General features: G+C 47.2%; 1 protein-coding gene across 3 annotated transcripts; it reads left to right on the top strand.

Moving 5' to 3' along the window:
- The first annotated feature begins 24734 nt into the window (after positions 1-24734).
- elk3 (ETS transcription factor ELK3) lies at positions 24735-128303 on the top strand. 3 transcript variants are annotated; one of them, XM_069909940.1, is made up of 5 exons: positions 24735-25056; positions 94793-95001; positions 101518-102297; positions 122504-122626; positions 127687-128303. In XM_069909940.1, the coding sequence occupies exons 2-5, from the start codon at positions 94795-94797 to the stop codon at positions 127780-127782; spliced, it is 1206 nt and encodes a 401-aa protein (XP_069766041.1). In that variant the 5' UTR covers positions 24735-25056; positions 94793-94794; the 3' UTR covers positions 127783-128303. The 3 variants fall into 3 exon arrangements, with proteins under 3 accessions (XP_069766041.1, XP_069766042.1, XP_069766040.1); XM_069909941.1 differs by lacking the exon at positions 24735-25056 and adding an exon at positions 64586-64641; XM_069909939.1 differs by lacking the exon at positions 24735-25056 and adding an exon at positions 64987-65051.
- The last annotated feature ends 15289 nt before the right edge of the window (positions 128304-143592 follow it).

Below are 143592 nucleotides of genomic sequence, written 5' to 3'. Positions count from 1 at the left end.
ATCAATCAGCTGACCTGAATGGACTATTCTCCATCTGGTCTGTGATATAAGCTACATTCAGCCCTTCAAAGCCTGTAGGACAGACTTTGTTTTGTGTTTGCTTCTGTTAGATAGCGCACCACATACAGAGGTTGACAGGTTGCATTGATTCACTGGAATGATACAGGTTTGTTCTTCTGGTCTTGGGGTTCCTCTGCATCAGTGGACTTGGACGTCAGCAAACGACTGCAGCACAACATTAGAAAATAGTGCACCATCCAGTAAAAAAAATCCCCATCACTTTGGTGGAACTTGATACCATTTAGTGGGTAAATCATTATATCAGGACAAAGGATCCCAGCATAATGTGACAAGAGGATCGTTGTATCATGTGACAAAAGGTTCTACTTCACATGATTGAGTATCCTTGCATCATTTATCGGAGGATCCATACATCACTTCACACAAAGTGTCTTTCTGAAGATTAAAGCTATGAATAAAGGAGTTGTTTTCAGTTTACTGGATTATAAATGGCAGGATATTGCTGGCAGACTGGATCTGCACTAAACAGTGACTGAATCCACATGAGGGACAAACCGACTTGACCTCTTCCTCACCTGAGGTAGATGCATCTTACACTGTTCATTGACACGTGTACTGAGATAACTTTGTTTCGTGTACTATCCAGCCATGTTAATCCATGCAGGAAGATTTTCTTTCTTGTTCTCTCTATTACACAGTCAATTTGTTAGCATTTGTTATCTGCTTACAGTTCTTTGTTTGTTTACATGTTTACGCTGGTACAGGTTTCTTTTGCACTACCAATTAACTGTAATTTTTGCATGCCCACAGAAAAAAGAATCTTGGTTGTACGTGATGTAATATATGTACCTGGCACTAAATCTGAAATAAAACAAAACTGCTTAGTGTCACAGAGAAAAGGTTTAGTAAAAACAGCACAAGGGCATGACAAGTTAGAGTTTGTAGTGTCTGCTATGGCAGTGCTACAGAATAAAGAGACATCCACACGGTGCGAGAGTGGACCAGTAATGTCTTTTTATTTGAATTCCTCGCACTGCACGCAGGGGAAGATCCACTTCTGGTGACGAGTGACCTGGCTTCCAGAAGTGACGTCAACACGTTGCGGTGTCTCTCTCTGGCCAGCAATGCGCCACCCGGGAAGTGGGGAGTTCTCCTGGGCAACGCATCAACCGCGGGCTTCTCCCTGGGAGTGAAGGGGGTCTCGCACCATCTCGACTCAGACGACTGGGGCAGCGATTCAACCTGTCTATCTGTGCATTTGCTCAGCCTGCTAAGCCACCACCCAGAATTGCCTCTGCCTGCTGTGAAGGTTACTGTTTAGTCTCTGGGTGGTCGGCCTCTGCGCCTGTCCTGGGGGTCTGGAGCCAGCAGGGCAAAGTCCAGGTGTGCTGCCTTGAGGTGGTTGATCATGAACCTGTCCTCTCGTCTGCCAAAATCCAGTGTAAAGACGACGCTGTGTCCTGCTGAAACACCTTGAATGGACTTGCTGTCCCTCCACACAAACACATAGTCAGTGGACTGTAGATCCATGGGGATGTGGTAGGGTGGAGAGCCATGTTGGGAAGGTGGCAGGGTCTCCTATTTACCTATTCATCCATCCAATTCGGACCTTGTAGTTGAGTTTTCAGGGCTGCCTTCAGTTGGAAACGCTCACCCAGGTCGTTTGTCTGAGGGTGGTCGGCCGTGGTGTGGTACAACTGGCTGCCACATAACTTGGCTAGGTTAGCCCAGAGCGAGGACGCGCATTGTGCTCCTTGGTCTGAAGTAATGTAGGTTGGGACTCCGAAACATGCAACCCAGGTGGATAAAAAGGCTCTGGTGCAAGTTGCATGTTGGTAGGGGTATGGATTCCAGCCAATGGGTAAAACCGTCGATTGTTGCAAACAGGTACCACATACCCTGCTCACAGGTACCACATACCCTGCTCACAGGGAGTAGGCTGACAATGTCCCCACCAACCATGTGCTTCAATCGGCGCTGCACCACTGAAAAGTCTGGAGTGGGGCTTTGGTGTGTCTGTGCATCTTGGCGCATTGGCACTGTGAACAGGTTTTAGCCCATAGGGTCACGTCATGGCGGAGGCCATGCCACACGAACTTGTTAGACAACAGGCAGACTGTGGAACTTATGGAGGGGTGGAACAGACCGTGGATCTGGTCGCACACCTACCGTTGCCAGGTCATGGGTAGGATGGGTCTGGGGAAACCTGTGGATATGTCGCACAGTAGGGACAGGCCTCCTGGTGAAGGGCAGAACTCACTGACCTTCGGGCTGGCGATGGCCATCTGGTAGGCCTGAACATCTGCGTCCTCCGTCTGGTCCTTGGTCAGCTGGGCGACGTCGAGCCCCCTGACGTGGCAGCGATCCTGGGTCTGGATAACACTTTGGACTTGCCTGTGCAGTGGCGAATGTCCATGGTGCACTCCGAGATGTAGGAGAGGTAATGCTGCTGCCTCGCTGACCATGAGTCTGAGACCTTGCTGAGTGGTTTGTGGTCTGTGGAGGTGGTAAAGACCCTTCCTTCTAACGTACCAGAAGTGTCATATGGCCAGGTACAGGGCCAACAGCTCGCGGTCGAACACACTGTATTTGAGCTCTGGCATCCGGAGGTGTTTACTGAAGAAGCCTGGGGTCACTGCTCGTCGACCCACTGCTTCAGCACCACACCCACTGCTCTGTCCGACATGTCCATTGTAAGAGCCGGGGGGTGGGGGGAGGTTGAGCCTGAGTGCCCAGGACTGTGGCCCGCGCTAATGCCACCTTTGTGGCCTGGAACACTTTTTTGGTGTCCGGCGTCCACTGGAGCATCTAGTTGCTGAGCTTGTCGAGGTCAAACAGGGGCTGCATGAGGGTGGCCGCTCCCGGCAGGAAGCAATGATAGACATTTACCATCCCCAGGAACTCCTGCAGAACTTTGGAAGTGCTCGGCTTGGGAAAGCTCTGGATGGTCTCTACCTTGTCCAGCAGTGGTGTGGCTCCCTCCGGGGTGATATAATGTCCCATGAAATCGATTGTCTCTAGACCGAACTGGCACTTGGCTGGGTTCACCGTGAGTCTGAACTGCTGCAGCCTGTTGAACAGATGGTTTAGGTGTGTCCTGTGTGTACTGGCATTGCGGCTGGTAATGAGGATATCATCCAGATAGACGAAGATGCAAGTCGAGGTCCCTACCAACCATGTCCATTAGCCACTGGAACATCTGGGCTGTGTTCTTCAGTTCAAATGGCATCCACAGGATATTGAAAAGGCCATTTTTGGGAAGTCGCTGGGATGCACTGGGATCTGGTGGTACCCTTTGACAAGGTCTATCTTGGAAAAGACTCAGCAGCCTTGGAACCTCGTGGCGTAGTCCTGGACATGTGGGGTTGGGTACCATTCTGGGACTGTAGCATTGTTTAGTCACCTGAAGTCGCCACATGGCCACCAACCGTTAGAGCTCTTCTGTACCATGTGGAGTGGGGAGGCCCAGGAGCTGTTTGAATGGCGGATGATCCCCAGCTCCTCCATGGTGGTGAACTTGGCCTTAGCGTGCTGGAGTTTGTCGAGTGGGAGGTGCCAAGCCTGTGCATGCACTGGAGGCCTGGCAGTCTCGATGTGGTTCACACCATGTGGCGGTTTGGCGTCGTGGAAATTAGGCGCCATTAGGGCCAGGTACTTAGCCAGTAGGCAGGTATACTCATCTCTGTCTAGGGCACACATGTCAAACTCTGGCCCACGGGCCAAATTTGGCCCGCGATATAATTATATTTGGCCCACAAGATCATATTAAATATATATGAGAGTTGGCCCGCTGGCCGCCGCGCAAGTAGAGCACATGCACAGCAGCAGGTACCACCATAGTAGTTTTTAGCACTTCCACAGCAGGCACAGCAGGACACCGATATAGTTAACGGGAACGTTAATTAGATATTCACAGCGGCGCCGATACAACGGACCCGCCGCCTAGCTCCAACGGACCCGCCGCCTAGCTCCAATGGACCCGCCGCCTAGCTCCATGTGGCTGGACGTGGTGGGTCACCTCCGCATCTCCTTGAGCTTCAGCTGTGGGTGGGTGCTACTGGGCATCGGACTTTCCGCTGGGGTGGAGGTCGCGGACGAGTTCCACCGCTCTCACGGTATTCCCGGTGAGATGGCGAGACCAGCGGGGACTCCTTGGGTTGTTGCCGGCGGTTGCGGCAGGCGGAGGTGGGGGCAGAGGTGGGAGAGGGGGTGGGGGGGGGATGCCGCTCGGGTTTGCTGGCTGGGCTGGGGAGGGCTCCCTGCAGACCTCCACTCCCTGGCATGCTTCTCGGTAACGTGTGATCCTTGGCTTAAAGGCGAGAGAGAAATATTATTTATTGAATATTTTATTTCTTATTTGTTAATGCTTCTTATGGAAAGAGTTTAACCAAAACTATTATTAAACATTTATTTTAATAAGAAAAAGTCTAACATTACATATGTTGAGAGAAAACATGCAGATGTTGTTGAAAATTTTCAATAAATATTTAGTTCGGCCCTCGACTTAGTCCAAGTTTTTAATTTTGGCCCTCGGTGAATTTGAGTTTGACACCCCTGGTCTAGGGCATGGATTTCTTTTATTTTACATTTTTTTATTTTTCACACCATAAACCACATTGATCAAGATACATACATTTTCCTTTTCAAATATATACAGTGTTGTTTTCTGCCCCCCCTCCCTCTTCCCATCCCACCCTCCCTACCTCCCCTCCCATTCATTTAAAGTACAGAATCTAAGAAACATTAAACCAGTCAAACAATGTTGTCACTCAATAAAAATAAACAAGAAATTCCACTGCGTCAATTCTTTTCATTTCCTTCTTCTTCTGTCATTTTAGGTGGTAGATGTCCCTGGTAGGTTTTCTCTATTGTGTTTCATGTATGGCTCCCATATTTGTTCAAATATTGCAATATTATTTCTTAAATTATATGTTATTTTTTATAATGGAATACATTCATTTCTATATACCATTGTTGTATTCTCGTTATCTTCTAATTTCCAGGCTGACATAATACATTTTTTTGCTACAGCTAGGGCTATCCTAACAAATCTTTTTTGTGCACCATCCAAATCAAGTCCAAATTCTTTGTTTTTTATGTTACTTAGGAGGAAGATCTCTGGGTTTTTTGATATATTGCTTCCTGTAATTTTATTTAATATCTGGTTTAGATCTTCCCAAAATTTTTTCACTTTCTCACACATCCAGATTGCATGAATTGTTGTTCCCATTTCTTTTTTACAACGAAAACATCTGTCAGATACTGTTGGGTCCCATTTATTTAACTTTTGAGGTGTAATGTATAACCTGTGTATCCAGTTATATTGTATCATACATAACCTCGTGTTTATTGTATTTCTCATAGTTCCAGAGCATAACTTCTCCCATGTTTCCTTCTTTATCTTTATGTTTAAATCTTGTTCCCATTTTTGTTTAGTTTTACCATTTGTTTCCTCATTCTCCTTTTCTTGCAGTTTAATATACATATTTGTTATAAATTTTTTGATTATCATTGTATCTGTAATCACATATTCAAAATTACTTCCCTCTGGTAACCTCAGACTGCTTCCTAATTTGTCCTTCAAGAAGGATTTCAGTTGGTAGTATGCCAACACTGTATCTTGAGTTATATTATATTTATTCTTCATTTGTTCAAAGGATAGTAATTTATTTCCTGAAAAACAATTTTCTATTCTTTTGATCCCTTTTTTCTCCCATTCTCTAAAGGAAAGGTTATCTATTGTAAAAGGGATTAACTGATTTTGCGTCAGTAATAGTTTTGGTAATTAGTAATTTGTTTTATTCCTTTCTACATGAATCTTCTTCCAAATATTGAGCAGATGATGTAATACTGGAGAATTCCTACGTTGTACCAATTTTTCATCCCATTTATATAATATGTTCAGGTATCTTCTCCCCTATTTTATCTAGTTCTAATCTAGTCCAATCTGGCTTTTCCCTTGTTTGATAAAAATCTGATAGGTATCTTAATTGTGTGGCTCTATAATAATTTTTAAAGTTTGGCAGTTGTAAGCCTCCTTGTTTATACCATTCTGTTAATTTATCTAGTGCTATCCTCGGTTTCCCCCCTTTCCATAAAAAATTCCTTATTATTTTCTTTAACTCCTTGAAGAATTTCTCCGTCAAGTGTATTGGCAATGCCTGAAATAGGTATTGTATCCTTGGGAAAATGTTCATTTTAATACAGTTTATCCTTCCTATTAGTGTTAGTGGTAAGTCTTTCCAATGCTCTAAATCGTCCTGTAATTTTTTCATTAGTGGATAATAATTGAGTTTATATAGATGGCCGAGGTTATTATTTATTTGTATACCTAGGTATCGTATTGCTTGCATTTGCCATCTGAATGATGATTCTTTCTTAAATTTTGAGAAATCCGCATTATTCATTGGCATTGCTTCACTTTTATTTGCGTTAATCTTGTAACCCGACACTTCATATTCCTTCAATTTCTTATGTAATTCTTTTATTGATATTTCTGGTTCTGTTAAGTATACTATAACGTCATCTGCAAATAAACTGATTTTATATTCCTTGTCTTTTATTTTTATCCCTTTTATTTTATTTTCTGTTCTTATCAATTCTGCTAGTGGTTCTATAGCTAACGCGAACAATAAGGGTGATAGTGGGCATCCCTGCCTTGTTGATCTGCTTAAGTTAAATTGCTTTGATATATATCCATTTACTGTCACTTTCGCCAATGGCCCCTTATATAATGCTTTAATCCAATTAATATACTTCTCTGGTAAACTGAATTTTTGTAATACTTTGATTAAATAATTCCATTCTACACTGTCAAAGGCCTTCTCTGCGTCTAAAGCAACTGCTACTGTTGGAGCTTTATTCCCTTCTATTGCATGAATTAAGTTAATAAATTTACAAATATTGTCTGTTGTTCGTCTTTTTTTAATAAATCCAGTTTGTTCTAGATTTACTATTTTTGGTACATAGTTGGCTAATCTGTTTGCTAATAGTTTAGCTATTATCTTATAATCTGTGTTAAGTAAACATATTGGTCTATATGACGCTGGTGCGAGTGGATCTTTCCCTGTCTTTGGTATTACTGTAATTATTGCTGTTTTGCATGAATCTGGTAAGCTTTGTGTTTTATCAATCTGGTTGATTTCTTCCAGGAGGGGAGGAATTAATAAATCTTTAAATGTTTTATAGAATTCTATTGGGAATCCATCCTTTCCTGGTGTTTTATTATTTGGTAGTTTTTTTATTATCTCTTCTATTTCTACTATTTCAAATGGTTCTGTTAATTTATTTTGTTCCTTTATTTGTAATTTTGGTAGTTCAATTTTAGTTAAAAATTCATCTATTTTGCCTTCTTTCCCTTCGTTTTCAGTTTGGTATAATTGTTCGTAGAATTCTCTGAAGTTTTCATTAATCTCCGTTGGGTTATAGGTGATTTGTTTGTCTTTTTTCCTTGATGCCAATAGCATTCTCTTAGTTTCTTCTGTCTTAAGCTGCCATGCTAGAATTTTGTGCATTTTTTCTCCTAGTTCATAATATTTCTGTTTTGTCTTCATTATGTTCTTCTCCACCTTATATGTTTGTAGTGTTTCATATTTTATTTTTTTATCTGCCAATTCTCTTCTTTTAGTTGTGTCTTCCTTCATTGCTAATTCTTTTTCTATATTTATTATTTCCCTTTCCAACTGTTCTGTTTCCTGATTGTAGTCTTTCTTCATCTTGGTTACATAGCTTATTATTTGCCCTCTGATGAATGCTTTCATTGCGTCCCATAGTATAAACTTATCTTTCACTGATTCCGTATTTATTTCAAATTCTCTAAAATCCTGCCTTTTAAGTAGCATGGACTTTAATTTCCATCTATACATTCTTGGAAGGATGTCCTCTAACTCTATTGTCAATATCAGGGGTGAGTGGTCCGATAATATTCTAGCTTTATATTCTGTTTTTCTTACTCTGTCTTGCATACGAGCTGATAACAGGAATAGGTCTATTCTTCAGTATGTTTTATGTCTACCCGAATAATATGAATATTCCTTTTCCTTTGGGTGTTGTTTCCTCCATATATCCAAAAGTTGCATTTCTTGCATCGATTTAATTATAAATTTGGTTACTTTGTTCTTTCTATTAATTTTTTTCCCAGTTTTATCCATGTTTGAATCCAAATTCAGGTTGAAACCCCCTCCTATTAATATGTTCCCTTGCATGTCTGCTATCTTCAAAAAAATATCTTGCATAAATTTTTGATCTTCTTCGTTAGGTGAATATACATTGAGTAAATTCCAAAACTCCGAATATATCTGACATTTTATCATTACATATCTCCCTGCTGGATCTATTATTTCCTCTTCTATTTTAATTGGTACATTTTTACTGATTAATATAGCTACTCCTCTAGCTTTTGAATTAAATGACACTGCTGTTACATGTCCTACCCAATCTCTCTTTAATTTCTTGTGCTCCATTTCAGTTAAATGTGTTTCTTGCACGAATGCTATATCAATTTTTTCTTTTTTCAGTAAATTTAGCAGTTTCTTCCTTTTGATTTGGTTATGTATTCCGTTAATATTTAAATTCATAAATTTTAACGTAGCCATTTCATACTTTGTTTATCTTTCCTTTCCGTTTCCTCATCATCACCTTTCCTTCGTATCCATTTCTGCTTTCTTGTTTTGAACACTTTATAAGACATCATTTCTAAAACATCAAACATTTCCCTTATTCTCCTATCTAAAATTTCTTTAACCCCATTATCCCCCCCTTCCTGAGTTGCCCTTTATCCCTTGTCAGGCAACCACATCTCCCCTCTCCATTTGGATTTGCGAATTCACTCGCAAGTTTCAACTGATTTCACAGTGACCGTAACTCCTCCCCACCCAGCTCCCCCCAGAAAAGATTTCAATTTTCATATATAACAAAGGTCACTCTCTTAATTCCCTCCTTACTTCCTCTCTTCCCTTTCATTCCCTTATTAATTCTTATCTATACTCTATATATTTTCCTTTAAATACGGATACACTCATGTACACACATATATACATACACACCTATATTTCTTTGGCTTGGCTTCGCGGACGAAGATTTATGGAGGGGGTAAAAAGTCCACGTCAGCTGCAGGCTCGTTTGTGGCTGACAAGTCCGATGCGGGACAGGCAGACACGGTTGCAGCGGTTGCAGGGGAAAATTGGTTGGTTGGGGTTGGGTGTTGGGTTTTTCCTCCTTTGCCTTTTGTCCCCTTCTTCAAAGGGGGTTGCTGCCCGCCAAACTGTGAGGCGCCAAGATGCACGGTTTGAGGCGTTATCAGCCCACTGGCGGTGGTCAATGTGGCAGGCACCAAGAGATTTCTTTAGGCAGTCCTTGTACCTTTTCTTTGGTGCACCTCTGTCACGGTGGCCAGTGGAGAGCTTGCCATATAACACGATCTTGGGAAGGCGATGGTCCTCCATTCTGGAGACGTGACCCATCCAGCGCAGCTGGATCTTCAGCAGCGTGGACTCGATGCTGTCGACCTCTGCCATCTCGAGTACTTCAACGTTAGGGATGAAAGCGCTCCAATGGATGTTGAGGATGGAGCGGAGACAACGCTGGTGGAAGCGTTCTAGGAGCCGTAGGTGGTGCCGGTAGAGGACCCATGATTCGGAGCCGAACAGGAGTGTGGGTATGACAACGGCTCTGTATACGCTTATCTTTGTGAGGTTTTTCAGTTAGTTGTTTTTCCAGACTCTTTTGTGTAGTCTTCCAAAGGTGCTATTTGCCTTGGCGAGTCTGTTGTCTATCTCATTGTCGATCCTTGCATCTGATGAAATGGTGCAGCCGAGATAAGTAAACTGGTTGACCGTTTTGAGTTTTGTGTGCCCGATGGAGATGTGGGGGGGCTGGTAGTCATGGTGGGGAGCTGGCTGATGGAGGACCTCAGTTTTCTTCAGGCTGACTTCCAGGCCAAACATTTTGGCAGTTTCCGCAAAGCAGGACGTCAAGCGCTGAAGAGCTGGCTCTGAATGGGCAACTAAAGCGGCATCGTCTGCAAAGAGTAGTTCACGGAGAAGTTTCTCTTGTGTCTTGGTGTGAGCTTGCAGGCGCCTCAGATTGAAGAGACTGCCATCCGTGCGGTACCGGATGTAAACAGCGTCTTCATTGTTGGGGTCTTTCATGGCTTTCATGGCTTTCATGGCAGGCCCCTCCAGCCCGGGTAAGAAACCTGCATAGGAGAAGGCCACTCTGATATAAAACCTACGACCCAAGGACCTCGCTGCCACGTCCCAGCTTGCTCGGCCACGGCACACGAACCATGGGTGTAAAGGGTGGGGCCAGTACTGCGCGCACTGCACTCCACCTAAAAGCTCCTTTGCGCAGGCCCGAGGACACGTCCTCCCCCTCCACGTCCTCCCCCTCCACGTCCTCCCCCTCAAAAGATGCTCACAAACTCAAGCTAGCATGCTGGAACATCAGAACCATGCTAGTCAAGGCTGACAGCCACCGACCTGAACGTCGGTCTGCCCTCATTGCACATGAACTCCTCAGACTTGACATCGACATAGCCGCTCTCAGTGAAGTCCGCCTGGCAGATGTAGGCAGCCTCCAAGAACGCGGCGCGGGCTACACACTCTACTGGTCTGGCAAGCCTTCGGATGAACGACGCCTATCTGGTGTAGGCTTCATGGTCAAGAGCTTCATTGCCTCCAAACTCAAAAACCATCCGACAGGCCTCTCGGACCGAATCATGTCCATGCGACTCCCCCTTCAAAACAAGCGTCACATCACCCTCATCAGTGTCTATGCTCCAACCCTCCAGGCGGAACCAGCAGAAAAGGACAAGTTCTACACCGACCTGCGCAACCTCATCCAACGCACCCCTACAGCCGACAAGGTTGTCATCCTGGGCGACTTCAACGCTCGTGTCGGCAAAGACTCAGACACCTGGCCAGGAATCCTGGGCAAGCATGGCGTCGGCAAGTGCAACGACAATGGGCGCCTCCTGTTGGAGCTCTGTGCAGAACAGCGGCTTGTCATTACAAACACCCTTTTTCAGCAGAGGGACAGCCTTAAGACCACCTGGATGCATCCCTGATCCAAACACTGGCACCTCCTGGATTACATCCTGGTGCGAGAAAGTGACAAACGAGATGTGCTCCACACCAGGGTCATGCCTAGCGCGGAATGCCAAACTGACCACCGGCTGGTTCGCTGCAAGCTCAACCTTCACTTCAAGCCAAAAAAAAAAAGCCCCCAGAAAGAGGTTCAATGTTGGAAACCTGCAGTCAGACGAAGCGAGAGGAAACTTCCAGGCAAACTTCAAAGCAAAGCTCGACGATGCAACCCGCCTCACGGACCCGTCCCCTGAAACCCTCTGGGATCAGTTGAAGACTACCATACTGCAATCCACTGAAGAGGTACTGGGCTTCTCCTCCAGGAAAAACAAGGACTGGTTTGACGAAAACAGCCAGGAAATCCAGGAGCTGCTGGCAAAGAAGCGAGCTGCCCACCAGGCTCACCTTACAAAGCCGTCCTGTCCAGAGAAAAAACAAGCCTTCCGTCGCGCATGCAGCCATCTTCAGCGCAAACTCCGGGAGATCCAAAATGAGTGGTGGACTAGCCTCGCCAAACGAACCCAGCTCAGCGCGGACATTGGCGACTTCAGGGGTTTCTACGAGGCTCTAAAGGCTGTGCACGGACCCTCACCCCAAGTCCAAAGCCCGCTGCGCAGCTCAGACGGCAAAGTCCTCCTCAGCGACAAGATCTCCATCCTCAACTGATGGTCAGAACACTTCCAATCTCTTTTCAGTGCCAACCGCTCAGTCCAAGATTCCGCCCTGCTCCAGCTCCCTCAACAGCCCCTAAGGCTAGAGCTGAATAAGGTTCTCACCCTGGATGAGACATATAAGGCAATCGAACAACTGAAAAGTGGCAAAGCAGCAGGTATGGATGGAATCCCCCCAGAGGTCTGGAAGGCTGGCGGCAAAACTCTGCATGCCAAACTGCATGAGTTTTTCAAGCTTTGTTGGGACCAAGGAAAACTGCCTCAGGATCTTCGTGATGCCACCATCATCACCCTGTACAAAAACAAAGGCGAGAAATCAGACTGCTCAAACTACAGGGGAATCACGTTGCTCTCCATTGCAGGCAAAATCTTCGCTAGGATTCTACTAAATAGAATAATACCTAGTGTCGCCGAGAATATTCTCCCAGAATCACAGTGCGGCTTTCGCGCAAACAGAGGAACTACTGACATGGTCTTTGCCCTCAGACAGCTCCAAGAAAAGTGCAGAGAACAAAACAAAGGACTCTACATCACCTTTGTTGACCTCACCAAAGCCTTCGACACCGTGAGCAGGAAAGGGCTTTGGCAAATACTAGAGCGCATCGGATGTCCCCCAAAGTTCCTCAACATGATTATCCAACTGCACGAAAACCAACAAGGTCGGGTCAGATACAGCAATGAGCTCTCTGAACTCTTCTCCATTAACAATGGCATGAAGCAAGGCTGTGTTCTCGCACCAACCCTCTTTTCAATCTTCTTCAGCATGATGCTGAACCAAGCCATGAAAGACACCTATATATATGTATATATATATATATATATATATATATATACCCATATACACACATACATATAGTTCGTGGTCATTTTTACTCTCGTTACATGTCTTCATCTCTCTGCCTGTTTTGTAGTTGTTCTGCAAATTTTCGTGCTTCATCAGGATCCGAGAATAGTCTGTTTTGCTGCCCTGGAATAACTATTTTAAGTACCGCTGGGTACTTTAGCATAAATTTATATCCTTTTTTCCATAGAATCATTTTTGCTGTATTAAACTCCTTTCTCTCCTTCAGGAGTTCAAAAGTTATGTCTGGATAGAAAAAAAATTTTTGACCTTTGTATTCCAGTGGCTTTTTGTCTTCTCTTATTTTCTTCATTGCGTTCTCCAATATATTTTCTCTTGTTGTATATCTTAAGAATTTTACTAAAATGGATCTTGGTTTTTGCTGTGGCTATGATTTTGGAGCTAATGTTCTATGTGCCCTTTCTATTTCCATTTCTTCCTGTAATTCTGGTCTTCCTAGGACCCTGGGGATCCAATCTTTTATAAATTCTCTCATATTCTTGCCTTCTTCATCTTTCTTAAGGCCCACTATCTTTATATTATTTCTTCTATTATAATTTTCCATTTTATCTATCTTCTGAGCTAACAGCTCTTGTGTCTCTTTAACTTTTTTATTAGATTCTTCTAATTTCTCTTTTAAGTCCTCTACTTCCATTTCTACGGTTGTTTCTCGTTCTTCCACCTTGTCCACTCTTTTTCCTATATCTGACATGACCATCTCTATTCTATTCATTTTTTCTTCTGCACTTTTAATTCTTCTTTTTATTTCACTAAATTCTTGTAATTGCTATTCTTTTACTGATTCCATATATTCTTTAAAAAAAATATATCCATTGTCTTGCCTTTCCCTTCTTCTTCCATTTCTCTATGTTCTTCTTCTTCTTTCTCTGGGTTGGTCATCTGTTGTTTCCTTGTTTTCTTTTTACTCTCTTCTTTCTTGTTCTCTTTATTTTCTATGTTCTCTTCCTGTTGTTGTGTTGCAGCTGTCATCCTCAGCTGTGGAGATCGACTCCTCAGCTGTTCCCCCCTCCCGTCAGTGTTTTTTTTTCATGCGCATCCGTGCATGCGCGACTCCTCACGCATGCGCGGTTGCGCACTTTTACTTGGCTCCGCGAGCCATTTTTGTAGTCCCGAGCTCGGGACTTCAACTGACCTTAGGGAGCAGGCTTCTCTCTCCGCAGCGGGCCTCCTCGGACAGGTAAGGCCTTCACCTTCTTCTTCCGACGTTCATTCTTCTTCTCTTCTTCCCGTTGCTTTTGAGTTTTCTTTCTTCGCTGCCATTTTCTTCCCACCTTTACTTTTACTTTGTTTTAATTTTTATTCTTGTACCTTTGTGTTTTGTGTATTTTTTAAAAACTTTTCTGGAGAGGGCTGGAGTTCCCTGACCGGCCACTACTCCACCACGTGACTCTTCCCGGGCATGGATTTCTAATGGCAGAAATTGGTGCTGCACAAGGTGAGGGGGAATGACTGAAAAGTGGTAGTGTTCACCAACCAGCATCTTATCTCGTCCACCAGAAGTTCACTTGCCCGGAGGAAGTCTGGTCTGAGTAGGGCCTGTCCCATGCTGCAATCATGCACTTCCACTGGAAAACCGTGTCCGCTGTGTGGATTGTGACCAGGTGGGTGCCGTAGCTCGGGATGGAGAAGCTGTTGGCTGCCTACAGTGGGAGGCCCTTGGGGTTGTGTTTGGACTGGAAATACGTCGGTGGGACGAGGCTTATCTCTGCGCCCATGTCGCAGAGATCCTTCTTTGTTTGTTGGTCCCTGAGGTAGAGTAGGCCTCTATAAGTGCCAACTGCCTTACCTTTCTCGTCGCCGTGTTTGGTTTAACGGTGGGGTAGGAGCACGGGTGGAGGTGTACTGCTGGGCACTTTAGCCCCATCTACAGTGATAGAAACAGTATTTGTTCTTGTATACAAATTCATGCACCTAGTTGTGTCTTTTAACTTGGAACTGCTTCCAATAGGACCCACTCATAAGTTAGGACATACTCTCAACCTAGTTCTGTCATCTGATTTATCAGTTAACTAACCGGCATTAATGGATACCTGTGTGTTGGACCATACAGCAGTTACTTTTGACCTAGCCCTGCCTCGCTCCCCAAACAAACCTAATCTTCCTATATGCTACTCTCGCTACAACAACTCGCAAACTGCAAATAGGTTCTCAGAGGCCCTTATAGCAGCCCCAAGTACTACCACCATGGAGATTCCCCCTCTTCACCTCCACATGGAGGAACTTTTGTCCCTATTTAATACCACCTGTCTTTCTATCCTGAATGCTGTAGCCCCACTCCAGGAGAAAAAAACCTAAGCTCAAGGCTGCACCTTGGCTCAATACCACCACTGAAGCCCTGAGGAGGGAGTGCAGGATAGCCGAACGTAAGTGGAAGTGAGACACACTACAAATCTCCCTTGAAATTGTGAAAAACCTGCACACGTATCAAGAAACAGTAAAGGCCGATAGAACAAAATATTTTGCCAAATTAACTTCCAACAACTCCCAAAATCCCAATGTCCTCTTCGATACCATCAACTCAATCATTGGTCCCACACCTAACACCAACTCTGAAACTTCCCTTACCAATTGCAAAGAATTTTTAAAATTCTTCATAAACAAAGTCGAGAACATCAGGACATTTCCCCCTCCACCCACAATCTAACAGCACCACAGCTCTGTTCATCCAACCGGGACGGTTTTAGCCCATCACACTACCCACCCTTAGAAAGATTGTGTTCACTATGAACTGACAACCTGCCCTATTGATGTTATCCCTACTCCCCACCTGAGGGATGTTTTCAATGTAGCCAGTCCTAGCATCCTCTATTATTAACAATTCCTTGGCCACAGGGACAAGTTGCAATTTGGTTCAATTATGCTGTGGTCCAGCCCCTCCTGAAAAATCCAACCTAGACCCCCACCACATCCAAAAATTACAGATCTGTTTCCAAACTTCCATTTCTGTCAAAGGTCCTCGAAAAAGTTGTTCTTAGCCAATTGTTGTCCTACCCACATCGAAACTACATATCTGAAAGATTACAGTTAGCTATAAGGCCCGTCACAGCACAGAGCCGGCCTTACTAGGATTATACAATGACCTGCTCCTCGCCACTGACTCAGGGAGCTCTGCCATTCTAATTCTAATTCTTCTGGACCTGTGGATCACACTATTTTAATAGATCGCCTCTGGCAGAGGGTCGGTATCAATGGCACGGCCCTGAACTAGTTTAAATCTTATCTCAGCACTAGGATCTTCTCAGTCAATGTGGGCAAATTTTCATCCTTATCTGCTACCCATATCTGATACTCTTTCCTGCAGGGTCTCACAAGGGTCTATTCTGGGCCCCATTGTCTTCTCCTACATGTTTCCTCTCAGCCATATCATCCAAAAACATGACATCTCCTTCCGTTATAACGCTGATGATACTCAGCTCTATCTCCCCCTGAAGCCCATCAATTGAGCAAAGAGAACCAGCCTCATTGGATGGCTCAAAATTTCCTGCAGCTAAATGAAGGGAAATCTGAGATCATCCAATTTGACCCCCCCCACAACTCCACCAAAAATATCTCCAATACCCTTGGTAATATATCCACCCTCATTAAACCACACATCAAATCCCTTGGTGTGATATTTGATTCCACCTTCAAATTTGACAAACAAGTCAATGCAGTAGTAAAAGCCAGCTTTTTCCTGCCAAAATCAAATCATTCTGTCATTGAAGGACCTTGAGAAAGTTATCCGCACCCTTATTTTCACTCGTTTAGACTACTCTAACTCTCTATATATGGGAATTAGTCGTCATTATCTCACCTGCTACTGGTGGAGAATGCTGCAGCCAGGCTCCTGACAGCAGCCAAGAACAGGGACCATATCATCCCTATTCTCGCCTCCCTCCACTGGCTGCCAGAACAACTCAGAATAGATTTTTAAAGTTCTCCAGTTTGTTTATAAAGCCATTAATAAACTAGCCCCCTCCTACATCACCAATCTCCTAATGCCCTACTCCACTTCAAGCCCCCTCAGATCGGCTAATTTAAGCGCTTGGTTGTTCCGCACTCAAATCGGAGACTCAGGGGAGATCGCACCTTCGCAGTGCATCCCCCAAACTGTGCCCAACACGGGCACAGAGCGAAGCTCCCTCCACACTGTTCCACGTACACTCTCTGGGTCAGACACAGAGTAAAGCTCCGTCCACACTCCTTTAACTCTCTTAAATCCAGACTATAGATGTATTTTTACTCACAAGCGTTTTGAGGCTATTAATTGTAGGTACAAGTCTAAACCTCAGGGACCTGTTTTATTCTGCACTTTAAATAGCTGTTTAAATTAAGATGTAATTATGATCTGTACAGCACTTTGGTCATGTTTTACATGTTCTATATCTTTGGCTTGGCTTCGTGGACGAAGATTTATGGAGGGGGTAAAAGTCCACGTCAGCTGCAGGCTCGTTTGTGGCTGACAAGTCCGATGCGGGACAGGCAGACACGGTTGCAGCAGCTGCAGGGGAAAATTGGTTGGTTGGGGTTGGGTGTTGGGTTTTTCCTCCTTTGCCTTTTGTCAGTGAGGTGGGCTCTGCGGTCTTCTTCAAAGGACGTTGCTGCCCGCCAAACTGTGAGGCGCCAAGATGCACGGTTTGAGGCGATATCAGCCCACTGGCGGTGGTCAATGTGGCAGGCACCAAGAGATTTCTTTAGGCAGTCCTTGTACCTTTTCTTTGGTGCACCTCTGTCACGGTGGCCAGTGGAGAGCTCGCCATATAACACGATCTTGGGAAGGCGATGGTCCTCCATTCTGGAGACGTGACCCACCCAGCGCAGCTGGATCTTCAGCAGCGTGGACTCGATGCTGTCGACCTCTGCCATCTCGAGTACTTCGACGTTAGGGATGAAAGCGCTCCAATGGATGTTGAGGATGGAGCGGAGACAACGCTGGTGGAAGCGTTCTAGGAGCCGTAGGTGATGCCGATAGAGGACCCATGATTCGGAGCCGAACAGGAGTGTGGGTATGACAACAGCTCTGTATACGCTTATCTTTGTGAGGTTTTTCAGTTGGTTGTTTTTCCAGACTCTGTCCAAGATTCAGTCCAAGAGTCCGCTCAGTCCAAGATTCCGCCCTGCTCCAGCTCCCTCAACAGCCCCTAAGGCTAGAGCTGGATGAGGTCCGCACCCTGGATGAGACATATAAGGCAATCGAACAACTGAAAAGTGGCAAAGCAGCAGGTATGGATGGAATCCCCCCAGAGGTCTGGAAGGCTGGCGGCAAAACTCTGCATGCCAAACTGCATGAGTTTTTCAAGCTTTGTTGGGACCAAGGAAAACTGTCTCAGGATCTTCGTGATGCCACCATCATCACCCTGTACAAAAACAAAGGCGAGAAATCAGACTGCTCAAACTACAGGGGAATCACGTTGCTCTCCATTGCAGGCAAAATCTTCGCTAGGATTCTACTAAATAGAATAATACCTAGTGTCGCCGAGAATATTCTCCCAGAATCACAGTGCGGCTTTCGCGCAAACAGAGGAACTACTGACATGGTCTTTGCCCTCAGACAGCTCCAAGAAAAGTGCAGAGAACAAAACAAAGGACTCTACATCACCTTTGTTGACCTCACCAAAGCCTTCGACACCGTGAGCAGGAAAGGGCTTTGGCAAATACTAGAGCGCATCGGATGTCCCCCAAAGTTCCTCAACATGATTATCCAACTGCACGAAAACCAACAAGGTCGGGTCAGATACAGCAATGAGCTCTCTGAACCCTTCTCCATTAACAATGGCATGAAGCAAGGCTGTGTTCTCGCACCAACCCTCTTTTCAATCTTCTTCAGCATGATGCTGAACCAAGCCATGAAAGACCCCAACAATGAAGACGCTGTTTACATCCGGTACCGCACGGATGGCAGTCTCTTCAATCTGAGGCGCCTGCAAGCTCACACCAAGACACAAGAGAAACTTGTCCATGAACTACTCTTTGCAGACGATGCCGCTTTAGTTGCCCATTCAGTGCCAGCTCTTCAGCGCTTGACGTCCTGCTTTGCGGAAACTGCCAAAATGTTTGGCCTGGAAGTCAGCCTGAAGAAAACTGAGGTCCTCCATCAGCCAGCTCCCCACCATGACTACCAGCCCCCCCACATCTCCATCGGGCACACAAAACTCAAAATGGTCAACCGGTTGACCTATCTCGGCTGCACTATTTCATCAGATGCAAGGATCGACAATGAGATAGACAACAGACTCGCCAAGGCAAATAGCGCCTTTGGAAGACTACACAAAAGAGTCTGGAAAAACAACCAACTGTGCTATATAAATAAACTAAATATATAATAAATCCATTGCATTGAGAGTATTACACATTTAGGATTATAGCATATATTATAGTGACAATAATACTTGGACAAATCCCAATGCAATATGTATTTATACATAGAGTTGTAGAAGAAGAAAAGAAAAAGAAGGAAAAATCTAACCCATGCCAGCCAAGGTTGCAATTCATATTTAAAGTAGAGCGAACATCAAGCAACAGCCTCGGGAGATCCAAACAAAGCCCACCCAATAACAACCATCATCGCACTTAATGAGTCCAATTGTGAAAGTGAGCCAGAAATGGACCCCAGGTCCTAGCAAAGGAAATCTTTATTTTCATGACATTATGCCTAATTTTCACCAAATTTAAAAAGGACATAATGTTTAATAGCCATTGACTTTGAATAGGGAGAAGTTCCTTTTTCCATTTTAACAATATTGCTCTATTGCGAGCCCAGAGGACCCCAAAATCCAGCAGCAATAGATATTCACCAAGACAAGTGATTACTTAAACAAAGGTTGCTTTTAATTATCTTTAAACATGAAAATAGAATCAAACTTTAACTTATTTCTATTGATTTATTTAACCTACTTAATCCCCTTCTAATTCTAAGCGCATGTGTATGATGTGTGTGTGTGTGTGTGTGTGTGTGTGTGTGTGTGTGTGTGTGTGTGTTAATTTAAGAAAAGTTCTTTGGTTCACAGTTCAATCTCATTTCTCATTCTTCCAAGTTCACTGGTTGTAGGTAATTCTTATATTGTGCACAGAATTGAACATGTATAAAGTTCACCAGGCTTTGGTGCTCAAAAGGTAAACGATTACTGCTCAGGAAGGTTCTTGTCACTTTTCAGAGAGAGATTTGTTGTACAATGGACACCCTAGCTACTTCAGTGTTTTGTTGGCAAAACTTACCCCCTTCAGGGTTCTCCAGATGATAACCTCTTTTTTTTCAGGTCACCATAGAGTTCCTTTTTGTTTCTCTTATTTCAAGTGAAACATTAGAAAGCCAGACCTCTCCTCTTGCATGAACCACAAGGGCTTTGTCCAGGCAGAATCGAGCACTTACAACCCATCTTCCACATGGGGTTTTCTAAATGCTTGCCAGCTTGTCCTGTTCCAGTCCCAGCTGCTGTTACTGGCTGTAACACTGTAGAAGTGATGTGTGTGTGTGTGTGTGTGTGTGTGTGTGTGTGTGTGTGTGTGTGTGTGTGTGTGTGTGTGTGTGTGTGTGTGTGTGTGTGTCTCTCTCTCTCTCTCTCTCTCTGAGAGAAAGCCTGTTTGACTCTCTCTGCTTGCGAAACCACATGACCCTCTGAGAACAGCCCCAGATAATCTGCAGCTCCAACAAGATCTTTCATCTATTCCCTTTTTGTAAACAAAAATCCATTAGTGAAGTTTCTTGTGCACTCTTCAAAGCTCTTGCAAATCCTGTAGAGCCACTGTATCTAGCATGGGGCAGAGCTCCAGTATTTCAAATAAGATCTGTTTTAAAGTGTTTGTATGTAAACTACTCTAACAAACCTTTCCCGATTTATCTCCCAAAAACATATCTATATACTCTGACACAGTGCTTCTTGCCTGTAAAGTGGAGAATGCTAAAACCTGTCTTTGGTTTGAGGATAATTTTATGTTTTTGTCTTTGGAAAAGCCAAACATTGGAATTACCAGACATGGAGCCAAATTAATCCCAAAAATTGTTGAAAAAGCTCTAAAAAATATCAGTCTAATATTTTTGCAAATTAGGGCATGACTAAACCATATATATCAAAGAGGTGTCACAAATTTTACATTTATCATAGAGTGAGTTAATATCTGGATAAATATGAGTGTTTAACGTTGTAAAATGTATTCAATGCCCAACTTTGAAGTGCATAGTGATAATTCATAAATGAAACCCAAAATTGATGTCCAATCTTCGTCTGAAAAACAAATATTGAGATTATTCTCCCACTCAGTTTTAATCCCAATTAGCAAAATTGTTTTCATATTCAAGAATAGGGCAAATATTGTGAGCGAATTGTAATTTAAAAAGCTCATCAGTAAAATTTGGATCTGGAAGGATTGGAAATACTGAAAACTTGGAACAAACAAAATGTTGAATTTGAAATTACCTGAAAAAATGTTTATTTTATAGATTAAATTTGATCATCAATTGTTGTAGAGATCTGTTGTATAAAAAGATCCTTAAAGCTTTTAATTCCTGAAGGATTCCATTTTTGAAAACCTATGTCTGAAATAGCTGGTTGAAATAAATGATTAAATGATTATGCTTATAAATCCTGTAATTCCAAAAAAAACTCTTCTAACTTGACTCCAAATCTTCAGTCTAAATTCCTTGTCAGTTTTCGAAGAGAGAGAGAGAGAGAGAGAGAGAGAGAGAGAGAGAGAGAGAGAGAGAGAGAGAGAGAGGAAAGGGTGAACCCAATACTGCCCAAAAAGAAATGATTTTAAGGGATTTAAATTCTCTCTCGCCCCCCCCCCCACCCCTTCTCCCCCCCCCCCCCACCTAGGGTAGTCATCTGTCTTTTCACATTGCAACAACAATAATGTAGTATGTTCATATTCTGGGAGTTGCCATAGTGCCGCTACACACACCATTCCCCCACCCCCGCAGAACCAGTTGAAAGGTTTGTCTGTCTTTTAGGTGGTCGACCTCTGTTACGGACTGTGATGAACAGTGAGAAAGACCTGTCCACATAAGCTGGTTTAAGCCTGTCAATAGTGAATGACTGTGGCTTCCCACCAATGTCCAATATAAAGGTCGATCTAGTTTGTCTGATTATCCAATAAAGTCCTTCAGAAGGCATCTGCAATGGTTGACCAAGTGTTCTCCTTTGGACGAAGACATATTCACAGTTTTTGAGGTTTTTGGGCACAAAGGAAGAGTGTTCTCCATGCGAAGATGGTGATATAGGAGTCAGTTTTCCTAAAACTTAGCCTGGTCAACTTCCTTAGGATCATCGGTGAAGTTAGAATGGTAGGGGATGAACTCCCCTGGGACCACCAACGGTGTGCCACACATGAGCTCTGCAGATGAAGATTGGAGGTCCTCCTTTGGAGTTGTTCTAATACCCAGTAATACCCAGGGCAGCTTCTCAGCCCAGTTTGGGCTCTCTAACCAAGCCATCAAGGCTGATTTGAGATGTCAATGAAATCTTTCCACCGTTCCATTGGCCTGGGGATAATGAGCATTTGTACGATGAATTGTTGCACTGAGTAAGCGAGACAAGGCTGTCCACAGCGAGGAAGTAAATTGTGGTCCTCTATCCAAAGTATTGGAGTAACCTTCTCCTATGCAGGTTGCTTAACCAAGCTGAAGAGGCCTGCCTCCCCTTTTAGGTCGAACCATTTCTGGAGATCTACGACCGCTATCCACAGTTATGGAGTGGTGCACCCTGGAATCGACCTCAGGCCCCCCGGGCGGCAGCAGGACCTCGGGTTTCTGAAAGACATTATTATTACTTACAATTTTTCAAGCCTCCATTGCTTGTAGGTAGTGGGAAGCCAGTCACAAGGGACACTAAACAAAGTGGGTAAGTGAAAGTGAGATCGACAAAACTTGGCCAGAGCACCTGTACGAATCTATCTCATTGCAAATCCACCGGGGAGAGACAGCAGCCGAGACCGGGTCTGCCCACACCGCTGCCTGAGCACCGAACACAGGCCACCGTCGCCAGGCAAGGCTGCGTCCTCGCACCAACCCTCTTTACTATCTTCTTCAGCATGATGCTGAAACAAGCCAATAAAGACCTCAACAATGAAGACGGTTTACATCCGGTACCGCACGGATGGCAGTCACTTCAATCTGAGGTGCCCGCAAGATCACACCATGACACAAGAGCAACTTGTCCGTGAACTACTCTTTGCAGACGATGCCGCTTTAGTTGCCCATTCAGAGCCAGCTCTCCAGCGCATGACGTCCTGTTTTGCGGAAACTGCCAAAATGTTTGGCCTGGAAGTCAGCCTGAAGAAAACTGAGGTCCTCCATCAGCCAGCTCCCCACCATGACCACCAGCCCCCCCACATCTCCATCGGGTACACTGAACTCAAAACGGTCAACCAGTTTACTACCTTGGCTGCACCATTTCATCTGATGCAAGGATCGACAAAGAGATAGACAACAGACTCGCCAAACCAAATAGCGCCTTTGGAAGACTACACAAAAGAGTCTGGAAAAACACACAAAGATCAGCGTGTACAGAGCCGTTGTCATACCCACGCTCCTGTTCAGCTCTGAATCATGGGTCCTCTACCGGCATCACCTACGGCTCCTAGAACGCTTCCATCAGCGCTGTCTCCGCTTCATCCTCAACATTCATTGGAATGACTTCATCACCAACATCGAAGTACTCGAGCTGGCAGAGTCTGCAAGCATCGAATCCATGCTGCTGAAGACCCACTGCGCTGGGTGGGTCACGTCTCCAGAATGGAGGACCATCGCCTTCCCAAGATCGTGTTCTATGGCAAGCTCTCCACTGTCCACCGAGACAGAGGTGCACCAAAGAAGAGGTACAAGGACTGCTTAAAGAAATCTCTTGGTGCCTGCCACATTGACCACCGCCAGTGGGCTGATATCGCCTCCAACCGTGCATCTTGGCGCTTCACAGTTCGGCGGGCAGCAACCTCCTTTGAAGAAGACCGCAGAGCCCACCTCACTGACAAAGACAAAGGAGGAAAAACCCAACACCCAACCCCAACCCACCAATTTTCCCTTGCAACCGCGGCAACCGTGTCTGCCTGTCCCGCATCGGACTTGTCAGCTACAAACGAGCCTGCAGCTGACGTGGACATTACCCCTCCATAAATCTTCGTCTCTGAAGCCAAGCCAAAGAAAGAATCTCCACATGAAGATTGTGTTTCAGGACCATGTGTAATGGGGATGCTCAGGGGCTGTCAGACCTACAACTATGCCTAGTTCCTCCATCTTGGCAAACTCTTCCTTAGCTAAATGAAACTTCTCTGGAGGCAAGCGACACACTTTAGCCTTTAGCATGGATAGGAGGGCCCTTAATACAAATCCGGTGAGTAACGCTATGCTTTGCAGTTGAAGGAGAAAATTGTAGAGTAGTAATCCACCAGCTTGGAGAATTCATCCACTGGTTTACTTCATGTTTGAAGACAAAGGTGTGTAGGTCAATTGGTGTAATTGGGTCGCATGGGCCAAAAGGGCCTATTACCATGCTGTATGTCTAAATTTAAAATTTAAATGTGGAAGAGAGTTGGGAGTGCCGACCAAGGGAGAGAGGCAGGAGTGGGTGGAGGAGAGAGAGAGAGAGAGAGAGAGAGAGAGGCATGAGTGTGGAGATGAGAGGGAGTGAGATGGAAGTGGGGATTGAAAGGGAGGGGGAATGGTGGGAAGGTGAAATTGGAGGGGGATGTGGGGCCATGGGATTGAGACTGAAGGATATGGAATTCAAAAGTGAGGGATAGGAGAGGGTCTGTGTAGGGAATGAGGGGAGGGAGAGATGGGAGAGCCAGTTGTAGCAGACGAGAGGGAGAATAGTTGGCGAAAGCAGTGGAAGGATGGGACGGGAGGGGAAGGCAGTGGAGGGACGGGACGGGCGGGAGGGGGAGGGGAAGGCGGAGGACGGGAGGGGAGGGGAAGGCGGAGGACGGGAGGGGAGGGGAGGGACGGGACAGGAGGGGGTGTGGAGGAACAGGACGGGAGGAGAGTGGGATGCTGTTGGGGAATGAACTGTGGAAGGTTCGGGAGGGCGGGGTTATGTGGTTTGGCCCCCGTCGAGTGTAAGGGGAAGTTGAAGGGAGGGGTGTTGACCAGCTAATGAGAAGGGAGGGTTATGGAGATGGGAGGGAAGAGGAGAGAAGGGTTTGTGCGTGAGCCGAGGAGACGTCGGACCAAGCAGCAGGGGAACCCCGGTCAGCCGGGGCGAGGGGTCCGGGTGTCTGCGGGCCAGCGAGCGCGGGGGGCCGGGCCGGGCCAGACTTGTTTACACAGACTGCCCGCGCCTGGGGAATAATGCGGAAAGGAAGTGATCCGGAGCTCTTGTCTGCCTGATCCAGCTTCCTGCCCGGCAGGATCTGGTTACCGCAGCAGCTCGCTCCACCATGGGAAGAGGAGGCACTTGAACTTGCCGAGCCGAGGGGAGCGGAGCCCGCCGCCGGCACCAGCTCTCGGGTACGTGGAGCCCCGGCGGAGTTGCAGAGGGGCTGGCACCGAGTCCGGGCACCGTGTCGCACCTCCCCCCACGGCAGTCAGGAAGCCACACGCCGCGGGCCGGGGGAGGGGGAAGTGACGGGTCGAGACAGGGAGTTAAAAGAGTGGGAGGGCATGTTTAAAGTTCCCTCGGGGTCCAGATCTTGACACCCAGGCCTGCACGGGGAGGGGAGGGGGGCTGAGGGAAAACCCCCTGAGGGGAAGGGAGGGGAGAGGGGCTGAGGGAAAACCCCCTGAGGGGAAGGGAGGGGAGAGGGGCTGAGGGAAAACCCTCTGATGTCTGGGACCGGAACGTGTAGCTGGTTGGGAGCGAGTAGGCGGATGCGTTGGCTCTTCTTTGATGAGTTGTGTTGGGTCCCGTGTGTGGAGCCTGCGGTCTGCGAGCAGGGGGAGTGATGGGTGGGCGAGCGGACAGCATTGGCGGGGGGTGGGATGGGCAGGTAGTTGTGAGGAGGGTGGACGTTACTGGGATGTGTTGGCAGGTAGGTGTGAGCGGGATAAGTTAGCAGGCAAGGGTGAACGGGTTGTGTGGACAGAGGGTGCGAGGGGGTGTGTTGGGACGGGGGTGCGAGGGGGTGTGTTGGGACGGGGGTGCGAGAGAGGGTGTTGGGATGTGGGTGTCGGGATGTGGGTGTGAGGGGTTGTGTTGGGATATAGGTTCAATGGGTTGTGTTGGAATGTAACTACGATGAGGTGTGTTCAGATGTAGGTGAGCTGGGATGTGCATTGTGATATTGGTGTGAGAAGTTGTATTTGGATGTAGGTGTGAGAGAATGAGTTGGGGTGTAGGTGAGTTGGGGTGTAGGTGAGTTGGGGAGTAGGTGGGTTGGGGTGTAGGTGAGTTGGGGTGCAGGTGAGTTGGGGTGTAGGTGAGTTGGGGTGTAGGTGAGTTGGGGAGTGGGTGAGTTGGGGAGTGGGTGGGTTGGGGAGTAGGTGGGTTGCGGTGTAGGTGAGTTGGGGTGTAGGTGAGTTGGGGAGTGGGTGAGTTGGGGAGTGGGTGGGTTGGGGAGTAGGTGGGTTGGGGTGGAGGTGGGTTGGGGTGGAGGTGGGTTGGGGTGGAGGTGAGTTGGGGAGGAGGTGGGTTGGGGAGGAGGTGAGTTGGGGAGTGGGTGGGTTGGGGAGTGGGTGGGTTGGGGAGTGGGTGGGTTGGGGAGTGGGTGGGTTGGGGAGTGGGTGGGTTGGGGTGTGGGTGAGTTGGGGTGTGTGTTGGGTTGTGGGGGTGAGCGGGTGTGTTGGGATGTGGGTGTTTTGGGATGTGGGTGTGAGAGTATGTAAGAATGTATATGAGAGGGTGTTTTGGGATGTGGGTGTGAGCGGCTGTTTTGGGATGTGGTTGTGAGAATATGTAAGAATGTATATGAGAGGGTGTGTTGGGATGAAGGTTTGAGATGGGTGAGTTGGGATGTGGGTGTCAGGGTGTGTCGGGACGTGGGTGTGAGCAGGTTTGTGGAGATGTGGGTGTGAGCGGGTGTGTTGGGTTGTAGGTGTGAGCGGTGTGTCGGGATGTGGGTGTGAGCGGGTGTGCCGGGATGTGGGTGTGGACCATGTGTCGGGATGTGGGTGTGGACCATGTGTCGGGATGTGGGTGTGGGAGCATGTGTCGGCATGTGGGTGTGAAAGAGTGAGTTGGGAAGTCGGTGTGAAGGGCTGCGTCGGGATGTCGATGTGAGAGGCTGCGATGATGTGTCGGTGTGAGAGGGTGCGTCGCGATGTCGGTGTGAGTGGGTGCGTCGGGATGTCGGGGTGAGTGGGTGCGTCGGGATGTCGGTGTGAGTGGGTGCGTCAGGATGTCGGTGTGAGTGGGTGCGTCAGGATGTCGGTGTGAGTGGGTGCGTCGGGATGTCGGTGTGAGTGGGTACGTCGGAATGTCGTGAGTGGGTGCCTCGGGTGGTCGGTGTGAGTGGGTGCGTCGGGATTTCGGTGTGAGTGGGTGCATTGGGATGTCGGTGTGAGTGAGTGCGTCGGGATGTCGGTGTGAATGGGTGCGTCGGGATATCGGTGTGAGTGGGTGCGTCGGGATGTCGGTGTGAGAGGGTGAGTCGCGATGTGGGTGCGAGCTGGTGTTTTGGGATGTCGGTGCGAGCGGGCATGTTGGGATGTGGGTTCAAGAGGGTGTGTTGAGATGTGGGAGCAAGCGGGTGTGTCGGGATGTCGGTGCGATAGGCTGTGTCAGGATGTGGGTGCGAGCAGGTGTGTAGGGATGTGGGTGCAAGCGGGTGTGCTGGAATGTTGGTATGAGAGGGATGTGGGTGTGATAGGGTGTGTTGGCATGTGGGTGCAAGAGGGTGTGTTAGGATGTGGTTGCGATTGGGTGTGTTGGTATGTTGGTGTGAGAGGATGTTTTGGAATGTAGGTGTGAGAGGCTGGGTGCGAGAGGTTGTGTCAGGATGTGGATGCGAGAGGGTGTTTCAGGATGTGGGTGCGAGAGGGTGTGTCGAGATGTGTGTGCGAGAGGGTGTGTCGAGATGTGTGTGCGAGAGGGTGTGTCAAGATGTAGGTGCAAGAGGGTGTGTTAGGATGTGGTTGCGAGTGGGTGTGTTGGTATGTTGGTGTGAGAGGATGAGTTGGAATGTGGTTGCGAGTGGGTATGTTGGTGTGAGAGGTTGTTTTGGAATGTAGGTGTGAGAGGCTGGGTGTGAGAGTGTGTGTCGCGATGTGGGTGCGAGAGTCTGTGTCGGGATGTGGGTGCGAGAGTCTGTGTCGGGATGTGGGTGCGAGAGTCTATGTCGGGATGTGGGTGCGAGAGTCTGTGTCGGGATGTGGGTGCGAGAGGTTGTGTCGGGATGTGGGTGTAAATGGGTGTGTCGGGATGTGGGAGTGAGCAGGTGTATCGGGATGTGGTGTGTCGGGACGTGGGGATGAGCGTGTGTGTGGGGATGTGGGTGTGAGCGGGTGTGACAGGATGTAGGTTGGAGCTGTGTGTCGGGATGTGGGTGTGAGCAGGTTTGTGGAGATGTGGGAGTCAGAGGGTGTGTCGGGCTGTAGGTGTGAGTGGTGTGTCGGGATGTGGGTGTGAGCGGGTGTGTCAGGATGTGGGTGTGGAGCATGTGTCGGGATGTGGGTGTGGAGCATGTGTCGGGATGTGGGTGTGGGAGCGTGTGTCGGCATGTGGGTGTGAAAGAGTGAGTCGGGATGTCGGTGTGAAGGGCTGCGTTGGGATGTCGGTGTGAGAGGCTGCGACGATGTGTCGGTGTGAGAGGCTGCATCGCGATGTCGGTGTGAGTGCGTGAGTCAGGATATCAATGTGAGTGGTGCGTCGGGATGTCGGGGTTAGTGGGTGCGTCGGGATGTAGGTGTGAGAGGGTGTGTCGGGATGTGGGTGTGAGTGGGTGCGTCGGGATGTGGGTGCGAGCGGGTGTGTCGGGATGTCGGTACGATAGACTGTGTCAGGATGTGCGTGCAAGCAGGAGTGTAGGGATGAGGGTGCGAGAGGGTGTGTCGGGATGGGGGTGCGAGAGGGTGTGTCGGGATGGGGGTGCGAGAGGGTGTGTCGGGATGGGGGTGCGAGAGGGTGTGTCGGGATGGGGGTGTGAGAGAGTGTGTCGGGATGTGGGTGCGAGAGTCTGTGTCGGGATGTGGGTGCGAGTGGGTGTATCTGGATGTGGGTGCGAGTGGGTGTATCTGGATGTGGGTGCGAGTGGGTGTATCGGGATGTGGGTGCGAGGTGGTGTATCGGGATGTGGGTGCGAGCCGGTGTGTCGGGATGTGGGTACGAGCGGGTGTGTCGGTATGTGGGTGCGAGCGGGTGTGTCGGGATGTGGGTGCAAGCGGTTTTGTCGGGATGTGGGTATGAGTGGTATGTTGGGATGTGGGTGTGATAGGGTGTGTTGTGATGGTGTGAGGTTGATCTTCACTGTTGGCATGAGAGGGTGTGTTGAGATGTGGTTGAGAGCGGGGGCGTCGGGATGTTGGTGTGAGAGGGTGCGTCGGGATGTCGGTGTGAGAGAGTGCGTTAGGATGTGGGTGTATTGGCATGTGGGTGTGTTGGGATGTCGGTTTGAGAAGCTGTGTCGGGCTTTGGGTGTGAGAGGCTGTGTCGGGCTTTGGGTGTGAGAGGCTGTGTCGGGCTTTGGGTGTGAGAAGCTGTGTCGGGCTTTGGGTGTGAGAGGGTGTGTCGGGATCTGGGTGCGAGAGGGTATGTCGGGATGTGGGTGGGAGTGGGTGTTTCGTGATGTGGGTGCGCGAGGGTAGGTCGGGATGTGTATTCAGGATCGTGTGTTGGGGTGTTGGAGTGTGTGTCGTGATGTTGGTGTGAGAGAGTGAGTCGGGATGTCGGCATGAGTGGTTGCGTCGGGTTTTCGGTGTGAGAGGATGCGTCATAATGTGGGTGTGAGAGGGTGCTTCAGGAAGTCGGTGTGAGAGCATCCGTTGGGATGTGGGTGCGCCGGGATGTGGGTGCGCCGGGATGTGGGTGCGCCGGGATGTGGGTGCGCCGGGATGTGGGTGCGCCGGGATGTGGGTGCGCCGGGATGTGGGTGCGCCGGGATGTGGGTGCGCCGGGATGTGGGTGCGCCGGGATGTGGGTGCGCCGGGATGTGGGTGCGCCGGGATGTGGGTGCGCCGGGATGTGGGTGCGCCGGGATGTGGGTGCGCCGGGATGTGGGTGCGCCGGGATGTGGGTGCGCCGGGATGTGGGTGCGCCGGGATGTGGGTGCGCCGGGATGTGGGTGCGCCGGGATGTGGGTGCGCCGGGATGTGGGTGCGCCGGGATGTGGGTGCGCCGGGATGTGGGTGCGCCGGGATGTGGGTGCGCCGGGATGTGGGTGCGCCGGGATGTGGGTGCGCCGGGATGTGGGTGCGCCGGGATGTGGGTGCGCCGGGATGTGGGTGCGCCGGGATGTGGGTGCGCCGGGATGTGGGTGCGCCGGGATGTGGGTGCGCCGGGATGTGGGTGCGCCGGGATGTGGGTGCGCCGGGATGTGGGTGCGCCGGGATGTGGGTGCGCCGGGATGTGGGTGCGCCGGGATGTGGGTGCGCCGGGATGTGGGTGCGCCGGGATGTGGGTGCGCCGGGATGTGGGTGCGCCGGGATGTGGGTGCGCCGGGATGTGGGTGCGCCGGGATGTGGGTGCGCCGGGATGTGGGTGCGCCGGGATGTGGGTGCGCCGGGATGTGGGTGCGCCGGGATGTGGGTGCGCCGGGATGTGGGTGCGCCGGGATGTGGGTGCGCCGGGATGTGGGTGCGCCGGGATGTGGGTGCGCCGGGATGTGGGTGCGCCGGGATGTGGGTGCGCCGGGATGTGGGTGCGCCGGGATGTGGGTGCGCCGGGATGTGGGTGCGCCGGGATGTGGGTGCGCCGGGATGTGGGTGTGAGAATGTGCGTCTGGATGTGGGTGTGAGAATGTGTATCGGGATGTCAGTGTGACAGGATGCGTCGTGATTTGGGTGTGAGAGACTGTCGGGGTATGTTTGTGAGAAGCTTTGTAGGGCTTTGGGTGTGTGAGGGTGTGTCGGGCTTTGGGTGTGAGAGGCTGTGTCGGGCTTTGGGAGTGTGAGGGTGTGTCGGGATCTGGGTGCGAGAGGGTGTGTCGGGATGTCGGTGTGAGTGGGTACGTCGGAATGTCGTTGTGAGTGGGTGCCTTGGGTGGTCGGTGTGAGTGGGTGCGTCGTGATGTCGGTGTGAGTGGGTGCGTCGGGATGTCGGTGTGAGTGAGTGCGTCGGGATGTCGGTGTGAATGGTTGCGTCGGGATGTCGGTGTGAGTGGGTGCGTCGGGATGTCGGTGTGAGTGGGTGCGTCGGGATGTCGGTGTGAGTGGGTGCGTCGGGATGTCGGTGTGAGTGGGTGCGTCGGGATGTCGGAGTGAGAGGGTGAGTCACGATGTCGGTGCGAGCTGGTGTTTTGGGATGTCGGTGCGAGCGGGCGTGTTGGGATGTGGGTTCAAGAGGGTGTGTTGAGATGTGGGAGCAAGCGGGTGTGTCGGGATGTCGGTGCGATAGGCTGTGTCAGGATGTGGGTGCGAGCAGGTGTGCTGGGATGTTGGTATGAGAGGAATGTTGGGATGTGGGTGCAAGAGGGTGTGTTAGGATGTGGTTGCGATTGGGTGTGTTGGTATGTTGGTGTGAGAGGATGTTTTGGAATGTAGGTTTGAGAGGCTGGGTGCGAGAGGTTGTGTCAGGATGTGGATTCGAGAGGGTGTTTCGGGATGTGGGTGCGAGAGGGTGTGTCGAGATGTGGGTGCGAGAGGGTGTGTCAGGATGTAGGTGCAAGAGGGTGTGTTAGGATGTGGTTGCGAGTGGGTGTGTTGGTGTGAGAGGTTGTTTTGGAATGTAGGTGTGAGAGGCTGGGTGTGAGAATGTGTGTCGCGATGTGGGTGCGAGAGTCTGTGTCGGGATGTGGGTGCGAGAGTCTGTCGGGATGTGGGTGCGAGAGGTTGTGTCGGGATGTGTGTGTAAATGGGTGTGTCGGGATGTGGGAGTGAGCAGGTGTATCGGGATGTGGTGTGTCGGGATGTGGGCATGAGCGGGTGTGTGGGGATGTGGGTGTTAGCGGGTGTGTCAGGATGTAGGTGTGAGCTGTGTGTCGGGATGTGGGTGTGAGCAGGTTTGTGGAGATGTGGCAGTGAGCGGGTGTGTCGGGTTGTAGGTGTGAGCTGTGTGTCGGGATGTGGGTGTGAGCGGGTGTGTCAGGATGTGGGTGTGGACCATGTGTCGGGATGTGGGTGTGGGAGCGTGTGTCGGCATGTGGGTGTGAGAGAGTGAGTCGGGATGTCGGTGTGAAGGGCTGCGTCGGGATGTCGGTGTGAGAGGCTGCGACGATGTGTCGGTGTGAGAGGCTGCATCGCGATGTCGGTGTGAGTGGGTGAGTCAGGATATCAATGTGAGTGGGTGCGTCGGGATGTAGGTGTGAGAGTGTGCGTCGGGATGTGGGTGTGAGAGTGTGCGTCGGGATGTGGGTGTGAGTGGGTGCGTCGGGATGTGGGTGTGAGTGGGTGCGTCGGGATGTGGGTGCGAGCGGGTGTGTCGGGATGTCGGTACAATAGACTGTGTCAGGATGTGCATGCCAGCAGGAGTGTAGGGATGAGGGTGCGAGAGGGTGTGTCGGGATGGGGGTGCGAGAGGGTGTGTCGGGATGGGGGTGCGAGAGGGTGTGTCGGGATGGGGGTGCGAGAGAGTGTGTCGGGATGTGGGTGCGAGAGTCTGTGTCGGGATGTGGGTGCGAGTGGGTGTATCTGGATGTGGGTGCGAGTGGGTGTATCTGGATGTGGGTGCGAGGTGGTGTATTGGGATGTGGGTGCGAGCCGGTGTGTCGGGATATGGGTACGAGCGGGTGTGTCGGTATGTGGGTGCGAGCGGGTGTGTCGGTATGTGGGTGCGAGCGGGTGCGCCGGGATGTGGGTGCGCCGGGATGTGGGTGCGCCGGGATGTGGGTGCGCCGGGATGTGGGTGCGCCGGGATGTGGGTGCGCCGGGATGTGGGTGCGCCGGGATGTGGGTGCGCCGGGATGTGGGTGCGCCGGGATGTGGGTGCGCCGGGATGTGGGTGCGCCGGGATGTGGGTGCGCCGGGATGTGGGTGCGCCGGGATGTGGGTGCGCCGGGATGTGGGTGCGCCGGGATGTGGGTGCGCCGGGATGTGGGTGCGCCGGGATGTGGGTGCGCCGGGATGTGGGTGCGCCGGGATGTGGGTGCGCCGGGATGTGGGTGCGCCGGGATGTGGGTGCGCCGGGATGTGGGTGCGCCGGGATGTGGGTGCGCCGGGATGTGGGTGCGCCGGGATGTGGGTGCGCCGGGATGTGGGTGCGCCGGGATGTGGGTGCGCCGGGATGTGGGTGCGCCGGGATGTGGGTGCGCCGGGATGTGGGTGCGCCGGGATGTGGGTGCGCCGGGATGTGGGTGCGCCGGGATGTGGGTGCGCCGGGATGTGGGTGCGCCGGGATGTGGGTGCGCCGGGATGTGGGTGCGCCGGGATGTGGGTGCGCCGGGATGTGGGTGCGCCGGGATGTGGGTGCGCCGGGATGTGGGTGCGCCGGGATGTGGGTGCGCCGGGATGTGGGTGCGCCGGGATGTGGGTGCGCCGGGATGTGGGTGCGCCGGGATGTGGGTGCGCCGGGATGTGGGTGCGCCGGGATGTGGGTGCGCCGGGATGTGGGTGCGCCGGGATGTGGGTGCGCCGGGATGTGGGTGCGCCGGGATGTGGGTGCGCCGGGATGTGGGTGCGCCGGGATGTGGGTGCGCCGGGATGTGGGTGCGCCGGGATGTGGGTGCGCCGGGATGTGGGTGCGCCGGGATGTGGGTGCGCCGGGATGTGGGTGCGCCGGGATGTGGGTGCGCCGGGATGTGGGTGCGCCGGGATGTGGGTGCGCCGGGATGTGGGTGCGAGCGGGTGTGTCGGGATGTCGGTACGATAGACTGTGTCAGGATGTGCGTGCAAGCAGGAGTGTAGGGATGAGGGTGCGAGAGGGTGTGTCGGGATGGGGGTGCGAGAGGGTGTGTCGGGATGGGGGTGCGAGAGGGTGTGTCGGGATGGGGGTGCGAGAGGGTGTGTCGGGATGGGGGTGCGAGAGAGTGTGTCGGGATGTGGGTGCGAGAGTCTGTGTCGGGATGTGGGTGCGAGAGTCTGTGTCGGGATGTGGGTGCGAGTGGGTGTATCTGGATGTGGGTGCGAGTGGGTGTATCTGGATGTGGGTGCGAGTGGGTGTATCGGGATGTGGGTGCGAAGTGGTGTATCGGGATGTGGGTGCGAGCCGGTGTGTCGGGATGTGGGTACGAGCGGGTGTGTCGGTATGTGGGTGCGAGCGGGTGTGTCGGGATGTGGGTGCAAGCGGTTTTGTCGGGATGTGGGTATGAGTGGTATGTTGGGATGTGGGTGTGATAGGGTGTGTTGTGATGGTGTGAGGTTGATCTTCACTGTTGGCATGAGAGGGTGTGTTGAGATGTGGTTGAGAGCGGGGGCGTCGGGATGTTGGTGTGAGAGGGTGCGTCGGGATGTCGGTGTGAGAGAGTGCGTTAGGATGTGGGTGTATTGGCATGTGGGTGTGTTGGGATGTCGGTTTGAGAAGCTGTGTCGGGCTTTGGGTGTGAGAGGCTGTGTCGGGCTTTGGGTGTGAGAGGCTGTGTCGGGCTTTGGGTGTGAGAAGCTGTGTCGGGCTTTGGGTGTGAGAGGGTGTGTCGGGATCTGGGTGCGAGAGGGTATGTCGGGATGTGGGTGGGAGTGGGTGTTTCGTGATGTGGGTGCGCGAGGGTAGGTCGGGATGTGTATTCAGGATCGTGTGTTGGGGTGTTGGAGTGTGTGTCGTGATGTTGGTGTGAGAGAGTGAGTCGGGATGTCGGCATGAGTGGTTGCGTCGGGTTTTCGGTGTGAGAGGATGCGTCATAATGTGGGTGTGAGAGGGTGCTTCAGGAAGTCGGTGTGAGAGCATCCGTTGGGATGTGGGTGCGCCGGGATGTGGGTGCGCCGGGATGTGGGTGCGCCGGGATGTGGGTGCGCCGGGATGTGGGTGCGCCGGGATGTGGGTGCGCCGGGATGTGGGTGCGCCGGGATGTGGGTGCGCCGGGATGTGGGTGCGCCGGGATGTGGGTGCGCCGGGATGTGGGTGCGCCGGGATGTGGGTGCGCCGGGATGTGGGTGCGCCGGGATGTGGGTGCGCCGGGATGTGGGTGCGCCGGGATGTGGGTGCGCCGGGATGTGGGTGCGCCGGGATGTGGGTGCGCCGGGATGTGGGTGCGCCGGGATGTGGGTGCGCCGGGATGTGGGTGCGCCGGGATGTGGGTGCGCCGGGATGTGGGTGCGCCGGGATGTGGGTGCGCCGGGATGTGGGTGCGCCGGGATGTGGGTGCGCCGGGATGTGGGTGCGCCGGGATGTGGGTGCGCCGGGATGTGGGTGCGCCGGGATGTGGGTGCGCCGGGATGTGGGTGCGCCGGGATGTGGCTGCGCCGGGATGTGGCTGCGCCGGGATGTGGGTGCGCCGGGATGTGGGTGCGCCGGGATGTGGGTGCGCCGGGATGTGGGTGCGCCGGGATGTGGGTGCGCCGGGATGTGGGTGCGCCGGGATGTGGGTGCGCCGGGATGTGGGTGCGCCGGGATGTGGGTGCGCCGGGATGTGGGTGCGCCGGGATGTGGGTGCGCCGGGATGTGGGTGCGCCGGGATGTGGGTGCGCCGGGATGTGGGTGCGCCGGGATGTGGGTGCGCCGGGATGTGGGTGCGCCGGGATGTGGGTGCGCCGGGATGTGGGTGCGCCGGGATGTGGGTGTGAGAATGTGCGTCTGGATGTGGGTGTGAGAATGTGTATCGGGATGTCAGTGTGACAGGATGCGTCGTGATTTGGGTGTGAGAGACTGTCGGGGTATGTTTGTGAGAAGCTTTGTCGGGCTTTGGGTGTGTGAGGGTGTGTCGGGCTTTGGGTGTGAGAGGCTGTGTCGGGCTTTGGGAGTGTGAGGGTGTGTCGGGATCTGGGTGCGAGAGGGTGTGTCGGGATGTCGGTGTGAGTGGGTACGTCGGAATGTCGTTGTGAGTGGGTGCCTTGGGTGGTCGGTGTGAGTGGGTGCCTTGGGTGGTCGGTGTGAGTGGGTGCGTCGTGATGTTGGTGTGAGTGGGTGCGTCGGGATGTCGGTGTGAGTGAGTGCGTCGGGATGTCGGTGTGAGTGGGTGCGTCGGGATGTCGGTGTGAGTGGGTGCGTCGGGATGTCGGTGTGAGTGGGTGCGTCGGGATGTCGGTGTGAGTGGGTGCGTCGGGATGTCGGTGTGAGTGGGTGCGTCGGGATGTCGGTGTGAGAGGGTGAGTCACGATGTCGGTGCGAGCTGGTGTTTTGGGATGTCGGTGCGAGCGGGCGTGTTGGGATGTGGGTTCAAGAGGGTGTGTTGAGATGTGGGAGCAAGCGGGTGTGTCGGGATGTCGGTGCGATAGGCTGTGTCAGGATGTGGGTGCGAGCAGGTGTGTAGGGATGTGGGTGCGAGCGGGTGTGCTGGGATGTTGGTATGAGAGGAATGTTGGGATGTGGGTGCAAGAGGGTGTGTTAGGATGTGGTTGCGATTGGGTGTGTTGGTATGTTGGTGTGAGAGGATGTTTTGGAATGTAGGTTTGAGAGGCTGGGTGCGAGAGGTTGTGTCAGGATGTGGATTCGAGAGGGTGTTTCGGGATGTGGGTGCGAGAGGGTGTGTCGAGATGTGGGTGCGAGAGGGTGTGTCAGGATGTAGGTGCAAGAGGGTGTGTTAGGATGTGGTTGCGAGTGGGTGTGTTGGTGTGAGAGGTTGTTTTGGAATGTAGGTGTGAGAGGCTGGGTGTGAGAATGTGTGTCGCGATGTGGGTGCGAGAGTCTGTGTCGGGATGTGGGTGCGAGAGTCTGTCGGGATGTGGGTGCGAGAGGTTGTGTCGGGATGTGTGTGTAAATGGGTGTGTCGGGATGTGGGAGTGAGCAGGTGTATCGGGATGTGGTGTGTCGGGATGTGGGCATGAGCGGGTGTGTGGGGATGTGGGTGTTAGCGGGTGTGTCAGGATGTAGGTGTGAGCTGTGTGTCGGGATGTGGGTGTGAGCAGGTTTGTGGAGATGTGGCAGTGAGCGGGTGTGTCGGGTTGTAGGTGTGAGCTGTGTGTCGGGATGTGGGTGTGAGCGGGTGTGTCAGGATGTGGGTGTGGACCATGTGTCGGGATGTGGGTGTGGGAGCGTGTGTCGGCATGTGGGTGTGAGAGAGTGAGTCGGGATGTCGGTGTGAAGGGCTGCGTCGGGATGTCGGTGTGAGAGGCTGCGACGATGTGTCGGTGTGAGAGGCTGCATCGCGATGTCGGTGTGAGTGGGTGAGTCAGGATATCAATGTGAGTGGGTGCGTCGGGATGTAGGTGTGAGAGTGTGCGTCGGGATGTGGGTGTGAGAGTGTGCGTCGGGATGTGGGTGTGAGTGGGTGCGTCGGGATGTGGGTGTGAGTGGGTGCGTCGGGATGTGGGTGTGAGTGGGTGCGTCGGGATGTGGGTGCGAGCGGGTGTGTCGGGATGTCGGTACAATAGACTGTGTCAGGATGTGCATGCCAGCAGGAGTGTAGGGATGAGGGTGCGAGAGGGTGTGTCGGGATGGGGGTGCGAGAGGGTGTGTCGGGATGGGGGTGCGAGAGGGTGTGTCGGGATGGGGGTGCGAGAGGGTGTGTCGGGATGGGGGTGCGAGAGGGTGTGTCGGGATGGGGGTGCGAGAGAGTGTGTCGGGATGTGGGTGCGAGTGGGTGTATCTGGATGTGGGTGCGAGTGGGTGTATCTGGATGTGGGTGCGAGGTGGTGTATTGGGATGTGGGTGCGAGCCGGTGTGTCGGGATATGGGTACGAGCGGGTGTGTCGGTATGTGGGTGCGAGCGGGTGTGTCGGTATGTGGGTGCGAGCGGGTGCGCCGGGATGTGGGTGCGCCGGGATGTGGGTGCGCCGGGATGTGGGTGCGCCGGGATGTGGGTGCGCCGGGATGTGGGTGCGCCGGGATGTGGGTGCGCCGGGATGTGGGTGCGCCGGGATGTGGGTGCGCCGGGATGTGGGTGCGCCGGGATGTGGGTGCGCCGGGATGTGGGTGCGCCGGGATGTGGGTGCGCCGGGATGTGGGTGCGCCGGGATGTGGGTGCGCCGGGATGTGGGTGCGCCGGGATGTGGGTGCGCCGGGATGTGGGTGCGCCGGGATGTGGGTGCGCCGGGATGTGGGTGCGCCGGGATGTGGGTGCGCCGGGATGTGGGTGCGCCGGGATGTGGGTGCGCCGGGATGTGGGTGCGCCGGGATGTGGGTGCGCCGGGATGTGGGTGCGCCGGGATGTGGGTGCGCCGGGATGTGGGTGCGCCGGGATGTGGGTGCGCCGGGATGTGGGTGCGCCGGGATGTGGGTGCGCCGGGATGTGGGTGCGCCGGGATGTGGGTGCGCCGGGATGTGGGTGCGCCGGGATGTGGGTGCGCCGGGATGTGGGTGCGCCGGGATGTGGGTGCGCCGGGATGTGGGTGCGCCGGGATGTGGGTGCGCCGGGATGTGGGTGCGCCGGGATGTGGGTGCGCCGGGATGTGGGTGCGCCGGGATGTGGGTGCGCCGGGATGTGGGTGCGCCGGGATGTGGGTGCGCCGGGATGTGGGTGCGCCGGGATGTGGGTGCGCCGGGATGTGGGTGCGCCGGGATGTGGGTGCGCCGGGATGTGGGTGCGCCGGGATGTGGGTGCGCCGGGATGTGGGTGCGCCGGGATGTGGGTGCGCCGGGATGTGGGTGCGCCGGGATGTGGGTGCGCCGGGATGTGGGTGTGGGAGCGTGTGTCGGGATGTCGGTGTGAGAGGGTGAGTCGGGCTTTCGGTGTGAGAGGTTGCGTCGTGATGTGGGTGTGAGAATGTGTGTCTTGATGTGGGTGTGAGAATGTGTATCGGGATGTCGGAGTGAGAGGATGCGTCGGGATTTGAGTGTGAGAGACTGACGGGGTATGTTTGTGAGGCTGTGTCGGGCTTTGGGGGTGTGAGGGTGTGTCAGACGTTGTGTGTGAGAGGGTGTGTCAGGGTTTGGGTGTGAGAGGGTGTGTCGGGATGTGGGTGTGAGAGGGAATCTTGGGATGTAGGTCTGAGAGGATGAGTTGGTTGTAGGTGTGAGAGGAAGAGTTGGGATGTGGGTGAGTTGGGATGTGGGTGAGTTGGGATGTGGGTGAGTTGGGATGTGGGTGAGTTGGGATGTGGGTGAGTTGGGATGTGGGTGAGTTGGGATGTGGGTGAGTTGGGATGTGGGTGAGTTGGGATGTGGGTGAGTTGGGATGTGGGTGAGTTGGGATGTGGGTGAGTTGGGATGTGGGTGAGTTGGGATGTGGGTGAGTTGGGATGTGGGTGAGTTGGGATGTGGGTGAGTTGGGATGTGGGTGAGTTGGGATGTGGGTGAGTTGGGATGTGGGTGAGTTGGGATGTGGGTGAGTTGGGATGTGGGTGAGTTGGGATGTGGGTGAGTTGGGATGTGGGTGAGTTGGGATGTGGGTGAGTTGGGATGTGGGTGAGTTGGGATGTGGGTGAGTTGGGATGTGGGTGAGTTGGGATGTGGGTGAGTTGGGATGTGGGTGAGTTGGGATGTGGGTGAGTTGGGATGTGGGTGAGTTGGGATGTGGGTGAGTTGGGATGTGGGTGAGTTGGGATGTGGGTGAGTTGGGATGTGGGTGAGTTGGGATGTGGGTGAGTTGGGATGTGGGTGTGCAAGTGGGTGTGGAAATTTGGGTGTGATTGGGTCTCTTGGGATGAGAGTGTGAGCATGTTTGTTGTGATGTAGGTGTGAGCATGTTTGTTGGAATATTGTGATGTAGGTGTCAGGGGTGTGTTGGGATGTGGGTGTGAGCAGGTGTGTTGGCATGTGGTTGCAAGAGGGTGTGTTAAGATGTGGTTGCAAGTGGGTGTGTTGGTATGTTGGTGTGGGAGGATGAGTTGCTATGTGGTTGCGAGTGGGTATGTTGGTGTGCGAGGGTGTTTTGGAATGTGGGTGCGAGAGGGTGTGTCATGATGTGGGAGTGAGCGGGTGTTTCGGGATGTGGGTGTGAGTGGGTGTGTCGGGATGTGGGCGTCGGCAGGTGTGTCGGGATGTGTGTGTGAGCGGATGTGTGGGAATATGGGTGTGAGCGGGTGTGTCAGGATGTAGGTATGAGCGGTGTGTTGGGATGTGGGTGTGAGCAGGTTTGTGGGGATGTGGGTGTGAGCGGGTGTGTCGGGATGTAGGTGTGAGTGGTGTTTCGGGATGTGGGTGTGTCGGGATGTGGGTATGGACCATGTGTCGGGATGTGGGTGTGGACCATGTGTCGGGATGTGGGTGTGGACAGTGTGTTGGGATGTGGGTGTGGGAGCGTGTTTCGGGATGTGTGTATGGGAGCGTGTGTTGTCATGTGGGTGTGAGAGGGTTAGTCGGGATGTCGGTGTGAAATGGTGCGTCGGGATGTGGGTGCGAGTGGGAGTGTCGGAATGTGGGAGTGAGCGGGTGTATCGGGATGTGGGAGCGAGCCGGTGTGTCGGGATGTAGGTGCAAGAGGGTATATTGGGATGTGGTTGTTCACTGGTGTGTTTGTATGTGGGTGTGAGAGGGTGTGTTGGGATGTGGGTATGAGAGGTATGTTGGGATGTGGGTGTGATAGGGTGTGTCGGGATGTGGGTGCGAGAGGGTGTGTTGGATTGTGAGTGCGAGAATCTGTGTCGGGATGTGTATGTGAGCGGGTGTGTCGGCATGTGGGTGTGAGCGTGTGAGTCGAGATGTGGGCGTGAGTGGGTGTGTCGGAATGTGGTTGTGAGCGGGAGTGTGGGCATGTGGGTGTGAGCGGGTATGTGGGTGTGAGCGGGTGTGTCAGGATGTAGGTGTGAGTAGTGAGTCAGGAAGTGGGTGTGAGTGGGTGCATCGGGTTGTCGGTGTGAGTGGGTGCATCGGGATGTCGGTGTGAGTGGGTGCGTCGGGATGTCGGTGTGAGTGGGTGCGTCGGGATGTCGGTGTGAGTGGGTGCGTCGGGATGTCAGTTTGAGTGCGTGTGTCGGGATGTCGGTGTGGGTGGGTGCGTCGGGATGGTGTGAGTGGGTGCGTCGGGAAGTCGGTGTGAGTAGGTGCTTCGGAAAATCGGTGTGAGTGGGTGCGTCGGGTCGTCGGTGTGAGTGGGTGCGTCGGGATGTCGGTGCGAGTGGGTGCGTCGGGATGTCGGTGCGAGTGGGTGCGTCGGGATGTCGGTGCGAGTGGGTGTGTCAGGATGAGAGGGTGCGTCGTGATGTGGGTGTGAGGGTGCTTCGGGATGTGGGTGTGAGAATGTGTATCGGGATGTTGATGTGAGAGGATGCGTCGTGATTTGAGTGTGAGAGACTGACGGGGTATGTTTGTGAGGCTCTGTCGGGCTTTGGGGCTGTGAGGGTGTGTCGGACTTTGGGTGTGAGAGGGTGTGTAGGGGTTTGGGTGTGAGAGGGTGTGTTGGGATTTGGGTGTGAGAGGGAATCTTGGGATGTAGGTGTGAGAGGATGGGTTGGTTATAGGTGTGAGAGGAAGAGTTGGGATGTTGGTGAGTTGGGATGTTGGTGAGTTGGGATGTTGGTGAGTTGGGATGTTGGTGAGTTGGGATGTAGGTGAGTTGGGATGTAGGTGAGTTGGGATGTAGGTGTGTTGGGATTTAGGTGAGTTGGGATGTGGTTGAGTTGGATGTGGGTGTGTGAGTGAGTGTTGGAATTTGAACGTGACTGGGTCTGTGGGGATGAGGGTGTGAGCTTGTATGTTGTGATGTAGGTGTGAGCATGTATGTTGGGATATTGTTGTTTGGGGGTGTGTTGGGATGTTGGTGTGTGCAGGTGTGTTGAGATGTGGGTGCGAGTGGCTGTGTTGATATGTCAGTGTGAGGGTGTGTCGGGATGTGGGTGTTAGAATATTTATCGGGATGTGGGTGTGAGAGGTATGTTGGGATGTGGGTGTGATAGGGTGTGTCGGGATGTGGGTGCGAGAAGGTGTGTTTGGATGTGAGTGCTAGAGTCTGTGTCGGGATGTGTATGTGAGCGGGTGTGTAGGGATGTGGGTGCGAGCGAGTGTGTCGGGATGTGGGCGTGAGTGAGTGTGTCGGGATGTGGGCGTGAGCAGGTGTGTCGAGCTGTGGGCGTGAGCGGGTGTGTCAGGAAGTGGGTGCGAGCGGTTGTGTCGGGATGTGGGTGAGAAAGGGTGTATTGGGATGTGGGTGTTCACTGGTGTGTTTGTATGTGGGTGTGAGAGGGTGTGTTGGGATGTGGGTGTGAGAGGGTGTGTTGGGATGTGGGTGTGAGAGGGTGTGTCGGGATTTGGGTGCGAGAGAGTGTGTCGGGATTTGAGTGCGAGCGAGTGTTTCGGGATGTGGGTGCGTGCGAGTGTGTCGGGATGTGGGTGCAAGCGAGTGTGTCGGAATGTGGGTGCGAGCGAGTGTGTCAGAATGTGGGTGCGAGTGAGTGTGTCGGGCTGTGGGTGCGATCGAGTGGGTGTATCGGGATGTGGGTGCGAGTGGGTGTATCGGGATGTGGGTGCGAGCGGGTGTGTCGGGATGTGGGTGCGAGCGGGTGTGTCAGGATGTGGGTGCGAGCGGGTGTGTCGGTAGGTGGGTGCGAGCGGGTGTGTCGGTATGTGGGTGCGAGCGGGTGTGTCGGTATGTGGGTGCGAGCGGGTGTGTCGGGATGTGGGTGCGAGCGGTTGTGTCGGCATGTGGGTATGTTGGGATGTGGGTGTGATAGGGTGTGTTGTGATGGTGTGTGAAGTTGATTTTCGATGTAGGCATGAGAGGGTGTGTTAAGATGTGGTTGTGAGCTGGTGTGTTGGGATGTGGGTGCGAGCGAGTGTGTCGGGATGTGGGTGCGAGCGAGTGTGTCGGGATGTGAGTGTGAGCGTGTTTGTCGGGATGTGGGCATGAGCGAGTGTGTCGGAATGTGGTTGTGAGCGGGTGTGTGGGCATGTAGGTGTGAGCGGGTGTGTCAGGATGTAGGTGTGAGTAGTGAGTCAGGATGTGGGTGTGAGTGGGTGCATCGGGTTGTCGGTGTGAGTGGGTGCGTCGGGATGTCGGTGTGAGTGGGTGCGTCGGGATGTTGGTGTGAGTGGGTGCCTCGGGATGTCGGTGTGAGTGGGTGCGTCGGGATGTCGGTTTGAGTGGGTGTGTCGGGATGTCGGTGTGGGTGGGTGCGTCGGGACGGTGTGAGTGGGTGCGTCGGGATGTCGGTGTGAGTAGGTGCTTCGGAATGTCGGTGCGAGTGGGTGCGTCGGGATGTCGTTGCGAGTGTGTGCGTCGGGATGTCGGTGCGAGTGGGTGCGTCGGGATGTCGGTGCGAGTGGGTGCGTCGGGATGTCGGTGCGAGTGGGTGCGTCGGGATGTCGGTGCGAGTGGGTGCGTCGGGATGTCGGTGCGAGTGGGTGCGTCGGGATGTCGGTGCGAGTGGGTGCGTCGGGATGTCGGTGCGAGTGGGTGCGTCGGGATGTCGGTGCGAGTGGGTGCGTCGGGATGTCGGTGCGAGTGGGTGCGTCGGGATGTCGGTGCGAGTGGGTGCGTCGGGATGTCGGTGCGAGTGGGTGCGTCGGGATGTCGGTGCGAGTGGGTGCGTCGGGATGTCGGTGCGAGTGGGTGCGTCGGGATGTCGGTGCGAGTGGGTGCGTCGGGATGTCGGTGCGAGTGGGTGCGTCAGGATGAGAGGGTGTGTCGTGATGTGGGTGTGAGGGTGCTTCGGGATGTGGGTGTGAGAATGTGTATCGGGATGTTGGTGTGAGGGGATGCGTCGTGATTTGAGTGTGAGAGACTGACGGGGTATGTTTGTGAGGCTCTGTCGGGCTTTGGGGCTGTGAGGGTGTGTCGGACTTTGGGTGTGAGAGGGTGTGTAGGGGTTTGGGTGTGTCGGGATTTGGGTGTGAGAGGGAATCTTGGGATGTAGGTGTGAGAGGATGGGTTGGTTGTAGGTGTGAGAGGAAGAGTTGGGATGTAGGTGAGTTGGGATGTAGGTGAGTTGGGATGTAGGTGAGTTGGGATGTAGGTGAGTTGGGATGTAGGTGAGTTGGGATGTAGGTGAGTTGGGATGTAGGTGAGTTGGGATGTAGGTGAGTTGGGATGTAGGTGAGTTGGGATGTAGGTGAGTTGGGATGTAGGTGAGTTGGGATGTAGGTGAGTTGGGATGTAGGTGAGTTGGGATGTAGGTGAGTTGGGATGTAGGTGAGTTGGGATGTAGGTGAGTTGGGATGTAGGTGAGTTGGGATGTAGGTGAGTTGGGATGTAGGTGAGTTGGGATGTAGGTGTGTTGGGATGTAGGTGTGTTGGGATTTAGGTGAGTTGGGATGTGGGTGAGTTGGGATGTGGGTGAGTTGGATGTGGGTGTGTGAGTGGGTGTTGGAATTTGAACGTGACTGGGTCTGTGGGGATGAGGGTGTGAGCTTGTGTGTTGTGATGTAGGTGTGAGCATGTATGTTGGGATATTGTTGTATGGGGGTGTGTTGGGATGTGGGTGTGTGCAGGTGTGTTGAGATGTGGGTGCGAGTGGCTGTGTTGGTATGTCAGTGTGAGGGTGTGTCGGGATGTGGGTGTTAGAATATTTTCGGGATGTGGGTGTGAGAGGTATGTTGGGATGTGGGTGTGATAGGGTGTGTCGGGATGTGGGTGCGAGAGGGTGTGTTTGGATGTGAGTGCGAGAGTCTGTGTCGGGATGTGTATGTGAGCGGGTGTGTAGGGATGTGGGTGCGAGCGAGTGTGTCGGGATGTGGGCGTGAGCGAGTGTGTCGGGATGTGGGTGTGAGCAGGTGTGTCGAGCTGTGGGCATGAGCGGGTGTGTCAGGAAGTGGGTGCGAGCGGTTGTGTTGGGATGTGGGTGCGTGGTTTTGTTGTGATGTGGGTGCGAAAGGGTGTATTGGGATGTGGGTGTTCACTGGTGTGTTTATATGTGGGTGCGAGCGGTTGTGTCGGAATGTGGGTGCGAGGATGTGTTGTGATGTGGGTGCGAAAGGGTGTATTGGGATGTGGGTATTCACTGGTGTGTTTGTATGTGGATGTGATAGAGTGTGTTGTGATGTGAGAAGTTTATTTTCGATATAGGTGTGAGAGGGTGTGTTGGGATGTGGGTGAGAGCGGGTATGTCGGGATTTGGGTGCGAGTGAGTGTGTCGCGATTTGAGTGCGAGCGAGTGTGTCGAGATGTGGGTGCGTGCAAGTGTGTCGGGATGTGGGTGCGAGCGTGTGTCGGGATGTGGGTGCGAGCAAGTGTCGGGATGTGGGTGCGAGCGAGTGTCGGGATGTGGGTGCGAGCGAGTGTGTCGGGATGTGGGTGCGAGCGAGTGAGTCGGGATGTGTGTGCGAGTGGTTGTTTCGGGATGTGGGTGCGAGCGTGAGTGTCGGGATGTGGGTGCGAGCGTGAGTGTCGGGATGTGGGTGCAAGCGTGAGTGTCGGGATGTTGGTGCGAGCGGGTGTGTCGGGATGTGGGTGCGAGCGAGTGTGTCGAGATGTGAGTATGAGCGTGTTTGTCGGAATGTTGGTGCGAGCGAGTGTGTCGGGATGTGGTTGCGAGCCGGTGTGTCGGGATGTGGTTGCGAGCCGGTGTGTCGGGATGTGGGTGCGAGAGGGTGTGTCGGGATGTGGGTTCAAGAGGGTGTGTTGGGATGTGGGAGTGAGCGGGTGTGTCGGGAAGTGGGTGCGAGCGGGAGTCGGGATGTGGGTGCGAGCGGGTGTGTCAGATGGGGCGCGAGCGGGTGTGTCGGGATGTGGGTACGATAGGGTGTATCAGAATGTGGGTGCGAGCAGGTGTTTAGTGATGTGGGTGCGAGCGAGTGTGTCGGGATGTGGGTGCGAGCGAGTGTGTCACGAAGTGGGTGCGAGCGGATGTGTCGGGATGTGGGTGCGAGTGAGTGTGTCGGGATTTGAGTGCGTGCAAGAGTGTCGGGATGTTGCTGCGAGCGGGATTGTCGGTATGTGGGTGTGTTGGGATGTGGGTTCAAGAGGGTGTGTTGGGATGTGGGAGCGAGCGGGTGTGTCGGGAAGTGGGTGCAAGTGGGTGTGTCGGGATATGGGTGCGATAGGGTGTGTCAGAATGTGGGTGTGAGCAGGTGTGTAGGGATGTGGGTGCGAGCAAGTGTGTCGGGATTTTGGTGCAAGTGAGTGTGTCGGGATGTGAGTGCGAGCATTTTTGTCGGAATGTTGGTGCGAGTGGGTGTGTCAGGAAGTGGGTGCGAGTGGTTGTGTCGGGATGTGGGTGCGTGGTTGTGTTGTGATGTGGGTGCGAAAGGGTGTATTGGGATGTGGGTGTTCAATGGTGTGTTTGTATGTGGGTGTGAGATGGTGTGTTGGGATGTGGGTGTGAGAGGGTGTGTTGTGCTGGTGTGAGAAGTTTATTTTCGATATAGGTGTGAGAGGGTGTGTCACGAAGTGGGTGCGAGCGGTTGTGTCGGAATGTGGGTGCGAGTGTGTGTTGCAATGTGGGTGCGAAAGGGTGTATTGGGATGTGGGTGTTCACTGGTGCGTTTGTATGTGGGTGTGATAGGGTGTGTTGTGATGGTGTGAGAAGTTGATTTTCGATGTAGGCATGAGAGGGTGTGTTGAGATGTGGTTGTGAGCTGGTGTGTTGGGATGTGGGTGCGAGCGAGTGTGTCGGGATGTGGGTGCGAGCGAGTGTGTCGAGATGTGAGTATGAGCGTGTTTGTCGGAATGTTGGTGCGAGCGAGTGTGTCGGGATGTGGTTGCGAGCCGGTGTGTCGGGATGTGGTTGCGAGCCGGTGTGTCGGGATGTGGGTGCGAGAGGGTGTGTCGGGATGTGGGTTCAAGAGGGTGTGTTGGGATGTGGGAGTGAGCGGGTGTGTCGGGAAGTGGGTGCGAGCGGGAGTCGGGATGTGGGTGCGAGCGGGTGTGTCAGATGGGGCGCGAGCGGGTGTGTCGGGATGTGGGTACGATAGGGTGTATCAGAATGTGGGTGCGAGCAGGTGTTTAGTGATGTGGGTGCGAGCGAGTGTGTCGGGATGTGGGTGCGAGCGAGTGTGTCACGAAGTGGGTGCGAGCGGATGTGTCGGGATGTGGGTGCGAGGGTGTGTTGCGATGTGGGTGCGAAAGGTTGTATTGGGATGTGGGTGTTCACTGGTGTGTTTGTATGTAGGTGTGAGAGGGTGTGTTGGGATGTAGGTATGAGAGGTATGTTGGGATGTGGGTGTGATAGGGTGTGTTGTGATGGTGTGCGAAGTTTATTTTCGATATAGGTGTGAGAGGGTGTGTTGGGATGTGGGTGAGAGCGGGTGTGTTGGGATGTGGGTGAGAGCGGGTGTGTTGGGATGTGGGTGAGAGCGGGTATGTCGGGATTTGGGTGCGAGTGAGTGTGTCGGGATTTGAGTGCGTGCAAGAGTGTCGGGATGTTGCTGCGAGCGGGATTGTCGGTATGTGGGTGTGTTGGGATGTGGGTTCAAGAGGGTGCGTTGGGATGTGGGAGCGAGCGGGTGTGTAGGGAAGTGGGTGCAAGTGGGTGTGTTGGGATATGGGTGCGATAGGGTGTGTCAGAATGTGGGTGTGAGCAGGTGTGTAGGGATGTGGGTGCGAGCAAGTGTGTCGGGATTTTGGTGCAAGTGAGTGTGTCGGGATGTGAGTGCGAGCATTTTTGTCGGAATGTTGGTGCGAGTGGGTGTGTCAGGAAGTGGGTGCGAGTGGTTGTGTCGGGATGTGGGTGCGTGGTTGTGTTGTGATGTGGGTGCGAAAGGGTGTATTGGGATGTGGGTGTTCAATGGTGTGTTTGTATGTGGGTGTGAGATGGTGTGTTGGGATGTGGGTGTGAGAGGGTGTGTTGTGCTGGTGTGAGAAGTTTATTTTCGATATAGGTGTGAGAGGGTGTGTCACGAAGTGGGTGCGAGCGGTTGTGTCGGAATGTGGGTGCGAGTGTGTGTTGCAATGTGGGTGCGAAAGGGTGTATTGGGATGTGGGTGTTCACTGGTGCGTTTGTATGTGGGTGTGATAGGGTGTGTTGTGATGTGAGAAGTTTATTTTCGATATAGGTGTGAGAGGGTGTGTTGGGATGTGGGTGAGAGCGGGTGTGTTGGGATGTGGTTAAGAGCGGGTATGTCGGGATTTGGGTGCGAGTGAGTGTGTCGGGATTTGAGTGTGAGCGAGTGTGTCGGGATGTGGGTGCGAGTGTGAGTGTCGGGATGTGGTTTTCGAGCGTGAGTGTCGGGATGTGGGTGCGAGCGGGTGTGTCGGTATGTGGGTGCGAGCGGGTGTGTCAGGATGTGGGTGCGAGCGGTTGTGTCGGGATGTGGGTATGTTGGTATGTGGGTGTGATAGGGTGTGTTGTGATGGTGTGAGAAGTTGATTTTCGATGTAGTCATAAGAGAGTGTGTTGAGATGTGGTTGTGAGCTGGTGTGTTGGGATGTGGGTGCGAGCGAGTGTGTCAGGATGTGGGTGCGAGCGAGTGTGTCAGGATGTGGGTGCGAGCGAGTGTGTCGGGATGTGAGTGTGAGTGTGTTTGCCAGAATGTTGGTGTGAACGAGTGTGTCGGGATGTGGTTGCGAGAGGGTGTATTGGGATGTGGGTGTTCACTGGTGTGTTTGTATGTGGGTGTGAGAGGGTGTGTTGGGATGTGGGTGTGATAGGGTGTGTTGTGAATGTGTGCGAAGTTTATTTTCGATATAGGTGTGAGAGGGTGTGTTGGGATGTGGGTGAGAGCGGGTATGTCGGGATTTCGGTGCGAGCGAGTGTGTCGGGATGTGAGTGCGTGCAAGTGTGTCGGGATGTTGCTGCGAGCGAGTGTGTCGGGATGTGGGTGTGAGCGAGTGAGTCGCGATGTGTGTTTGAGTCGGTGTTTCGGGATGTGGGTGCGAGCGTGAGTGTCGGGATGTGGGTGCGAGCGTGAGTGTCGGGATGTGGGTGTGGACCGTGTGTCGGGATGTGGGTGTGGACCGTGTGTCGGGATGTGGGTGTGGACCGTGTGTCGGGATGTGGGTGTGGACCGTGTGTCGGGATGTGGGTGTGGACCGTGTGTCGGGATGTGGGTGTGGACCGTGTGTCGGGATGTGGGTGTGGACCGTGTGTTGGGATGTAGGTGTGGACCGTGTGTCAGGATGTGAGTGTGGACCGTGTCTCGGCATGTGGGTGTGGGAGCGTGTCTCGGCATGTGGGTGTGAGAGGGTGAGTCGGGATGTCAGTGTGAAGGGTTGCGTCGGGATGTCGGAATGAGAGGCTGGTACGATGTGTTGCTGTGACAGGCTGCGTCGCGATGTCGGTGTGAGTGGGAGCGTCAGGATGTCTGTGTGAGTGGGTGCGTCGGGATGTCGATTTGAGTGGGTGCGTCGGGATGTTGGTATTAGTGGGTGCGTCGGGATGTCGGTGTGAGTGGGTGCGTCGGGATGTCGGTGTGAGTGGGTGCGTCGGGATGTCGGTGTGAGTGGGTGCGTCGGGATGTCGGTGTGAGTGGGTGCGTCGGGATGTCGGTGTGAGTGGGTGCGTCGGGATGTCGGTTTGAGTGGGTGCGTCGGGATGTCGGTGTGAGTGGGTGCGTCGGGTGGTTGGTGTGACTGGGTGACTCGGGATGTCAGTGTGAGTGGGTGCGTCGGGATGTCGGTGTGAGTGGGTGCGTCGGGATGTCGGTGCGAGTGGGTGCGTCGGGATGTCGGTGCGAGTGGGTGCGTCGGGATGTCGGTGCGAGTGTGTGTGTCAGGATGAGAGGGTGCGTCGTGATGTGGGTGTGAGGGTGCTTCGGGATGTGGGTGTGAGAATGTGTATCGGGATGTTGATGTGAGAGGATGCGTCGTGATTTGAGTGTGAGAGACTGACGGGGTATGTTTGTGAGGCTCTGTCGGGCTTTGGGGCTGTGAGGGTGTGTCGGACTTTGGGTGTGAGAGGGTGTGTAGGGGTTTGGGTGTGAGAGGGTGTGTTGGGATTTGGGTGTGAGAGGGAATCTTGGGATGTAGGTGTGAGAGGATGGGTTGGTTATAGGTGTGAGAGGAAGAGTTGGGATGTTGGTGAGTTGGGATGTTGGTGAGTTGGGATGTTGGTGAGTTGGGATGTAGGTGAGTTGGGATGTAGGTGAGTTGGGATGTAGGTGTGTTGGGATTTAGGTGAGTTGGGATGTGGTTGAGTTGGATGTGGGTGTGTGAGTGAGTGTTGGAATTTGAACGTGACTGGGTCTGTGGGGATGAGGGTGTGAGCTTGTATGTTGTGATGTAGGTGTGAGCATGTATGTTGGGATATTGTTGTTTGGGGGTGTGTTGGGATGTTGGTGTGTGCAGGTGTGTTGAGATGTGGGTGCGAGTGGCTGTGTTGATATGTCAGTGTGAGGGTGTGTCGGGATGTGGGTGTTAGAATATTTATCGGTATGTGGGTGTGAGAGGTATGTTGGGATGTGGGTGTGATAGGGTGTGTCGGGATGTGGGTGCGAGAGGGTGTGTTTGGATGTGAGTGCTAGAGTCTGTGTCGGGATGTGTATGTGAGCGGGTGTGTAGGGATGTGGGTGCGAGCGAGTGTGTCGGGATGTGGGCGTGAGTGAGTGTGTCGGGATGTGGGCGTGAGCAGGTGTGTCGAGCTGTGGGCGTGAGCGGGTGTGTCAGGAAGTGGGTGCGAGCGGTTGTGTCGGGATGTGGGTGAGAAAGGGTGTATTGGGATGTGGGTGTTCACTGGTGTGTTTGTATGTGGGTGTGAGAGGGTGTGTTGGGATGTGGGTGTGAGAGGGTGTGTTGGGATGTGGGTGTGAGAGGGTGTGTCGGGATTTGGGTGTGAGAGAGTGTGTCGGGATTTGAGTGCGAGCGAGTGTTTCGGGATGTGGGTGCGTGCGAGTGTGTCGGGATGTGGGTGCAAGCGAGTGTGTCGGAATGTGGGTGCGAGCGAGTGTGTCAGAATGTGGGTGCGAGTGAGTGTGTCGGGCTGTGGGTGCGATCGAGTGGGTGTATCGGGATGTGGGTGCGAGTGGGTGTATCGGGATGTGGGTGCGAGCGGGTGTGTCGGGATGTGGGTGCGAGCGGGTGTGTCAGGATGTGGGTGCGAGCGGGTGTGTCGGTAGGTGGGTGCGAGCGGGTGTGTCGGTATGTGGGTGCGAGCGGGTGTGTCGGTATGTGGGTGCGAGCGGGTGTGTCGGGATGTGGGTGCGAGCGGTTGTGTCGGGATGTGGGTATGTTGGGATGTGGGTGTGATAGGGTGTGTTGTGATGGTGTGTGAAGTTGATTTTCGATGTAGGCATGAGAGGGTGTGTTAAGATGTGGTTGTGAGCTGGTGTGTTGGGATGTGGGTGCGAGCGAGTGTGTCGGGATGTGGGTGCGAGCGAGTGTGTCGGGATGTGAGTGTGAGCGTGTTTGTCGGGATGTGGGCATGAGCGAGTGTGTCGGAATGTGGTTGTGAGCGGGTGTGTGGGCATGTAGGTGTGAGCGGGTGTGTCAGGATGTAGGTGTGAGTAGTGAGTCAGGATGTGGGTGTGAGTGGGTGCATCGGGTTGTCGGTGTGAGTGGGTGCGTCGGGATGTCGGTGTGAGTGGGTGCGTCGGGATGTTGGTGTGAGTGGGTGCCTCGGGATGTCGGTGTGAGTGGGTGCGTCGGGATGTCGGTTTGAGTGGGTGTGTCGGGATGTCGGTGTGGGTGGGTGCGTCGGGACGGTGTGAGTGGGTGCGTCGGGATGTCGGTGTGAGTAGGTGCTTCGGAATGTCGGTGCGAGTGGGTGCGTCGGGATGTCGTTGCGAGTGTGTGCGTCGGGATGTCGGTGCGAGTGGGTGCGTCGGGATGTCGGTGCGAGTGGGTGCGTCGGGATGTCGGTGCGAGTGGGTGCGTCGGGATGTCGGTGCGAGTGGGTGCGTCGGGATGTCGGTGCGAGTGGGTGCGTCGGGATGTCGGTGCGAGTGGGTGCGTCGGGATGTCGGTGCGTGTGGGTGCGTCGGGATGTCGGTGCGAGTGGGTGCGTCGGGATGTCGGTGCGAGTGGGTGCGTCGGGATGTCGGTGCGAGTGGGTGCGTCGGGATGTCGGTGCGAGTGGGTGCGTCGGGATGTCGGTGCGAGTGGGTGCGTCGGGATGTCGGTGCGAGTGGGTGCGTCGGGATGTCGGTGCGAGTGGGTGCGTCAGGATGAGAGGGTGTGTCGTGATGTGGGTGTGAGGGTGCTTCGGGATGTGGGTGTGAGAATGTGTATCGGGATGTTGGTGTGAGGGGATGCGTCGTGATTTGAGTGTGAGAGACTGACGGGGTATGTTTGTGAGGCTCTGTCGGGCTTTGGGGCTGTGAGGGTGTGTCGGACTTTGGGTGTGAGAGGGTGTGTAGGGGTTTGGGTGTGTCGGGATTTGGGTGTGAGAGGGAATCTTGGGATGTAGGTGTGAGAGGATGGGTTGGTTGTAGGTGTGAGAGGAAGAGTTGGGATGTTGGTGAGTTGGGATGTAGGTGAGTTGGGATGTAGGTGAGTTGGGATGTAGGTGAGTTGGGATGTAGGTGAGTTGGGATGTAGGTGAGTTGGGATGTAGGTGAGTTGGGATGTAGGTGAGTTGGGATGTAGGTGAGTTGGGATGTAGGTGAGTTGGGATGTAGGTGAGTTGGGATGTAGGTGAGTTGGGATGTAGGTGAGTTGGGATGTAGGTGAGTTGGGATGTAGGTGAGTTGGGATGTAGGTGTGTTGGGATGTAGGTGTGTTGGGATTTAGGTGAGTTGGGATGTGGGTGAGTTGGATGTGGGTGTGTGAGTGGGTGTTGGAATTTGAACGTGACTGGGTCTGTGGGGATGAGGGTGTGAGCTTGTGTGTTGTGATGTAGGTGTGAGCATGTATGTTGGGATATTGTTGTATGGGGGTGTGTTGGGATGTGGGTGTGTGCAGGTGTGTTGAGATGTGGGTGCGAGTGGCTGTGTTGGTATGTCAGTGTGAGGGTGTGTCGGGATGTGGGTGTTAGAATATTTATCGGGATGTGGGTGTGAGAGGTATGTTGGGATGTGGGTGTGATAGGGTGTGTCGGGATGTGGGTGCGAGAGGGTGTGTTTGGATGTGAGTGCGAGAGTCTGTGTCGGGATGTGTATGTGAGCGGGTGTGTAGGGATGTGGGTGCGAGCGAGTGTGTCGGGATGTGGGCGTGAGCGAGTGTGTCGGGATGTGGGTGTGAGCAGGTGTGTCGAGCTGTGGGCATGAGCGGGTGTGTCAGGAAGTGGGTGCGAGCGGTTGTGTTGGGATGTGGGTGCGTGGTTTTGTTGTGATGTGGGTGCGAAAGGGTGTATTGGGATGTGGGTGTTCACTGGTGTGTTTATATGTGGGTGCGAGCGGTTGTGTCGGAATGTGGGTGCGAGGATGTGTTGTGATGTGGGTGCGAAAGGGTGTATTGGGATGTGGGTATTCACTGGTGTGTTTGTATGTGGATGTGATAGAGTGTGTTGTGATGTGAGAAGTTTATTTTCGATATAGGTGTGAGAGGGTGTGTTGGGATGTGGGTGAGAGCGGGTATGTCGGGATTTGGGTGCGAGTGAGTGTGTCGCGATTTGAGTGCGAGCGAGTGTGTCGAGATGTGGGTGCGTGCAAGTGTGTCGGGATGTGGGTGCGAGCGAGTGTCGGGATGTGGGTGCGAGCAAGTGTCGGGATGTGGGTGCGAGCGAGTGTCGGGATGTGGGTGCGAGCGAGTGTGTCGGGATGTGGGTGCGAGCGAGTGAGTCGGGATGTGTGTGCGAGTGGTTGTTTCGGGATGTGGGTGCGAGCGTGAGTGTCGGGATGTGGGTGCGAGCGTGAGTGTCGGGATGTGGGTGCAAGCGTGAGTGTCGGGATGTTGGTGCGAGCGGGTGTGTCGGGATGTGGGTGCGAGCGAGTGTGTCGAGATGTGAGTATGAGCGTGTTTGTCGGAATGTTGGTGCGAGCGAGTGTGTCGGGATGTGGTTGCGAGCCGGTGTGTCGGGATGTGGTTGCGAGCCGGTGTGTCGGGATGTGGGTGCGAGAGGGTGTGTCGGGATGTGGGTTCAAGAGGGTGTGTTGGGATGTGGGAGTGAGCGGGTGTGTCGGGAAGTGGGTGCGAGCGGGAGTCGGGATGTGGGTGCGAGCGGGAGTCGGGATGTGGGTGCGAGCGGGTGTGTCAGATGGGGCGCGAGCGGGTGTGTCGGGATGTGGGTACGATAGGGTGTATCAGAATGTGGGTGCGAGCAGGTGTTTAGTGATGTGGGTGCGAGCGAGTGTGTCGGGATGTGGGTGCGAGCGGATGTGTCGGGATGTGGGTGCGAGTGAGTGTGTCGGGATTTGAGTGCGTGCAAGAGTGTCGGGATGTTGCTGCGAGCGGGATTGTCGGTATGTGGGTGTGTTGGGATGTGGGTTCAAGAGGGTGCGTTGGGATGTGGGAGCGAGCGGGTGTGTCGGGAAGTGGGTGCAAGTGGGTGTGTCGGGATATGGGTGCGATAGGGTGTGTCAGAATGTGGGTGTGAGCAGGTGTGTAGGGATGTGGGTGCGAGCAAGTGTGTCGGGATTTTGGTGCAAGTGAGTGTGTCGGGATGTGAGTGCGAGCATTTTTGTCGGAATGTTGGTGCGAGTGGGTGTGTCAGGAAGTGGGTGCGAGTGGTTGTGTCGGGATGTGGGTGCGTGGTTGTGTTGTGATGTGGGTGCGAAAGGGTGTATTGGGATGTGGGTGTTCAATGGTGTGTTTGTATGTGGGTGTGAGATGGTGTGTTGGGATGTGGGTGTGAGAGGGTGTGTTGTGCTGGTGTGAGAAGTTTATTTTCGATATAGGTGTGAGAGGGTGTGTCACGAAGTGGGTGCGAGCGGTTGTGTCGGAATGTGGGTGCGAGTGTGTGTTGCAATGTGGGTGCGAAAGGGTGTATTGGGATGTGGGTGTTCACTGGTGCGTTTGTATGTGGGTGTGATAGGGTGTGTTGTGATGGTGTGAGAAGTTGATTTTCGATGTAGGCATGAGAGGGTGTGTTGAGATGTGGTTGTGAGCTGGTGTGTTGGGATGTGGGTGCGAGCGAGTGTGTCGGGATGTGGGTGCGAGCGAGTGTGTCGAGATGTGAGTATGAGCGTGTTTGTCGGAATGTTGGTGCGAGCGAGTGTGTCGGGATGTGGTTGCGAGCCGGTGTGTCGGGATGTGGTTGCGAGCCGGTGTGTCGGGATGTGGGAGTGAGCGGGTGTGTCGGGAAGTGGGTGCGAGCGGGAGTCGGGATGTGGGTGCGAGCGGGTGTGTCAGATGGGGCGCGAGCGGGTGTGTCGGGATGTGGGTACGATAGGGTGTATCAGAATGTGGGTGCGAGCAGGTGTTTAGTGATGTGGGTGCGAGCGAGTGTGTCGGGATGTGGGTGCGAGCGAGTGTGTCACGAAGTGGGTGCGAGCGGATGTGTCGGGATGTGGGTGCGAGGGTGTGTTGCGATGTGGGTGCGAAAGGTTGTATTGGGATGTGGGTGTTCACTGGTGTGTTTGTATGTAGGTGTGAGAGGGTGTGTTGGGATGTAGGTATGAGAGGTATGTTGGGATGTGGGTGTGATAGGGTGTGTTGTGATGGTGTGCGAATTTTATTTTCGATATAGGTGTGAGAGGGTGTGTTGGGATGTGGGTGAGAGCGGGTGTGTTGGGATGTGGGTGAGAGCGGGTGTGTTGGGATGTGGGTGAGAGCGGGTATGTCGGGATTTGGGTGCGAGTGAGTGTGTCGGGATTTGAGTGCGTGCAAGAGTGTCGGGATGTTGCTGCGAGCGGGATTGTCGGTATGTGGGTGTGTTGGGATGTGGGTTCAAGAGGGTGCGTTGGGATGTGGGAGCGAGCGGGTGTGTCGGGAAGTGGGTGCAAGTGGGTGTGTCGGGATATGGGTGCGATAGGGTGTGTCAGAATGTGGGTGTGAGCAGGTGTGTAGGGATGTGGGTGCGAGCAAGTGTGTCGGGATTTTGGTGCAAGTGAGTGTGTCGGGATGTGAGTGCGAGCATTTTTGTCGGAATGTTGGTGCGAGTGGGTGTGTCAGGAAGTGGGTGCGAGTGGTTGTGTCGGGATGTGGGTGCGTGGTTGTGTTGTGATGTGGGTGCGAAAGGGTGTATTGGGATGTGGGTGTTCAATGGTGTGTTTGTATGTGGGTGTGAGATGGTGTGTTGGGATGTGGGTGTGAGAGGGTGTGTTGTGCTGGTGTGAGAAGTTTATTTTCGATATAGGTGTGAGAGGGTGTGTCACGAAGTGGGTGCGAGCGGTTGTGTCGGAATGTGGGTGCGAATGTGTGTTGCAATGTGGGTGCGAAAGGGTGTATTGGGATGTGGGTGTTCACTGGTGCGTTTGTATGTGGGTGTGATAGGGTGTGTTGTGATGTGAGAAGTTTATTTTCGATATAGGTGTGAGAGGGTGTGTTGGGATGTGGGTGAGAGCGGGTGTGTTGGGATGTGGTTAAGAGCGGGTATGTCGGGATTTGGGTGCGAGTGAGTGTGTCGGGATTTGAGTGCGAGCGAGTGTGTCGGGATGTGGGTGCGAGTGTGAGTGTCGGGATGTGGTTTTCGAGCGTGAGTGTCGGGATGTGGGTGCGAGCGGGTGTGTCGGTATGTGGGTGCGAGCGGGTGTGTCAGGATGTGGGTGCGAGCGGTTGTGTCGGGATGTGGGTATGTTGGTATGTGGGTGTGATAGGGTGTGTTGTGATGGTGTGAGAAGTTGATTTTCGATGTAGTCATAAGAGAGTGTGTTGAGATGTGGTTGTGAGCTGGTGTGTTGGGATGTGGGTGCGAGCGAGTGTGTCAGGATGTGGGTGCGAGCGAGTGTGTCGGGATGTGGGTGCGAGCGAGTGTGTCGGGATGTGAGTGTGAGTGTGTTTGCCAGAATGTTGGTGTGAACGAGTGTGTCGGGATGTGGTTGCGAGAGCGTGTATTGGGATGTGGGTGTTCACTGGTGTGTTTGTATGTGGGTGTGAGAGGGTGTGTTGGGATGTGGGTGTGATAGGGTGTGTTGTGAATGTGTGCGAAGTTTATTTTCGATATAGGTGTGAGAGGGTGTGTTGGGATGTGGGTGAGAGCGGGTATGTCGGGATTTCGGTGCGAGCGAGTGTGTCGGGATGTGAGTGCGTGCAAGTGTGTCGGGATGTTGCTGCGAGCGAGTGTGTCGGGATGTGGGTGTGAGCGAGTGAGTCGCGATGTGTGTTTGAGTCGGTGTTTCGGGATGTGGGTGCGAGCGTGAGTGTCGGGATGTGGGTGCGAGCGTGAGTGTCGGGATGTGGGTGTGGACCGTGTGTCGGGATGTGGGTGTGGACCGTGTGTCGGGATGTGGGTGTGGACCGTGTGTCGGGATGTGGGTGTGGACCGTGTGTCGGGATGTGGGTGTGGACCGTGTGTCGGGATGTAGGTGTGGACCGTGTGTCAGGATGTGAGTGTGGACCGTGTCTCGGCATGTGGGTGTGGGAGCGTGTCTCGGCATGTGGGTGTGAGAGGGTGAGTCGGGATGTCAGTGTGAAGGGCTGCGTCGGGATGTCGGAATGAGAGGCTGGTACGATGTGTTGCTGTGACAGGCTGCGTCGCGATGTCGGTGTGAGTGGGAGCGTCAGGATGTCTGTGTGAGTGGGTGCGTCGGGATGTCGATTTGAGTGGGTGCGTCGGGATGTTGGTATTAGTGGGTGCGTCGGGATGTCGGTGTGAGTGGGTGCGTCGGGATGTCGGTGTGAGTGGGTGCGTCGGGATGTCGGTGTGAGTGGGTGCGTCGGGATGTCGGTGTGAGTGGGTGCGTCGGGATGTCGGTGTGAGTGGGTGCGTCGGGATGTCGGTGTGAGTGGGTGCGTCGGGATGTCGGTGTGAGTGGGTGCGTCGGGATGTCGGTGTGAGTGGGTGCGTCGGGATGTCGGTGTGAGTGGGTGCGTCGGGTGGTCGGTGTGACTGGGTGACTCGGGATGTCGGTGTGAGTGGGTGCGTCGGGATGTCGGTGTGAGTGGGTGCGTCGGGATGTCGGTGTGAGTGGGTGCGTCGGGATGTCGGTGTGAGTGGGTGCGTCGGGATGTCGGTGTGAGTGGGTGCGTCGGGATGTCGGTGTGAGTGGGTGCGTCGGGATGTCGGTGTGAGTGGGTGCGTCGGGATGTCGGTGTGAGTGGGTGCGTCGGGATGCCGTTGTGAGAGGGTGCGTCGCGATGTGGGTGCGAGCGGGAGTGTCGGTATGTGGGTGTGTTGGGATGTGGGTTCAAGAGGGTGCGTTTGGATGTGGGAGCGAGCGGGTGTGTCGGGAAGTGGGTGTGAGTGGGTGTGTCGGGATGTGGGTGCGATAGGGTGTGTCAGAATGTGGGTGCGAGCAGGTGTGTCAGAATGTGGGTGCGAGCAGGTGTGTAGGGATGTGGGTGCGAGCGAGTGTGTCGGGATGTTGGTGCAAGCGAGTGTGTCGGGATGTGAGTGCGAGCATTTTTGTCGGAATGTTGGTGCGAGCATTTTTGTCGGAATGTTGGTCCGAGCATTTTTGTCGGAATGTTGGTGCGAGCGGGTGTGTCAGGAAGTGGGTGCGAGTGGTTGTGTCGGGATGTGGGTGCGTGGTTGTGTTGTGATGTGGGTGCGAAAGGGTGTATTGGGATGTGGGTGTTCACTGGTGTGTTTGTATGTGGGTGTGAGAGGGTGTGTTGGGATGTGGGTGTGAGAGGGTGTGTTGTGATGTGGGTGTGAGAGGGTGTGTTCTGCTGGTGTGAGAAGTTTATTTTCGATATAGGTGTGAGAGGGTGTGTCATGAAGTGGGTGTGAGCGGTTGTGTCAGAATGTGGGTGCGAGGGTGTGTTGCGATGTGGGTGCGAAAGTGTGTATTGGGATGTGGGTGTTCACTGGTGCGTTTGTATGTGGGTGTGATAGGGTGTATTGTGATGTGAGAAGTTTATTTTCGTTATAGGTGTGAGAGGGTGTGTTGGGATGTGGGTGAGAGCGGGTGTGTTGGGATGTGGGTGAGAGCGGGTGTGTTGGGATGTGGGTGAGAGCGGGTATGTCGGGATTTGGGTGTGAGCGAGTGTGTCGGGATTTGAGTGCGAGCGAGTGTGTCGGGATGTGGGTGCGAGTGTGAGTGTCGGGATGTGGGTTTCGAGCGTGAGTGTCGGGATGTGGGTTTCGAGCGTGAGTGTCGGGATGTGGGTTTCGAGCGTGAGTGTCGGGATGTGGGTGCAAGCGTGAGTGTCGGGATGTGTGTGCGAGCGAGTGTGTCAGGATGTGGGTGCGAGCGAGTGTGTCGGGATGTGAGTGTGAGCGTGTTTGTCAGAATGTTGGTGTGAGCGAGTGTGTCGGGATGTGGTTGCGAGCCGGTGTGTCGGGATGTGGGTGCGAGAGGGTGTATTGGGATGTGGGTGTTCACTGGTGTGTTTGTATGTGGGTGTGAGAGGGTGTGTTGGGATGTAGGTATGAGAGGTATGTTGGGATGTGGGTGTGATAGGGTGTGTTGTGATGGTGTGAGAAGTTGATTTTCGATGTAGGCATAAGAGGGTGTGTTGAGATGTGGTTGTGAGCTGGTGTGTTGGGATGTGGGTGCGAGCTAGTATGTCAGGATGTGGGTGCGAGCGAGTGTGTCGGGATGTGAGTGTTTTTCGGAATGTTGGTGCGAGCGAGTGTGTCGGGATGTGGTAGCGAGCCGGTGTGTCGGGATGTGGGTGCGAGAGGTTGTATTGGGATGTGGGTGTTCACTGGTGTGTTTGTATGTGGGTGTGAGAGGGTGTGTTGGGATGTAGGTATGAGAGGTATGTTGGGATATGGGTATGATAGGGTGTGTTGTGATGGTGTGCGAAGTTTATTTTCGAAATAGGTGTGAGAGGGTGTGTTGGGATGTGGGTGAGAGCGGGTGTGTTGGGATGTGGGTGAGAGCGGGTATGTCGGGATTTGGGTGCGAGTGAGTGTGTCGGGATTTGGGTGCGAGCGATTGTGTCGGGATGTGGGTGCAAGCGAGTGTGTCGGGATGTGGGTGCGAGCGTGAGTGTTGGGATGTGGGTGCGAGCGGGAGTGTCGGTATGTGGGTGTGTTGGGATGTGGGTTCAAGAGGGTGTGTCGGGATGTGGATGCGAGAGGGTGTGTCGGGATGTGGGTGCGAGAGGGTGTGTCGGGATGTGGGTGCGAGAGGGTGTGTCGGGATGTGGGTGCGAGAGGGTGTGTCGGGATGTGGGTGCAAGGGTGTGTCGGGATGTGGGTGCGAGAGGGTGTGTCGGGATATGGGTGCGAGAGTCTGTGTCGGGATGTGGGTGCGAGCGGTTGTGTCGGGATGTGGGTGCGAGCAGTTGTGTCGGGATGTGGGGTGCGAGCGGTTGTGTCGGGATGTAGGTGCGAGCGGTTGTGTCGGGATGTGGGTGCGAGCGGTTGTGTCGGGATGTGGGTGCGAGCGGGTGTGTCGGGATGTGGGTGCGAGCGGGTGTGTCGGGATGTGGGTGCGAGCGGGTGTGTCGGGATGTGGGTGCGAGCGGGTGTGTCGGGATGTGGGTGCGAGCGGGTGTGTCGGGATGTGGGTGCGAGCGGGTGTGTCGGGATGTGGGCGTGAGCGGGTGTGTTGGGATGTGGTGGTTGTGAGCGGGTGTGTTGGGTTATGGGTGTGAGCAGGTGTGTCGGGATATCGGTGTAAGCGGGTGTGTCGGGATATCGGTGTTAGAGGGTATGTCGGGATGTGGGTGTGAGAAGATGTGTCGATATATGTTTGTTAGAAGCTGTTTCGGGCTTTGGGTGTTAGAGGGTGTGTTGGGATGTGGGTGTGAGACGGAGTCTTGGGATGTAGGTGTCAGTGGGTGAGTTGGGATGTAGGTGTCAGTGGGTGAGTTGGGATGTAGGTGTCAGTGGGTGAGTTGGGATGTAGGTGAGTTGGGATGTAGGTGAGTTGGGATGTGAGTGAGTTGGGATGTGGTTGTGTGAGTGGTTGTGGGAATTTGGGTGTGATTAGGTCTCTTGGGATGAGGGTGTGAGCAAGTGTGTTGTGATGTAGGTGTGAGCATGTTTGTTGGGATATTGTTGTGATGTAGGTGTCAGTGGTGTGTTGGGATGCGGGTGTGCGAGTGTGTGTTGGGATGTGGGTGTGATCAGGTGTGTATGGATGTGGGTGCAAGAGGGTGTGTTGGGATGTGGTTGCGAGTGGGTGTGTTGCTATGTGGGTGTGAGAGGGTGTGTTGGGATGTGGGTGTGAGACGGAGTCTTGGGATGTAGGTGTCAGTGGGTGAGTTGGGATGTAGGTGTCAGTGGGTGAGTTGGGATGTAGGTGTCAGTGGGTGAGTTGGGATGTAGGTGAGTTGGGATGTAGGTGAGTTGGGATGTAGGTGAGTTGGGATGTGGTTGTGTGAGTGGTTGTGGGAATTTGGGTGTGATTAGGTCTCTTGGGATGAGGGTGTGAGCAAGTGTGTTGTGATGTAGGTGTGAGCATGTTTGTTGGGATATTGTTGTGATGTAGGTGTCAGTGGTGTGTTGGGATGCGGGTGTGCGAGTGTGTGTTGGGATGTGGGTGTGATCAGGTGTGTATGGATGTGGGTGCAAGAGGGTGTGTTGGGATGTGGTTGCGAGTGGGTGTGTTGGTATGTGGGTGTGAGAGGGTGTGTTGGGATGTGGGTGTGAGAGGATGAGCTGGGATGTGGTTGTGAATGGGTGTGTTGGTATGTTGGTGTGAGAGGGTGTGTTGGGATGTAGGTGTGAGAGGCTGGGTGTGAGAGGGTGTGTCAGGATGTGGGTGCGAGAGGGTGTGTCGGGATGTGGGTGTGAGCGGGTGTGTCAGGATGTGGGTGTGAGTGGGTGTTGGGATGTGGGTGTAAGAGGGTGTGTTGGGATGTGGGTGTGAGAGGGAGTCTTGGAATGTAGGTGTGAGAGAATGAGTTGGGATGTAGGTGTGTTGGAATGTGGGTGCATTGGGATGTGAGTGTGCACGTGGGTGTTGGGTTGTCGGTGTGAGATGGTTGTTTTGGATGTGGGTGCAATAGGGTGTGTCGGAATGTGGGTGCAAAAGGGTGAGTTTGGGAGGGTGTGAGCGGTGTGATGTAGGTGAGTTGGGATGTAGGTGCGTTGGGATGTGGTGCGTTGGGATGTGGGTGTGCGAGTGAGTGTTGGAATTTGAATGTGAGTGGGTCAGTTGGGATGAGAGTGTGAGCATGTGTGTTGTGATGTAGGTGTGAGCATGAGTGTTGGGACATTGTTGTATGGGGGTCTGTTGGGATGTGGGTGTGAGCAGGTGTGTTTGGATGTGGGTGCAAGAGGGTGTGTTGAGATGTGGGTGCGAGTGGCTGTGTTGGTATGTCAGTGTAAGGGTGTGATGGGATGTGGGTGTGAGCAGGTGGGTTGGAATGTCGGTGTGAGTGTGTGTTGGGGTGTCGGTGTGAGATGGTACTTTTGGATGTGGATGCGATAGGGTGTTTATGTGGGTGCGATAGGGTGTGTGTGTGGGTGCGATAGGATGTGAAGGTGTGTGAGAGTGTGTGTCGGGATTTTGGTGTGAGAGTGTGTGTCGGGATTTTGGTGTGAGAGGATGTGTCGCTATATGTTTGTTAGAAGCTGTGTCGGGCTTTGGGTGTGAGAGGGTATGTTGGGATGTGGGTTTGAGAGGGAATCTTGAGATGTAAGTGTCACTGGGTGAGTTGGGATGTGGGTGAGTTGGGATATGGGTGAGTTGGGATGTGGGTGAGTTGGGATGTGGGTGAGTTGGGATGTGGGTGAGTTGGGATGTGGGTGAGTTGGGATGTGGGTGAGTTGGGATGTGGGTGAGTTGGGATGTGGGTGAGTTGGGATGTGGGTGAGTTGGGATGTGAGTGAGTTGGGATGTGAGTGTGCAAGTGGGTGTGGGAATTTGGGTGTGATTGCGTCTCTTGGGATGAGGGTGTGAGCATGTGTGTTGTGATGGGTGTGAGCATGTCTGTTGGAATATTGTGTTGTATGTGTCGGGAATGTGTTGGGATGCGGGTATTTGAGTGTGTGTTGGGATGTGGGTGTGAGTGGGTGTGTCGGGATGTGGGTGTGAGAGGGAGTCCTGGGATGTAGGTGTGAGAGGATGAGTTGGGATGTAGGTAAGTTGGGATGTGGGTGAGGTGGTATGTGGGTGTGCGAGTGGGTGTTGGAGTTTGAACGTTAGTGGGTCTGTTGGAATGAGGGTGTGAGCATGTGTGTTGTGATGTGGGTGCAAGAGGGTGTGTTGGGATTTGGGTGCGAGTGGATTTGTTGGTATGTCAGTGTGAGGGTGTGATGGTATGTGGGTATGAGCGGGTGGGTTGGGATGTCGGTGTGAGAGTGTGTTGGGTTGTTGGTGTAAGAGGGTACTTTTGGATTTGGGTACAATAGGGTGTGTTGGGATGTGGGTGCGAGAGGGTGTGTCGGGATGTGGGTGCGGGAGGGTGTGTTGGGATGTGGGTGTGTCGGGATGTGGGTGTGTAGGGATGTGGGTTCGGGAGGGTGTGTTGGGATGTGGGTGCGGGACGGTGTGTCGAGATGTGGGTGCAAGAGGGTGTGTCGTCTGTGTGTGCAAGGGTATCGTGAGGAGTGGGTGTGGGAAGGTGTGTCGGAATATGGATATGGGAGCGTTTGTCGGGATGTCGGTGTGAGAGGATGCGTCGGGATGTCGGTGTGGGAGGGTGCGTCGGGATGTCGGTGTGAAAGGGTGCGTCGGGCTGTGGGTGTGATAGTGCGTCGGGATGTTGGTGTGGGAGGGTGCTTCGGGATGTGGGTGTGTTGGGGTGTGGGTGTGTTTGGATGTTGGTGTGTTGGGATGTCGGTGTGAGAGGGTGTGTTGGGATGTCGGTGTGAGAGGGTGTGTTGGGATGTCGGTGTGAGAGGGTGTGTTGGGATGTCGATGTGTGAGTATGCATTGGGATGTGGGTGTGTTGGTATGTGGTTGTGTTGGGATGTGGTTTGAGCGGGTGTGTCGGGATGTGGGTGTGAGCGGGTGTGTCGGGATGTGGGTGTGAGCGGGTGTGTCGGGATGTGGGTGTGAGCGGGTGTGTCGGAATAAGTTTGAGAGGGTGTGTCGGGATTTGGTGTGACATGATATGTCGGTTTGTGGGTATTAGAGGGTGTGTTTGGATGTGTGTGAGTGGGTGTGTCGGGTGTGGGTGTTAGAGTGTGTGTCGGGATTTAAGTGTGAGAGGGTGTTTGATGTGGGTGTGAGAGGGTGTGTTCGGGTGTGGTGGTTGTGTCGGGATGTGGGTTTGGAGGTTGTGTTGGGATGTGGGTGTGGAGGTTGTGTTGGGATGTGGGTTTGAGCGGGGGCGTTGGAGATGTAGAGGTTATTTTGGGATGTGGGTGTGGAGGTTATGTTGGGATGTGGGTGTGAGCGGGTGAGTTAGGATATGGGTGTAGGGGTGTGGGTATGGGAAGGGGTGTCGGGATGAGTATGTGGGTGGGGGTGTCGGTATGTGCTTTGAGAGGGTGAGTTGGCATGTGGGTGTGAGAGGGTGTGTCGGAATGTGGGTATGAGCAGGTATGTCGGCATGTGGGTGTGAGCAGGTGCGTCGGGATGTGGGTGTAAGCGGGTGTGTCAGAATGTGAGTTTGAGATGGTGTGTTGGGATTTGGTGTGACAGGGTGTGGCGGTTTGTGGGTATTAGAGGGTGTGTAGGGATGTGTGTGAGTGGGTGTGTCTGGATGTGGGTGTTAGAGTTTGTGTTGGGATTTAAGTGTGAGAGGGTGTGTCGGGATGTGGCTGTGACAGGGTGAGTTGGAATGTATGTGTGAGCAGGATTGTATTGTGTTGTAATGTATGTGAGTTGGGTTATAGGTGAGAGTGTTTTGGAATGTAATTGTGTTAGGGCGTGTGTGGGAGTGTGGCTGTTTGTGGGGACATGGGTGTGAGGGCACGTTTGGGGACGTTGGTGTGAGGGCGTGTGGGGGTTATGGGTGTGAGGGCGTGTCTAGGGATGTGGGTTTGCGGGGATGTGTGGTGATGTTGATGTGGGGTGTTCATTTGGGTTATAGGTGAGTGGGTGTGTTGGGATGTGGATATGAGAGGGTGTGTTGGGATCTAGGTGTGAGAAGGTGTGTTTGGATGTGGGTGCGAGAGTGTGAGTTCAGATGTAGGTTTGAGGGTGTGTGTGGGGATGTGGTTGTAAGAGGGTGTGTGGGGATGTAGGTGTTAGGGGGTGTGTTGGGATGTTTTTGTGGGAGGGTGTGTGGGAATGTAGGTGTGAGGGGGTGTATGGGGATGTCAGTGTAAGTGCGTGTCGATGTGAGAAGGTGTCTGAGGATATAGGTGTGAGGCGGTATGTAGGGATGTGGTTGTTATTGCCTATATGGGTGTGTGGGGATGTGGGTGTGTGCTTGTTCTTTGTTTAGACTGTGAGCAGGTCGTCTTGGCTGGTGGGTGTGAATGGGGCTGTTGGCATCCAAATGTGAGCAGGTGCATTGGCAGGTAAGTGTGAGCATGGTGTCTCACAGAGAGTGAGCATAGGGGTGAGGGAGCATGGGCATGTTTGAGTATTAGGGTCTGGTGTGCTAGTGTAAAATGGAGTCGGGTGTGAGTGTGACCTGGTGAGTGGGTGTGAGCAAGTGAGACTGGGGGTGGGTGTGAGCAGGCACATCTGGGGGTGGGTGTGAGCAGGCTAGACTGGGGAGTGGGTATGAGCAGATGAGACGCGGCTGGTTGTGTGCCGCAGGATGTGTGGCAGGCATGCGAGCTGTGGGACCTGGTGTGCAAGTGTGAGCAGCTGGCAGGTGGACATGGGTTGATGAGCAAGCATGAGCTGCTGATACGTGAAGAGTGTGTAGTGAGTGCTGGTGGATGTGCATGGTGTGCCGGCGTGCTGAACCGCATGCTGATAGGTAAGTGTGAGCAGGGCCTTGTGTTTGACGGGAAGTGCTGGCAGGCAAGGGTGGGCAGAGTGTGTTAGCAGGAAAGGGTGTCTGAGTGGTGGGGGAGGCCCATTAGAACAATGGAGTTGTGGGGAGTGCTGGGGGGGTGTGGCTTCATTGTGGAGAGAGTTTCTGGGCATGTGGTGATTGGGGATGTACAGGATTGAACGATGTGGGATGTGGGGAGTGAGTCGCTGTGTGGGATGTGGTGGGTAGGGGAGGGTGAAGTCTCCTGCAGGCAGTTGGGTGAGTGGGATGCTTGGGTGTCGGGGGCAGCGTGCGGTGGAGGGAGCTGCTTTCCGTACTGTTTTTTTGCCTGTCTAGAAACAGCAAAAATTTAATTGCCTTGTGCTTCCGGTTTGAAACTGGCAGCAAGCAGCATACTGGGAATGAGTCACCAGTGGAAACAAAGAGTCTCTTGGTCTCCAAGTTGCAAGGGGCTGTGAGGTTAACTCCTTGCTGGCTGGTTCTGTCTGGCGTGCAGAGCCCTGGGGCTGTGTTCGGGGGGGGGGGGGGGGGGGGAGGGTGGGGGGGGGCGAAAGACGACTGAAGTTTGTAGCCTGTGTTGTAACCTGATGCTCAGTACAGGATGTAAGTGGTGCTCCCTGAATTTTCCAGTCTCTGCAGCAGAGACCAGATTTAGTCACGATTTAGCAATGTCTGCACACATAGCACCAAACTCTCATTAAAGTCTTTCCGTTCTGCAACACTGCTGTTTTGTACCATTGCAAAGAAACTGTATGTTTAAGAAAATAGCTGATACTGGCTTGCCTGCATGTCTGTTTAATATTTGTGAAGTGTTGATGACTACCAGACCAGAGTGTACAAGCTGGTGCATGGTGACCACCTTGGGTCTTCCCAGCCTCTTCTACCATTTTGTCAGCTGATGGTTCGTTTGTGCACTGACTGGCCTTTGCGGCATGTCCTGTGCTAGCCTGACCAGTACCTGCATGGAGTGGCCATCTCGATCCTCTGGACACCAGCTAGTGTTGAGATGTACATTGGCACTCTACCACTGGCCCAAGGCTTAGTGACTCGGGTCTTTGTGCTGTTCTATGTGGAGATGGTAAGTCCTGTTTACAGTGATACTAACAGGCTGAGACGGATTGAGCTGGACTGTTATACTGTAGGAGGAAGAACATGTCTTTGTGTGATGTCACATCCCAAATTGTTGGGGCCAATGAAGTGATGGACCTGCATCGATTGATTGTTCCTGGCTTTCTCGGCTCGTGGCCTGAGGCGTTCCAGGTTGGTGAGGATGTCTATTTAGATTGTTGCGGAGTAAGTTTACATAGATTGGCACAATATTGTGGGCCAGAGGGGCTGCACTGTGTTGTTTTCAGCACCTAATAGCTTGAATACGCTTGAGATTGTCTGATCTTGGAAGCTAAACAGGCTCAGGCCTGGTCAGTACTTGGAGAGGAGGTCGCCTGGGAACACGAAGTGCTGTCGGTTTCTGGGAGGGCGCTGGACAAAGTGGTGACTCTCTGTCTGCCTTACGGTGGACAAAAGTTAAAGAACTTCATGTATGTTAGATTCTAAATGTAGTATTATGTGATGATAATGGAACATTTACTTTTAATGTTTGGGCTGTACACACCAAGCAGTTAAACTCGAAAAAACATTTCAGCCCGAAGTGCCACATTCTTTTATCTCCCACTTGATACTGCTGCACCCATTGAGTATGTTCAGCTTCAGATTTCAGCGTTTTCAGTCTCTTGTCTGTCAAGCGGTTACACACTTTGCCCTGAGAGAATCAGGAATTCCAATCAAACAAGCGAGATTGCAGAGCTGGAAGACTGGAGGAATGCACAACATGGCCAGAGGAACTCAGCAAGTCGGGCACCGTCCACAGAACGCAATGAAGAGCCAAGATTTTGGATCCTTCAGTGCTTGTGAAGAGGTTCAGCCCAAAAACCTGCCTTCTGTGGACTCTGTCTCACCCATTGTTCCTGACGCATTTTGTGTGTTCATCTAGCTCCTCCGAGCAATGCCTTGAATATTATGCTTTATTGGTGTGCACAGGGGGATCTCACAAGCAGCTGTGAGATGGACGACTGGGTGGTCTTTGGTGATACAATTGAGAGATGTGTCTTGCATCTTCTGCCTATGGACGTGAGTAAACATAATACATCTGGACAACAAAGATGCATTCATCAGGATGCTCTTTATCGACCACAGTTGGACAATCCACACCATCATCCCCTCAGAACTGATTAGCAAACTCCAAGACCTGGGATTCAACACCCATTGGATCCTGGATTTCCTCACCTCCAGATCACAATCACTGAAGACTGGTAAGAACATCTCCTCCACAATCTTCATCAGTACTGGATCTTAGGTTCTTAGCACCTGCCCTACTTGCTTTACAGGTATATAACCATATAACCATTTACAGAGCGGAAACAGGCCATGTCGGCCTTTTGAGTCTGCACCGGTTCACTTGAACAACTCCACTAGCTCAATCCTCTCGCTCTCCACCAATATCCCTCCAACCCCCTCACCTCCATGTACACATCCAACCTTTTCTTAAATGACAGAAGGGACCCTGCCGCAATTATCTCATTCAGAAGAACATTCCATTCTGCCACCACTCTCTGAGTGAAGAAGCATCCGCTAATATTTCTCCTAAAGTTTTGATGGAGGTTGAAAACTTGGCTGAATGATGCAACAACAACCTTGCACTCAGTGTCACCAAAACTAAGGAGCAGGTTGTTGACTTCAGGAAAAGAAAGCCAGAGGTGTACAATCCAGTGATCATCGGGGGATCAGCGCTGGAGAGGGTGAGCAAATTTAAGTTCCTGGGTGTCACTATCTTGGACGATCTTTCCTGGACCCAACACACCAATGGCATCGTGAAGAAACCACGTCAACGCCTCTGATTCCTCAGGGGTTTATGGAGATTAGGTATGACGTTCAAAACCTTGGGAAACTTTGACAGAGGTGCAGAGGAAAGTCCGCTGACCGGGTGCATCACAGTCTGGTATGGGGACACCAATACCTCTAAACAGAAAGCCCTGCAAAAGTAGTGGGCACAGATCAGCACATCACAGGCAAAACTCTACCCAAGGAAATCTAGGGGGAACACTGCTGTTGGAGAGCAGCAGAAATAATCAAGGATCCACAGCACCCAACACATGCTCTGTTCTTGCTGCTGCCATCAGGAAAGAGGTATCGGTGCCACAAGACTCACACCACATTCTTTATTATTGAATATTTATTTCACATTCCTCTCTTTTGTATCTGTATCTTTCTTGAATTAGATTTTTTTTTGCACTACCAACAAGTTGAAGAATGTCAGGGTTGAACGTGATGTCACGTGTGTACTCTGACAATAAATCTGAACTTTGTTATGCCAAAGCAGTACATGTTGTGGGGGTCCTCCTGTGTAAGGGGCCATGAGCAAGGGCAGGACTGCAGTGCTGGACTGTAGGAGAGAGTATCCTCTATCACAATGTCCTTCTTGCACTCTTCAGATTCTTCAATAAATATTTACTGAAATCCAACCTTCAATCAGCCTCTAACTGAATCAAATAACGTGAGCCCTTTTGAGTGAGCTCTGTAAAGGCATCGAAGTGAGTTCTGTAAAGGCATTGAAGAACATAACCCTTTACTGCTCAATTTGCACATTATTTCTGGCCTTTCTGCAGCTTCCCTCAGCAGTGCTGTGAAGTTGTAATGAAAGGAAGTCCACAATTAGACCGTTTCACAGTTTACGGAGCAACTGACAGCTTGCAATCTGCAGGAAGTGCCTTCAGGAAACTGCTACCTAAATCCTGTGAGTGGCAAAACATGTAAAGAAATTTAAAAAATCATAAACATTGTTGGTCACCAATCTTTTTCGTCGAAGAATGTTTAACTCATTTCATCAGATTTGTGTGTCAGTCATTAACTGATTAATTGGCTAATTCTATTATATTGGAATACTTTTGCCATGATTTGTAAAAGCACAACTGTTGGCAGTAGTATATATTCATGTTTATCCAGAATTTATTATGATTCTGGTGTTGGACAGATTTCCTGTCGGCTTTTCCCATTATAATTTCTGTTTCTTTAACACTGCTTCTGTAAACTTGTCCCACTGTAATTACACCCTCCTGCAGTGATGGTCAGGAGTTCCGCTGAGGAATGAAGTTGATCTTGAGTTCCTATGTGGAATGCAAGGGCAGTGGACTAGCAGAGTAAAATTACTCATGAAGGGCCCACCCACTTTTTAATCTCGAGTCTTCTTTCTTATCCTATTGCAATCATAGTCATATTTTTTCCAGTTAAATTTTATTGCTCTCATTTGTTCAAGATGCTATTGTTCTTTCCATCAAGTACACTGTGGAGCAAGGTTTGCAGCCTCCCAATATTATGGTCGTACATTATAAGAAAGATGGTTTTATTCATCAACTGGCTGTGGGTCTTCATGGTATAAAAACAGGAAATGTTAGAAATGCTGATCGGGAGCTTTCATGCAAGACTTTTTTTTAATTCTTACCCCTGTTTCACATTCTGATGTACCTCCCATGACTTGCTCGCTTAGTCTGATAGTTTTATTATCTGCCATGGGTAATCCAGTCTTTAATGAAAATACCCTAACCATATCGCTTTATCTACAATACAGAGGGAACAGTTTAGTCATAGGTGCTGCAGCATTGAAGCTGCTGCCTCAGCTGTAGAGACCCAATTCAAACCTGATTGGGGACCGTGCGAGTTCCCCATGGGGGGGTGCCTCCAGCTTCCACCCACATCCCAAAGATGTGCTAACTGGTCGGCTCAGTGGCTGCTCGTAAATTGCCCGGGGTGAGAACGTGAGTGGAGGGAAGTGATGGGAATGCAGAGACAGTTAAATCAAATCAGGATAGATGCAGTTGTTTGATAATTCATGTGGGTTAAAGGGTCTGCTTCCCGTTCTGTGGGTCATAAATGATCCACAGATCTGTTTGTTTAAAGTAAGGAACTGTATCTAAGATTTACTGTAAGAGGACATTGGAAAATGGATCAAATGCTCACACCACTGGTTAGCCTACAGCGGTTCTGTCGCTACGTTTTAGAGGTACCCTGCCTTCTCCCCTGCTTGATCCACAAGCTATATTTCATCCAGGTTTCTGATTGAAATACCCGCAAAAAATATGCTTGAAAATGGAAACAGTAGTAGAATGTAATGTCAGATATTTTTATATACCTTTCAATAGAGCCAAGTTTATCCCAATAACATGCTCCTGAAGTACATGGGGATGCTTTGCACATTTAGGCTGTTAAGTGAATAAAGGTTTTTATTGTTTAACTGAACAACAAAATGTGCATTTACCCATAATATGTTGCGGATGAACTAAGTATATTGTTTTGCAGTCTGCAAAGCTTGATTCTTACTCATCCCCTGTTATGGCCGGGAAGGACTTTAACACATACAAAAAAGCTGTGCCATTCAAACATCACAAGAAATCGTCGTACTGTGACAGCATGAAAAAGTGGCGATCTTGGAGATCAGCAAAGATAATCTCACTGTTGTCCCAGTACTTGCCCACACACAAACCTGTCTTTACTGCACAAGTGGGATCTGTCAGCAGGCTGGAACTCCTACAAACAACATTTCCTCTGATCTGCACTGTAGCACACCTAGCGGAGCTGTTGCCTCGGTGCCAGAAACCCAGGTGCAATCGCAACCCTGGTGGAGTTTGCATGTTCTCCCCATAGTCATGTAGCGTTCTGCTTTGCTGTCATGTCCCAAAGATATGCAGGTTTGTTAATTGTCCACAGTAATAGTCACCAGTGTGTAGGTAGGTAGAATTTGGAGGGTTGATGAAAATGTTGTGAGAATGAGTGGTTGATATGGGCTGAAGCACCTGTTTCAATGCTGTATCTCTCCATTCCCCTCTCCAACATAGACATGGCTTCTTTCTGTGCTGCATTCTGGCAGATGCCAACTTGTCACTAGATTAGTCAGGTCACATTTATTTATCATTCAAACCATGCTCACACAGTAATGATGAGATGACGTTTCTCCAGGTCCACGGAGCACATTTACATAAATAGAATAGTTGTAAAACACATTAAAATACTAAAGATTAAGACTTAGACAGTAACAGTCCACGGCACACTATCTCCAAATGTTCTGAAGTTCAGGAGCCTGATGGCTTGGGAAAAAAACCTGTTGCCCAATCTGGATGTAGTACCTCCTTCCAGATGGCAGAAGGGAGAACAGTTTACATGAGGGGTGTGTGGGCTCCTTCACAATGTTTATTGCCTACTGCCTGCATCGATTGTTGTCGGAGGAAAGAGAGCCCCCAATGATCTTTTCCACTAACTCCACTGTCTTGCAGTCTGAGGAGGTACAACTTCCAAACCAGGCGGTGATACAGTTTCACAGGATGTTCTCGATACATCCTCTATAGAATTTAGTGATAATTCATGTGGGGGGGGGGGGGTGGGAGATTAACTTTCATCAGCCTTTGCTGGAAGAAGAGGTGCTTCTGGGCTTTCTTGGTTATGGAGCTTGTGTTAAATGACCATGTGAGGTTCTCCGCCAAATGAGCTCCAAGGAGGTTGATACTCTTGACGACCTTGACGGTTGACCTGTCAATGGTCAGCAGAACGGAACCTTTTGAACCTTTAATACTAATGGTTCAAATGTTCCTTTCAATGTCATGTAGGGATGCACTAAAAATGTAACGTACAAGATATACTTCGTTTGCCATAAGGAAAACAAAGAGTCTCTATGAGCATTGCCTGGCACCCCTAACAATAGGAGAAAGAGAGCACAATCAAGTCCGTCAGAGATATTGAGTGCAGTGGATCTGCCTCCAGCCTTTGTAGCTGCAGACTCCAGGTCAAACCACCTACAGGCCCAACCCTCTGATATGATCAGGATCCTTCAGCGCCCCAAGCTCTTCAGGAGTCCTTCTTTCCCTCAATAGATTTACTCTCAACAAAAAAGCAGAAAAGACGAGCACATTTCCAATGTCATAATGTGTGAAAATAGTAAAAAGTCTGCTGGAGAATAAAATATTAGAGAATGTTTCTCACTGATCGCAAAGTAAAATCCACCAAAGGAAGTGGTTGCTTGTGGACTTTCTCTCACTATGATGTTATGCAATGATTTAGAGTCTTGACCTTGGACGATTGTGAGTTTTCAGCATGAGTGGCATTTTCTCCTGACACTATCAATAGAAATAACAATTTTTAAAAAATACCAAGATTACTTGGGCACTTCCTATGGGAGCTTCCTATGCAGCTGACTGGAGCTCCAACCACAACTCTAAAACAAAATAAGCAAAAAAAAAAAGAACGAGTACCCTGTTGACCTTTCAGATCCCCCCTGCTACTCAAAAAGTCTTAGCTGATCTTTGACCATAATGCCATTTTCTTATATTGATCCCCTCCATATCTAAAACTCTTCCAACTTCTGCCCTAAAGCCAGTTAATGGGTTTGCGATGCCTGATCAAGATTTCCAAGTGTACATCTGGCTCTTGGCGAAGGAAAGAAGCCATGCATTCTGCAGCCCTTTCATGATCCAGAGGCCTTGGCCTGAACAGCTCTCAGTAGCCCCTTTTCCACTGGCACCCTGACCCAGGAATTAACTGGGACAGGGTCCAGTGGAAAAGGAACAGTGTTCAAATGCTGGTGCCAAATGACATAATTTCACGCTGGGGATTGATAGCCTCGTGTCCCCCGTCATGTTGATAAAACCAGTGTAAAGGGGACAGCAGAAAGTCACCTGCTTCCATTTGAAGGTAGAACACTCCAGTTCGGGGATGAGTTGTGTTCAGTGGAAAAGCAATTAATGCCTCAGTTAAGGGTGGCCCAAAGTGCTTCCTATCCCAGGACACTGCACAGGAACTGGGTTGCCAGTGGAAAAGGGGCCAGTGATAGTAGTGTTCCACAGGGATCTACTCTGGGACCCCTGCTCTTTGTGATCTTAATACATTGCTTGGATGGGTGGGTTGGTAAGTTTGCAGATGACACAAAGGTTGGGGGTGTTGTAGGGATCCATTAGTGAGGGATTCAGTGATCATAATGCCATTAGTTTCAAGTTAATGATGGAGAAGGATAGGTCTGGGCCTCGGGTTGAGATTCTAAATTGGAGAAAGGCCAGTTATGAGGAAATGAGAAACGATCTAGAAAGTGTGGATTGGGATAAGTTGTTCTCAGGCAGGAATGTGCAAGGTGAAATTTTGAGGGGACAGAGTTTGTATGTTCCTGTCAGGATTAAAGGCAAGGTTCGCAGGCCTAGGGAAGGGCGACATCAGAACATCATTCAAGAGGGTGAACCCTCGCAAGGCGTTAGGAACTAATGATGTACCTGGCAGGGTATTGAATATCTGGGCCAACCAACTAGCTCGAATGTTCTCGGACATTTTTCAATTGCTGCAGTCAGAGGTTTTCACCTGCTTCAAAAGGGATTCAATCATCCTGGTACCCAAGAAGAGTAGTGTGAGCTGCCTCACTGACGATCGCCCAGTAGCACTAACTTCTACTGTGATTAATTAAATGCTTTGAGAAGCTGGGTCATGGCCAGAATTAACACGTAACTAAGCAAAGATCTGGACCCACTGCAATTTACCTAATGTCACAATCGTTCCACAGCAGAAGTAATATCGCTGGCTCTCCACCTCTGGATCACCTCAAAAACAGCTCAGTCTTCAATACCTCAGTGCTGGTCAAGAAGCTACAAACTCTAGGCCTCTGTATCCTCCCTCTGAAACTGGATCCTTGACTTATCAGAAGTCCACAGTCAGTACAAATTGGAAACAGCATCTCCTCCTCACTGATCATCAACACAGGCAGACCCCAAGGATGTGTGCTTATCCTGGCTATACTGTCATTATACACCCATGACTGTGTGGCCAGGCACAATTCCAATTCTATCTACAAATTTGTTGATGACACGATGGTTGCTAGCAGAATCACAAATGGCAATAAGGAAGCATATAGGAGGGAGATAGATCAGTTCAGTTCATTCATTGTTAGCCAAACCATGATTGTGCACTTCAAGAGAAAGTCAGAACACGACCCAGTCCTCATCGAGATTTCAGTAATAGAGAAGATCAAGAACTTCAAGTTCCTGGGTGTCAATATCTCCAAGGATCTGTCCTGGAGCTTCCCATGTTGATGAAATCGCAAAGAAGGTTCGGTAACAGGTATACTTTGTGAGGTGTCTGAGGAGATTTGGTATGTAACTGAAAACTCTTGAAAGCATCTACAGGTGTACTGTGGAGACATTCTAGCTGGTTGCATCACTGTCTGGTATAGAGGCGCCAACTCTCAGGACAAGAATAAACTCCAGATGGTTGTTAACTCAACCTGCAACATCACAGGCACCATGAGGTGGTATCTTAAAAAAGCAGCCTCTATCAAGAAAGACCCTGTCTTGGGTAAACTTGTACCTCTCACTTTGTTAGTTTTAGATTGGTCACAGTGTTCAAGCTACCGAAAGAAAATAGACACACACACCGAGAGCAATTCAGTTTATACAAGGCTTTATTACTAAATCTAAAGCTGAATTCACACTACAATTATACTTATTATACTTATCATAGTTATCAATGCCTGGACTGGTCCCAACTGCCAAAGAGAGGCGACAACTGCACACTTGTAGTAGGTTGTCTGGGCACTGGTAGCAGCTTCTCCACCTCCCTGGACCGGGACGTCGGTTTGGAATCTTGAAGTTCTTGCTGAGAGATGTTGCCACCTCTTGGAGAGTCTCAAACTTCAGCAGTGGGACCATGGCTTATATTACCCAAAAGTTGTTTACTTCAGATCTTATCTCTTTGAACAAATGATTTAATTATCTTCAAGGTCTCCTGACAGTCTGAGACCAACAAAAGGCAACTCTTGGCCTCATGGTGGAAGTTGGATAATGTCTACTGATTCATATACATCCCTGGGCCCCATAGTGGAATTTAGGTGTGTCTACTAAATATGCATCTTGGGCCTCATAGTGGAATTGAGATTATCTTCTGATGCAACTGCATCCCTTCTTGCATCAGCTGGTCTAAATCCTCCATTACAGACCCCAACCACCCAGGCCATGCCCTCTTCACTCTGCTACCATCGGGAAAAAGGTGCAGGAGCCTAAAGATGACAGTGACACAGGACATCAGATTCCTGAATGATCAATGAATCAAAGACACTGCCTTACATTTCGTACACTATTAGTTTTATTTTTTTATAGTGTAACGTTGTAAGATGGTTATAAGATTAACGCTTGCTCTATGATGGTGCCACAAAACACTGAATTTCATGACTTGTTCATGTCAATCAATTCTGTCTCCAAACTTTGTTTTTCGAAGGATATTGGGGATCTAGTTCAGATGGAAAGAGGTGTACAACAGATATAGGCAATGTAGAACAAATGACAAACTTGAGGTGTATAAAAAATGTAAGAAAATCCTCAAGAAAGAAATCATTAAAAGTTAAAAGAAGTTATGAGGTTGTTTTGACAAACAATGTGAAGGAAAATCCTAAGGGTTTCAACTGGTAAGTTAAAACCAAAAAGATAGGATAGTAAGGGATAAAATTGGTCCCCTTGAAGATCAGAGTCGGCGGCTATGTATGGAGTAAAAAAAGATGGGGGGAGATCTCCTTTTTCATCAGTATTCATTCAGGAAACAGGCACAGAGTCGTGGGAGGTAAAGAAAAGAAACAGTGAAGGTAATGCAACCTGCACAGATTAAAGAGGAGGAGGTACTTGCTGTCTTAAAGCAAATGAAGATGGATAGATCCCCAGGGCCTGACGACAAGATCTTCCCTTGGACCTTGAGGGAGGCTAGTGTAGAAATTGCAGGGGCTCTGGCAGAAATATTTAAAATGTCCTTAGACGTGGGTCTGGTGCCAGAGGGTTGGAGGGTCGGTCACACTGATACGTTGTTTAAAGAATGCTCCAAAATTAACCCTGGAAATTATAGGCCAGTGAGCCTGTTGACAGTAGTAGATAAATTATTGGAAGGTGTTCTAAGAGAATGGATATACACTTATTTGGTTAGCCAGGGACTGATTAGGGATAATCAACATGCCTTTGTGCATGATAGATCGTATTCAAACAATCTTTGATATTTTTTTCAATGAGGTTGCCAGGAAACTTGGTGAAGGAAATACTGTGGATGTTGTCTACATGGACTTTAGTAAGGCCTTTGACAAGGTTCCACGTGGGGGGGTTAGTCAGGAAGGTTCAGGTGCTAGGTATTCATGGTGAAGTAGTGAAATGGATTCGACAATGGGTGGACGGGAGAAGCCAGAGAGTGGTGATGGATGATGCTTCTCAGTCTGGAGACCTCAGGAATCGGTGCTGGGACTATTAGGATTAGAATTAGGGTTAGGGTTGCCATCTGGATGATCCATCAGGGAGATCTGTAATCGTACATTGTCAGATTTATTCAGAACTATGGACCCTTATGAATTTTTATGCGCCAAATGTTGATGATGAGAAATTTATTCAAAAAACGTTTCTCAACTTGGCAGATGCTTATGGAAATATTTTAGTAGGTGGAGAATTAAATTTTTGTTTGGACCCAGCATAACAGGTCAACTAGAGTGGTGATAAGGATAAAAGCCACTTTGGCATTAATGAGAGAACTGAATTTAATAGATCCATGGAGAAGAATTCATCCGAGAGAGAGAGAGAAAGACTATTCTTTTTATTTAAACAGACATAATTTTTATTCTAGAATTGATTTATTTTTAATGTCAGCACAATTACAAGGTCGGATTATTGAAGCTGAATATAAAGCGAGAATTTTATCAGATCATTCAACTTTTTTAAAGACGATTACAGTGCCTGACAAAGAAGATTCAACTCTGTTGTTTAAAAAGACCAGAGTTTTGTGATTTCATTGGAAAGCAAATTCAAATATTTTGAGACAAATTCAAATTTGGTTAATAATAAATTTATTATATGGGATGCTCTGAAAGCATATTTAAGAGGACAAATTCTGTTATACTTCTAAGATTAAGAAGTATATGAGAGGTGGAACAATTGGAAAAAGAGATGCTATATTTGAAAAAAAAATCCTTCAAGTGAGGATAAATTATTAATAAAAAAAATCTTCAGTATAATAAATTGCAAACATATAGAACAAAAAAAACTACTGTATTATGATCTGGGTGAAAGAGCCCATAAGGTGCTTTCTTGGCAGTTGAAAGCAGAGCAGGTCTCAAGAACAATTAAAGCAATAAAAACAGATTTGAATGAAATTAGTTATAAACCTCAAAAAATTAATGATTTTTAAACAGTTTTATTCTCAGCTATATCAATCTAAATCACAAAGAGATGATAATAAAATAGAAGATTATTTTGTCACCAATAAGGCTTCCAAGGTTAAATTTAGAAGAACAGGTAGAATTGAATGGTCCTTTCACTCAAACAGAGGTGAGGGAAGCACTGAGTTTATTGCAAAGTAATAAATTTTCAGGAGAAGATTGTTTCCCATCTTAATTTTATAAAGAATTTAAAGATTTATTGATTCCTCTTTTTATGGAGGTATTAGATCAGGCATCAGAAATGCCTCCTCTCCCAGAATCTTTTTCAACAGCAAATAGCAAAAAAAATGGACCTGTAAAACCATCAACCTATTTCATTGTTAAATTCAGATTATAAAATTATTGCAAAAAAAATTTAGCAAATAGATTGACAAAACTTTTACCATAATTAATCAACATGGATCAAATTTGCTTTGTTAAAAAGAGACAATCTGGTGACAGTGTAACTCGAGTATTTGGCACAAAAGAGAGGGGATGCGAGTGTTGCTGTTGCTCTAGATGCAGGAAAAGCTTTTGATAGACTCAAATGGGACTTATTTAAAGTGCTGGAAAGATTTGGATTAGAACAGGCTTGAATTGGATTAGAGCAGTGGCTCTCAACTTTTTTTGCCCTAGGCCCCACTTTAATTTTTCAAATAAAGGTTCGCCCCACCTTTAGCAGAACAAAAGTTATATTTTCCAAAGAGTTTTAATTAAATAATTTACTGCAATTAATGTCAGGAATACATTGGAACACATTTCATATTCGACTACTACTTCAATAAATCAACCATCTCAAAAACACATTCAACAATTGTCATCACTTCAATGGGAACCTTGCCCTTCATGCTGGCTTCAGATTTTTTTCAATCGAGGGACTAATCTTGTTAGTTTCAACCTCTTCCTGCTCAATATATCTCACGTATGCAATAACAGAGCCTCACTGTCCTGTATGGTAGATTCATCCAGTTGTATTGAGACTTTCGTGATTTCAATTTCTCATTAAGCTGTTTTTCAAAATTTTGATCCATGTCGTCTATTTTGTTGCAGATAGTACTATTACTCAGTGGCATTGTTTGGACATCTTTGTCATCCTTTTGCAGAACTGTTTTGAGAAACAATGATATTGCAGGTTTAATCAGTTCCTTCCCATTCGTATGATTCTTCCCATGTTTTGCTATCAGCAGAGAAATTTCATAGCTTCAAGGGTACGATTAAGAGCTATAGTTTGTGCAGCGAATAATGAAGTGATTTTTGATCTATTTTCAGATTTCTTTTTCAGTGATTTAAAATATTCCAATTTCAAAGTGACATAGTTAGGATATTTTACCCTCAAATGAGCTTCAAGACGACCTACTTTCATTGATTAATTTGTCAAAATCTGTTGGCGTAATGGGCAAAAAGGTGCGCGTTCATCGTGTACAACAGGAAAACCCAAATTTCAAGAACTCCACTGAATATTGACAAACCTTTTGCTTGCTTGGTCTGCTCATTTTCAATATACAACAGCCAAGCTCCCCTGAAACAGATTAATCAATATTTTATTATATCTTAGAATGAAAAATGTCATAAAAGTAATGATCGAATCAAAGGAAAAATACTGACCCTAAACAAACATGAAAAAAAAACCTAGAGCAGTGTCTGACATTTTTTCTCCCAGTGAGTGCATCAAAACTGTGCTCACCTTGTGATTTACTTTCTGGGATCCTTTTTTTTCCTGATTTTGGAGTTTCCCTCAAGCTGGCGTCTGGGGCTGACCCACACCTCCACCCCCAATCAATACTCTAGTGCACAAAGATACATACAGGTACCTGTCTCACTCACTACTGAACTGATAAAATAAAGAGGTATGGACGGAGACATGATTGTTGAGATGATTTGGAATCCTTGTCGCCAGTGAGATAATTTGGAATGGATGATAATAAGACCTGTCATAAAAAAAATAATTATAATGTTAACCAAGGTTAACAACAGTTCAAATAAGAGAAACAATAAAGAAATAACGGAAGTATCGGAAGAGCAAAAACACGTTATAAAAAAAAAGAACAAAGTGATTTCACTTAGAAGTTACAACCGATTTTGTTGTACTGGCAGAGTTGCCAAGTCACATCTTTCATACCAACATAACGAGTTTATTTTTTCAAACCAACTTTTTAATTATTTCCCAAAATATTCCTACACCCCTGTAAAATACTCTCATGCTCCCCTTGAGAATCTATAGATTAGAGCACTACATAATGAGCCGAAAGCCAAAGTTGTAACAAATGAACACGTTTCTGCACCATTCCAATAGACAAGGATGTCCATTATCTCCAGCTCTTTTATTTTTGCATGCAGAAGCAATTCATTGTGATCCTGATATTAAGGGATTAAGGGTTAATCTAGAGGAATATGAAATTAATTAATTTGCTGATGATGTTTTGATGTATTTGACAGAACCAGCAACTTCATTACAAAAACTGCACTTAAAATTGGAAGAATATGGGAAAGTTTCGGACGATATAATAAATTGGGACAAAAGTGAAATTGTACCCCATACTGGGGGGGGGGGGGGGGCGGGGGAATTATACTCAATGTCGAAGATATACTCAATTTAAATGGCTTATAAATGGGATAAAATACTTTAGGGATAGCCTAGATAATAATTTATATCAACTGAATTACTCTCCTTTAGTTAAAAAAAAGTTGAAGATTTGAATAGATGAATGGCTTTGCCAATAACACTTGTGGGTAGAGTTAATTGTAAGATGAATATATTCCCAAGAGTACAATACCTTTGTCAAAAATTGCCCATATCAATACCTCATGTTCTTTCAGGAATTAAATAAGTATGTAAGAAATTTTCTTTGCAAGGGTAAGATATGAAGGGTCTTCATAGAAAATTTAACATGGAAATACGAATTAGGAGGATTACAACTAAATTTTAAAAATTATTATCAAGCGGCACAAATGAGATTCTTTTTGCTTCCTTTTTTGAGGAAGGAGAGAAACCTGCGTGGGTAAAAATGGAATCAGAGAAAATAGGATAAAGAATAGCAAAGGATTTTATATGCAAATGGGAATGAACTTAATATCCGGTGGGAAAGAAGCCCCTCTGTTAAAATATGATTAATATTTGGAACAAGATAAATGGTGAAATTGGAACAAGGTGGGGCCCATCACCTAAAATGCCTTTGATTCAAAATAGACATTTCTTTTACAATGGGTAATCAATTCTTAGATATCCGGTCTTGTAAAAGGATCAGACGCATTGAAGATTGTTATGGAAGAGGACATTTGATGTCATTTGATCATTAAAAATAAGTATGGAATAGACTCTTCTGCTATTTTAAATTAAGGACATATTTAAGGGATTTAAATTAGGCCCAGCAATGTTATTACTGAAGAATAGTGGTGTGGAGACTTTGATCTGAAAGCAAAATATAAATAAATTTGCTTCTGCCATGTATCTTCTACTTCAAATGGGAGCGCCCAAACAGGGGGGGTTCATGTCCAGACAGAGATGGGAATCAGATTTAAATGTCAGAATTGCTGAACAAAACTGGTCTGATCTTTATAAGGATAGTTTGACAAATACATTGAATGTAAGGTCAAAGTATAATTTTTTTACATCAACTGTATCTCACGCAGGAGAAATTAAATAGCTTGGTCAGATTTATCAGATCAACGTTTCAGATGTGGTGAAGAGATAGATACTTTTTTTAACATTCAACTTGGCCATGTCCCAACATAAGACTTTTTTTGGACAGATTTAGGATTTTTTTTAAGAGCAGGTTATAAGAATTAAGTTTCCACAAAACCTAGAACTATTATTATTGGGGACAAGACCAAAATTGAAATGATCTAAATACCAAACAGAATTTGTCAAAATAGCATTAGCAGTGGCAAGAGCATGTCTAGCAATTACTTGCAAATCTGATTCACATGGTATGGCTCTGGAATGCCAAGAGGCAGTGTTGTACTCCCCTTGAGAAGATTACATAATTTAAGAAATAAATATGATATATTTTTGGAACTTTAACACCCTTATTTACAAACCAGGTATAAATTTGTAGATGTTTTTCTAATCCTAGGGCCTTGCGTTAGCCTTCTCCAAATAATTTAATAGAATATATATTGGGGGTTCGTGTGGTGAGTGGCACTTTCTTGGCAATCCTTTCCATTTTCCTCACTTTTCTCTCATCTTTTTTCTCTTTTCTATTTTTGTTTTTTTCTTTTCTCTTTTGGGGTTTTTGGGGATGGAGAGGGGAGGTGTTGAAGGGACTGGGGGATTTAACCATCTTGAAGTGTGTAATTGATTCATTTATTTTCTATTTGTATCTTTTCAACTTAGTAACCGACTCTATGCATGGACAAACGTTTTAAATAAAATGTTCAAAAACAAATGATCTGGATAATAATGTGGTAAATTGGATCAGCAAATGTTGCAGATGACCCTAAGATTGGAGGTGTTGTGGATGGCAAGGAAGGTTTCCAAAGCTCTCAGAGGTATCTGGACCAGCTGGAAAAATGGCAGATTAAATTCAATACAGACAAGTGTGAGGTGTTGCATTTTGGAGAACAAACCAAGATAGGAGGTACATGGTGAATGGTAGGGCACTGTGGAATGTGGTAGGATAAAGGGACATGGGAATACAGGTACATACTTCTCTGAAAGTGGAGTCACAGGTAGATAGGGTTGTAAAGAGTTTTTGGCATATTGACCGTCACAAATCAAAGTATTGAGTATAGGAGATGGGATGTTATGGTAAAGTTGTCCAAGAAATTGGTGAGGCCAAATTTAGAGTATTAGAACATTGAACCTTATAGCACAGTACAGGCCCTTCAGCCCTCAATGCTGTGCTGACTATATATTACTTTAAAAAAAAGCACTAAACCCTCCCTACCCCATAACCCTCTATTTTACTTTCATCCATGTGACTGTCTAGGAGTCTGTTAAATCCACCACCATCCCTGGCAAGGCATTCCAGGCCCCCACAACTCTCTGCATATTAAAAATAAACAACTTATCCCTGATGTCTTCCCTAAATTTCCCTCCCTTCACTTTGAGTGTATGTCTTCTGGTGTTTGCTGATCCTGCCCTGGGAAACAGGTGCTGGCTGTCCACACAATTTATGCCTCATAATCTTGTAAACCTCGATGAAGTCTCCTCTTACCCTATGCTCCAAAGAGAAAAGTCCCATTCCTGCTTCCTTACCTCATAAAACTTATTTTCCAATCCAGGGAGCATCCTGGTAAAACTCCTCTGCACCCTCTCTACACCTTCCACATCCTTCCTATAATGAGGTGACCAGAACTGGTTTTACCAGAGATTTGCAGAGTTGCAACATGACCTCTCTACTGAATTCAATCCCACATTAATGAATTCCAGCATTCCATGGGCATTCTTAAGTAACCTATCAACCTGTGTGACCACCTTGAGGGATGTTAGGATTTGGACCCCAAGGTCCCTCTGTTCTTAAGTAACTGAGAATTAAACCTGTACTGGAGTATTGTGTGCAGTTTTGGTCACTGAGCTACAGGAAAGACATCAATAAAATAGAAAGAGTGCAGAGAAGATTTACTAACATGTTGCCCGGATTTCAGGAACAGAGTTACAGGGAAAGATTAAACAGACTAGAGCGTAGAAGAATGAGGGGAGATTTGATAGAGGGGTTTATGAGGGGGATTGAAAGAGATAGGCTTTTTCCACCAAAGGTAGGTGAGATATGAACCAGAGGACATGGGTACAGGGTGAAAGGGGAAACATTTAGGGGGAACTTTTTACATACAGAGAGTGGTGAGAGTGTGGAACGAGCTGCCAGCTGAAGTGGTGAATGTGGGCTCAATTTCAACATTTAAGAAGAATTTGGACAGGAACATGGATGGGAGAAGAATGGAGGGCAGTGGACTGGGAGCAGGTCAGTGAGACTGGGCAAAAAAATAGTTCGGTACAGACTATAAGGGCTGAGGGGGCCTAATTCTGTTCTGTGATATGGTTTAGGATAGTAGATTTAGGACAGAGATGAGGAGAACCTGCTATTCCCAGAGGGTGGGGAATCTGTGGAATTCCCTGCCCATTGAAGCAGTGGAGGTGACCTCAGTAAATATATTTAACACAATGTTGGATCGATTTTTACATAGTGGGAGAATTACGGGATCTGGGGAAAAGGCAGGTACTGGAGATGAGCCCATCATTAGATCAGCCATGCTTTATAGGAATTGTCTCCTCCTGCTCCTATTTAAATTAAATTTTTTATAGCGCAGTAACAAGCCCTTCTGGCCCATGGGTCCATGCCACCAAATTTACACCCAATTAACCTACACCCTCAGTACATTTTGAACAATGGGAGAAAACCGGAGCCCACCCCCCCCCCCCGGAAAAACCCACGCAGACACAGGGAGAATGTGCAAACTCCTTACAGACAGCGCAGGATTCAAACCCCGGTCCAGTCCTGATCACTGACACTGTAAAGGCCTTGCACTAACCGCTACGCCAACCATGCTGCCCAAATTTCTTATGTTCTTGTGTTCTTACGTTGTGGATAGTGTGGAAAGTTGTCATAGGTTACACCAGGATATAGACAGGATACAGAGTTGGGTGGAAAAATGGCAGATGAAGTTCACTCTCAATAAGTGCGAAGTGATGCACTTTGGAAGGTCAAACTTGAAGGCGGGCTATGTGGTTAATGGCAGGATCTTGGTGTCCAGCTCCACGGATAAGGAGGAAAATTGTGTGTTGGCCTTCATTAGTTGAGGGATTGAGTGCAAGATCTGTGAGGTAAGGTTGCAGCTCTATAAACTCTTGTTTGAACACTCACAGAGTAAATTTACCAGGATTGGAGAACATGTCATATGAAACAAGTTTGACAGAACTAGGACTTTTCACTTTGGAGAAATGATTTGATAGAGGTGTATAAGATTGTGGGGCCTTGTTAGGGTGGACAGCCAGCACCTTTATCCCAGGGGGACAGTAGCAAATACCAGAGGACCTCTGTTTAGGGTGAGTGGAAGAAGGTTTAGGGGAGATGTCAGTTTTTTTACCCAGGATGTTTGGGGCCTGAAATGCATTGCTGGGGTTTGTGGTGAAGGCTGTACCATAGGGAGATTTTAAAAACTCTTAGATAAACACATACTGATGTAGGTTCAAGAAAAGGTGTGAGGTGATGAAAAACAACTGTAGATTGTTGTGGGGGATGTTTACGTAGATTGGCACAACATTGTGGACTGAAGGGCCTGTGCTGTAATGTTCTCTATTCCTGCAGTGCTGCGATCTCCACTCACACATTCTCTCTCACTCACACATGTGGTGTAATCAACACTTTAATGATATCAGTTGATTGGAGACAATTCCACTGCTCTGCCTTGAAAGAATGAGCCCTTGATTTCATGGCTCATCTGAAAGGATGATACCTCCCACAGTTTGCTCAAGCCTTTGGAATGGGCCTTGAACTGAACCCACAATGACTCAGTGGGAAGATTGCACATTGAGCAACAGCTCACACATAGATGGTACCCTCAGTCCACATCTTGTCCGGTTCTGCCTTCCAAGAGTACACAACTCCCACCTTCAGCCCAACAGCCCCCATATCCAAAGCCCTGGCAATTTACTTTGTAAGGAGTGGGTTGCCCTGTGTGTACTTTGTGGGTTAGAGTTTTGGAAAAGACCATATTTAGCATTAATCCCTAAATTAATACAACAATGTCTGTTAATATTGCAATTCTGAGTTCTCCACACCACAACTCCAGCAGTGATCTAAGGTTTGGGACCATGGACATGCAATATCAGAGTGAAAACCTGATGCTTCAGTTTTGTGTATTTCTCATACATACTGATGTGTCTGCAACCTCCAACCTTATGCCAGGTAAAAACTCAGCTTGCCTACCCCCTCCATCCTGGCCAGTGTAAATTGGGATTTGACAAGAATACCCTCTGTAACAAATGGTAAAGCAGAGATCAAATTAACAGAAAAATGACTTGGATTTGACCAGTACAAACACACAAAGCTGGAGAGACTCTGCAGGTCAAATGGTGTCCTTCATGTAGAAAAGGCAGAGAGACTTGGCTGACGTTTATGGCTTGAGTCCATTTGACCAGTACTTTTTTTTCCCTTTCCAGATTCCAAAGTATTTTGTAGCCTGGGAAGTAGTTTGGTGTGGTTATTGAAGTCAAGAAGTGACTTCCAAAAACACAGTGAAATAATGGTCAGATAATGCTTCATATACTGATACTGAGAATAAATTTCCTGTCAACAGTCAGACAGTACTGAGAGCAAAGATGAAGAAAATAGGATAGAGGAGCAAAATATGGCCCATCGTGTCATCTCTGTCATTCCATCCATTCTCCTACTCAGCCCCACTCCCCGGCTTTCTCATAACCTCTGATCCCCTGATTATTCGGACACTTATCAATTTCTGCCTTATATACACCCAACAACTTGGCCTCCACAGCTGCCCATGGCTGGAAATTCCAGAGGCTGACCACTCTGGTTAAAGAAATTCCTCTGCATTTCTGTTTTAAATGGGCGCATTTAAGCTTCCCCACCATGGGAAACAACTTTGTCACATCTACTTTGGTGAGGCTTTTCAATATTCAGAATTTTTTCAAGAGGTTCCCCCCGGTTCTTCTGAACTCCAAGGAGTACAGTCAAACCATCATCAAATGTTCCTGATAAGCTAATCCCTTCATTGCAGGGATCATTCTTGTGAATCTTCTCTGAACCCTCTCCAATGCCAGCACATCCTCTTGCCTTATAAAGCCACGACATCTTCTATCCTATTCTTCTAGATATGAACGGCAACATGTATTCACCTTCTTCACCCCCGACTTTCCCTGGAGTTAACCTGTAGGGTGTCTTGCATGAGGACTCTATTCTTTGCACCTTTGAATTAGGAATGTTCTCCCCATCTAAATAATAGCTTTCCCTTTTATTCCTTTCACTGGACCATTCACCTTCCAACATTGTATTTCATCGTCTCCTCTGCCCATTCTCCTAGTCTCTCTCCAGTTGTATCATCCTATCTTTGTATCATCCGCAAACGTAGCCACAGAGCCATTTATTCCACAATCCAAATCATTAACATACAACATAAAAATAAGTGGCCCCAATGCTGACCCCTGGAAACACCACTCTTAACCGGTGGCCAACCAGATGTGGACCCCATTATTCCCACTCTCTGTTTCCTTCCATTCAGTCAATGCTGGTATCTTTTAATTTCATGGGCTCTCATCTTGTGAAGCAGGCTCATTTTTATTTTTTAGACTTTTTTTAACCATCCTTCCTGCAGGGTAATGGGCTATTTCGGCCCACGAGCCCGTGCTACCCAATTGACCTCCAATTCCCGGTATGTTTTTAGCGATGGGAGGAAACCAGAGTTCCTTGGAAGCCCAAGGAGACCCGGGAATGTACAGACTCCTTACAAGACGGCGCAGGATTCAAACCCTGTTCCTGGTCACTGGCACTGTAACAGCAGAGTGCTAATCGTTTCGCTAACCATGCTGCCCCTTATGTGCGACATTTTGTAAAAGCCTTTTGAAAATCGCAATGTACAATAACCTCTGCATTATCTTTTGTCTTGTGATTTCCTCAATGAATCTCAGTAGGTTAAGGAAGCCATGCTGATTTTGTTGTGGACCACCAGGTACTCCGTATCTTCATCCTTGACAATCAATTCCAGCATCCCCCCAACCACCAATGTTAGACTAACAGGTCTATAATTTCCTCTCTGCTGCTGCCGACCCTTTTTAATTTGTGGAGTGACCATTGGAGTTTTCCAGTCCTCTAGAACCTTGTAGAGGTAAAACACAGGATTCTGATATCACAAATGCTGGAGAAATTCAGCAGATCCAAGTTTCTGCAGCATTTGTGTGTTTTTCACTAGAACCATGCCAGAAGTCTTAGAAGATCATTGCTAGGGCCTCCACAATCTCAATAGTGACTTCTTCCAGACCCGGAGAGTTCATTTCATCTGGTCCGAGAGTTACTACCCTTAGATCAGTCAGCTTCCCAAGCACCTTCTCTCTGCCAATCATGAATGCCCTCCTGTCTCCTCCCTGACACCCTTGAAAGTCCACTATGTTGCTAATGTCTTCTACAATGAAGTGTGATGCAAAATGCTCATTCAGTTCCTCTGCCATGCCCTCTTCACTCGCTACCATCGGGGAAAGGGCACAGGAGCCTAAAGGCGAGCACTCAGCGGCCACAAAGACAGTTTCTACCCCTCCACCATCAGATTCCTGAATGATCAATGAACCAAAGGCACTGCCTGACTTTGTCTTTTTCTTGCACTTTTATTTACTTTGAAACATGGTTTATAAAAATATTTGCATTGTGATACTGCCACAAATTTTGTGACATGTTCCTGACAATAAATTAATGATTCTGAACCTACTTATTTGTACAGTAAAGCCCCTAGTATCCGGCACCTGTGGGGATTGGTAGATGCTGGATAAGTAAATTTTCTGGTTGCTTGAGACTGTGTGTTGCGCGATTGATGAACTATCCATGGGGGGGAGGAGGCGGGTGCCAATTTTATTTTTACCTATTGCCCACTTTGTTTTGCTGGTTGTTTGAGGCTGTCAGTTACTTGAATTCCAGATAACAGGATTTTAATGAATTTACTTAGCATTAAATCCATTTGTCATTTTAAGTCTCATTTGACCCTTTCCATCAGTGGTTTGCATGCATGGTTCCTTCTGCTTGTGCTGATGCATTTCCTTCAGCTGCTGGGTAGCTTGGTTCTGATGCTGAAGGGTGGTCGATCTAAACTAGCTAGTCTGAGGAATGCACTGTGCATGAGTCGAGTCCCCTTGTGGTAGGAAGAGGTGACAGCACAGCACAGTCCAGAGTTTAAGGGGGTAGGAACAGGTGACAGCGCAGCACAGTCCAGCGTTTAAGGGGGTAGGAACAGGGGACAGCGCAGCACAGTCCAGCGTTTAAGGGGGTAGGAACAGGTGACAGCGCAGCACAGTCCAGAGTTTAAGGGGGTAGGAACAGGTGACAGCGCAGCACAGTCCAGCGTTTAAGGGGGTAGGAACAGGTGACAGTGCAGCACAGTCCAGCATTTAAGGGGGTAGGAAGAGGTGTCCTCGTGTCCAAGCATCAATGTTCTCTAACAGCATTTTCTGCCCTTACAACCCTAACTATCGTGCTTCATGCTCTTGTCAGTAAATCGAGATTGGTAGCCCTCTTTTCCTGTAAAGTCATACATAATTAAACTATAAAGTTGATACCCCAAGCCACTTCCTCAGCTACAGCTATTTCATCCCTAGTCCAGCCCATCAGGTTCTTCCAATTCACTGCGCTCCAGTTTTTCTCCTGTCTAATTGCCTTTCTCGAAATCCGGAACAGTAACAGCTGCTTTCACGCCAGTGCTCTCCTCGAACAGTAACAGCTGCTTCCACACCAGTGCTCTACTCGAAGATGCAATGAGCTGAGGAGGACAGGCTTTTCTCTGCCAGCTGACTGCACACGTTCATTTTTAACAGTTCTTTTTAACTGTGGATTTAACGTTTCTGATCGGCTTCAGTGCAGGGTTGGATTATTGCTCCAACATTTATTGAAAAATTCCAATCCAAAGATATAGTTGGTTAATCAAGAGAATTATGCGGAGTCACAGTTTAGCCACATAGCTATCGCTTTTCCACCTGCGGGGCTGGTGCCACCTGTAAGGTGAGCTTTAGAGTCGATGAGGTGGCTATGACAGTAGCTTGGCGTTTTCTTGGTATTACCTCCTTGAGATTTGCTTTTGTATTGAATATGAAAGCTAGGTGTTTTAGCATTGAGTTTGGCATCATTGTGAGATCAGTCTAAACTCCAATCTTCTTGGAAACACACCAAGATGTTGGAGGAACTCAGCTGGCCTGTTCAGCATCTCTCGTAGACAAAGGTACATCTCTGATGTTTTGGGCCTGAGCTCTGCTTCAAGGAAAAATCAGAAATGGCAGAAAGTCTCAGAATTCAAACAACGGGGTAGAAATCTAGACCAACACAAAGTGTTAAATGGATATGATAATAGACTAGGTGAGAATTTATCATATCTGTGTGTAATGGAGAGACGGCGGGGGAAGAAGGCGGTGAAAACCAGAGAAGTCGATATTAATGCCATCTGGTTAGTTGGAGGGTGCCCAGTCAGAGATAGGGTGTTGTCTCTCAAATTTACAGGTGGTCTCGGTCTGGCAGTACACGAGACCATGGACAGACATGTCAGCAAGGGAATGGAATGGAGAATTGAAATGGTTAGCCACTGGGAGATCCATGCTATTGCGATGGACAGAGCAGAGGTTCTCAACAAAGTGATCTCTCAGTCTGCGTCCAAGGGAATAATTGATGGGTGAGGAGGGAGTGAGGAATGGACAAGGGAGTCTTGGAGGGACTGGTTTCTGCAAAAGGTGGAGAGGGGATTATGTGTCTAATGGTGGGACCATGTGGTAGGTAGCAGAAATGGCGGAAGATGTGTTGGATGAGGAGGCTGGTGGGGTGGTAGGTGAGGACAAGGGGAATCCTGTCCTCGTTGCATGTGGAGGGGGGGGAGGAAGCAAGGGAAGATGTGCGGATAAGGGAGGTTATGCAGGTGAGTGCCGAGTTGATGGTGGTAGAGCGAAAGCCATGTTGTTTGAAGAAGGAGGACATCTTTGACCTGGCATGGAATCCTCATCCTGGGAACAGATGCATCAGAGACAGAGGAATCAAGAGAATGGATTGGAATCCTTACAGGGGACAGAGTGGGAAGAGGCGTGGACGAGGTAGCTGTGGGAGCTGGTGGGTTTGTAGAAGATGTTTGTTGAGAGTTTGTTTTTCTCCTGAGATGGAGACAGAGAGATCGAGGAAAGGGAGAGTGTTGCTAGAGACGGACAAAGTGAATGTGAGGTCAGGGTGGAAGTTGGCAGCCAAGTGGACGAAGTTTGTGAGTTCATCATGGGTACATGAGGCAGCACCAAAGTTGTCATTGATGTAGCGGATGAAGAGTTGAGGGGCTTTGCCTGTGTGGGTTCGTAGCAGGGATTGCTCCACGTGGCCAACAAAAAGGCAAGCATCGCCGGGGCCCATGTGGGTTCCCATGGCTGCCCCTTAACCTGGAGAAAGTGGGATGATTCAAGGGAGAAATTATTGAGGGTGAGGACAAGTTCTGCCACCCGAAGGTGGGGGAGGGGGACTGGTTGGGTCTATTGTCAAGAAAAGGGGATGGAGGTGTATAGGGTTGTTCCATAGTGAACATTAGGCAATTGAACTTGGGGAACTGGATGTTGAAGAAATGGGAGAGTGTGTGTAGTGTCCCAGGTAAAAATGAGGAGGGACTGGACCAGGGGTAAAAACAGAGTCGAGGTAAGCGAAGACCAATTCAGTGGGGCAGGAGTGCGCGGACATGATTGGTCGGTCAAGTTATTTGGGTTTGTGAAACTTGGGTAGGTGGTCAAAATGGATGGTGTGGAAACAATCAGGTTGGAGGCCGTGCCAGAGAGGTGACTGGAAGTGGTGAGTTCAGAGATAGTGCATGATACAGTGGTTTGATGAGATTTGGTTGGGTCCCGTTGGGGGAGGGTAAGTAAGAGGCGGTATCTGAGAGATGTCATCTGGCTGAAGCCAGATAGAGGTCAGTGCGGCAAACCACAACAGCACCACCACCACCACCCTTGTCTGTGAGTTTGATGGTGAGTTTGGATTGGTGTGGAGAGAGTGGAGGGCCAGGTGTTCCGAAGGCGTGAGATTGGGATAAGTGAGGGGAGTGGTGAAGTTGATACGTTTGATGTCACGGAGGCAGTTGGAAATACAAAGGTCCAGAGCAGGTCGAAGACCAGAACGAGGTGTCCAAGAGGAGGAAGAAGGTTTAATGTGGAAGAAGAAGGGATCTGTAGTGGGGTTGGAGATTCGTGGTTGGGGAGGTAAACATGGAGACAGAACCGACAGAAGAAGAGTTCAACATCATGGCGTGCGCAGAACTCGTTGAGGTGTGGGCGAAGGGGAACAATGGTAAGACCTCTACTGAGGACAGCATTCAGTCTCCAAGAGTGGAAAGTTGGAGGGGATGGTGAAGACCAGTTAGGGGCACGTTCCAACCAGATAGTTTTAATATCGACTTCTCCGGCTTTCATTAACCCACCCCACCACCCCGTTGTCTCTTCTTTCCCTGTCTCCTTTCGCACAAACATGACAAATTCTCACCTAGTCCCTTAACACATCAAATTAACACCTTTTGTTGGTCTGGATTCCTCCCCCATTGTTTGGATTCTGAAACTTTTTGTGATTTCCTGCTTCTGCCTTTTCTGATTTTTCCTTAAAGGTGTGCTCAGGCCCAAAATATCGGCAATATATCTTTGTCTCCTCGAGATGCTAACAAGACCGGCCGAGTTCCTCCAGCATTTTGGTGTGTTTACTACAATCACTGTCTGCAGCCTGTCCTGTTTCACTCCGATGTTCATGTGCTGTTCTTGTTCAAGTTTGATGATCAGACTTGTTCTCAGGTCAGGCAGGCCACAGCCTCTGAGTTCCACACTGAGCTCAACAAGGCTCTAAGAATGTTGGTTTTTTTCATTTCTGATATAAGGCATCTCATTTTCCCCTTTAAATCATGATTCTGCTCCCCCACTCCCTTGTCATCCCTTCCAGCTACAAGACACCTCTCCAACTGCCCTGCCATGTCTGCATCTTAACACCTAACTTTACACCCATCAGACAAGCAAAGATTAATCAGAAATGTTAAATCCACAACTGTCTTTGCAGAGTCAGCGGATGCTATGATTGTAGTTGACACAAAAATGCTAGAGAAAATCAGCAAGTCGTGCAGTGTTCAAGATGCAAACCAACATATCGAGCTTGAGGCCTTCACCAAGGCGGGTGCCTGAATAATATGGTGGGAAGGGGCAGGGGGAGGTGCACAGCCAAGAGGCCTGGATATGGTGGGAGGGCACAAGAGGAAAAAAGCTAAGAAGTGATGGAGGGGGGGAGGAACAGCTCTGTGATTGGAGAGGAAAGGGGGCAGAGAGCTGGAGGAAAGGAGACAGGGGGTGGGGAAGAGAGGGAGGCAGGAGAGTGGGTTAACAGAAGCTGGAGAACTCAGTTAATGCCATCTGGTTGGAGAGTGTTGCTCACTAACTTTGTGGGTGGCCTCAGTTTGCCAGTGCATGGGACCACAGACAGGCCATGTCAGACGGGAGTGGGACGAGGAATTGAAATGGTTCTATAATGGGAGATCCCCGCTATTGCTGTGGACAGAGAGAATGGGCTCAACAAAGCGATCTCTCAGTCCGTGTCCCGTCTCCCTGATGTAGAGAAGGCCACAACGGGAGCAAGAGATGACTCCTGCTGATTTACAAGTAGTGTTTTACTTGGAAGGAATATTTGGGGCCAAGAATGGTGAGGGAGGAGGTGTGGGCATGTGTAGCACTTCCAGTAGGTGCCAAGGGGGCAATTAGTGGGAAGGGATGAGTGGACAGGGGAGTCACGGAGGGAGCGGACCCAGTAGAAGGTTCAGAGGAGAGGAGAGGGGAAGATCATGTTACAGGTGACGGAACTTGAGCAGGATAATATGTTGGATGCAGAGGCTGTTGGAGTGGTAGATGTTAGGGGCAGGTTTACAGGAAATGGAAGAGGTGCGTGTAAGGGCTGATAGTGGAGGGGAAGCCACGTTGTTTGAAGCAGGGGGACGATCTGGAATGGAAGAGCTTGTCCTGGGAGCAGATGTGGCAGAGACATTGAGAGAAGGGAATGGAATCCTTGCAGGGGACAGGGAGTGAGGAAGTGCTGTCAAAGTAAATGTGGGAGTTAGAAAGGGGAGAGAGTTGCTAGGGATGGACCAGGTGAATTTGAGGTCGGGGTGGAAGTTGGCAGCTAAATGGATGAAGTTGGTGAGTTCCTCATGGGAGCATGAGGCAGCACTAACACAATTGTCAGTGTTGAGGAGGAAGAGTTGAGGGGCCTTGACTGCATGGGGTTGTAGCAGGGATCCCTCCACAAAGCCAGCCAATAACAGGTGTGGCTGGGACCCATGCGGGTCTTGTAAAATACGGGATGAGTCAAAGGAGAGGGCGAAAACAATTCTGCCAGGTGGAAGTGAGTGGTAGTGGATGGGGGCTGTCGGGACTGTGTTGAGAAAGAAACAAGATCCTTCAACAACCTCTGCATCATATCCTTGCTACATAAAGATCGCTGCGTGGTTCGCTGTGTTTCAGAAATGTTTCTGTGTAAACTTCTCGCATGCTGTGTATTTCCCGCCTGTTCCCTCTCCAGCAGAGCAGTGAGTCCAGTGAGTGAGTCGCTTTCTCAGGAACCTCACACTTGCCAGTAGGTGAGGAAAAGGCAGGATGAGGTGTCTGAACTTGCTATCATTTGTTCGGGTTACTGTGTGCAGGTAGGAACTCTGAGTTGGTGTTAGAAGTAGAGCAGCCAGGATCTCATGACAGCAAAATATGCAAACATGCTGGAGAAACCCAGCAGGTCGTGCAGCATCCAGAGGAAGTAAAGGGCTTGGGCCCTTCGTCGGGTACAAGCCTGAATGAAAACGTGGGACAAAGGGGAGGAAGGGGCAGGGGGAGGAGACCACCTGTTCAAGAATCACATGGTAACGTTTGCCACCTCCTTCACACGCCGTAGCTCTGGTTCCCAGGCTCCCTACTGCTCTCTGGGAGGAATAGAATGTAAGAGCAAGGGGGTGACATTGAGGCTTTATAGGACACGGGTGAGACCTCACATGAAGTGCTGTGAGCAGTTTTGGGCTCCTCGTTTAAGAAAGGATGTGCTGACGTTGGAGAGGGTTCAGAAGAGGTTCACAAGGATGATTCTGGGAACGAAAGGGTGTTTGACGGCTCTTGGCCTGGACGTTGGGATTTAGGAGAATGAGGGGGATCTCACTGAAACATTTTGTATGTTGAAAGGCGTGGACAGAGTAGATGTAGGAAGGTGGAATAGTCTAGGACAAGATGGCACAACTTCAGGATTGAAAGGCATCCATTTAGAACAGAGATACAGAGGAATTTCTTGAAGCAGAGGGTGGTAAATCTGTGGAATTTGTTTCCACATGAGGTGGTGGCCAAGACTTTGGGTGTGTTTAAGGCAGAAATTGATAGATTCTTGATAAGCCAAACATCAAACCTTATGGGCAGAAGACTGGGTACTGGGGCTGAGTGGGAAAATGGATCAGCTCATGATTAAATGGTGGAGCAGACTCAATGGGCTGAATGGCCAATTTCTGTTCCAATCCTTTATGATCCTATTCATTATTCTCACTCTCCCCTATAACTTGCTCGGTTCACCGGAAAATATATTCTCTAGCTGTCTGACATTTTTCAAACAAGTGATGCGGTATTAATTGGAATAACATCCAGTAGTCTGGAAAACTGGCCAGTCCAGCAGCACCGTCCCCAAATACACCAGATCATCATAGACCTGCTGCAAATGGAAGCAGGGTGAAGGGGCTGAGTGGCCTGCTTCTGCCTCCTTATCTGTATGGTGGTGAGCATATGCTGACCTGATGTTTTGGAATCAAGGCTGACAACGCCCTTGTCTTGTTGCAGGAATGGAGAGTGCCATCACCCTCTGGCAGTTCCTGCTGCAGTTACTGCTGGACCAAAAGCACGAACACCTGATCTGCTGGACATCCAATGATGGGGAATTTAAACTCATCAAGGCGGAGGAGGTTGCTAAACTCTGGGGACTGAGGAAGAACAAAACCAACATGAATTATGATAAGCTGAGCCGGGCACTACGATATTATTATGATAAGGTATGATTATTTGTGACACAGTATGTTGCATATTGATTTTAATTTAAATGAGAGGTAAAGCTCTGGCCCATCAGCCCTGCTACCCATACATGTTCAGTGCTTTCGAAATTGAGCCTGACCATTCACAGCTTTGCTATCATTGTTAACTACTGTATATACTTGTGTAACCGTTAACACTGTGTAATAGTCGACCCCTTCCCCCTTTCTTTAAGCTCAAACTTTGGGTGGATTTCGATGATGCATGTAAAAGTTGATACCCCTATATTTGGCCCCAGCCGCTCGCCCATCTGAGCTTACGACGCTCTGACAGTGGTCCTTCACCCTCCCGACCACCTGACAGTGGCCACCTACTCAGCGGGGCTCCCGGCGCCCCGACAGCAGGCCATGGCCCCAGCTGCCTGCCCAGCAGAGCTCCTGACACCCCGACAGTGAACCATGACCCAGCTACCCGCCCAGTGGAGCTCCTGACACCCCAACCGTGGACCATGGCACTGGCTGCTCACCCAGCAGAGTTCCTGGCGCCTTGACAGGGAACCATGCACCCAGCATCCTGCCCAGTGGAGCTCCCAATGCCCAACAGCGGACCATGGCCCTGGCTGCCTAAGCTCCCAACCACGAATCCTTGCCCCGGCCGCCCTCCCCATCTGAGCTCCCAACATCTTGGCCACCCACCCATCCGAACTCCCAACAGCGGACTTAGCACCCAGTCCCAGCTATCCAAGCTCCCGACTCCTTGAATGATGCAGGTCAAAAGTTTAATCCATGTCAAAGTTGACCCCTTCCCCACCTTTTTTTGGCTCAAAATAGAGTCCAAAAAAATGTGACGATTACATGAGTTTATACAGTAAATAAGAGCTTCAGATCAGATAACTGCAATATTAATGCCATTGATTCCCATCTCTGAATCACTGTTGGAACTCCATTTCTTCTGCTGTTAAAATCCACAATTTTCTCCCCTCTACCCATTCTAAAGTGTTCCCATCCCATCCCCCACTTTGGTTTTACTGTTCATAAGCTTGAACTCATTCAAAACCTTGCCCGTGTTTCCTAACTTGCACCAATCCCCACGTCTGTCACCCCAAGAGGTTCACTAAGTGTCAGCTCCCAACTCCTCATTTTAAAAATTTTCATCCCTTACCTTTCTCAAACCATCATCTCCAGCTCTACAAGGTCTCTCCATTTCTCACCTCCTGAATCACTGGCTTAAATGGCAGTTTCTCAGCCAGCAAGATCGAAGTTCTAGAGAGTCCTGTTTAAACATCCTTCTCTCCTCCTCCTCTCCTTTCCTCATTTAAAACTCTGCCTCGTTATTTTCCACTGCTGATTTTGTGGAAATTGTTATTTGTTAACACTCCTTTGAAGTGTATTCTCATGTTTAGCTATAAAAGAAAGTAAATGCAGCTGGTTAATTAAATGAAATGTAATAACACTCAGAATTGCTGGAGGGACTCAGCCGGTCTCGCAGTGACCGCAGGAGGTAAAAATTTATTACCATCATTTTAGATTTGAGCCCTTCCCCAAGGAAAGTAACAGATAAAATGTTCCCACTTCACTCAGGCTGCAGACGGAGGCTGCACAGTGGGCCAAGAGGAGATATTTTTACACAGAATAGCAAGGTACTGGAGTGACTTTGAAGGTGCAGTTCCCAAGAGGCAGTAATGTGTATTGGAGATGAATGATATGGATGAGGATTGAAATGAAGTGAAAAGCCAGATGTTGGAGGAAAAATAAATTGCAGTAAAAATTCAGTGGGTCATGCATCATCTGTATGGTCGATGATTCAGGTCGAGACATTGCATCAGGATTGAGTGTCTAGAGAAGGCAGCAGATAGATGGAGTTGAGATGGACCTATGAGATGGGGGTTGGTAGGTGATGGGGAGGAGCCAATGGTTTGGGAAAATGATTTGTAGGTTGTCAGGAGATACGCTTGTAAGTGAAAGGTGGGCATAGCGGGGAAGGGGAAGAGTAATGATGGGCTGCTAGGTGATAGGGAGAACCAGATAAGGGAGGCAGATGGAACCAGGTGGGTGAGAGTGACGTGGAGGGAGGGATAGAAAAGGGGCTGAGAGGGAGAGAGCACCTGGGTGAGCCAGTCAGTGGGAAAGGAACAAGAGGGGTATGGGTCACCTAAAATGGAAAATTCAGCACTCATTCTATTTGGTTGTAGACTATTCAAGCAAAATAGGAGGCATTGTTAGAGCCAAAGAACAGAAAAGTGGCCTTTAGTCTGTGCTGAACTATTATTCTGCGGAGTCCCACTGACATGCACCCATTCCATATCTCTCCACACTCCATCCATCCATGTACCTGTCCAAATTTCTCTTAAATATGAAAATTGAGCTTGCATTCACCACTTCAGCTGACAGCTCGTTCCATGTTCCCACCATTCTCTGTGTGAATAAATTTCCCCAGACTTCTCTTCTTTCACCCTTAACCCTCATCCATGACATAAACAGCTTAGCCCAATCCATACTTCCTTGATCCTTTCTCATTTCCTCAAAATTGGCCTTTCTCAACCCGAGTTCCAGACCTATCCTTCTCCATCATTATCTTGAAACTAATGGCATTGTGAAGCTCTGCCTGGCAGGTGAAAATGTTAGCGAGGAAACTGGCCGGGTCTTTGCTGCAGAAAGAAGCAGAGGCCCCTCGGACCTTCCCAGTGATGTTGCTGGAAGTTAATCAAGACTGGGCTGAAGGTGAACTGGTGTGGACCAGAGAATTGGAAGTTGCCAAGATGGTGGAGGGCACACTCAATCTCCGCATACTGGTGTTACTAGTTCACACCAGCACCAACCATTCAGCCAGGGAGCTTTGGGTCCCAAGGAGATGTGGGAGCTTTCACAGCTAGAGGAAAAAGTCATCAGATTCCAGAATTTTGTGGAAATAAGAATGTTCTTAAATTTGGGGATTATTAAATGTCTTGTCAAAATATTAATTTGTTTTAATTGTTTACTTTTTTGCTTGTTCATTCCCTTTTGCCATTCCATTTTTGGGTTGTTCTGAATCAAGGTTTGAATTGTTTAGTCGAACAGAGGGATTCCCTTGTGATGGGAAGAACACATCGAGTGTTAGATACAGATTTCACATTTATTATCAGAGCACATATAAGCCTGAGATTCTTTTCTCTGTGGGTGAATCAGAATTACCACTTATTGGTAGGGCAAAAAAAACTGGACTCAATGTACATGTGTAAACAAATAAAGAAATGTAAAGTAACTGCAATACAGAGAGAGAAAAAAATCAATAATGTGCAAAGTCCTTAAATGGGTCCCTGAATGAGTTTGTGGTTGAGGAGTCTGATGGTGGCGGGGTAGCGCTGTTCCTAATCCTGGTGGTGCGAGTCTTGTGGCATCTTTCCTGATGGCAGCAGCGAGAACAGGGCATGTGCTGGGTGTGTGTATCCTTGCTGATGGCTGCTGCTCTCCGACAGCAGCATTCCCTGTAGATATTCTTGATGGTGGGGAGGGTTTTGCCTGTGATGTGCTGGGCTGTGTCCACTACCTTTTGCAGGGTTTTATGCTCGGGGGTATTGGTGACCCCACACCAGACCATGATGCAGCCGGTCACTTTCCACCACACACCTGTAGAAATTTCCCATGGTTTCCAATGTGATACCGAACCTCCACAAACTCCTGAGGAAGTAGAGGCGCTGATGATCTTTCTTCATGATGCCATATTTGTGTTGGGTCCAGAAAGGGTCCTCCAAGATAGTGACTCCGAAGAACCTAAATGTGCTCACCCTCACCAGCTCTGATCCTCCAATGATCACTGGATTGTACACCTCTGGTTTTCCCTTCCTAAAGTCAACAGTCAGCTCCTTGGTTTGGATGACATTGGTTCATTGGTTAACCCATTGATCTTTGTTATCATCCTGTTTCATCAACTGGAGCCTCAACCACAACACAAGCTAGTTATGAAGAACAGGACAAACCTCACCCAGTCGCTCTTGTCATTCGCCAGCAGTGATGATGGTTGTTAGGTGGGACTTGCTCACCAAACCTGCTCACTAGTTTTAGTTTTGTCAGGACTGCTTGACTCAATCGCTTCTCGGCCTTTTGTCTAAGATCAAGAGTAGGACTGCTTGAGTCTCAACCACATCCAGGCTTGATCCAAACATGGAACAAAGAACAGAGTGATTGGACTTGTCATCCTTGCTGTCATCAAGTTATCAAGGACGGTCGAACTGAAGTGAATGGATGTTGAAGGAAAACCATGCTAGTGGCAAAGTCATTCCTTGCACCTTGGCTGTGGAGGTTAGAGGTCATCCTACCCCAGGACATTGCTGCAAGAGTGAGACAGGCACGTGAACAGGCAGGGACTTGAGATAGGCCACGTTCAGCCAGATGGGATTAATTTAAAGTCGCTTCATGAGCTAAAGGGTCCACATGGGGACCTGTTGTACACTCCCAACAAAGTGTCCCCACTTTTCCTGATCCTTATGGCTCCTCCTATATGACCTCACAAACCAACCTGTCTGTATGGTCACCTTGGATATTGCAGTGACCGCCTCCTTAACCAATAACTCAACACCCCTTCGTTTTCTATCCCCACCTCTATCCCTCCCGAAATATCTGTACCCTGGAATGTAGAGCTGCCAGTCCTGCCTCTCTCTGAACCAGGTTTTGATACAAGTACCACGTCCTAGTCACATCTTTACCTATGCCTCATGTTCCATGACCTTAACTGACTAGCCTCTAGCATTAAAATAGGCATGATTTAAACAAACGGTCTTTCCTTGCTCCCTACCTTCCTTCCAGCCATCACCTTCCACACCAACTCACCTGTATCGGATCCCACCCCCCCCCCCCACCTCACCCCCACAATCCTGTTTAAACCCACCCATGCAGCACTAGCAAACCTGCCTTCCTGGTTGTTGATTCCTCCTTGGGCTTTATACAACCTGTCCCTCTTGAACAGGTCACCTCTCTCCCAAAGAGATCTCAATGATCGATAAACCTGAATCCCTTGTGCCAGCTCCTCTACCACAAGTTCATCTGGGCCTATCTTCCTTGTTCTGAGCTCTCAAGCATGGTTCCAGGAGTAATCCAGAGATCACCACCCTTGAGGTTCTGCTTCTTAACCTCTTACCTATCGCTGCCAATACTTATTGTGTAGGACCTCATCCCTTACTCTAGCTCTGTCATTTGTACCAATGTGTGCAGTGATCTGTGACTGTTCACGCTATCGCCCTGCCTGCCTGCACCTTTCTGAGCTGGTCCCAGAGCCACTGGCCTGACTGGTGCTGCCAGTTTCTGAAACATTATTTCCTTCAACAGTATCCAATGTGGCATATGTATCTGTCCATCTATCTGTCAGTCATCCTTGGGTGTGACCACGGCAATGAAAGTCTCATCCATGATGTTCTCAGAATCTTGGAGAATCCTACATGTCATCGACTGCAGCTCCAGTTCCTTGACCGTGTCTGCCAGGGGCGGCAGCTGAGTGCACCTCCCACTGATGAAGTCCTAAATCTGACAGGAGGTTAAATCTTCCCTCTCTACCAGCAATCCCATCTCCTATTGGAAACAATGGAACACTGTAACAATGCTGGTTCTCCTTGGTGAACTCTCTAGTGTGGCCATTCTCAGCAGAAGAAACCAACTAAACTTGATGGCCTGAAACTTTGAGCAGAGTCCTAAGGGGGCTATAGCCAAAAAAAGGTTGAGAAAGGCTGCTCTCGTGGACATAGATGTAACCAAAAGCAGTGAAGCTTTGTGAAATGGCCAGATTAATCCTGCGATGATATTTTCCATGAAGATCCGTGAGTAAGTCCCAGAAGATCTTCAATCTATGCCAGGGTTAATTCCCATGTTTTGTGTGAGTGTGGAATACCCTCAGATGGTTAAAATTGACTATAGCCGAGGGGAATATTTTTAGCATAACCCACTTTTCTAAAGTGACCCCGATTTCCTGTGGCCTCGACTTCCTGCAGCCCTGTGCCATTTGTGATGTATGCCTGTACTAACGTTGCCCATTTGCTCGTTTTTTTCCAATGAGAGCCATGTTTGTCTACTGATTCACACCAACCCTCCCTGCCCTCGTTGCAGCCTACACATTCTCAATCTTGTTGAGTTTTTCTGCGCCTGTTAATCGGTTTGGGTCAACAAAACATTGAGTGGCTGTGCCTGGGTTTGGTGAGTATGGGGTTGGAGCAAGCGGTCAGATGGTTGGTACAAGGCAGAGCAATTTCCAAGGATTGCTCTGGGTTGACAAACGTTTAGTAGTATTAGGGTGTCCCCTGAGAAGGATCAAAGCCTGTTGGAGATGTGCAGAGAAGCTTCCCTGCCCGTTGCATTGGTGAAAGTTTGATATAGCATGTGGCAGAGTTTCAGCCAAGGTTATGTTGGGTCGGAGAACTCCTGGGGGAAATAGGTCAGTTGTCTCTTCCTCCTTGGCTCTTAGGATTCTCTCTTTATCGATTGCATTCCAACTTGTTCACTTAAAATTGAGTTTTAATGCATTGAACAAAGCGTGGTTATCAATGAAATAAAGTTTCTTTTTCTTTTTCTCTGCAGAATATTATTAAGAAGGTGATTGGACAGAAATTTGTTTACAAATTTGTCTCGTTTCCGGACATTTTAAAGATGGATCCCCTCAGCCCGGATTCTGGTCGGGAACACATTTTGCTCAGGGACGCTGATGCTCCACCCATTGCGGAGGGTGGGGAGCACCAACAGGTGACATTATCCAGCGGCAGGAGTCCCAGTCGCAATGACTATATCCATTCTGGGCTGTACACGTCCTTCACCATTAACTCTTTGCAGAACAGGTCAGACTTTTTCAAGTCGATTAAAATGGAGAAGCCAGAGGAGAGGGTGGTGAGGAGGTCAGCGGCACCTGAGGAGGTCCGCACTGTCATCAGATTTGTCACGAACAAGAATGAGAGGCCAGCCACCCTGCCAGCACCAGCCCAGCCTCCTTCACCAGAAGCTACCGTTGCATCAACTTTCTTCACAGCCGTCTCCTCGAAAGCATCATCGCCTTTGACCTCACTTCATTCGGCCTCATCCTCGAACACAGCCTCCTCGTCTGGATACCAGGAGACCTGCATCATTGAACTCGATGTCAATGACTCCGAACAGTCAGTTCAGCCCCTGAACCTCTCCTCAGGCCAAAAGACCAAATCCCCTTGTCCAGCTGACCAGAGACGCAGCCACCTTCCAAAGACTAAGAAGCCCAAAGGCCTGGAGATTTCAGCTCCGTCTTTAGTCATTACCAACACAGATGTCAGCTCGATGGCCCTCAATAGTCCAGCTCTTCCATCAGGATCTCTCACTCCTTTTTTTACTGCACAGGTCAGTTACGATATGTGTAGGTAAAGTACAGATTCAAGAAAAGATCTATAGTCACATATAGGGGTAAATTGCTTGAAAACCATGGGAAGTAAATGCAAATTAAATATTTCACACTGTCATGATGCGTTTTCAGAAAGGAATTCAAGTGTTTTAAAGAATCCTCCAGCATGAATCGAGGGTCAATTTGTTTTACACTTTGGTCTGATGAACCTTGATACTGTTACAGTAGTTTCCATGAATAACCCAGAAGACCTGTGTGGACAGTTAGATGTAGATCTATTCTGCATGTATCACATGCTTCAGATAGAATGTCAATCTTTTCCCACTGCTTGTGGCTTCTGGCAGTTGTGTAAGCAGATGTGACATATATCATCACTCTGGTTCATGAGCTTATGGTTTCTGGGCCGGTTTCACTGGTTGCACCCCTCCCAGATTCTGACATTTGTGGGTTTGAGCCCAACTCTTGGAGATCTCGGCCATTGTCCTAGCCTGTCACTGTAGGAACTTTTCCTCTAAGGTATTAAACTCAGGTCAGTTCAGCCCTTAGATGGAAGGAAAAGGTGCCATGCTGCAATTGGAAGGTTCCAGTTTTTCAGGCAACATTGATGCATTTTTTTCCCCAACACATTGCAATAGTTATTTGGATGTAAAGTGGCTGGCGGTGCTAAAGTCTGGCCACGCTGAAATAGAAAGCAACAGCAGAACCACAGAGATTTCAACCCAGTTTATTCACAATAGTCGCACAATTATTATGCCAGCGGGAACAAAGGATATGAGACACGAGTTCAGCTCTGAATTTCATTCTGTATTGAACCTTGTTCTAGTTACAGGCAACAAAGGTACCTTTAAACCATTTATTAAACTGCATTTTCGACAGAACATTACAGGTAAGTTATTCACACCCTTTGTTTGATTAGTTTTTCATACAAATACCAAATGGATGGAAATGATTTGTGTCATTCAGAGAGGAAATGGAAAATGATCAGTCTTACACGTTATCCCTGATCATCCTGGTAACTCTTTCAGAGTTTCAATCCTTTCATAGACTCTTGCAAGTTACTTGTAAATTATATCGGGCTGCATTGTTCATTTGGTTCCGAGGTTAATTATAAGATGTTAATTTGTCCCATTAGAAGAATGATTCCGTTCCTGTTTGTCCATAGTGCAAAAAGTATCCTGACCTTCCTCGTGTGTTCCCTGGCAGATCAGTATCAATGCTGTCTCCACCTGATAATTGGTGTCGATTTCAAGATAATTAATTTAAACTCTTGTGTGTGTCTGTGGGGCATTTGAACAGGACACAATTTAACATATGAATGATTTCCTTATAAACTTTTACAGCGGAATCTGGTTTGATCAAAACTGCTAAATAAATGTTCAGGTTTATTGTCGTGGGTACCAAGATATGATGAAAAATGAATGAGTGCTATCCAGCAAGTCAACCTAACCTTAAATAGAGTAAATAAAACACGAGAGCGATCATTTAGAACAGGGCAAGTTTAGTAGCAAAAGGTTTATTCAGGAGTCTGTTAGTGGGAAGAAAATTGTCCTTGAAGGAAGAGTATAAACGATCTGCAGTGTTGGGGTGGAGGGATCGGAGAGTAGAGAGGTTGAATGTCTGAAAGATCTGCTGGGAGCAGCTGGCAAGATGTTATCTCAATCCAATGCCTTTGATTTTAAGTCATAGAATTAACTATTCAATGCTGAATTAAGTAACTAACTCTTCCACTTTCATGGTGACATTTGTGCAAATCTGGAGCAGGTCCCATGCCCCTGCATCACCATTCAATATCGTGGCTGATCAGTTTGGAACCACAACTAACACAACAGGTTTATTCAGTACCTGTCAACTTCTGTCTTAAATTTTCAAAAAACTGCTTGACAGAGAACCCGTGGCCTCCTGAAAAAACATTTCACCTCACCTCTGTCCTCAATGGCCACCTGTTATTTTTAAATAGTGTCCCATAGTTCTGGATTCTCCACAGGAGGAAGTATCCTGTTCACATCCACCCTGTCAAGACCCAACAGGATCTTGTGTTTCAATCAAGTCACCTCTCCCTCTTTTAAACTCCATGGCATATGCACCTGGCCTGTCCACTGCTTTTTTTTTTAAAAAAAATTCATTTTTGCCATGATTAAATAGTCTTTAAATGTTTATACATTTCAAATATATATTCAATATTTACAAACCAATGAAATCAGAAAGATTTTGCCATTTTTCCCTCCTCTCACCCCCAATAACTTTTTGTACCATCAGAGATCTCATTTCTTTCATAATTATTTTTTTGGAGGCGATGAAATCACATCTTTACATACCTTGAAGGGTCAAGTTTACAATTAGACTCCTATTTAATCTAAGTATGGTTGCTATATCTTAATGAAAGTATCATATTTATTTTTTAAGTTATACATAATTTTCTCCATGTGTATACAACTTCGCATCTCCCCAACCCATCAAACAATAAGTCGGGGAGAGTCAGACTTCCAGGTGATTGTTATATATTTCTTGGCCACAAAACAGATTTGAAATTTAGTCACTTTATTCCTCAAGCCCATAAAGTTGCCCAGAAGGTCCAGCTCTGGGTCTTATGTGAAGGCCCCTCCTGTTACTCTTGTTAGTGTTTCAGCGAGATCACGCCAGAATAATCTTACCTTCACACACGACCACATAGAATGTAGGAAGGTTCAAATTTTGATGCCACATCTAAAGCACATTTCAGATATTTCAGCTATTGATTTTGTAGTTTTTGTGGCCTGAGATATAGTTGGTGTAGAAAATTATATTGAACCAATTCATATCTCACATTTAGCACTGATGTCATACTATCCAGACACCAGTCAGACCAGCATCTTCTGGAGCTGTAACACCTAGATCCGACTCACACCTCTCCCTCGACCTTGGTTGGCCCAGCTTAGCACTTTCACCTTGGAGAGCAGAATAGATCCTAGTTATAAATGTAGGTGTATTTCCCAGTTGAAGCATCCCCTCCACTTCATTACTTGAGGGTGGGACCATTGTAGGACCCCTCCCAGGAGAGGTCTTAACTGAAGATAGCAGAGGAAGGATCCATTTGACAAATCATATCTCTGTTTCAATTGCTCAAAGGACATAAGTAGCCCTTCCTCATAACAATCTTCTATATGTCTAATTCCTTTCTCATCCTAGATATTTAGAATTCTATTCCCAAAACATGGGCAATAGTTTGTTCTGGCAGAGTGATGCTTTTGGTGATACTGTGGTGCCCACGATACGGTGGTGCTGCGAAGAGACAGGAACACGTCTGCACCGAGCTGAGTGAACCAGTAACTGACTTTTATTCAAACAGACTGTGCTACAAAAGCAACACTTCAGATCTCCCACCCGCTGCGCTGGCTCACAGGAGTGACATCAGCGCACAGTCTCAGAAGCAGCGCTCGCACCCCGCAGTCTGCTCTTTAACCCAGTGAGGAGGCCATCTCTGCACCATTGTGTAGGCTGCGTGCTGTGGCAATTTAGCCCCTTGTGTACGGGGCTTTAATCTCATACCAAAATTTTAGTCATATGTATTAGGATTGGGTTGCCTGGTGTTTTATGGTTATTAATTTGACATTCCATTTATAAATTAAATCCTTCGCTGCACCCTCTCTTATTCTATGTGGTCCCATTTGGATCCATGAAGGATGAGTGGAACTTTGCCTGGGCTGCTAAATAATATTTTTAAAATCCAGTAATCTTAATCCTCCCAACCTACATTCCCATGTCAGTTTCTCCATGGTGATCCTAGGCACTTTGTTATTCCAAAGAAATTGCCTTATATGACCAATAAGTATTTATTAGAAGATTTTAGGCAAAGAAATTGTCAACGATTGGAAAAGATCTTGCAGTCTCACCATCACTTTCATTTTCACACAATTAACCCTTCCAATTAATGTTATAGGCACATCTCTCCATCCTTGTAAATCCTCTATCTTTCCAAGCAGGGAGAGATAGTTAAGTTTGCATCAATTTTGTTTATTATTATCTACCATTATTCCTAAATATTTAATTCCATCCATTTTCCATTTAAACCAGCTTCCTTTTTGGTATCTTTCATAATCAAAATTTGTTAACGGCATAATTTTTTTCCAAATTAATTTTATATCCTGAGACTCTCCCCCATTTCTCCAGTGTGGTCAAGGACTCAACTGGGTCTGATAAGTATAGCAGCACATCATCTACGAATAAATTAATTTTATGCTCTTCCTGGCCAACTTTGAATCCCTATATCCTATAAGGATCCCTTCTTATAATTTCTGCTAATGGTTCAAATCACCAAAGCAAAGACACCCCTGTCTACTAGATCTACTCAAAGGAAAACATTTGGCCATTGGTTATAATTTTGGCCTGTGGTTTATGATGTAGAATCAATAAATGTTCAGTCCGTTCCAAACTTTTCTCACACTTTCAATTCTGGTCAATACAGTTAGACATGGATTTTCTTCAGACTTAGCCAAATGAATTATATTAAATAATCTTCTCAAATTAGCCCACCTGGTCTGAATTTAACAATTTAGGTAGGTATTCCCCTAGTCTATTGGCTAGTGCTTTAGCCAAAAGTTTGTAATCCACATTTAACAAGGAAATGTATGAAGACGGTTTTAGCAGGTCTCTTTTTTTTAATGCTGGTACTGTGCTAAAGCTGTTGAGAAAGATTCCGGAAGAGTCTTCGTTTCCACTGCCCAGCCCAATACCTCCATAAAGAGAGGTATCAAATGATCTTTAAATTATTTATAAAACTCATTGGGAAACCTGGTGACTTATTTGCCTGCAATGTATTCAAGGCTTTTTCAATCTCTTCTCTAGTAAAGGGGGCATCTAATTCCATTTAATCTATGTCTTCCAATTTTGGCAATTCAATTGCTGAGAGAAATTCATCTATTTCAGTAGAATCCCCTCTCAAGTCTGATTCATACAGTTTTGAAAGTATCATTGATTTCCTTCTGATTATATGTTAATTTGTTAGGCTCTGTTTGAAATGCATTTATCATCTTGATGTCTCCTCTGCTGTTAATTGCCATGATAAAATTTTATGTATTCTATCGCCCAGTTCATAGTACTTCAGTTTTGACTTTAAAATAGTTTTATTTCAGTTCTATATATTTGTAAAGTATTATATTTCAATCTTTGTTGCCAAAGTTTTGTATTTTTCTTTCAAACCCATTCTCTGATATTCTTTTTCCAATTCTGTTATATCTTTCTCCAGGCCATTGACCTCCACCAGATATTCCTTCTTTATTGTTTTCATATATGAAATTATCTGTCCCCTCAAATAAGCTTTTGGTGTATCCCATATTAGGAAACTATCATTAGTAGAGGGTCAATTTGTTTTGCAAAACAATTCTATTTGTTCCCTGATAAAATTACAGAAGTCTGTCCTTCTCAACAGCGTAGGATTAATACACCACCCGTAGACACTCTCTTGCTTCTTACACATTGTCAGAGGCATGTGGTCAGAGAGTAGTGTGGTTAAATACTCTGGTTCAACATTTTTTAATTGTGCAGACATTAAGAGCAAATCTATTCTTGTTTAGGAGTCATAGATCCTTTGAGTAGAATGAGTAAACTCTTGTCGTGGGGTGTGACTGGCTCCACAAATCTATCAGGTTTAAATCTTTCATAAAAGATAGAGGAGCTTTTTGCAGCTTTCGCCTTTGTCACTCTCCTTGCTGATTAAAAATTCCTCCAATCAATACATTTTGTCTACTCTGTACTGCAGTGGTTCTCCACCTTTTTCTTCCCATTCACATCCCACTTTAAGTAATCCCTTTGCCATCAGTGCTCTGTGGTTAGTAAGGGATGGCTTAAGGTGGTATGTGGGTGGGAAGGGAAGGTTGAGAATCATTGCTCTAGACCAAATTTTTACTGAAATATTTTGCTTGAGAAAAGTTGTCATTGGTCCATTTCCTTTGGAGTTATGAAACCGTGCACATAACGAGTCAATTAGGTATGATTAAAACAGTGGTTTTCAAACTTTTTCTATCCATCCACATATCACCTTAAGCAATCCCTTTCTAATCACAGAGCACCGTGGCATAGGGATTACTTAAAGTGGTATGTGAGTGGAAAGAAAAAGGTGTAGAACCACTGTTCTACTGTCCAGCATTCTGTATATATCTGAGAATGTGCAATTACAAACCTTTCTCTTGGGTCAATGGATGTGAGTGGAAAGAAAAAGGTGTAGAACCACTGCTCTACAGTCCAGCATTCTGTATAGATCTGAGAATGTGCCGTTACAAACCTTTCTCTTGGGTCAATGGATGTGTCTTCGACCAACACTGATACATTTTTTTAATTAAAATTGCTACTCCCCTTGCTTTGGTGTTAAAAGAGGAAGATATGACTTGTTCACCCAGTCCCTTTTTAACTTATTGTGCTGCTGTTATTTAAGGTGTGTATCTTGTAGGAAAATTATATCTGCCTTTAATTTTTTTTGTGCAAAAAACTCTTTTCCACTTTATGGTTCCATTTATTCCATTAATATTGTCACCTATTATTAATGTTCTATTCATAATTACATTTATACATATTCATTTCTATCATTAGACCCTTTTGGTTACTTATACAGTAAAGTAATTTTCCCCTTTGATCAAACGCATGTATTGCCCCTGCTCTGACAGTGATGTAATCAAGAAACCCCAGAAGCCGAGGTAGTCACGTGATGGAGTAGTGGCTGGTTGAGTGGAATCAACCCTCTCCAGAGAAAAGAAAAAATAGTTTGAAAAAAACAGACCTCAATAAACATAAAATACAGGAAGAGAAAGATAAAGTTACAGAGAAGAGACAGAAGATGGCACCCAAAAGAGAAAAAGTAAGAATAACAGAGAAAAGGGAAATAGGAAAATCACTGGAGAAGAAAGAAGAAGGCCTTACCTGCACGTCGGAGCAGAGAGCCACAATGGAGAGGAGTGGCTGATCTCCGATGTTGGTGAGTCCCCAGCGGACCGATGTCCTCCTGACCGGCGGACTTCAAAAATGGCTCTCAGAGCCAAGAAGAGGTGCACAACTGCACATGCATGAAGAGTTGTGCATACGCAATGCGCAAGTAAAAGAAAAAGTTAACACTGGCGGGAGGGGGACTCAGCTGAGGAGCAACCAGCTGAGAGATGCCCAGTATTGGGGCATTCGGCTGGGGGAAGCAAACAAAAGAGAAGAAAAGCAAAGTGGTGAGAAAGAGAATGAAGGGCAGGAAGAGGATGAGCGGCAACGGGGCGACCGGCAGGTGGCCAACCTGCAGCAGGAGGCCCAACAGCGGGCCGACCTGCAGTGGAAAGCCCAACAATGGGTCGACCTACAGCAGGAGGCCCAACAGCAGGAGACACAGCAGCTGGAGGCCCAGCAAGGATACAGAAGCAGCTCACTAGAGAAGGATGATACAAAGATACAGAGAAGAGAAGAAGATGACACAGACATAGATACAGACACAGAAGAGGAGGAAGAAGACCAAGAATTTCAAAGGAAAGAAGAAAGTAAAATAGGACAAAATTTAGATAAAGCCTTTTATGAAGAACAAATGAGGTCATTAAAAGAATGGCTATCATTAGAATTTAGATCAATCAAAAGAAAAATGAAAAGAGCTGAAGACAGAATGCAAAGCTTAGAGTTGGTCATGACTGAAATAGGGAAAAGAGTAGAAAATGTGGAGGAACGAGAAGCTGCTGTAGAAATGGAGATAAATGATTTAAGAGGGAAGTTGGAAGAGTGAAAAAAAAATTAAAGAGACACAAGATTTATTGTCACAAAAATATTGACGTATTGAAAAACTACAGTAGGCAAAACAACATAAAAATAGTGGGCCTGAAAGAAGGCAAAGAAGGGTCAGATATGAAGGAATTTATAAAAGGATGGATCCCGAAGGTGTTGGGGATGACAGATTCACATGAAGAAATATTAATCAAAAGGGCACATAGAGCACTAGTACCGAAACTGCCACCACATCAAAAACCGAGGTCCATATTGGTAAAACTTCTAAGATATGCGACAAGAGAAAACATACTGGAGCAGGCAAGGAAGAAGGTTGGAGAAGACAATACGCCGTTGGAATATAAGGGACAAAAAATATTTTTTTTTTACCCAGACATAAGCTTCGAACTTTTAAAGAAGAGGAAGGAATTCAACATAGCGAAAACAATCTTATGGAAGAAAGGTTATAACTTTATATTAAGACATCCAACAGTACTAAAAATATTCATTCCTGGGGAATGGAATAGACTGTTTTTGGACCCAAAGAAATGCCAAGTATTTGCTGAACATTTGAAGGATAGGAGAAGAGAGGAGGGAGGAGTGACAAGAAGGATGACCAGCAAGAAAATATACAAATATATGTAAAAATATAAAGTAAAGATAATGTATATATAAAGATTTAAAGATGGATAAAAGAAGGGGAAGAAGTGGGGAAAAAAGAGAGCTTTGTTATATGTATAGGAAAAAAATGTTCTCTTGGAGGGGTTTGAAGGGGGAGAATAAGGGTCACTGCGAAATCGGTTGACACTTGCGAGTAAGTTCACAAACCGAATGGAAAGGGGAGTTGTGCTTGCCGTCAAGGGACAAGGGGAAATCCAAGGAGGGGAGGTTCATTTGGGGTTAAAGGGTTATTGCTTGTGGGGATTGTTGGGGTATTTCATGTCTTGTGCATTGTCAAATATTGAGATTAAAAAGGAAAACTTAAAAAACAGTAATGGAAAAATGGGATGGAGGTGGTGAAGAGGTGGAAAAGAAGTGAAAATAAAGATATAAGATGGCCATGTTGGACTATATGACTATAAACATTAATGGAATATATAACCAAGTTTAAGTGTATCCCATTGGGAAAAAAAATCACATATAATTTAAAAGACAAAGTTACAATGTTTGAAAAAACCTGGGAACCATATATGGAACATAACAGAAAGAGCAGGCCTCGGACCACCACCATCTAAAATGATAAGAAGATAAACACGATCAGATTTAATGTGTCTAAGTAGATGATACGTCTTTTTTGTTTGTATTCCTTTTGTATAAAGATATTGTTTTATTGTATTTTATATGTTCAATATTTACTGTTTTTGGAGACAGGTGAGAAGGGGGAAGGAAGGAATGGGGGAAAAAAAAGAGAAAATGTCACTAAATATTTAAAGAGATGCATCTGTAAATATATTGGTTGATATGGTTCATGGTGCGATAAATAAAGAATTACAAAAAAAAAGAAACCCTGGAAACCCACAGAAAAAACCCGTGGTACTGTCCAAGGAAGAGCTCCTCCCCTTAGCTTTGTTGCCATTTTGAACAAATTCTCCCTTTCTGGCACCATTAACCCCCTGAAATCAGAGTATCCACCCTGCTGCTATTTTTCTAAATATTTACTCTTTGTGGAACTCTACGTATACCTTTTAACATTATTTTAAATAACCGCATAAATCTTCATCCGCGAAGCCAAGCCAAAGAAGAAAGAAATAAATAGTTCAAAAATATAACTATCATTTTACTTTTTATTCAATTTTTAACATTTACAGTTTTTTCATCTTTATTCTTGTTCTTCTTTCTTCTTTTTATACTTTCTGCCATCTATTCTTGGGCCCCTTTTACCATTCTTCTAAATCTCTCCACTTCCTTTACTGATTTATAACATCTTTGGGGTCCCTCTGTTACATCGATCCTAAGCGTTGCTGGGTACAGAATTGCATATTTTGTATTCCGTGGTCTTAATCGTCTTTTAACATCATCAAATTCTTTTCTTTGTTTTACTAAATTAGCGCTTAAGTCTTGAAATAATAGAACCGTTCCTCCTTCCTTCTTGACCGGGCCACCGTTTTCCCCAGATACTCCACCACTGCTCTCTTTCACATTTGCAAGTTGTCCCAGGAATTAACAGCTAATTGGCCTGAAAAGGGTCTAGTGTGGAATGAAAATCATCTCAACACCGGCATGAGATCATCTCATTCCAGGGATTGACGGCTTCGACTAGTGCAATCCCCAGAGTCTGCAGACACTGGCGTTGCAATCAGGCAAGTGTAGAATTGTATACTAGGACAGAAATGACCCACGTGTTTGTGTGAGAGCAGGAACGTGAAGGAAGAAAAGATTAAAATGAAGGTATAAAGTTTGCCATAGGAAAGTTTGCCATAGGAAAGAGAGAAAGGAAATCAATAGTAATAAATAGCAAAAGGGTTTTTCCTCCTTTGTCTTTTGTCAGTGAGGTGGGCTCTGCGGTCTTCTTCAAAGGAGGTTGCTGCCCGCTGAACTGAGAGGCGCCAAGATGCACGGTTTGAGGCGATATCAGCCCACTGGCGGTGGTCAATGTGGCAGACACCAAGAGATTTCTTTAGGCAGTCCTTGTACCTCTTCTTTGGTGCACCTCTGTCTCGGTGGCCAGTGGAGAGCTTGCCATATAACACGATCTTGGGAAGGCGATGGTCCTCCATTCTGGAGACGTGACCTACCAGGCAGCGTGGATTCGATGCTGTCGGCCTCTGTCATCTCGAGTACTTTGATGTTGGTGATGAAGTCGCACCTTGGAAAGAGTACAGAGAAGGTTCACAAAGTTGTTGCCAGGATTAGGGAGTGGAGTCATTATGCAAGACTAGAAAAACCTGGCCTGGTGTTGTCCTTAGAGTGTAGGAGGTTGAGAGGGGGTTGTATTGAGGTCTACAAAATCATGAGGGTCATAGATAAGGGGAATAGTTGGGGGGGGGGACTAAGATGAGGGGGCATAGATGTAAGGTAAGCAGGGTAGGTTTCAGAAGGGATGTGAGGTAACAGTTCTTCACTCAGAAGGTGGCAAGCTTATAGAATGAGCTGCCAGACAGAGTGATAGAGGCAGGTACATTAAACAAAACACGGATAGGGAAGCGGAGGTGTCCGGGCCTGATGTGGGCAAGTGGGCACATTGTGAGGTGCGGACATTCTGGGTCCATGGGGCCATTTCACGCTGTCGGAATCTATGACGCGATATTCCTGTGGAGCCTCCTCCACACTTTTCCACATTCACTCTTGATGAGGCAGCCAATCAAATGCTTTCTCAAAATCTAAATATATCGATTGATTCACTTTTGTCCACAGCACACGTTTTTTTTCAAAAACTCCAATAGATTGATCAAATGTAATATCCCTTTCACAAAACCATGCTAATTCTACCTGATATCCTTAAAATGTTCCAAGTTCCCTGCTTAAAGTGAAGGATGTTTGGTGCTAGGCTTAAGCAGTCCCTTGTTTCCTGCTTTTTTTAAAAACTTTATTTAAAAGAATTTAGACAACTTACAATCAAACATAACAGAAAAAAAACAATTTTTTGTATATATATATATATATATAAAAAAAGAAAAACAAAAATCAAAAACATCGCCCACCCTCCCACCCCTTCAGCCAGCCAAAGGGAGCCAAATATAAAGATAATACAGTGATTATAAAGAATATTTCAAAGTATTACTAAATTCATATACTCCAAATAAGACCACATTTTAGCAAAAAATGAATAATTATTGTGCAGATTACATGTAATTTTTTTCCATAATAATACTATTTCTCAAATCATTATGCCAGCGTGTTATGTTAACTTCCACATTATCCTTCCAAGTACTAGCTACACATTTTCGTGCTACAGATAACACTAGACATACAAATGCAATTTGAAATTTATCCAACCCTAGTCCTTTCAAAGAAACCATATATCCCAACAAAAAGATTGATGGGTCTAACGGTAATTTAACCTTAAATAATTTTTCCAAAACCAACCTAATTCCTTTCCAAAAGGGTTGTACTTTAAAACAAGACCAAACATCATGTAAAAAAGTTCCAGTACATAGTCCACATCTAAAACAAGAATACGAATTACTAAATCCATATTTTTTCAATTTCTCTGGAGTCAAATATAACTGATGTAAAAAATTATAATTAACCATTCCATAATGTACATTCGTCACTTTAGTTACACTGTCAGAACACATAACCTCCCAATTATCTTCCAGAAAAATATAGGTTAAATCACTTTCCCATTTAAGCTTAGATTTTTCCCATTCTGGTTTATCAATACTATCCTGTAATCATTGGTACATATCTGAAATATAACCTTTCTTAGGTACAGAAGAAATCAAAGACTCAAATTTCATCAACATGGGTAAATTCATCTCTTTACCATAATTATCTTTTATCAAAGCTCTGAGTTGATAATACACAAACAGAGAAATTGCAGATATATCAAATTTCTCCCTCAGTTGAATAAAAGAAAGAAATTGGCCATCAAAACAGTCCTGAACTATTGTTATACTCTTAGAATTCCATCTCTTTAAATGATTATTAAACATTGATAAAGAAATAAGCTGGTTATGATATAATGGGGTTTGAATTGGTAATTTACCCTTTGATCCTAAAACCCTGTTTCTTTTAACCCATATCCTTAACAAATGTTTTAATACTGGCATATTACATTCCCGCAATAAATCCACATTCCATTTAAATATAAACTGATGTACCTCAACTTCAGATATACAAGGCATTTCCACCTTTGCCCAGTTCCGAGGTTGGTCCACATCCATCAATCTACTAACAAATTTCAACTGAGCTGCATCATAATAATTTTGAAAGTGAGGTAACTGCAATCCCCCTAAAGCATATTTCCATGTAAGTTTATGTAAAGCTACTCAGGCTAATTTTCCTTTCCATAAAAACTCCCACACTGCCCTATTCAGGTCCTGAAACAAAACCTTTGAAAGTAAACATGGTATAAACTGAAACAAATATTGAATTCGAGGAAAAATATTCATTTTAACACAGTTTACTTGACCAATTAATGTTAACGGCGAATATTTCCATTTAATCAAATCCATTTTAATCCTTTTTAATAAAGGGACATAATTCAATTTATATAAAGACTGGTAGTCTGCATTTACTACCACTCCCAAATATTCAATTCTATCTGACCACTTCATTTTTATAATACTTTTATATTCTGAATAATCTCCATCCCCAACTGGCAATATTTCACTCTTATCCCAATTTACATTATATCCAGATAGCTCTCCAAATTTTAGCAAACAATCTTGTAAATATTTCAAAGACTGTTTCGGTTCTGTCAAATATACCAGCACATCATCCACAAATAAATTAATCTTATATTCATCCTCCCCAATTTTCATTCCTTTAATCTTATCATTCTGTCTTATTGTCTGAGCTAATGGTTCAATAGCCAATGCAAATAAGGCTGGTGACAATGGACAACCTTGTTGAGTCGAACGCGTTAAGTTAAATGATAAGGAAATTTGACCATTTGTCACCACCCTAGCAGTTGGATTTGTATATAAGGCCTTAACCCAGCCTATAAAATAAGGGCCAAATTAAACTTCTCTAACACTTTAAACAAAAAGTTCCACTCTACCCTATCAAAGGCTTTTTCCACATTCAGCACAACCAATGGTTGGGTTGCTGTCTAAATGCATTGACTAATGTTATCAATCTAAGAATATTATCCGACACATTTCTATTTTTAATAAAAACCTGTTTGATCTATAAATATCAACTGAGGTAAATATTTAGCAAGTCTATTCGTTAACACCTTCGCTATAATTTTATAATCTACATTTAATAAAGAAATAGATCTATACGAAGATACTTTCAATGGATCCCTATCTTTCTTAGGAATCACAGTAATTATAGCACTTGAACAAGATTCCGGTAACAACTGCTCCTCTGTTACTTGCTGCAACACATTTCCAAATATAGAGGATAAATCTTCATAAAATATTTTATAAAATTCAACAGAAAATCCGTAAATGGAGCATCCAATTCTTTAACCTCATCCTCCCCTAAAACAGGTAAATTTAATTTAGATAAATAAGATTCGATAGAACCAGCATCTTGCTTTCCCTCAGAAGTATATAATTTTTGATAAAATGAATAAAACTGATCATTAATTTCCTGAGGTTTATAGGTAACTAGTGAATTCTTCTTCACAGTATTAATAATTTGTGATGTCTGTTATGTTTTTAATTGCCATGCTAATACCTTATGAACTTGCTCACTCAATTCATAATAACGTTGCTTAGATCGATAAAGTATACGCTCATACCGATAAGTTTGTAAAGTATTATAACGTAATTTCAACTTCATTAATGCAGCTTTTAAATTTTCTATAACATCTTTCTGAAATTTCTTTTCCAATTCAGCAATTTGTTTCTCTAACATTAAGCTTTCTGCCACATATTGCTTTTTAACTTTCGTAGTATAACTAATAATTTGCCCTCATAAATATGCTTTCAAAGCATCCCGCAATACAAAATTACTACGTACTGAATTGACATTCTCAGCCAAAAACAAAGTAATCTGCTCCTTAACAAAAGTAATAAACTCCAGTTTCTTCAATAGCATTGTATTAAACCTCCATCTGTAAGATGATTGTACTACTTCTGAACCTACACAGGAAAAAAATAACATAGAATGATCCGATTTAACCAGACTTTTATACTCAACCTGTAATACTCTACTTTGCAGATGTGCTGAAACCAAAAAATCTATTCTAGAAAAGGAATCATGTCTAGAGGAATAAAAGGAAAAGTCTTTCTCTGTAGGGTTTAATCTCCTCCAAACATAAACCAAGTTCAAATCCTTCATCAAAGTTCCTATTTGTGTTGCAGCCTTTGATTTCCTTATACTTTTCGGAGATCTATCCAATAAAGGGTCCAAAACACAATTAAAATATCCCCTGACCAAAATATTATTATTGACCTGATTAAGCAATAAAAAAGCCTCCGACATAAACCATTCATCATCTATATTAGGTGCATAAATATTTAACAAAGTCCACGATTCAGCAAAAATTTTACAATTAACCATCAAAATCCTCCCAGCATTTCCTTCAAACGATTCCAATTCAAACGGTAATTTCTTATGAATTAAAATTGCTACATCCTTTGCTTTAGAATTAAAAGAAGAAGAGAACACATGCCCAACCCACTCTCTCTTCAATTTCAAATGTTCTTTTTCAGTCAAATGTGTTTCTTGCAAAAAAGCAACATCAACTTTCATTTTTCTTATATAAGCCAAAACTTGTTTGTGCTTGATTGGATTATTCAAACCCTGAACATTAAAAGTTGCAAAATTCAAATTAGACATATCTTAATCTAATAATATATTCCACTACTATAAAATAATGCTCCCCTCTAATTCCCTTAATATTCTAACTCCCCCTTATGTAAATATTCCAAAAAAAGGAAAAAAACTAAAAATCTCCAAAACAAACTACTAAAAAGTAGTAGCTCCCTAAAAATCTGGGTGTGGTAAAACCCACTAGTGGCAGATGACTGAAGGTGTCAGTCATCCACCCCCCCCCCCCCACCCCCAGTCAGACTTTCACAAAGTACTGAAACAAAAATAATCAACTCAATGATTCCAGTCCCAATGATCATTCCGGATCTTCAATATCAAGAAGACTTTGTGTCAATTCAGCTTTCTTCTCATTCTTTCCGTATTTTCCATTCTTCCCATTTCCATTACCACTTACTCTACTCTTAGGTGACAATGGTGATGATCGTCCATTTCCACGTAAATCTGATAATGAATTAGCAAAGATTAATGCATCATGATCATTTTCAAAGAATTGAAATTGAAAGTTTCCATAAAAAACTATGAATACAGCCAGATAACGAAAGGCAAATTTATATCCCTTTCGCCACAATACTTCTGTAGCTGAATTAAATTCTCCACGCCTTCTAATAATTTCTTGACTCAAATCCACATTTTAAAAAACCCTATTATTCTGGACCATCATTGGAGCCTGATTCTGTTTTGCCTTCTGCACCGCCATTCGTAGTATAATTTCTCTGTCCTGGTATTTCAAACAGCGAATCAAAACTGCTCGTGGTGGTTGGCCTGGAAATAGTTTTTTCCTTAGTGCTCTATGTGCTTGATCTAACTTCAGACCATCTGGAAAAAATTCCTTGCCCAACACCTCAGGAATCCAATTCTTAAAAAACTTTACTGGATCAGAACCTTCTATATCTTCTGGAAGACCTACTATTTTTACATTATTTCTTCGACCCTGATTTTCTAATGAATCAATCTTCTTCAATAATTCCTTCTTCTGGATCCCCCAGACCATGAACGAATCCTCCACTTTTTCCATTTTTTCTCTATTGAGCTCCACTTGGTTCTTGCATTCAAAAAAAGCTTCTTCAATCTTTTTAAAATTATCTTGTACAGTGTCCACTGGTTTTATACATCTACTAACATCACTTTTAACTACATTAATATCTTGCTTCATACAAGTCATTTCTTCACATATAGTAGTCATTTTAGTTTTCACTTCCATAAATCCTTGAGTCATCTGAGTAGACATCTATATTGACATATTTTCCTTTGATGAGCAATCCCTTCCAAAATTGTGAACACAGAATCCATTCCAGGTTCCATCACCTCCTTTTGAGGCCTACCTTCTCTGGTCTCAGTCCCCATTTCTTCCTGTGTAAATTCCTGTAATATTGATCTTTCTTCCTCCTCTAACATCATAGGTCCTCTTCCAGTGCGGCTGCGGGTCTGAACGCCCATCGACAAAATGCCGACCTCGTCAGCCTGCCGCCGTTCAGGCTCCCCCTCAGCCCTCACCTTGTCCAGTAATTCACGGACACACAACGCTCCACGCATGCCCGGCAAAGTCACCGACCGCGTAGGTGCATCTTCCAACGCTACACTGCGTGCTCCTGGACTGCCAGGCAGTATTGCGGGCTCACGGGTCTGTCTTCGCTCAGCCGATCCGCCCACACCCCCGGACTCTCGGGGGAGTCAGGGCCAATCTCGACATTGAGCCGGTACCATCTTGCGATTGCACAATCGGCGCTGGCGTAATGCTCAACCGAGCAGGAGTCCTCTGAGGCTTGGGGACTCCAGTTGACGACTCCATAAGCTTCAATTTGGTAAGTAGGCCTTAGATCTTCAACACTTTTGTAAGGTAATTTCTTTTGCAATTGAGCTTTTGATTTTTTCACGTTTGGAGCAATTGCAATCCTCCAATATTCCAAAGTCTGTAAATATTATTTTTAACCACTTTTACAAATTTTAAATTCGGGTATTTAGAAGTCTAACTGGGGGAAGGTGGATCCACATGTCTTCCCACTACGCCATCTTGCCACGCCCCCTTGTTTCCTGCTTTCTGTCACCTTTTTTAAATAAAGAAACTGCATTTGTTATTTTCCAATCTTGGAAAAGTAAACCTAAGCATTAGCTTTCTAACCAGTCATATGTTTCACACCAGAGGGCATATGGCCAAAATTAAGGGAGGGAAGTTTAGGGTAGACGTCAGGGGTAAAATTTTTACCCAGAGAGCTGTGGGTCCCTGGAATGCCTTGTTGGGGATGGTGGAGGAGGGTGAAACATTCAGGGCATTTCAGAGACTCTGAGACACACGGATGGAAGAAAAATTGAGGTTGCGGGGTAGTGAGGGTGTGGTACTTTTTTTTTTAAAAGGACGGAATATATGGGTTGCCACAATATCGAAGGCCGAAGCGCCTGAACCTTCATTTTTCAGGCACTAGGTAGAATCTCATGTGGATTGGTGAAGAAAGCTTTTAGTATGCTGGCCTTTATAAATCAATGCATAGAATACAGGAGGTAGGAGGTGATGTTGAGACTGTTCAAGGCATTGGTGAGGCCAAATTTGTAATACTGTGAGCAGTTCTGGTCACCAAATTATAGGAAGGATATCAACAAGGTAGAGAGAGTGCAGAGAAGATTTACGAAAATGTTACTGGGTTTCAGATTCTAGATTACAAAGAAAGATTGAGCAGATGAGGTATTATGGGGAGATTTGATGGAAGTGATTAAGATTATGAGGGGGATAGAGAGAGTTGATGTGGATAGGCTATTTCTCTTTTGAATTTTATTTTCCATTTGTGTCAAAACATATACAGTATTTATCCATAACATAAGAATAATAAAAACTATGATACAAAAGTAATACGGTTTTTATATATTTTCTCCCCTCCCTCCCCTAAAAAGTAGGGGAAAAAAGAAAAAGAAAACCCTCTCTAATAAACCTATATCTTTTAATTAATTAATTGCAGTTCACATAACAATCTTAAACCATAACTAATTAGGGCGGGTTGGATGAGGATGCGGCAGACCCTGCAGGTAAAGTCGTAGCAATTAAATCCATGGAGGGTTTCCAAATTTTATCACATTTTTCTGGTTGATTTTGTAAATTATACATTATTCTCTCTAATGGTATACAATTTAATAGTTCCATTTGACATCTATTCAACCCCACAATCTCACCAGATTTCCATATTACCACTATAGATTTCTTTCCTATTGCTACACTTAAAAACTTCTTTTGATAATCATCTAACTTCAATTAGAAAATATCTCCCAATAAAAATACTCTGGGATCCTTCAAAATTTGCATCTTCAAAACTCGTCCCAATCAAATACTTATATCCTTCCAAAACTTATCTACCTTTACACAAGGGCTTTTTCTCTTGAGGACCGGAGAGATTGATACAAGAGGTCATGAATTAAGAGTTTAGGGGCAAAAGTTTAGGTTACATGAGGGGGAACTTCTTCACTCAGAGAGGGGTGGCTGTGTGGAATGAGCTTCTGGGAGAAGTATGGGAGGGGATTGGAGGGTTATGGGCAAGGTGCAGGTAGGTGGGACTAGAGAACGTAGTTCGGTGCGGACTAAAAGGGCCAAGATGGCCTGTTTCCCTGCTGTAATTGTTATATGGTATTATTCTGTGTTCTATAGACAACAACATCCTTTGGTCACCATTTACTCAGTTGGGCATAAATCCCAAGGCTGAGAGACTAGGTCGAGGCACCTGCACCTCCTGATATTTCAAAGCCTTTCCACCATCGACAAGGCACAAGCCAGGATTTTGATAGCTCCCCGACACTATCCAGGACGAAGCTGTCATAACCCACTGGCACCTCATAACCCACCTGAAACATTCATTCCATTCATCACCAGTGCAGAGTGCCATGTTAACAAAGTGCATCACCATTACTAACCGAGGCGACACCAGAGCCACAACGCCAACTGACAAGGTCAAGGGCACCAGGGCCAAGGGACACCACCACTTGCAGGTTTCCCTCCAAGTCGCATAGTCCGAGCTTCAGAATCAGAATTTATGTCACAAAATTTGTTGTTTTGGGGCAGCATCACACAGTGCGAATATGGCTATAAAATTACATGTAAAAATAAATAAATTAGTCCAACAGTAAGAGAAAGTGAGGGAGGGCCTGTGGTTTATTGTCTATCCAGGAATCTGATGGCGGAGGAGAAGAAGCTGTCCTTGTGCCCCTGGGTGCTCGTCTTCACCTCCTGATGGTAGCAGTGTGAAGAGGGCGTGGCCTGGGTGCTGGGGGTCCTTGAGGATACAACACCACTTCTTGTAGATGCCCTTACTGCTGCGAATGATGGCGCTGGTAGAATTCACAACTCTGTCGTCTTTCCTGTCCCTTGCGCGTTGGCACCTCCAAACTTGCCAAATCTCCTTAAACTCCTTGTGAACTTTTGCCACTCCTGAGCCTTCTTTGTGATTGCATTGACCTGGAGGCCCCAGGACAAATCTTTAGAGATTGTTGACACCCAAGAATTTAAGTTCTTTGCTCTTTGATTCTTCAATGAGGATTGGTTCATGTTCCTTCCTGATGTCTATGTAATCAGCTTCTTGGTTTTGCTAATGTTCAGTGCAAGATTCTTGGGATGACACCAATCACTAAGCTGATCTACCTCCGTCCTGTACGCCTCCTCATTTGTGATTCTGCTGACAACTGTGGTGCCATCGGCAAACTTATAGATGGCATTGGAATTGTGCCTGGACTTGAAGAAAAATGTGATAATATTTGTTGCTTCCTTTCCCTTTGTCTCTGTATGAAACAAAGTGAATCACAGAAAATGAAAAGTACATTGGAAGTTTAATGACTGCTGTAACGTAGGTAACACAGGACACACTAAACACCCACAATGTGATCAGAACCTAATAATCTGTTCGACTAGTTACCTTGACAAATAACATTGACCAGGACATTAGAGAAAGCCCTGCACTTACCGGTGGTTCTTTCAGATGTAGTTCTTTGGACTTATGGTGCTTTCTGTGCTTCATTCACCAGAGTGCCCGGCTTGGTATTTGTGTGAGTGGAGGAAATGGCCGCCGTCTCCACAGAGAGGGGTGAAGTGCGGCCACGGTGACTTGTTCATCTGTCTAATTACCGTGTTTTTCACATTTGCAGACACCCAATGGGATCCTGTTGACACCCAGCCCCTTACTCTCCAGTATTCACTTCTGGAGTACACTAAGTCCAGTGGCTCCCTTGAGCCCTGCCAGACTACAGGGGCCAGGATCCTTATTTCAGGTATGTATTTGTTTATTTCAGGATGAAGTAGGTCGGTCATGTGGCTGCTGGTCGGAAGCAGTGATCTAAGTTGACCAATTATGGCATGAACCGTGAAAGTCTGCAGATAGTGCTGGAGGAGCCCGGCAGTCTTGCAACGTCCATGGAGATACAGACATATAACTAACATTTCAGGCCTGAGCCCTTCATCAGGGACCTGTGTAAAAAGGAGGGGTGGAGCAACACAGCCCAACAGGCAAAGCCTGAATAGGCCAGGTGAGAATTGGTCAGGGGAGGGGTGGCTCAGTGAATGCAAAGCTGGAGGGAAGGAGGCGGAGGGAAAGGGAGACAGAGAGGCAGAGGCAGAGCTGGAGGGAAGAAGGCAGAGGAAAGGGGAGAGAGTGAGAGAGAGAGACAGAGCTGGAGGGAAGGAGGCGGAGGGAAGGGGGAGGGAGAGAGTGAGAGAGAGGCAGAGCTGGAGGGAAGGAGGTGGAGGGAAGGGGAAGGAGACAGTGTGAGAGAGAGAGAGGCAGAGCTGGAGGGAAGAAGTCAAAGGGAAGGGGAGAGAGAGAGTGTGAGAGAGGGGGGCAGAGCTGGAGGGAAGGGGAGGGAGAGAGAGGGACAGAGCTGGAGGGAAGGAGGCAGAGGGGAGGGAGAGTGAGAGAGAGAGGGGCAGAGCTGGAGGGAAGGGGAGGGAGAGAGAGAGAGAGAGGAGCAGAACTGGAGGGAAGGGGAGGGAGAGAGTGTGAGAGAGAGAGGGGCAGAGCTGGAGGGAAGGAGGCGGAGGGATATGGAAAGGTGGGGGGGGTGCAATGGAAACCACGTCGACATTAATGCCTTCTGTTTGGAGGGTTTCCCAGATGCAATATGGGTCTCAGTCTGGCAGTGCGTGAACCACTGGCAGGCATGTCGGCAGGGTAATGGGATGGGGAATTGAGATGAGTGGCCACTGGGTATTGCAGTGGGCAGAGTGAAGATGCTGAACGAAGCGATCTCCCAGTCTGCGTCCAGTCTGCCCGATGTAGAGGGAGCACCTGATACAGGAGATGGCCCCCGCAGCTTCACTTGGAAGGAGTGTTGGGGATCCTGAATGGTGGTGAGGGAGGAGATGTGGGTGCAAGTGGAGCATCTTCTGTGGTCACAGGGGTAGGTGCCAAGGGGGCAGTTTGTGGGATGGGAGGGAGTCACAGAGGGAGCGGTCCCTGTGGAAGGTGGGGTGGGGTTGAGGGGGAAGATGTGTCTGGTGGTAAGATCATGTAGTAGGGTGGTGGAAGTGGCAGATGCGGAGGCTGGTGGGGTGGTAGGTGAGGACAGAGGGAATTCCCCTGACACATGGTGATGTTACAGCACATTGCAGACCCTTTAATCACGATGTGGTGCCGATCTATGTAAACCTACTGTTCTACATTCTAATCCTTCCCGGCCTTGCACCCACGACCCTCTTTTATTTATGCCCATATTGCGTATCTATGTCTTTTGAATGTCTCTATTGTACTAGACTCAACCACTAGCCCCAGCAACGCATTCCACTATATGTTTAAAAAGACATCTCCCCTAAACTTACCTCCCCTCACCTTAAATAAACGTCCTCTGGTAAACGCTGTTGTCACCCAGGGAAAAAGTGCTGGCTTTCCGCCCTGTCCAAGCCCCTCATAATCTTACACAGTTATATGGTGGTAGCTGAAGGTTTCAGCTTGTATGTTATTTGCCGTGCTTTCCAAAGTTTCTTAATTTTAGTTAAATAACTAATCTCTTCTTTTACATTCTTAGTTTGAGAATTTCATGGCTCTGGAAAGCCCATGCTTAAAATATTTTGTCCAGATTTAATTAGGTTTTGGCCCAGTTATTAGAACATTTGACAGAGTTAAGATCATTTGTCTGTAAGGTTCATATCTAACTTGCCACTCATTGAGCTTTGTACTGCTTCCAAAATTAGATAATAACAATTGGCTATATTGAACATTATATCATGTTGACTTCATGTTAAACCAGAAGGTCGGGGGATGCTAGATCGTGGCTAATGTCAGAAGGTCAGGGGATGCTGGGCCGTGGCTGATTCCAGAAGGTCAGGGGATGCTGGGTCGCGGCTGATGGCAGAAGGTCGGGGGATGCTGGGTCGCGGCTGATGCACAGATGTGCTGCTGTCAGTAGTAAAGGGTGGTCAACATTCTGGGTCAGGTAGATGTACACGATGCCATGGACGTTGGCTAACCCGTACTCCCTGTGGATGCTGCATGACATACTGAGCTTCTCCACCACTTGGTGCCTTGCCTCATGTTTAACTGCAAAGAGTTGACAACTTTGAAAAGCAGGCCATTTAACAAATGCAACCCCAATAATGTGTTACTGAAACTTGTCCTTAATACAGTCAATTCTGCAGATCACGAGGTCACCGAAGTTGGGTGCTGACCTCGGGTGATGTCTGTGAGCAATTTGCACATCCTCCCTGTGACTGGCCTGGTTTCTCCCTGCATCCCAAATGTGCTGGGGAGGGGAAAGATAATTGGCTGCTGTAAATGCCCCCAGTGTAAGTAGGGACAAAAGAACCCAGGGAGTTGATGGGCACATGTGAGTGAGAACGAGTTGTGTGGGTTTAAGGAAATGAGGATGGGGGAATAGGATCAGTCGGTTGCAGTGCCGAGGCCAGCATGGAGCCGACGGACTGAGTGGCTTCATGTGTTTAAATATGACAAAAAAAAAACAGGTGATGTTCAATCAGTCATAAAGAGATAGAGTAAATAAAGTTAACATGAGAGGAATAGATCAGGTGAACGCCGTCTTTTGCCCAGAGCAGAAGCTTAAGGTAATATAGAGAGATTTAACAGGAACCAGAGGGTGGTGGGCTTACGGAATGGGCTGCCAGACGGAGGTGGGTGTATGGAACGGGCTGCCAGAGGGAGGTGGGTGTACGGAACGGGCTGCCAGAGGGTGGTGGGTGTACGGAATGGGCTGCCAGAGGGCGGAGGATGTACGGAATGGTCTGCCAGAGGGCGTTGTCGAGGCAGGTACTTGGATAGGATGGGTTAAGAAGTTTATGGACCAAATGCAGGCAGGTGAGATCAGTGTGGGTGGAATATTTTGGTCACTGGAGGGAGAGAGAACAAGGGGAGAGAGAGGGGAAGGGAAGAGAGACATGCAGAGAAGCAAAGAGAGGGAGGGAGAAAGAGAGGGAGAGGTAGATACAAGAGACAGTGATGTGGGAAAGAGGAGAGGAAAAGATAGATGAGAGAGGGAAAGAGAGAAATAGACAAGGGAGAGAAATGAGGTAAAGGGAGATAGGGAGGGGACGAGAGGGAGAGTAAGATGGAGAATAAGTAAGAGGGAGAGAGAGTGAAAGGGACATCAGGAGGAAGAGGTGGACAGAGAGTGAGAGAGGAAGAGGGAATGGTGAGAGAGAGGGGGTGGGAGAGACAGGGTTAGAGAGAGAAACGGGGAGAGAAAAGCGATAGAAAGGGAGAAAGACAAAGAGAGAGAGAGCAGGAATGAGAGGAGGAGAGATGTGAGAAAGGCATAGGCAGGGGGTGAGAGAGAGAGGCTGTGGCAGGGAAACAAAGGGTGAGAGTGGTGGAGAGGATAAGGGAGAAATGAGGGAGAGAGAAGGAGGGGAGGGGAGAGAAGGTGAAATAGAGTGAGAGGAGAGAAGGAGGACATGAATGGGAGATATGGCGAGGGAGAGATGAGAAAGGGAGAGAGATGGGAGACTGGGAGGGAGAGAATTGAGGAAGGAGGGAAGGGAGAGGATGGAAAGAGACAAGGGTCAGAGAGGTGAAATGAGGGAAAGATTTGAAGGAGGGAGAGGAGAGGAGTCAAGATGAGGGAGGTGGAAAGAGAGTTGGGGTTGGAAAGGGAGACTATGGAGAGGAGGGAGGTAAAGGAATGAGGGAATGACAGATTGGGACGAGGGAGGGAGGGAAAGATGAGGGAGAAAGTGATGGGAACAAAAGAAAAAGGCAGCAGAAACAATGGCACAACGCCTTTACAGCGCCAGTAACTGGGGTTCAAAACCCGTCCTGTCTGTTAGGAGTTCAAATGTTCTCGGGGACTCTGGTTTCCTCCAAATGACCTCAGTCGTGTACGTCCGAAATATACGGGGTTGTAGGTCAATTGGGTGGAATGGGCCAAAAGGGCCTATGTCTAAATTTAAAATGATATTAAATAGCACAGAACATGTAGTACATGCCCCCGTTAGAAAATTCCTTTCTGCCTGTTGTAGGGCAAACAGTCACCATTAGTGTTGGCCACCCCCCCCCCAAACTTACAGTCCGAGAGAAAGAGAAGCAAAAGGGAGTCCCTTCAGAGCCACTGAGTGTCCATGCGTTCACCTCCAGCTCCCGCAGCCTCTGCAATCAAACAGACTCCTGTTTGATCTATCGGCCACCTGAGCTCCAGGTCAAAACATCCAGCATGATCAGGAAGCCGTCAGTGTCCGAGGCCCCTTCAGGAGCCCTTCTTGCTCTCAGCTTTCTCTCGAGTGTCGTCTATGACCCCTGGTTCCCACGAGCCAGTCTCCAGCAGCCCATGTGGGTCCCCCGACTGCAAGTTGCCTTCATCCTGTGTGGGTTGCTGAGCTGCTGAGCCACCGTGGACCCTGTCCTGGAGGGTCGACTCCTCTGCTCGTCCTTCTCAACAGGGGGTGTTCTCCCCATTACTAGGGCCCTGCAGCTGTCCAGCCTCTTGCATTGAAACACATGCAGTTTAGTACGAGCCTTCCTCGCTCCGAGCTATTTGCAGCACCTGCAAATCCCCCTGCAAGGACATTGGTCCTTCTCTAGTCCAGGTGCAACCAATCCCTCTTGTATAGGTCACCTGTCCAGAAGTCTGAACCCATCCTTCCTGCGCCAACTCCTGATACATTTCTCTGTCCTTGTATTTCTATTTTCCCCAGCTTGCAGCTCTTAATCACATTGAGAAGTAATAATCCTTTTCATGCCAGAGATGCATTGTTTGAGGGGGGGTGGGGGGGGTGGTTCTGGTGAGTGTAATGGGACGGTGTACCTTCTTGGGATGGGGCAGGTTTGAGGGTTCAGCTGCCATGGTTTCCTCTTCTGTCAGTTTCACGTTGTCCCTTTTTATGCCCTTAGTTTCCAAGCTTGGTAAATGGACACATGCCAATTCCAATGCCCAGTTTGGATGGAGTTTCTCCACTGCTGCTTTCTTCAAACGTCCAGAAATCATGATTATTGCCTCATTGAAGGATCAAAGGGACCAATTAATTACCGAAATGTCGGGCAATATTCAACGACTATTTTTATCATTGGTCAATCATATAATGAAGTATAGATTAAGTACCTTTTACACGTGTTTTGATTAGTTTTGTTCCCAGTGTTTTATAATGAAGTTGGCAATAAATATAGAACCTTTTCCTGTACCTTGCGTTTTATGCACTGTTGCTTTGAATGAATGATAACCAGCTGTGCCTAATGCTTACTTTATGTAACTTGTAAATGAAATGTAAACCTGTTGTAATGGCACGTTATAAGCATTTTTAAATAATTGAAGCTTTGTACCAGCTTTCAATTATTGGCTATTAAAGGACGATACTATGTATTAGCAAAAAAGATTGATGCTATTTTCAGTGTAAGTTTTTTTTAAAAGAAAAAGCCTTGCATTTACATGTTTTATAGATGGGTTTGCCGTGTCTTTGTATTTTGGCTACAGGTTTGTAATTGACATATTTCAATAAATACAGAAACAACAAGTGTTTAATGTTATGCTTTTCCCCTCTGAACGCCATAATCGATTCTTTCAACGCTACCAGTGACAATTAAAAGTAACTAGAGCAAAAAACAAATCCTGGAGAGCAACAATTAAGCTTGTAATAAATGATATCTTTGTTCCTCATTGGGAAGGACATTTTGCTTCAGTTTCCTTATGTTCTCCTGGTTCAATGTGAGAGGACGCAGGCCTGCCCTGAACCAAGACTGAGAACCAGCAGCCCTCAGAGCTGCTCCCTCACCACCGCCAGATAGACATTGCCCTGTTCCCCGGCTGTTCCAGTCTCCCCTCACATCCCAAATCTATAAATTGCCCCTGGTGCGGGTGAGTGGTGCAGCCTGGGGTGATTGGTGGGTGTGTACGGAGAACAAAATGGGATTGATGTGCATGTAGTGTGAATGGATGGTTGATGGACAGCGTGGATTTAGTGGGCTGAGGGGCATATTTTCTTGCTGAATCTCTCCATGACTCCAGGCCAACAAGCTCCTGTCAATAATACCAAGGGAAATGAGGGATATAAACTCAGAGAACAGAGTTGCATAGTTTTGCAGCACAGATTAGTTGGATAAGATGATTGATTCAACACTTCCACGCTGATCAAATTGTCTACCTCCCAAAAAGCTATTCCCTTTGGCCTATGTTTTGCACTCTGAACCTTTCTTATCAACCTTCCAAAGGTGGCCTAAAGCTGTATGTGCAATGTGACCTTATGACTTTTAAAACTCAACACCCTGATTTGTCAAAGCTGAGCAATTTTGAATCAAATTTACCAAGTCTACATGTGTCTTGATGATAATCAATCCTGGAGTATTACACTACAGAAACTTGCCTGCGCAAACTTCAGTTCAACTTGCCCACACAAACCAATACGCCCATCATCACTCCCATTTGCCTGCAGTTGGCTCATGACCCTCTGGTCTAAATCATTTGTATCCATGTAACTGTCGAAATGTCACAATTGTACCCGTACCTCTGGCAGCTCGTTTTCTATGTTCTGTTATGAGCCCAAAGGACCCCAAAACCAAAACCCAGCAGCAATAGACATTCACCAAGTCAAGTAGTTTTTAAAACAAAAGTTGTTTTTAATCAACTTTAAACATGAAAACAGAATCAAACTTTAACTTATCTCTATACTTAACTAACCCAAATTAACCCCCTTCTAATTCTAAGCGCACGTGCATGTAATGTGTGTGTAAATGTAAGAAATGTTCTTTGGTTCACAGTTCAATCTCACTTCTCCTTCTTCTAAATTCTCTGGTTGCAGGCAATACTGTGCACAGAATTTAACATATATAAAGTTCACCAGGCTTTGGTGCTTGGAAGGTAAATGTTTACCACTCAGGAAGGTTCTTGTAGGGCTTGCAGAGAGAGATTTATTGTTCCAGGATTTACACAACTGAAGTACCACCATTAGTCACCTCAAGGTCTCGCTGATGAAACTTGCCTCATCAGGGTTTTCCAGATGGTAACCTCTTTCTTTCAGGCTAGCACAGAGTTCCTTTCTGTTCCACTTATTCCAAGATAAACATCAGACAGATAGCACTTACAGCCATCCACTGCTCTGGAACTTTCTTCAATTTTCCAATAGCTTTTCCTGGCTTGCACTGTTCAGCTGCTTTCAGTGTCACACACACTGCTTGAGAGAGCTTGTTGAACTAGTCTTCTTTCTCTCTCCAACTGCCAGAAAGCCATGTGACTCTCTCACTTGCAAAAAACCCCACCTTCTTCAGCAAACCACAGGAGTTCTCCTCTCTTGGTCAAGCTATTGTCTTAGATAAACAAATCCTCTGAATGACCTTTCTGTGAGCACACTGTAGATATTTTTAAACAGCCAGTTTTTCTCCTCCAAGACTGGTCTATTCATTTCATGATGTCATTTCAATTAGCACCTACTTGTGAAATGTGCATAACATTCTCCATAGATCCTGCAATGTTGCTGAATATGAATTCTTCAGTCTTTCAAATAAGATCTGTTTTAAAATATGTGTATGTATGTAACCTACTCTAATTTTTACCAAATTCCTCCCAATATTTATACATTACAGTACCCACCAGCCCCTGTGTAGAAAAAGTGATCCTCTATTCATTTTTAAATCTTTCTCCTCTTTTGAATCCACGTCCTCTAGTTTAAGCCTCCCTACTTTGGGATAAAGCATGCAACTATTCACTTTATGTACGTACGCCCTCACAATGGTATAAACTCGGTAAGGTTACAATTTAGTGTCTCCAGGAAATGAAACCCAAGCCTCTCATAACTCAAGCCCTGCAGTTCCGGTAACTTCCTTGCGAATCTTTTCACCAACCTTTTCAGTTTAAGGACACACTTCCAAGAACTGGGCAACCAGAACTGGCAACGATACTCCCAAGTGTGGACTCATCAACGCTGTTTACAGCCCCTGACCAGCCATAACTCTGAATGACGAAGGCAAATGTCATCATCACCGTCTTCCTACAGTGCCACTTTCAAGGAACCATGGAGCCGTGTCTCCTGGTCTCACTGGTCAACAAGCTCCCCCTGAGGCACAACTCGCCGAGTGTGGTCAAAGTTCGCCCAGGAGGCAGCGGGAGGTGAAACCGACCCGAGGAAGAGAGGTAATGTGGTCCCCCATCAATCATTGGAGGGTCGAGGGGCCTGTGGAGGTCCAAGCCTCGGGGAGGGGTGTAAACCATATTCCCTCCCCCCTCCCATGGACAATAAGAGAAGAGAACCCGGGAGCAGAAAACGACAGGCGACAGGAGCGAGTTACGGGAAGGCACGGGAGACGTGGCCTCATGTTGGCAGATGCCTCCAATGACAATGTCAGCGAGTCTGGAAGCGATGAGGAGGCTGGAGGCAGTGTTGGGAGAAAACTGCAAGGAAGACCCGGGACCCAGGATGGCATCACTAAAGGGGAAGGGGGCACAGAGTCCTAACGACAGGACATTTTAAAGGGGGAAAATGGGGAATGGTACAAGCGGAGAAATGTGTGCAGAGCTGAATGAGATGGGAGAGATATTGAATGAGTTCTTTTCATTAGTCTTCACTAGGGAAAGGAATGGAATTGCGTAGGATAAGTGAGGCAAAAGGGGTAATTATGGGATAAGTCTCCGGTCCCAAGGGGATTTTCCCTAGGACCTTAAGGGAAGTCAAGGAAGAAATAATGGAGGCTCTTACACTGATTTTTCAACAGTCACTGGAGGAAGGTGTGGTGCAAACATGATCCCTCTGTTTAAAAAGGGCTCCAGGTGTAGGGTCAGCAATTATCGGCCAGTAAGTTTAACATCAGTGGTGCGTATTCTTAGGGATAGTATCTATAGAGAGGCAGGGATTGATCAGGGACACCCAACATGGGTTTGTGAGGGAAGATCATGTTTGACAAATCTATTATTTTGAAAATTTTATTTAAGAATTTTGGAAAATATTACAAAAAAAGAAAATACAAGATACAAATACAGATAGATTAAAAAATATATATATAAGAAATAATGGTAATGATGGTAATATTCCCCCACCTCCCTCCCTCCCTCCCTCCCTCTACTAATTACATCATCTTAACTTCCTCCCCCACCCCTTGGAGCCTTAAAAAAATTATACATTTAAAATTAATTAATCAACGTGCCAACACTTTAATTAACTTTTACTTAAGATCAGTAGCCATACATTCCAAATATAAACTCCACATTTTAACAAAAAAAGAGTAATTATTTCACAAATTTTTACCGGATCAGAACCTTCCATTATCTTCCTGGAAAACCTACTATTTTTACATTATTTCTTTGACCTTGATTCTCTCTTGAATCAATCTTCTTCAATAATTCCTTCTTCTGAATCCCCCAGTCCATGAAAGAGTCCTCCACTTTTCCCATTTTTTCTCTATTACACTCTACTTGGTTCTTACATTCAAAAAAAGCTTCTTCAATTGTTTTTAAATTATCCTGTACAGTATCTACTGTTTTTATACATCTACTAACAACACTTTTAACTCATCATATCTTTCTTCAAAGAAGACATCTCTTCACACATATTATTCATTTTAGTTTTCACTTCCATAAATCCTTGATTTAATCTGACATCGACATGTTTTCCATTCAATGAACAATCCCTTCCAATATTGTAAACACAGAATCGAGTCCAGGTTCCATCACTTCTCCTTGAGGACTACCTTCTCTGGTCTCAGTCCCCATTTCTTCCTGTATTAATTCCAGTAATGTTGAGCTCTCTTCGTCCCCTAACGCAGTGGCTCCTCTTCCAGTGCGGCTGCGGGTCTGGACACCCGTCGAGAGCATGCCAACCTCATCAGCCCGCCATCTTTTGGGCTCCCCCACAGCCCGCACCTTTTACAATAACTCACGGACCCGCAATGCACCGCGCATACCTGGCCAAGTCACCGACCACACAGGTGGGTCTTTTGATGCTCTACTGTGTGCCCCCGGACTACCAGGCTCGCGAGTCTGTCTTTGCTCGGCTGATCCACCCGTGCACCCAGGTTCACGAGCGCGCAAGTCAGGGCTGGCCGAGCTCATCACTGAACCGGCGCCATCTTGTGAATGCGCTATCAGCACCGGTGTAATACTTAACCGAGGAGGAGTCCTCTGAGGCTTGGGAGCTCCAATCAACGACTCCGTGACTTCAAATTGGTAGGAAGGCCTCAATTCTTCAACACTTTTATAAGGTAATTTCTTTTGCAATTGAGCTTTTGATTTCTTCACGTTTGTAACCATTTCAATCCTCCACTATTCCAAAGTCTGTAAATTCTATTTTGAACCACTTTTACAAGTTTTAAAATCGGGTATTTATGTCTAACTGGGGGAAGGTGGAACTTCATATCTTCTCTCTACACCATCTTGCCATGCCCCCCAGAATTAGTTTATTCTGATACAATGGTGATTTAATCAAAATTTTCCCTTTAGAGTCTATAAGTTGATCCTGCTTATACCAAATATCCAATGTATGTCCTAATACTGGTAATTTATATTTCTGTAACAAAAAGGGATTCCATTTATAAATAAATTGACTCATTTCTTTTTCAGACAGGTGGTTGTTGAACATCAAACAACCTATTAATTAATGAATTTAAACTGTGCGGCTTCATAATAATTTTGAAAATATGATAATTGAAGTCCTCCCCATTCATATCGCCACATTAATTTATGCAAAGAAACCCTAGATAATTTACCCTTCCATAAAAATAATCGAATTTCTTTATTTAATTATTTTTAAAATTTCTTCGGGATCACACATGGAATAGATTGAAAAAGATATTGTATACGAGGATATATATTCATTTTTATACAATTTACTCTCCCCATTAAAGTTAATGGCAAATCTTTCCATTTCTGTAAATCAATTTTAATCTTATTCAACAAAGACATATAATTCAAAATATATAAGTCCTGATATTATTTAGTAACTATAACTCCTAAATATTTAATCTTATCAGACCATTTAAATTTAGTAATCTGTCTACAATCTAAATAATCCTCGGCAATATTTCACTCTCCTCCCAGTCAACCTTATAACCTGACAATGTGCCATACTGATTTAATAAATTGTGCAGCACCCTCAAAGATTCTTTAGGATAAGTTAAAACATCATCAGCAAACAAATTTATCTTAGACTCTTGTTCACCTACTTTAATACCTTTAATGTCCAAATTTTGCCTAATAGCTTGAGCTAAAGGTTCTATTACCAAAGCAAACAATGCTGCTGAAGGAGGACAACCTTGTCTAGTTGATCGAGATAATATAAAGAGCCGATTAAATCAGACCATTTGTCATTATTTGTTCTGTAGGATTAGTATATAAAGCTTTAACCCAGTAGTAAAGAGCGTCCAAATTGAAATTTTTCTAAAACCTTAAATAAAATTTCCAATCAGCCCTATCTGCATCCAACACCACTATTAGCTTGTTGTCCAGCAGCATTAATTATAGAAATCAATTTAGTGACATTATCAAATGAATATTGACCTTTTATAAATCCAGCTTGGTCAACAGGTACTAGTTTTGGCAAATAATTAGCCAATCTATTAGCTAATACTTTCACAACAATTTTATAACCTACTTTTAATAACGATATTGGTTGGTAAGAAGACACTTTTAATGGATGTCTATTTTTCTTTGGAATAACAGTAATCAAGTCCTCAAAAGTTATTCTGGAAATGAACCCATCTCAGTTGCCTGTTTCAAAACTTCAATATAAACCAGAAACAACAAATCGTTAAATTTTTTATAAAATTCTACTGTAAAGCCATCTTCACCTGGGGACTTTCCTCCCAACATTGATTGCAGTGCTTTCTTTAATTCCAATTCTGCAAAAGGACTATCTAAGTTATTAATATCCTTCCCAGTCAATGATGGCAAATTTAAATTAGCCAAAAACAAATCAATTTGCTCAGTATTTTGTCTACTTTCGGATGTGTAAAGTTAATTATAAAATCTAAAAAATTCCTCATTAATTTTCTGAGGTTTATAAGTAATCCCCGAATCTTTCCTAATTGCATTAATTGTTCTTGATGCTTGTTCTGTTTTTAATTGCCAAGCTAAAACTTTATGTGCTTTTTCGCTAACTCATAATAATACTGTTTCGATCTTTGAATCATTTTTTATATTTATATGATTGCAAAATATTATATCATAATTTTAATTTAGATAAATGTATCTTTTTATCTTCAGTAGAGTTTTTCTGAAATTCATTTTCTAACTTTTTAATTTTTTTCCAAATCTGACTTTCAATCAAATATTGTTTTTTTTAAAATTCTTGTTATGTAGCTAATGATCTGACCTCTCAAATATGCTTTTAAAGCATCCCATAAAACAAACTTACTCTGAACTGAATCTTGATCAGTTTGTAAATAAAAAGTAATTTGTTCCCTAATATATTTAATAAACTCAGGTCTTTTTAATAATATCTCATTAAATCTCCAACAAGTATTTCCTACCTTCTCAGTGCCCAAACAAGAGGCCAACAATAATGAATGGTCAGACAAAATTCTTTTTTAATACTCAGCTTGTATAAATCTACCTTGCAAATGAGCTGAAACTAAAAATAAATCAATTCTAGAAAATGAATTATGCCATGCAGAATCTTTTTCAGTAGAATTCAATTTTCTCCATATTTCCACCAAATTTAAATCCTTCATTACCTCAATTTTTTGAGCAAATGACTAGAAAGGTTGATGAAGGTAGAGCAGTAGATGTAGTCTATCTGGATTTCAGTAAGGCTTTCAATAAGGTTCCACATGGAAGGTTGGTGTGGAAGGTTCAGGCTCTAGGGATTAATGTTGAGATAGTCAGATGGATTCAATGGTGGCTAGGAGATAGGGGCCAGAGAGTCATGGTGGATAACTCTGTCAGGATGGAGGCCGGTGATGAGCAGTGTGCCTCAGGAATTGGTGTTGCGTCCCTTGTTGTTCGTCATTTACATTAATGATTTGGATGATGGAGTGGTAAGTTGGGTGAATAAATATGGAGAGTTGTGGATAGTGAGGAGGGTTTTCAGGGACTGCAGAAGGATGTGGATGGCTTAGAAGAGTGGGCTGAAAGGTGGCAGATGGAGTTTAATGTCGATAAGTGTGAGGTGCTTCATTTTGGGAAAAATAACCAAAATAGGACATATGCAGTGAAGGGGAGTGGGGGGGGGGGCATTGAGGAATGAAGAGGAACAGAGAGATCTTTGAAGGTAGATTCTCCTGTAGATAGGGTGCTGAAGGCTTTTGGTATGCTGGCCTTTATAAATATAGGATATAGAATATAGGAGCTGGGGAGGTGATGTTGAGACTGTTCTAGGCATTGGTGAGGCCAAGTTTGGAATATTGTGTGCAGTTCTGGTTCCCAAATTATAGGAAGGATATGAATAAGGTAGAGAGGGTGCAGAAAAGATTTACTAAAATGTTGCCTGGATTATTAAATCTAGAATACAGGCACTCACGGGCAAAAAAAAATCTAGAATACAAAGAAAGATTGAGTAGACTGGGTCTTTATTCATTGGAGCATAGAAGGTTGAGGGGGATTTGATAGAGGTATTTAAAATTATGAGATGGATTGAGGGTAGGCGAGATTGGAATGAGGGGTTTTAAGTTAAGGGTTAGGGGGCAAATGTTTAGAAATAACATAAGAGAAAGCTTCTTCACCCAGAGAGTGGTGGCTGAATGACCTTCTGGAAGAGGTGGTTGCAGCAGGGTCAATTCTGTCATTTAAGAGAAGGTTAGGTGAGTACATGGATGTGAGGGGATTAGAGGGTTATGGACAGGGAGCAGGTAGGTGGGACCAGTGGAGTTCACTTAAATCAGTGTGGACTAGAGGGGCTGAGATGGCCTGTTTCTGTACTGTGATTGTTATATGGTTATACAAAATGGACAGGTGGAAAAATGCCCTAATTGGACTGTCAGGAAGGGTGTGTGAAGTGGAAGAAGGAACTAGGGACAGAGAACATTGGAGAGGGAGGTCACTGCATGGGAGGCAGAAAGGGGGTCGCCTCTGGCAGAGAATTGACACTGGAGAACCGTGGCTGGAGGAACACCATAAAAACTGTGGGGTTGCTGGAAGATAAAGAAGGGAAGAATCCCATAGCGGTTTTTCAATGCTGGCTGCCAGATTCTTGGGAAGGGAGAAACGGGGGTAATCAGTGAAAGTGGAGAGAGCCCATCAGTCCCCTTTCCCATGTCTGGGCCTCGGTCAAAGTCTACGCTCGGTGCTGGTGAAGCTCCTGAGAAAATTCTAAGTGCAGCCAGCAGCTGTCAGGGTGAAAGTGAGGGGGCGGAGGAGCTAGAGGGGAATAAGGTCTTATTTTACCAGGATGTAAGTGTGGCCCTCCAAAAACAAAGAAAAGAACTTGATCCAATAAAAAGAACGGCCGAGCAGAAAGGACACAAAAGTGACATTAGACATCCGTGAACTTGAAAAATCGTAATGCCAGGGGGCGAGAGAAAGTTCCTGTTGGAGGTCAAAGAGGCCTGGAACTCTGTAAAACAGCTACCGGTTTGTAAGAGACAGTATATATGTGTGTAGAGCCAATTGAATAATGCCAGCATTTTGTTGAATGTAAGAATACACACACTTACATCCACACACATCCGCATGCACACACATGCGCACGTCTGCACAGAGACATACGTGTGTGCTCACACATACTTGCACACACGTGCACGCACACAGGCACACATGCACACATACACATGCACGTTCACACGGGCACGTCTAAATGCACAAGCACACACAATTATCAATTAAAATAATATTTTAAAAGGAAATTAGGAACGGATTTGAGACTCCTGGAATAAAGTCAATTTGAATGTATCATTACAGATACATTTATTATTAAGAAATTTCCTACTAATGTGAATATAAAATTACAAGAAACTTTAAAAAAGATTTATAGAAATCAAAATTAAAATGGGAGAAAGATTTAAATATACAAATAGGGCCAAAATTGTGTCAAGAGCGTGTTACAAATACAGTTAATGCCAAATATCAAATGGTTCAGTATAATTTTCTTCATCAATTATATTATACTCCACATAAACTGAATGTTTAAGTCTAATTATCCGGGTAAGTGTTTCCAGTGAAACAAGGAAATAGGGACCTTTTTACATTCGGTCTGGTTCTGTGTTAAAATGGAACGATTTTGGAATGATTTGAGTGATTTGTTAGGACAAATTATGAAGATAAAGATACAAAAAGACACACGAATATTTTTACTTGGGAATATATATGAAGAAGATTGAAATTGAAATTGGATAAATATCAATAAATTTTTTTAAATGTAGCAGTAGCAACTATTTAAAAATGACTAGCAGTAACGGGAAATGAGCAAGGGGTCCAATTAGACAGAGGGCAGATTGAAATGCAAAACTGGTTACCTTTGAAAAAATTACTTTCAGTTTAAGGAATTAAATTGAAAACTTTTATAAAATATGGGAACCATATACATATTTTATGAATAGAAGTCCATCCACATCCTCCACTTTACCCATCCCTCTCAGTTGGTCATTATAAAAAATAGTCAATGAATATTATACATGTTGATAATATTATAGATGTCAAACCAGGTGCCTTTTCTTTTTCTTTTTCTTTCTCTTTCTTTCTTTCTTTTTGTAAGGTTTATTATATTATTGAATTTATACTTTGTATTGATACAAATGATAAATAAAATTTTCAAAAATAAAAGTTTATTTATCATACAAGTTCAATCCGTTGAAACCATGTACTCTGGCCCTCAGGGCAAAACATGCAGAGTTCCAGCCAGGCAAAACACACGTACATATAAAGTGCAGAGTCAGGTAAAGATGGTGCCTCACAGTGTCGACTGCATGCAGCTCCGACCGGAATTAGCAAATATTCCTACTCAGATCTATTAAAATACAATCCCAGAACCAGGACCATAAAATCAAACTTACCTGTAAATAAGAATATCCTCAGACCTCAGAATTTGGAAGAAAGAGCAATCTCCATTGGACCGAGGGTCCTTGAAACAGTCGGACCTCAGGCAATTTCAACACTGCAGGAGTTTTAAACAGTCAGAGATTGGGCCATTTAAACTTCGCGGGAGTTACAAACAGCAGACGTTCAGCACATTTAAACCTCACGGAGGATTTAAAGGGACATCGCACGGACCAATTAAACTCGGAGGGAACGACCAGCAGTGCATCCATGGGCCATATAAAGAAGACCCATGCAGATGCAGAAGAGGCTACAGGTTAAGCCAAGACACCGGGATTTGATGCTTCCACTCCCCACCATCCTCCTGGGCAATGTTCAATCCTTTGAGAACAAATTTAATGAACTCGAAGCCCAACTTCAACATCGGAGAGTCATCAGGGAGTGCTGTGTGATGTGCTTTACAGAAGCATGGATAAACACGGACATTCTGGACACAGGGCTGCAGCCCAAGGGCTACACTCTCCATCGTGCTCACCAGACATTGGCATCTGGGAAAACCAGGGGAGGCAGCATTTGTGTCATCAACAATTCTTCATGAGGAGTCATGTGATGGAGTAGTGGCTGGTAGGAGAATACCGGCCCTCTCCAGAAAAGAAGGGAAAAAGTGAAGAAAAAGCAAAAGCCCCAGACACACAAATCACAGCAAATAAAAAATAAAGGTATGGAGAAAACAGCACCTAAGAAAGAAAAGCCAAAAAGAATGGGAAGAAAAGAAGCAAGAAAGACGCCGGAAGAGAAAGGTGAAGGCCTTACCTGCACGTAAAAGCAGGGACCCTCCGTGGAAAGAGGAGCCCACTCCCTAAGGTTAGTGGAGACCCCACTGGGTCGCGACCCATCGACCGCGGGACTGCAAAAATGGCTCACAGAGCCAAAAAGGGGTGTGTGATGCACACAACAAGTAGTACACTGACGGGAGGAGGGACCAGCTGTGGAGTGAAACTCTACAGCATGAACAGCTGAGAGAGGCCCGACAGCAGGGCTCCCAGCTGGAAGATAAAGAAAGCAACGGGAACGGGAGAGGGGAGGAAAAAAAAGGAAACTCGAGACACAACAGATAACCAGCCCAGAAGAAGAGGACCAACATCAAGAAACCATGGAAAAAAAAACCAACAAACTGAGACAAGCAGCTCAACAAGAAAGTCAGAAGAGAGACAGATACAAGGAAGAGAAATAGAAGACACAAACCCAAGAGCAGACACAGTAGAAGAAGAAGAAGAAGGAGAACACCAAGCTCTGCACAGAGGAATAGGAGGTAAAATGAATGGACAGTACATAGATTTTAAAAAATTTCAAGAACAAATGAAAGCATTAAAAGAATGGCTGACACTAGAATTTAGTGAAATGAAAAGAAAAATGAAAAGTACAGAAGTGAGTAGAATAGAGCTGGACATAACAGATGTAGGGAAAGGATTAGAAAATGTGGAAGAACATGTAATGGCGATGGAAATGGAAGTGAATGACTTAAAAAGAAAATTGGAAGAAAGTGACAAAAAAGTTAAAGAAACACAGGAGTTGTTAGCTCAGAAGATGGATATAATGGAAAACTATAGTAGGCAAAACAATATAAAGATTGTGGGCCTTAAGGAAGATGAAGAAGGCAAAGATATGAAAGAATTTATAAAAGAATGGATCCCAAAAGTTCTGGGAATGCCAGAAATGCAGGAAGGAATGGAAATAGAAAGGGCACACAGAATATTAGCCTCAAAACCACAGTTGCAACAAAAGCCAAGATCCGTTTTAGTAAAATTTCTGAGATACACGACAAGAGAAAATGTATTGGAGAAGGCAATGAATAAAATTAAAGACAAAAAAACCACTGGAATACAAAGGTCAAAAAAAAAATTTTCTACCCAAACATAAGTTTTGAGCTCCTAAAGAAGAGGAAGGAGTTTAATGCAGCAAAATCGACCCTATAAATTTTTTATTTATAGGGTATTGGTCCGGTCAGACCCTATAAAAGGCTATAAATTTATGTTAAGATATCCAGTGGTGCTTAAAATAGTTATCCCGGGGCAGCAAAACAGACTGTTCTTGGATCCGGAGAAAGCACGAGAATTTGAAGAATGCCTGCAGGACAGAAAGAGAGATGAAGAGATGTAACAAGAACAAAGAATGACGGCAAACTAAATATAAAGAAGTAAAAATAATGTATAAGTAAGAATTAAAGGAGGGAAGAAAAGGGAAGTAAGGGAGAAGGGGGAAAAAATAGGGGGGGGGGAGAAAGAGTAAATAAATAAATAGATAGATAGTAAAGAAAAAGAGAAAAGAGGGGGAGCTTTGTTGTAATGTGAAGATAAAAGTATATTAATTGGATTAATATAAGGGTCCAATGGTGAAGGTGACAGTAAATGGATATATATTGAACCAATTTAAATTAAGCAGGTCAACTAGGCAGGGATGTCCACTATCTCCCTCACTGTTCCCTTTAGCATCAGAATCATTGGCAGAACTGGTAAGAACAGAAAATAAAATAAAAGAGAAGGAATATAAAATCAGTCTGTTTGCAGATGACATCATAGTATACTTAACAGAAACAGAATTATCAATAAAAGAATTACATAAGAAATTGAAGGAATATGGAGAAATATCGGGGTACAAGATCAATGCAAATTGCTTGTGTTTGCCATTTAAATGGTGATTCTTTTTTAAACTTTGTGAAATCTGCATTATTCATTGGCATCGCTTCACTAAGTTTAAAAAAGAATCACCATTTAAATGGCAAACACAAGCAATTCGATATCTAGGTATTAGATTAAGATAATAATCTAGGGCATCTATACAAATTAAATTATCAGCCATTAATGAAGAAATTACAAGATGACTTAGAATATTGGAAAGAGTTACCACTACACTGATAGGAAGGGTAAATTGCATTAAAATGAATATCTTCCCAAAGATACAATACCTATTTCAATCATTACCAATTCCCTTAACAGAGAAAATTCTTCATTGAACTAAAGAAAATAAGGAAATTATTATGGAAAGGGGGAAACTGAGGATAGCGCTAGATAAATTAACAGAATGGTACAAACAAGGTGGTTTGCAGCTACCAAACTTTAAGAATTTATAGAGCAGCACAATTAAGATATCTATCAGATTTTTATCAAACAAGGGAAAAACCAGATTGGACCAGGATAGAGCTAGATAAAATAGGGCAGGAGGTGAAAAATGGGGTGAAAAACTGGTGCAATATAGAAGTTTACCAGTACTGCACCATCTGCTCAACATTTGGAAAAAGATTCACGTAGAAAGGAAAAAAACAAATTACCAACTACCAAAATTATTATTGACACAAAATAAACTAATCCTTTTCACAATAGATAACCTTTCCTTTAGAGAATGGGAGAGAAAAGGGATTAAAAGAATAGAAAATTGTTTTTTGGGAAATAATTTATTATCATTTGAACAAATGAAGTATAAATATGTTTGCATACCACCAAATGAAAACCTACTTAAAGGACAAATTGGGAAGCAGACTGAGGTTACCAGAAGGAAGCAGCTTTGAATATGTGATTACAGACACAATGATAATTAAAAGATTTATAACAAACATGTACATCAAGCTGCAAGAGAAAGAAAATGAACTGTAAACCCAAACAAAAGTGGGAACAAGATCTAAGCATAAAGATAAAGAATGAAAAATGGGAAAAGCTATGCTCCGGAACTATGAGAAATACAATAAACATGAGGTTACACATGATACAATATAATTGGTTACACAGGTCACGCCCCAAAAGTTAAATAAATGGGACCCAACAGTATCAGATAGATGTTTTCACTGTAGAAGGAAACGAGAACAACAGTACATGCAATTTGGGCATGTGAGAAAGTGGAAAAGTTTTGGGAAGATCTAAATCAGGTATTAAATAAAATCACAAAAAGCAACATACCAAAAAATCCAGAGATCTTTCTTCTAAGTAATATAAGAAGTAAAGAATTAGGCCTCAAACTGGATGAAGCACAAAAAAGATTTATTATGATAGCCTTAGCAGTAGCAAAAAAATGTATAACGTCAACTTGGAAATCGGAAGAGAGCCTTAGAATACAGCAATGGTACATGGAAATGAATAAATGTATTCCATTGGAAAAAAAACATATAATTTAAAAAAAAGTCACAGTATTCAAACAAATTTGGGAACAGTACATGGAACACAACAGAGAGGGCCTATCGCAGACCTCCACCCCCTAGATGCCACAATTTTTTTGTTTATTTTCATTGTGTGATGACATTGTTTAATGGGTTTTTTGTATTGTATATGTTGAATGTTTAGTGGGTAGGGAGGGGGTGTAAAGGAGGGAGGGAAGGGAGGGGGGGAAAAGGGGAGAAAATGAGACTGTGTATATTCAAGAGGGAAATGTTTGTGTGCATTTTGGTTAATATGGTTCATAGTGTGAAAAAATAAAAATAATTTTTTTTTAAATCACAAAAAAAACCCAAACAATTCTTCATGGTGCACAGATAGGACGATCATGTCCCAGTCATCAGCATATCCAGGGAAATAAGTGCCTATGGCAAGCATTGAAATTACGACACCCCTTTTGTAAATCAATTTGTTTATTAACGGCGGGCATGGTTAAATGTTAATTGGGATAAACACCCTTCCCCAAACACACACACACACACACACACACACACACACACACACACACACACACACACACACACAGGTACATGCACATGCATGCATGCGCTCACACACACAAAGCGCATGAACAAACATGCACGCACACACAAGTAAGCATGCGCGTGTGCACTATCACATGTGCACGCACAATTGCTTGTACACTCACATGCACACACACACTTGCATGCCATGCACAGGCACACACATGCATACACATGCACAAACACACAT

This window comes from Narcine bancroftii, chromosome 13, assembly GCF_036971445.1.
Source record: "Narcine bancroftii isolate sNarBan1 chromosome 13, sNarBan1.hap1, whole genome shotgun sequence".
NCBI classification, from domain to species: Eukaryota; Metazoa; Chordata; class Chondrichthyes; order Torpediniformes; family Narcinidae; genus Narcine; species Narcine bancroftii.
Note: the sequence above shows the minus strand (reverse complement) of the source record. Positions and strands in the feature narration are given on the sequence as shown.

Bases quoted from the DNA above. Each gene is read 5' to 3' on its own strand.
- elk3 (XM_069909939.1), top strand. The intron at 95,002-101,517 runs GTATGATTATTT...TTTTCTCTGCAG, and splicing joins TACGATATTATTATGATAAG to AATATTATTAAGAAGGTGAT. The intron at 102,298-122,503 runs GTCAGTTACGAT...TCACATTTGCAG, and splicing joins CTCCTTTTTTTACTGCACAG to ACACCCAATGGGATCCTGTT.